General features: G+C 33.7%; 1 long non-coding RNA gene and 1 pseudogene across 1 annotated transcript; both read right to left on the bottom strand.

Moving 5' to 3' along the window:
• Positions 1–12485: 12485 nt before the first annotated feature.
• Positions 12486–13078, bottom strand: LOC101724314 (small ribosomal subunit protein uS17 pseudogene; annotated as a pseudogene).
• Positions 13079–67960: 54882 nt separating this feature from the next.
• LOC147825129 (uncharacterized) lies at positions 67961–104564 on the bottom strand. Its single transcript, XR_015441347.1, has 3 exons — positions 104376–104564; positions 70437–70726; positions 67961–69727 (listed from the first exon to the last, which is right to left on the bottom strand). It is a non-coding gene; the product is annotated as an uncharacterized LOC147825129 (long non-coding RNA).
• Positions 104565–144179: the final 39615 nt, after the last annotated feature.

The raw sequence follows: 144179 nt of genomic DNA, 5'->3' as shown, positions 1-144179 counted from the left end.
TTATGAACTCCTATCAAGCTTATGTTATTCTTCTTTGCATCATCTAGCAGCTATTGAATTGATTTCTCATGGTCCCTTACTATTTTTAAGAAATCTGTTTTCATGGTCCTTCACTGCAATCCTGTCTTCTATATCTGATATTCTATCTTCACATTGTCTTAATCCTCTCTGCATGCTTTCAGTGGAGTTTTTAATCTCCTGAATATCTGTTTGAATCTGTTTCATGGATTCCATTTCTTTCTTATGCTGGGCATTCCTGGCTTCCAGTATGTTTCTGAGCTCATCTACTTTTTTATCTGTCTTTCACTCTGCTCACCATCTCAAACAATAGAGTCTTTAATCTGTATAAACCATAGGGTTGGTCTTTTAAAGGGGTGTGGGGTGGGTATGTCTATTTAAAAGATTTTTGAGAATTACCTAAGTATGAAGGACTGTAATTATTCATCATTATTATTGTACATGCCTAGCCTCATTAATCTAGGTGAGGGGAAGCAGATCACTCATCATTACTGTTGATCTCAGGTTTAATATAACAGGCACTTTCAGTATGCATTATGGTTGATCAAACATTTGAAATTTGAAAGACAACACTACATATGAATCACTAGAGTTTTTAAAACCTTGAGAAAGACAATATACCCATTCAAGAAATGCAAATTAAAACAACAATGAGATTCTATCTTACTCCAGAAATAATGGCTAACATCAATAATCAGCCAATAAAAATTGTTGGCAAGGCTATGGGAAGAAATGAAAACTTTTTCATTGTTGATGGGACTGTAAACTGATAAATTTTTTGAGATTCTTAAAAAAACTAAAAGTAGAAATTCCATTTGACCCAATTATTCTCCTTATGAGTATCTTTCCAAGAGTTGAAGACATCATACCACAGTGATGTATGCAAACCCATGTTTATACCAGTGCAATTCATAATAGCTAAATCTTGGATGCAGCCTCTGTGTACATCAACAAATGAATGGACAAAGAAAATGTGTTATTTATATACAATGATGTACCACTCTGTCACAAAAAGGGTAAACTGGAGTCATTTGTAGGAAAATGGATGCGCCTTGAGACCATAATCTTAAGTGAAGTAACTAAGACAAATAAGTAAATATTTCATGGTTTATCTTATATGAAAACTCAATATATATACATATAAATATATATGTACATATATACATATAAATATATAACATATATACATAGAGAAAACTAAATAAAAGACACATAAAAGGAAAAAAGAGAATGAAAAAAAGGTGTTATAATCCAATGTATCTTTTTTTTTTTTACATTTTGGATATACACAATGCTAACATTCACTACAGGGAATTTAAAAAGTGTGCCTTGACTTACACAACTGTCTTATGTATTTTATATGTTCTTTGGCCTGTTAGTCTGGTTATCAATTTGTATATATGATAATTAACTTGATAAAGTCATAAAATAAATAATGAATTTGATGCTGGAAAAATAAAAGGAAGTGGAGGGAGAGGGAGAAAAAGAAGAAAATTCTTAGGTGTCATGTACATATACTTATCTCCTACAGTGAATGTAATCATCATGTACTGAAAACATTTACTAATAAAACTAAAAAAAAGATGATTCTGTATGTTTATTTTGTAACAAGAAATATGAAGACAGACTAGGGTTTATAAGAGACCAGAGTAGATACCAAATATAATGCCTTTGAGTGCATAATAAAGATAATGAGGATCATCCCAACACTGACATATAACTAAAAAAATCATAACAATTTCTGCTGACAGAGATAGATCGCAGTGTTACATACTCTGCCAAAGCAATGTTAAGTCGAACAGATACAGACAACAGAGAAAGTTGGGATTTTAGGATTTGGCTTGCTGACACAGGTCTTTGAATGAGGCCTGTCTGGATGGCTGCTGTGTGGTGGTTGTGTTTATTTGTATTAAACAAGGATAGTGAGTGAGATAAGCTCTTCAATAATCCCAGTTTATGTGATCCTCACTGTTAGTGTCTTTCTCTCGCAGTAATTTGGATTTTAAGGGAAAACATTAATTGTAAGGGCTTAAGGTGTGATTTCCCCTTTTCTTTTTTAATATCAGCAAAACCAAAATTACATAGCAAATTATTTATTGTTCAAGTACAGGATAAGATCAAGGAATGCAGGATTTGTTTGTGTTGGTCAGCACTGCCCTCAACATTTGGCCTGGTGACCCACAGAGTCGGCACTCAAACAGAGCTTGTTCAATGAATGAATGAACACATCTTTAGTTGAAATAATTATCCTAATAATTACTACCATTTACAATTACTATGTGCTAGGAATTAGCTAAACACGTACAAATTTTTAATAAATTTCTATAAATAGGCATGATTATCTCCATGCTGTTAATAATGTCACAAGGAATCAAAGAGTTTGCTAGTATACATAGTGACCATATTTACAGCAATTCAAACTAATTCACTTGGATTCTACATGCTGTATCTTAACCATTACACTATACATTCTCCCTAACAACAGTTAACACATTATTGTTATCTACCATCCCATCTATCAATCTTAATATTTCACAGGCTTTAGTTTCAGATCTCATTTCTCATGACCAGTCCCTGCTGGTAAACAATATCATGGCAATGGCCATCAAACTTACAATACGTCCCTTATCCACTGATTCACTATACTCTCTTCTTTGATTTCTCACAGGTATTTCACATCCCCCCCAATAAGATTTCTTGACAAGTTGTCTTAATAAAAGTCACCATTCCTACATACATAATCTGAAAGTTTTCTATGATATATCTTTCAGTCTTCATCTAATCTATTGTCAAGTCTTTCTAATTCTACCGTCTAAATACACTTTAAAGTCTTTCAACTTTTCTCCATTCTAACCAGTAGGACCATCACCTCCTATCTTCATATTTCACAAAAAATTCTCAATGCTCCTAACACACTATTTTCTTTTGACCCCTCTTCTCCACTATCCATAGCAACTGAACTGATCTTTAACTTAATGTTCACTTGTTTAAAATACTTCAATGGCTTGTCCAATATTTCAGATACAGTGGAGATCATGCTATGATACTCCCTCTGTCCTTAGACTTTTTCTGAACATATCCTTTGTCTCTATCTCACAGCACTATTGAGTCATTTTCAGTTCCTCAAAAGTGTTGTTCCTCATGCATGGCTTTTCCACATGCTCATCCAGTGACTGTAATTATTACAGTGACTGTAATTCCTGCAGTTCTCCTCTTAACCTGACCCCTTCAATGGCTACTCATCCTCCTTGTCCCAGATTACATGTCACTGTCATTAAAATGAAGTAAAAATCCTTCCAAACTCCAGTTTATGTTACCCCCTGCCCCGACAGTTTACATGCTTATAGAACCCAACACTTTTTTCCAAAAAAAACAGCTCCTATTTTAAGGTTATTTTTACTGGAACACCAGCAACATGAGGGCAGAGGAGGCCTATGTGATAGATATATTTCTATCTTAAACAGGGTAACATCAAGTAAAATTCAGGCTACTGCTGCTCAGGAGTTTTTGAATTAACTTCAGTAATTTTCAAGGATGTGTTCATTGTTTTTTTAGCCAATATACATAAATGCTTTAAATTAAGCATTTATTTCTAAAACAGCTGACATAAGAACAAACACCCATGTTTTGAGCCATTTGGGGGGTGGGTGAGAAATGGCACCTACTGCTTCTTTCCCTTAACTCCTATTTCCAAAGTAGAAAATGTCCTTACTGCTTCTTGCTCCAGCTGGAAGAAGGAGGCTAACTTGTCAAGACCCATCTTGGTCCAACTCTTGGCCATGGTACTTATTACAAAAGATGTCTTTAAAAGCAGAGTTAGGTCTCAGAGTGAGCAGGAGAAAAATACAATGTGATCTGCCACAGCCTAGCTGGATGGCTCAAACTTGTTACATTTAGCATTTACACTCGTGTTTCTGCTGGTCTTCTCAGCCTCTGCATTTTACTGGAAGATGAGATTATATTGCAGATGAGCAGGAGAGATGGGTGATGTTGTTGCAGCTGTATTTGAAAGTACAATCTGTCATAGGGTCTCACAGGATACATCTAATTTAACTCTCCTACTAATTAAAGAATAAAGAACAGCAAAATAAAAAATTCATCAAGCTTGCATTATAATTGAAACTACAAATTCATCAATGGAAGAGTAGATTCTTATCTGCTTAGAATCCCTGAGGGAAAGATTCTCATCTTAGAACAAATTCAGACCTAAATTTTGGTCCCTTTTCTCCAATCTCTAATATACTATTTTTTAATAACTAAAATAAATATTTTGGCAGTGAAGTCTTCAAACCTTGAAATGTGTTGAAATATAAGCCAATTTCACCGAACACAAAACTAACCCTGTGTCAGATCTAAAATTCACCTCCTCTATGCTGAGTACAGTGTTAATATCTTCAACAATGATATAACTCTTACGTCTTATAAACATGGGTTAAAAATCTTTTCCCAAAAAATATGTAACTTAAATTTCCATTTATCTCTTACAGACTCAAGCTGAAATTCTTTATTAAATAAACATATTTATTAATAATACCTTTTAGTAGTAGAAAATGATGCTAATGAGAAGTTTGGAACACCATAACTAAAAACCTAGGCTTGAGAATCATACTATGTTTAAATCTCAAATTTATTTCTAGCCTCTCTGCAAATTTGATGATGTTATTTATGCTTTGATATTTTATGTCTTTACTAGTGAAGTGATACTACAGTATTCCTTGGATCATCTTTTGTAAAGATTTTAAAAATACAAAATATAATTACTGAATAATTTTTGAGCTTTCTAAGCACAATCTATTTTAATTATTATTTTTGTTATTGGAATGAACTATTACTATTTTGGGAAAAGAATTACAAAAGAATTTACAAAAGAAAGGGAACTTGATTGTCAATTTGATTGACCTGAGAGATACCTGAGACACACTTCTAGGTATGTCTGGGTGGGCCATGGGAGTGTAACCTTGGAATCTCTGACTCTCTCTTTCTGGTATACCGTTCCCCTGTCCCCTGCTTTCTAGACTCAGAGAAGCTTTCTTCCATTATTCTATGCTGCCCACAATATTTCTGCTTGGTTTCAGCTACACTTGGACTGAAATCTCTGAAATAGTGGCACAAAAGAAACTTCTCCTCCTCAGTTGCAGGTGCTAGTATTTTGTCTCAGTGACAGAAAAGTAACCAATACAGGGAATTAGAAAGAAAAAGCATCTTTATCATGTCAGCCAACAATTAATCGGTCCCACAACCAGTACTAGCATCTCTTTCTTGGTGGCTTGCTTAACATAAAACCCAGGTGATTATCCTAGTGTTATGATTAATTATACTATGACAGTAAAGAATAGAAAAATACGCTTTCTTAAACATCACATTATTCCCAGGGGGAATTTTTCCTTCTATAGAGGGAAAAGGGTGAGGTAGGCACTATTTTATTGTTTCATTAGTGTCTTTGTTACTTTTCTGTTGCTTAGACAAAGTACCCAACATCCAATGTTAGAGGAAAGGTTTATTTAGCTCACAGTTTGTAGAGGTTTCACTTCGTAATTGGCTGGCTCCAAGGCAGGGTGGCACTGCAGAGGAGAAACAGTTCATGGTGGACAGAACCTAGCAAAGCAACAAAGAGACAAGACAAGTCTTTTTCTGTCCTTTATATTGCATCCAGCTTATAGGATTACGATGATGTCAAATCAATCAGTGGACTGATTTAGTAATCACCCATCCTTAATCATAGCACCATTAATCCTAGCATTGTACCATGAATCAATCACATACTCTAGATTCAGCCATCTCTGAAAAATCCCCACCTAAAATTACATGAGGCTTTGAGGGGACATCTAGACACAAGCCATAACAATTAGTGAGGAGTGGACATCTCAGGGAAAATTAGCAACCATTAAAGCTATGTGATGATCAAATTAAATACAGAACACAGTCAGCATTTTGTGTTCTCCCCACTATAGCCTGCTTATGATGATACAAGTTAATCGCTGGCCCAGCTGCCTGCCTCACAAGCGCAAGGACCGGAGTTCGATCCCCAGTACCAAAAAAAAAAAAAAAAAATCACTGGCCACCAAAGTTAATTCAGTCTTTGTCTTTGAACTAACTCAGTGGTTTCTAAGGCCCTAACATGCATTTTCTCAAATGAGTTGTCAAAAAGGCCATAGATTTTTATAGTAGAAATCTTCTTTACAAAATAAGCCTCAAAAATTCAGAAACAAAAAATAAGAAGTGCCAAAATATTTTTTAAAATAGAAAAGGCACATCTTAGACCTAGTCAAGTTGTACATTGTCACATGAAAGAGGATGGTTAAGTACATTAGTTTTCTGATCAAAAGTCAATAGGATGATTCACTGAATGCTAAATTTTGAAATTATATCATTTAGAGAAATCATTTACAAAGAATGATTTTTCAAAGATTTGAATATAATCTTTGAAATTTATAGATGAAATCACTTAAGCTATGTATGTTTTAACCACTTATCAGTCCAATTATTTAAATACAGGATGACCAAAAATTCCATATTTTTTCATTAATTTTTATAAGCTAGTATAAAAGGAAATATACAAATGAAAATTTAAACAAATTTATTCAATAATTTTTCTTTGTATGGTATATTTTAAAACATTCAATACACAACACACTGTTACAATCTAGACAGTAGTATCTAGTCTCTTAAGTTCTTTTTGTATTGCTGTGTTTCTGTGAGCAACATACTTTACACTATTGTATTTGGCCATCCTTTCTTTCTGTGGGAGATATAATGTCAACAAAATGTCTACCCGCTAAACATAATGGTGAAGACATAGATGATGAACATCCTAGTTGGCCTTTTGCTATCCCATATTTTTCAATTACTTGATCTATTAGACCTAATCTAAATTGTAAATGGGCCAGGGATTTAGCTCAGCGGTACTGCCATCTGCCTCGTAAGCACAAGGTCCCAAGTTTGATCCCTGGCACCAAAAAAGAAAAGAATAAATAAATAAATAGTAAATGACTTTTTGAGCCCCCTTATTTTGAACAGATGACAAATGAGTTCCATATTGTTTGGCCCAGAAGGTGCATAAATATTTTATAAAAGTATTTTTTCCTCTTTTTTTGATTACAAGATACCTTGTTAGATGTTGGTAAAGTCTGTCAGCACCACTCATAAAAATATTATTATTGTGGGCCACTATTGGGATTTTTTTTTAAGTTTCATTTCCTCCTTCAAGTTTTATCAATTTTGTGTTATGAATAGACAATAAATAGACATCTTTTTTGTCTTTCCATTTCATAACACTTCCTCTTTGATATGCTAACATTTCTCCCTTTTTTAGTTTTTTCTGTAATAGATCTTGTGGCATTTCCATCCTATTCAGTCTCAGCATCTCAAACGTGTTCATTTTGTATTTATAAAAGAATGTCACTGAGTTTTGGGAAGTATAAAAATGATATCTAATGAACTTACAATAAGAGTTTTTGTAGATTGTAGCTCAATATAATAGGTTATCTTTCACAAATAAAATAAACATGAATCAGTAAAAGAAAATAACCAGAACTTATTAGATTTTACCAGAAACAAACATCAAAGGCTAATACAATGCTCTAAATTTAAAAAAAGTGTGCAAAAATAGGCGATATATAACAAACAAACAGATGTACGAGTGTATCTCCTGCAAACAAGAATGGACTGGTTGAAATGACACCTGGCCGAGGGACACTTGGGACAGTCAGTTCATGAACAAATGCACTGCTGAGTGAGGCCTGGGGTAAACTGTTACACGGTTAACCTATGATAGGAGTCAGGGAGATAGAAAGTGTGAAGATGTGAAGGCGGTCAAGGGAAGGGGAGGAGGGGAAGCAAAGGAGGGGAAGGGAAAGGCTCAAAATGCAATACGTGTGTTTACAAATACCTCACAAGGAATATATTCATTATCTATCAAAAACAAATGCTAATTAACATTTTAAAAAACATAAAAATTTTCTTACAATAGCATAAAAATATAAAGTTAACTCTTTTGGCACTCTCAGTTGCCTAGAAGAGATGCCAAATGTCTAACTCACAATTTCATAATCTTTCTAAGAAGCTATTTACTATTTCTGAGTAGCACACATAAGTAACATCATTTTGACATGTAAACATATACTACATTGATCCAATTATCTATCTCTCTATCTCTCTCTCTATCTATCTGTATTGATGGTTTCCAAAAATTCTGAACTACAAATCAATTAAATAAGCAAGTTTTGGAAACACCATATTCTCTTTATAAAAGTAAACTTTATAATTAAATATACTATATCTTAATTAAATATACTATATTAAATATACTATATCTCAAAATTTACATTATTTAGTAAAATAAAATGATTACCAAAACAGGTATTTGAAGTCTGCATTTATTTTCCTCCACCTTTCTTATCTGTCTAGATTTAAGGGAATCCATATTCAATATAGTTAAGTTGTATATCGATTTATTGGTCAGATAACATTTATAAATGAGGTCCTAGACACCATCCATCTTTTAGGAAGAATGTGAGACTAAATATTTATATGATGAACAGTTTAAAATGAAAGCTATATAGAAAAGAAATAAAATATTAATTCATTATTTTACACACAAACTGGAATTAAAGAGTAGGACTTGAAAATTTTTTCCTATTGTTATAGTGTTTAATTATATGATTTTGCTATGGTATGAGAGTAATAAAGCAAACTTAATTCAGTTGCAAATTTGTTATTATTGTAAAGTATCTTGCTATTACACACTTTCAGTTGATTGGTAGAGCTGAAACAAATAATTCGGGAACACAATTATTTAATACCATAATGTGATATAAAAAGTGTGTTTGGGGTGAGTAGGTGGTAGATTACAACAAAATACCAGAAGCAGGCCATCTATGAGACACATAGTAGGAGCAAGAGTACATGTGGGCAGAAAACTTTATTCCAGTCAAAGAGAGACCAGGTCCCAAGAGACTATCAGGAAGCATGTCCTCAATAGATGTTAGGATCTTGCACTAAGTTCCCTTTTTAACCATATACTGCCTCAACAATGCCAAAATGAAGACTGAGCTTTTACCAGCTTAATCCTTGAGGAACAAACCACATGTAAGCCATACCAGGGCTTCTTTACACACACATACACACACACACACACACACACACAATTTCATCTCTTACCTCAAAATTTAGGGGATAAACATTTAGCAATTTTTGTTTAGACTGCTGTGGTGGCAAACCTTTTAAAACTTTCAATGATAACAAACAGCTGGCTGCAGCATGGTTGCACCATTGATTTAGAGAAACATAAGAAAAGAAACAACTGTCTTTAAAATAAATTCCAACATAGCATAAGACCAAAGCAATCAATCATCATGGTTATAGTATTGACTTTAGCAAGCAATTTATAAATATATTGCTGAAATACAGTTCAAGAGTATATTTAATGGAAACAATAATAATTGCTATTACATAAAAATTGATTTTTTAAAAAATTAAAACTAAAAAAACTGTTGTTTTGAGAACAAGTCACTGATAGTTTTAGTGTCAATATATTTGTAAGTGATATACTAGCAATACTATATGATCAAAATAAGTGAATCATACCTCAAAGTTTACTCTATTAAAATTTTAATCCCTAGATGGAATGTTATTAGATTTCTCTAACCTTCTATAACAATGATTCTTTTTTAAAAAATCACATAGCTTTCTGGCAGAATTAAATTCTGTTCTTCTTTGAGGTTTTACTACAATACCAGGAAAATATGCAAATCCTACTTCTTGCCTTCTCTTCTCACACCATAGGATTTTTAAAAAATTCTCTTGCTCTATACTTCTACTATAAATCTTTTAATGATTTCTGCTTCTATTTTCCAACTTGAATCACCTAAATCTTCTGGTGACTGTTATTTGCACTTAGATTGAAGTTTTATACAATTCCATTTCACACTTTCAGTACATTTAGTACTTTCTTAAACCCCAAAGCCATTCTGTTTAGAAGGATGTAATTTTTATTGCTTTCCTTTATAAGCTTCAATTTACACACATTTTCACTTAATAAAAAAGTAAATATGATAAGATAACCACTTTTTTGTACTTAGAAATGTTTCTAAAATGTTTTTGCTAATGCATAGTGTATTAATTCTCTGAAGGTATTTTATCAAATCTGTCACAGATACTTTTAGGTGCTGTACCTCAGAAAATCCTTATCAAAATGCATAATATATGTATTAGTCAGCATTCCTTGTTCTTGAAATCCTAATCCGGCATATAATGTCATTATATCACTAACTAAATATGGTATAGGAGTAGTGAAAATAATGGATTTGGAGAACAAAGGGCCTGCTGATCTGAGGGGAAATGAGAAAGTTTGAATGTTGTCTCAATAACATGAGAACAAGTTATGTGGATCAAAAGGGAAGAGGTTATATTTCTGGAATAGAAAAGAGCTTGTGTAAGAAAGCAATATGATGGCAATAAGGAGATGAAACTAGAAAAGTACTTTGGTAATTTATTGAAACACTTTACAAGTTATAGTTCAAGCCAGAAGTTCTGTGCTTTAGATAATAAGAATGGAAAAATCACTTCTCGTCTTTTACTTTTTCATTCCCAGGAAATTTCATTTCTAGTTCATGGCTTGAAAGTGAACACTGGGCAACATTTAAAATAAAATTGTATTGATATTTATAAAATTAGAAAATCTTTTATGAGAATGAATCCCTTTGGTATATGTAGCAAATGGCTGAATTATTCATTTTAGCTTCATCCAAATAAAGACCTTAGATTTAAAAGCCTATAATAAATGTAATATACATACATTTTTAAAACCTATGGTGGAAAGTTTATTTTCCTAGAATATGTATATAACATCTTAAAGCACATTTTCAGTATCTTGCTTAAAAACAAAAATATTTTAAAGAAAATTGGAGGCCATGTAACTATTCATTCATGCCTTTGTAATCAACATAACTCTCTTAGTAAATCTATTAATCATTAAATATAACTGACAGTTCCTGAAGGTTGAATTCCAGATTAGGTGCTTGATTAACATTTTTTTTTTTTTTTTTTTTTTTGGTACCGGGGATTGAACTCAGGTTCTTGCGCTTGAGCAGCAGGCAGTGAAACCACTGAGCTAAATCCCTGGCCCTTGATTAACATTTTAATATGGCATATTAAAAAAAAAACTTCAGGAATGCCATAATCCACACCAATGATTCATTCAGGGTAACACTTAGATTCAGATATTTTTCCCAAAGTGGTTTATCTTTATTTTGTCTTTAACACTAATATGTGAACCTACTAACCCCAAAAATAAACATTAAAACTTCCCTTGAATCATTCAGTAGTTATTCTTGTAACTATTTCTTGAACATGAGCATAAAGTAGGCCTTTATCTGTTACAACTTGGAGAACATGTGGTTGCTCTCAAGTTTAATATCAATGCTACAGAAGAAGGATAATTTATAATTTCTGCAACCCCAGATCATAGAATGAGGACTAAATACAGAAAAGCAGAAAAATTTTTTAGGAATACTGAAATACTGACAAAAAATAATACTGACTAGTGAATGAGAAAGAGGTTATAATTGATCAGGTGTCTATAAAGGGAATTAAGTTTTACATAAATAGACAAGATAATGGTTGTCACATGAAGGGAAAAGACTGAAGAAAATATAATGAATGCACAATTTGCAAAATATCCAGCATATTTTGATTACTAATGTCCTGTTTTCTAGCTATTTGTGAAACATTAAAATTGGTCTTTGAATTTTATGCTTTTCATAGATTATTTCATTATCTAACTGTAATATAGTAATTCAATATATTAATTTACAGAGTATAAAATTTTATCTCATATTTCATTCAATTTTAATGTATTAATAATATTTGGGTTTTTAATAAATAAAGTCGAAGCTATTCTTAAATCCTGAAGCCACTGTTCAAATTACTTTAACTGTCAAGTAAATTAAGATATTTAATTGTATTCCCTCTCATACTTTTCATTTTATCTACATGAATACTTAATTTTTGTGGTGTACTCATGTGAAAGATGATTAATAGGCAAAATTATAATTTTAGGAACAGTTTTTAATTTTTTAAATTTTTTATTATCCTAATAAAATTTAATTTCTGTTCTGGAGCAGAAGACAGAAATTTTAAACTTAGGTCACATAAAGTGAATCCTTCATCATAAACTTTTTCATTTGATATGTTTCTGGGTGATGAAGGCAAGTACTAAGAGAACTGCCATTTGGGGAACAATTGTTTAATAATGACACTTGTGTCCCATGAAGAAAAATTAAAAAACAGCCCTTTTAATTGAAGTCTTGAGCAATCAACACTGTTTAATATGATTAAAAATATCCTTGAAAATGAATTTATTATAAAGAATTTTTGTATTCAGAACATTAGCTTTGGATTAATACAATTCTGTTTCATTACTGAAATTTTTAATTAAATATTAGCATCCATTAAAAAGTATCATAGTCTTTTTTTTTTTTTTTTTTTTTTTTTTAAGAGCCAAAATAACTTTATTCCCTTGGGGTGGAGGGAGTGGCCAGGCGACATCAGAACTTTTGGAACTGCTTCTTGGTGCCGGCGGCTTTGGTGACCTTGAGCACATTGAAGCGCACTGTCTCGCTCAGCGGCCTGCACTCGCCCACCGTGACAATGTCGCCGATCTGGACGTCCCTGAAGCAGGGAGACAGGTGCGCTGACGTGTTCTTGTGGCACTTCTCCAAGCGATTGTATTTGCGGATGTAGTAGAGATAGTCGCGGCTGATGACAATGGTCTTCTGCATCTTCATCTTGGTCACCACGCCAGACAGGATCCGGCCTCGGATAGAGACGTTACCAGTGAAGGGGCATTTCTTGTCAATATACGTGCCCTCGATGGCCTCTTTGGGGGTCTTGAAGCACAGGCTGATGTTCTTGTAGTACTGAGGGAGCTTCTCCTTGCCAGTTTCTCCCACAGGACCTTCTTCTTGTTTTGGAAGATAGTCGGCTGCTTCTGGTAGGCACGCTCTGTCTGAATGTCCGCCATCTTCCCAGCCGGCTGAAAAGAAGAAGTATTAAAAGTAAATATTAAAAAGTATCATAGTCTTAATATTCATCACTGGGTAGTCTATCAGACAATGCATCATGAAACTACTGTTAAACAATTTGTAATTAAAACTCTACAAAAACTCCAAATATTTTGTTTAAGAATATGCATATAATTACTCCCTCTAAATTTTAATCTCATTAATAAGACTAAAGCTCCAGTAATAGGATTTAAAACAGCTATATGTTAAATAAATAAGGTCACCTTAAGTAATATGTAAACAATTTATAAACAGCAGTCTTACTCTGTTTATTTGTATGCATGAGTCTATGGTGATAAATGAACAACCTGTTCCAGGTACTAAAAGAGCTACTGAAATGAAGGACCAAAAATAGAATGCCACAGAGATCAAACTGCCAGAATTAAGCAATTCCATCCTTAAAAAGCTGAGAATTTCTTCAAATGCCAGCTTACAGGTGTGTGCAAAGAATGCAAATTACTAAGGTTACCTGTTCTTTCCCTCACCTAAATCTTTTTGAGATTTTTGCCTACATCAAAGTGAGATATTCATCTATTAATTAGTCTTTAGAAGGGAGGTCTATGTTGGCCTAATTCTTGCCACAATTTTCAGTAAATATACCATATCATTAGATGCCAAAGTTGATGAAGATACTTGAATCACCTGCTGAAGTAAAATTTGACTTTCTAGCTACACCAGAGAAAAATAACCACATAGAATTAACTGTAGTAGAAAACTGATGAAATTGCTTGCTGTGTAAACTCAAATGAACAAGTTTGCACTTGGTACCAGGCACAAAATATAAATAGGTTAAAAATCCCATTGAAATCAGAGTTGCTTAGCATGACTATGTAGAGTATGCTTTTCATGGCAAGAACACTAAGAGACAAGCAAAAATATGAATACTAACCAGGTAAAAAGTGAAAGAGAGAAGGATATTCTGTCCCTTACTCTGAGCTCCAGAAGTCACTTGCTGAGTTTGACCATGCAATATATCCTCACTTCCATACCTCTACCCTATACTTTTGCAGAAGTTGTATGGCCCCATTTAATTCTTAAATTACTTTCTTCATCCTTCTGTGACAGGTGATATGAGCAGAACTTTAAAGTAGCAGCCTGGGAGAAAATAAGTAGACAGCTACAAATGTTGGAGATAAAGGCAGGAAGTAAATCAGGTGGTAGATGAAGCCAGCAAGCCACTGTATACCATGAGATAAGATGGGATGTGCAGGAACACTGGGTGTGACTAGTGCAAGAAAAGATAGCAAAGTATCTGACCAAAAGTTGACCCTAAACTTTGGTCCTCATTATGGTGTATTCCTGTAAGAAAATCTATATGCAGAGAGAGAGAGGAAAAAATACATTTCTTTTTGTTTTTGTTGTTGTTGTTATTGGTGCACGTTTCTAGTACATGTACATGATATATCTTACTTATTTTGTTAACCACCACCCCTCTCCCTCCACCTCTCTGCAACTCTTAGACCCCTGATATATATATATGTGTTTATATATGTTTGTGGTACACGATGATGGTGTTCCTCATAGGGACTTGGTGCATGTACACAGTACTTAACAATTCCCTCCCTAACTTTTAAAATCACATTGCCCTCCCCTCCCTATATTTCTCAGTTCTCTTCCCATATGTTAAAGATTTATCTCTCTATTTCTTATTATTTATCTTTTGTTTTGCACTGTGTTTATATATTGGGGTTCTTATATAAGAGAAACTGCAATATTTAACTTTGTATACCCAGTATACTTCATTTACACTTACAATCCCAAGTAGCTTCCATTTTCCTGCAAATGACTCATTTATCTTTCTATATGGCAGAGTAGTACTTCATTGTGTATAAATATCCCATTTTCTATCTATTCTATCTATTCCTGTGCTTAGGGTGCTTCCAAGACTAACTATTACGAATTGTGCTGCTATAAATATGGGTGTGCATGTATCACTGTAATATGATGTGTTTAGCTTTTGGGGGGAAGATATCCAGAAGGGGAATAGCTGAGTCAAATGGAACCTCTATTTCTAGTTTTTCAAGAAGTCTCCATACCAATTTCTGTAGTAGTTGTAGTAGTTTACACTCCCACCAACAAAGGAGGGTTTCTTTTTCCCTTGCATCCTCCCCAATATTTGTCATTATTTGATTTCTTGAAGATACTATTCTTTCTGGGTTGAGATAGAATCTCAGTATTTTTAATTTGCATTTCTTGAATGGTCAGTGATGTTCAACATTTTTTCCTGTATTTACTGACCAATTTTACTTCTTTCAAGTACTGTCTACTCATTTTAGATTTCCATTTTTTAGTTTCATCCTTAAATTTGAGGGAGACTAATTTCTTTCAGTTCTTTATATATTCTAGATATTAGTCATTTGTCTGATGAGTAGCTAGTAAAATGCTTTTCCCATTCTATAGATTGTCTCAGTGGTTTCCTTTGCTGTGAAGAACCTTTTTAATTTGATGTGATCCTGTTTATTAATTCTTGGTATTATTTCTTGTGCAATTGGATTCTGTTTAGAAAGTCTTTGTCTATGACTATGTCTTCAAGAGTTTTACCTATTTTATCTTCCAGCAGATTAAGTGTTTCTGCTTTAATATTTACATCTTTGATCCATTTTGATTTTAGTTAAGAGCATGTTGATTGATATAGGTCTAGGTTCAATCTTCAGCACATAGCTAGCCAGTTTTCCCTCCACCATTTGTTGAAGAGGCTAGCTTTCTCCAGTGAAAGTAGTTGCCCCTTTTCTCAAAGATAAGGTAACTGAATAAGGCTGCAGTTGTTTCTACATCCTCTATTCTGTATCCCTCTTTCCATTAATTCAGAACTCTGTTTTTTATCAATACCATACTGTTTTTATTATTGTAGACTTGTAGTATAACTTGAATTCTGGGATTGTGATGCCTCCTGTGTTGTCCTTGTCATCCAGATTTGCTTTTGCTATTCTAGGTTTCTCCTGGTTCAGTTTGAATTTTTGCATTGTCTCTCTACTGACAGAAAACATCTCAAAGCACCTTTTGGGCCACATGACAATTCCCACCTGTATACTAATTAAAACACTAAACTGTTGGGACACCCTGACCCTTTTGGGAGAATTAGCAAATGTGTAATTAATGTAATTCTTTTGGGTTTCCACAAAAGAGATATGCATCATTTATTAAGTGCTGTTTTAATGTGTGAAGATGCTTTCTGCTCTGCCTGTGGGGTAGCCCAGCCACTCTTGTCTCTTTTGGGGGCTGCCTATAGGACAGCCAGTTTTGTTTCTTTCTTATAATAAACTTTCATTTTATTGTATTTGTTTTCCATCTGATGTAGCTAGGACCCACACAAGCTGATTACATTCCTTTTAGCACAATTTTTAAATATTTATTGTAAATAATTTATGTACTTTTTTTTTTTTTTTTGATACCGGGGATTGAACTCGGGTCCTGGCACTTGCGCAGCAGGCGGCAAAACTACTGAGCTAAATGCCCAGCCCTTTATGTACTTTTCTTTTACACTGTTTTTATAAACTCCCTTTAAGACAATGAAGGCATTTAATCTTTTTTGTACCACATACTATTTTTCACTTTTATTAGGATTATAGTTACTACTTAATGTATGGTTGTATAATGTCAATGAAATGAGAGATTTACTCATGAGGCACTGAGGAGCTGCAAATGAGACCATGTGGGAACTCCTTTGTGCTGCATCAGAGTTAATTCTGAAGTCAGTACAAATACTGCCTTGCGAAGGAAAGGACACATGTATTCCTGTGTTCGTGTTCTAGGTAGAGATATCAGTTTGGTGAAATAGGATACTTAAGTAACATCTCTTTATTGATTACTTGTAAGAAAAAAATTTACCAGCTATTCCTCAAAGGACTAATATCTACAATCTATAAAGAACTCAAAAAAAAAAATTAGACTCCTGACATTTAAAGAGCAATCTAAAAATGGGCATTGGGAATGAATAGAAACTTCTCAGACAAAGAAGTACAAAGAGCAAATAAATAATTGAAAAAATGTTCCACATCACTAGTCATTCCAGACATCCAAATTAAAATAACACTGAGATTCCATCTCAGTCCAGAAAGAATGGCTATAATCAAGAACTCAACCAATAACAAATGCTGGCAAGGCCATAGGGAAAAAGGATCCCTTCTCTAATGTTGGTGGAAGTGTAGACTGGTGCAACCACTGTGAAAAACAGTATGGAGATTCCTCAAGAAACTGAAACTAAAGGTTATATTTGACTCAGCTCTTCCCCTTTTAGGTATCTGCCCAAAAGAGTTAAGATCCTCATACCATAGCCGTATATGCATATCCGTGTTTGTAGCGGCACAATTTATAAAAGCTAAATCTTAGAAACAGCCTAGATGCGTATTAAGGGATGAAAGAATAAAGAAAATGTGGTTTTTATATACAATGGAATACTAGTCTGCATAAAGAAGGATAAATAGGAGACATTTTAAGGTAATGGATCCACCTTGCAAATATAATTTTAAGTTAAATAAATAGGACACATATGTTTAAAGTTCGCATTGTGTGAGAAACCCAACGGGTAAATAAGTACCAAATGGATGACAGATAATGAGAAATAGGAAGCAAATATTCAAAAGGAAAGGGGAACAAAGGGGGAAGGGGAATTGAAGGGAGGGAGTAGGCCTCAAAAATAAAAAAAGAAATTAAAGTTAAAAGAATGGAAGTAAAACAATAGAAACAAAGTTTTATAAAGGGAGAGAGGAAGAAGGATTGAAGGGAAGGAACCAGAAGGGGAAAAGTAATTAAGATATATTATGTACAAGGATAAACTCTCTATGATGAAAGTGTTCATTATGTATGCCAAAAGTGTACTAGTAAAATTAGTTTAAAAACTAAAATGTCCCAGCCCGGGATTTAGCTCAGTGGTTCTGCTGCCTGTCTCCCAAGCGCAAGCTCCCAAGTTCTATCCCATGCCAAAAAAAAGGTATCAGGATGTTACAAGTAAAGTGAATAATTTTATTTTTACTTCAGAATAGCTACCTTTGAAATTACGATTACTAACTTCTTTTTTTATTAGTACGTGTTTGCAATTCATGTGGTTTTCTTTTTCTTTTTTTTTTTTTTTTTTTAATTCATGTGGCTTTCAATCATCTTGGGAGTGGTTACAGCTACGTACTAGAGCTTCTTTTTCTTCTTTTTCTTCTTCTTTTTTTTTTTTTTTGATCGTACCAGGATCGGACTCAGGACCTTGTCCTTGTGAGGCAGGCAACGGCCCCACTGAGCTAAATTCCCCTCCCAGAGCTTCTTTTTTTAAAAAATTCCCTTCCCTTCCCTTTTCCTGCCCCTGCCCTCTCTCCTACTGGTTTCCCTGTCCACTTTTTCATACTGTTGTTGTTGCTGTTGTTGGTACCGGAGATCGAACTCGGGACCTTATGCTTGCGAGGCAGGGTGGCAGAACCACTGAGCTAAATCTCCGGGCCATACTTGATTTTATGTGTCTTAGCTCATGCTATGGAGTATAGAGTTTACATTAATGGAGGTTATTTGGTTTGTGTATATAGCACATCTTTCTTCTCATTTCCTTTCCTCTCTTCTTCACCCCTCATCCTAGTTCCCTTGGACCACTTTCCTAACAAGAGAAGCACTTACTTGTCTCTTTCTATCCATTCTATAATCATTTTATTTGTTTTTAATTTGCCTCACTCAGATGAGAAATATCATCAGGTATTTAAGCTTGTGTGTCTGACTTATTTCACTCAACATATTATTTATCAGGTGGATCTATTTTCCTATAAATGTCTCAGATTTTTCATTCTTTCTAGCCAAAATAGTATACCATCATATGTAGATTACTAATTTCTATTTAATAATATGTTAATTTTCAAAAAATTTATGTAACATAACATAAATAAGCTAAAATATCAATTAGAGAAATAAGACTGAAATCTTTCTGTATTTTATCTAAATTTTGATCCTTGAATTTCTACTTACTTATGAAGATCTACTTAGGGCTGGGGATATAGCTCAATGGTTCTGCCACCTGCCTCACAGGTGCAAGGACCCAAGTTCAATCCCTGATACCAAAAAAGAAAAAAATGACCTAACTTATCTTTTTATTTGATTTAAACAAATTATTTATATATGCTAGATAAAATAATTTGTATATTTCTATATACACATTGTTATATGTATTATATGTATTTCTAACACTTTCTTCCAGCTATGGTTGTGGTTTGCTTTTTCAGTTGCTGAAAGGTGCTTTTCATTAGCAGAAGAATGTTTTTCTTTTTTGAATAGTCCTATTTATCAATTTGGTGAATTGGATTAAACAAGTTGCTATGGCTTATGTCTAGATGTCTCCCCAAAGTCTCATGAAGTCTTAGATAAGGTTTTTTCAGAGGTGGCTGAATCTATAGTATTTGATTGATTCATGATGCAGTGCAGGCTCAAGGGCACTAGGATTAAGAGTGTGAGTGCTGCCCACCCTGAGCGGTCTTGATAAGATAAAAGGGGCAGAAAGACACTTTAAGGTGCACTATTATTGCTGCCATGTGGCTACCATGAACTGTCCTCCTCTGTGAAGCCCCTGTGCCAAGCCACCCTGCCTTGGAGCCAGCCGATTATGGACTGAAACCTCTACAAACTGTGAGCTAAATAAACCTTTCCCCCTTTAACTTTGGGTGGTAGGTATTTTGTCTCAGAAATGAAAGAAAAGTAACTAAGATACCAAGAAAAGATACATGAATAGCCCTCAGATATATGAAAAAATACTTAATATCATAAATTATCATATAAGTGAAAACTTTAGAGCAGCAAAGTGGATAATCTTTGGCAAATGTGAAGGAGACTAAGAGATGGAGAGAAGAAAAGGAGAGGGACATACAAAGAATTAAGATGTGTTATGCACATGTACCAGCTCCTCATGACGCATGTAATCATTATGTACTGTGAACGTGGGCCAATAACAGTATTTTTGAAAAAAATCACAGTGGACAAAATTTAAACTTAGGTGCTTGAGCAGTTAGGATTTCTATACACTGCTGGTGGAAATTTGAAATTGTTCAACCATTTGGTAAAATTTTTTGCTGGTTTCTATGAAGGGAAGAGTAAGTACCTCTGCTATTACTGACCAATTACTTTCTTAGGTATCCATCCAGGGAAATAAATATGTATGTCCTCAAAAGAATTGTAAACAAATATCAGTCACTGCCTTCTTCATAATAACTTGAAACTAGAAACAAACCAAATGTCCCTTTGCAAGCATAGTGACAACCTATGTAACATTCATAAAACTGGTTATTATTCATCAGTACAAAAAGAATGCACAGATGTGCCCAGAACTACAAATAAATGTAAACATGTTGACTCCAAGTGGCCAGCAGGAAATATATCACAAATTTCACAAGTGGGAAAAACTAATATATGGTGGTAGAAATCAGAACAGTAAAAAAGTGGTTACCTCCTGAATACTGGGCAGAGGATATGGGACTTGAACTTTTCAGAAAATAATGAGAGGTGGGGATATACCTGCATGTGTTTGATCATTTTCAACTTCCATCATTCTAAGTGGTTAAGATATGTACATTTTACAGTACACAAGTTGTACCACAAGTGAGTACTGCTTGGTTTTTTTATTTTTAATTACGTCCTTATTGTTTCAGAAGCCTGGAATCTAAAATGACTTTTTTGATAATCACATCATTTAATTGGTATTTTTTTTCTATACATATTTTTAAAAAGACTGCCTAGTGCTTTATAAATGTTTAAGCTAGAATCTAAATTATAGGTAGAAATTTCTACAGAATCAATATGTTTGCTCTTTTACCTATGAGAAATGCATATTCATTTATATACTTTCAGATTTTTCTGGTATTGAACATTTATTAAATCATTGTGATAAAAGCTAATTTCATGCTTGGAATGGAATTGCTTGCAAACATTGAGTATAATCTGAGTATTATATTAAAAAGTATGATTTCTAGAATAAACACTAGCACATATGCTCTATTCTAACCTATATTTTAAATTTATCTAGATTTAACTAAATATGAGAAAAAATAGGTAGAAGACAACGATCTGGATTGTAAAGAGTAAATTTTTTAAATTTATAATATAAGAAAATTATTGGAGACTTCTCAATACAAAACCAAGAAGGCTATGAATTCTACACTGCAAAGAAGTTTAAAAAATTGTATTTAATACCTCACTAACAAAAAGGAATTTCTAATATTAAATTTGGAATAAGAGACTTTTAGACAAATATGTATTAAATTTCTGTACCTATTATTACTCACATACTTAGCCTACTATTTAAAATGAAAAGGGGTTCTTTTAAGATGTTAAAAATGTGCACAATTGGGCCGGGGATTTAGCTCAGTGGTTCTGCCGCCTCCCTTGCAAGCCCAAGGACCCAAGTTTGATCCCCGGTACCAAACAAACAAAAAAAAACAAAACCAAAAAATGTGCACAATCAGTATAGCAGATAAAGCTATGGACACAATCCATTGATTATGCTTAACCATTTCTTGATTACAAAAAAACTCCCTTTTTTCCCATTTATATGCAATAAGTTTCTTCAATCTGTTTTATATTCTATTTCATGTCCTTAACTAACATGATTAACATTTATCAGTCTACAATTCCCTTCTCATATACTATCATTCACAGACCATCCTTTTAAAATACCAGCTTCATTTTAACTAGATTCTAAGATCCTTCAGGCAAGAGCTTCATTTTATCTCCCTGGCATCTTTTAAATGTTCCTTGTTGTAGGCTCTGCATATACATTCTACTTGGTCTCACTCACTAATTACCAATTTTTGTTGATGAATTGTTCAGTGTAGAAATGGTCTAAGTTTAAAGCAATAGATTCCCCTTATGAATGTCTTACCAAATCTTTAATTAACTACTTTCTTTCTGGGGTTCATTTATTGAACTTACTTTGGCCAAGGCACTAATCATATATATTTATGAATATTACCAGGATAAGAAACTATTATATTATTCCTAATTACATTGTATATATTTCTTATTAGTAGTCTTTCAAAAATCAATAAAATATTTATGATTCTATACATTTAAGTAAAAGTTAACTAAAGTTTTCCTTAGAAACAAAAACTTCACTGTAGAATTAATATTTTAACTAATTGATCTAAGAGTACAGAAATCATTATTAATTATGATAAATTTTATATAAGCCACTAGGAAATTGGAAAACTCAAAATTATACTTCTAAAGTAAATATCTGAGGAATAATTGCACATAGATGGCTAGGGAGAGGAAGATAGCAAATATAACTTCTATGTTTTTTTGGGGGGTGGTATCAGGGATCAAACCGGGGTCCTTGTGCGAGGCAGGCGGTGGAACCACTGAGCTAAATCACCAGCCCTATGTTTTCTTAGTCAAGTCACTAGAACACTCACTTGCAAAGGTACAGCATACCAGGTTAAGGAAAGAGAGGAATAATGTTTAAATATTTTTATTATTTACAGAAGGTAAAATTCTTAACCCAATAACTTTCAGAGGAAGAGCTTTAAAAATTATCAGGCTGTATTTTCATTATAAATATACCAATTAGCTCACTACTTAAAATAAAAAAACATGCCAGCTAATATTACACTGATGGAATTGTTGTAAGGAGAAATGAGGTACAGGAATTGCTTAGAGGAGAAATGCTCACTTGCCCTTAAGATGTATTGAATCATGGAATTGAAAAGGATCACCACTCATGTTATCAGATAGCTAAGTTCATTGCTGCCTGCACTGAGGGAGAACAGCGCTTCTGCAATCTTAGTGTCTCAGACAAGCAATATCTAAACTGACATGTTTATGAGATTTGAAAATCCACTTTAAAACTTTGAGTGTTTGATACTTTATCTCATCAATGAAAAAAGTAATTAAGACAGGAGAAATATCTGAGCCCCAGAGAGCATGTGCCTACACTGTGTTCTAGAATTTGGACCAGGTTTTATGTACATAAATAATTGTGTTTTCTGAAATGTTATGTCCTAATTAATACTTTCCAAATGAACTGGAGACATAGTACCAATAAAGAAATCATTTCATAGGTTTTTTTTTCTGAAAATTAAATAAAACTTGAAAATGTACTAGAATATGAAAATCACTACAATAGTTCAAAGATTTAATTATAATGTGAATGGAGTTACAGATAACGTTCACCAAACCAACACATGACCATATGAGACTTGCATATTCTATAGTGTTTTGGCCTCTATCATAATGGTAACTCAAAAAGAGCCCACTTGTTAAGAACAGGATGAGAACAAGGAGATGAACACTGCACAAGGTCTAGACTTAAGAATAAAAAAAAGGAGTGAAGAGGAAGCCTTCTTCTAAAAAGAAAGGGAATTTCACCCTTTACACATAACTATGATTTTGGAGAAATATTTCTAAAATCTTTATTACTTGCCATTTTCATTATAGTAGCCATTGTTTTTCTGCCTTGTATTTCTGCAGTGTTCTAATGTGAGCAACACATTAACCAACCCCCCGCCAAATACACCTTGATCCAAGTACATTTCTTCAAGGGAAAACACTCATCTGTCCTACCTGGAACCAATTTCATTTGGCTGGTGATCTCATTCTACTCTTTTAAGAGTAAATCTAGTCACATAACCAAGTTTGGGCACATTTGAGTAACAGTTCTGCTGGAACTCATAATTGGTACAAAGGCACATAGTCAAACAGATCAACGTTCTGAGATTTTCTGTAAAGTTATGGATTTTTAATTTTTTTCTGCCATTGCTACTAAATCAGAGGAATGTAAGCCAAGGTGTATACTGCCTACAATGTGAAGTTTTGGAAATTTTTTCTATAAAGGGCTAAATAGTATATATTTTAGGCTTTGTGCATCATCTGACCTCTGGGAAAATTATTCAGCTCTGCAATTCTTACAAGACAATAGTCATAGACAAAATGCAAACAAACTGAATTGCTATTGTTCCAATAAAACTTTATTTACAAATGATAGGCTGGATTTGACCAGATAGCTATGTTTTGCAAGTCCCTGATAAAGAATTATAGAATCTATATCCTACAGACAGATAATGTGCATTATTTTATCACTGGAATTCATTTTTGTCTATATATAAATACAAATTGATTAATCAGAGCCAATTATAGAGATATGAAGACAGAAGTCTGAAAATAATATTTGAGATCTGTTTAGTTACTTATTGTGGCTTAACAAACTACTCCAAAACTTAGCAGCTTGAAAAAATACTTTTATTACCTCCTTAGTTTCTGTGTATCAAAAATCTAAAGTAGGAATCTGGAGGTACAGGTTAGGGTTAAAGCACTTGTGTAGCATATGTGAGGCCTGAGTTTGATCCACAGCATTCCAAAAATAAAGCAAAACAAAATAGAAATGGCTTAGTTGGGATATTTCAGCTCAGTCTCTAATGAGGCTCAACTGGGCTTGGCAGATCTACTTCCAAGTTCATCACTTTTTTGTTGTTGTTTGTTTTTGTTTTGTTTTGCTGTGGCAGACTTTGTATCTTTGCAGTCTATTTCATGGAAAGTTCCTCATTTCTTTCCCATGATGGCGTTTCCATAATACATCTTGTTTCCTCAAGAGTAAATGGCAAAGACAAAGTGAGCAACAAAGGTATGATGGAAGCCATAGACTTTAACACAGTTTTGTAAGTGACCATCGCTTGTGCTGCGGCTGTTGGTCACACAGACCAACACTTGTACAATATGGGAGGGGACTACACAGGACTTTGACTTTCAGGAGGCAGGCTGGCTACTGCTCAGTCCTAGGAGCATCCATAATTGACTCTGCCTGAATCATTTTCTGTATTTTCATGTTAGAGTAACATATATCATTTCTTTAAGTTTGTTCTCCCTTGAAGTAAATTAAGGTTTTTATCTGCTTTGTTTTATAAACTCTAAAAAACACAAAATGTGAGTAGGGCAGCTGGAAGAGAAGAGGGTAATCAAGAAAGGGAAAATGGGAATGCATATTATTCACCACAAGTACTTTGGGGTGGAGAGCATGAAGATGTAATACTTTGATAGTTCATCAAAGGAGTAAAATTAAACTAAATTCCTGACAGCAAAGAGGACAAAGAAAGGAGTTTCATATCGGGCTACCTCTAATCAGAGATGAAATACTGGAAATTTAATTAATTAAAGTTCCATGTCAGGATCAGTTTGTTTACCCACACAGGGTTAAAGAGCGGAAGATAATACAGATCTGTAAATATATAGTTCAGACAAATTGTACAAGATGTGAGACTTCAATGAGATCCAATAAAAGCACTAAAACTACTCAAGAATAGCTGACTATTGGAAAGTTTTGCAGGAAAAATTCATGTTTATTGTTACACTGTAAAACAACATTTGTTATATAATAGCTACAGCTGCATAGCTGTATAGACTTTCTTAGAAAATCTGAATAAATTGCACCAACAGGCCTAGAATAAAAGACAGTTATAAACAGGGAATATCATTAGGATTTTATGGCAGTAAATCTTATTAATAAAACTACTGCTTAAAATGCACAATGAATAACATAATATTTTCTTTTTCCCCATGAGTTATTGAAGTGAACTTTTTATATTAGACTTAAAAGGATTTTAAAGGATTGAGATATTAGAATTTTTTAATACTGGAATATGAAAAATTTTAATTTTATATATATGGGAAGACAATAACTTACAATATTAATTCAAATACTCAGATATTTGCTTTTAGTTAAACATAACAACAAAAAATATTTATAATGGTTTAACCTAAGTCAAAATGCTTGTGAATTCTGCAAAATTCTTCTGTATGTATGGTTTACTCAGTTAAACATCAATATCCAAGAATAACGTAGAAATTGTAATCTACTAGATAGTAATAATATAATAATAGAAAAACTATAATTATCCAATTCACTAAATAATATACAATTTTAGTTTATTATAATGTAGATTTTATAATACTATCAAAGTAAAATAACCTTCTCATAATGATCCATAGTTATAATCATTTACAGTCTATTTGTATAATGAAATGCTTCCTATTCACATCAGAGTAATTTTATTGATGATAGGTGTTCTTTGCAGAAATCATAGCTGAAATTGCATTGTAGAAAGAAGGTATCAAATCAACATAGCGAACATATTTTATTATTAAAATATAAACATTGTTAGTGCCACCTACTGGTAGAAAGAAGAAAGTAAATAGAATAATTTCATTTACATAAGAATAATGAGTGATGTATAAATATTGAACAACATGTACCTAAAAACTATGAAGTTTTTTTGAATACTTGATAAATTAATTATAGTTTACTCCTTGACTTATAAAGATAAGTAAGTGATTTAAAGGTTGAATGAATAAATAAAATAATTTTTGTACATAGTATTTTAAAATAAATTATTTTAGTTTAGTGGTTTTCGTAACTGAACTACGATTAATATAAATTTAGAGGTGAATTTTATTAATTTATTTTAATTTACTTGAATATATATGTTTAATTTATATTTATATGAATGTTTAATTTAACATTCATGAATTTGTGAATATGTATAATTTTTCACTTTTTTATCAAAGCTAGACATATTTTAATACTAACATAGAATCTTTGCCTATAAATTTGGAAATCTAATGGAAGCCTCTTTGAGAGTTTGAATATTTATTTGTTGTTTATGTTTTTTTATTGTATCAAGAAACTATCATTTACCATGCTACTAAACAATATCCACTTGCATCATTTAGAACAGTGTTTCATCTTCTACATTATTGTTACATAAAAAAATTGTAAAAGCAGCAGAATCCACATAGAATAAATTCTCAAATAAAATGCACAGTTATTGACAGGTAGGACTAAAGTGGGTTCATTTTTTATTTATTTTTTGATATTTTAATAATTTTTCAAGAACTGTAGATCTTTTTAAAAAATTGAAATAAAACAATAGTATTAAAACTGATTAGTAAATATATAACAGTTTAATAAAAATAGATACAATGTCTAATAAGAAAATGTAATTATCTTCTAAATTAAGCAGTGATATAAAAATTTTTCATTACTTTTTGCTACTTGATTTTTAAAATAACAATATAGAATCATGAATTCCGAATTTCTAAAAATACAATGATAAATAAAATTTTAAAAATTTAATTAATACAAGGGGAAGACTCCTAACTCATACTTCCACACCTGGATTAGAAGTGATTTTGATAGAGAAAAATGTGTTGTTGTTCATGCTCAGTGGAGACTTAGTGATTTTTCTGGTGATCCTTCAAGGGGCAAAAGGAAGGGGGGATTGAAGGATTGGAGCAAGTAGAGCCCTGTATCCCCTATATCCGCCTCTACTTTCACCTGTTCAACCCTGGTGGTTTGGATCGCTGTCCTGACAGATCTCCTATACAATATGCATATGTTTCTATATAAACAACTTGGTTTAAAAATATTGTACAGTATTATGGCCTATGTCCATGAAGTTTAAGAATAATGCAGGTAAGGGAGCTACTTTAGGTATTTCTTTGTTTTCTAATGGGTTCACATAGAAATTCTTCATAGTATCCAGGCACCATCACTTCCTATTTGTGGCCATGAACCTCTTTTCATATTCTTTATTGTCTAATGTCATCTTCCTGGCTAACATACTGTCTCCAACCATGAAAGAAACAATAGCAATGCTGGCGTTACTCACCAGGATTGTGAATGCCTATTAGAACCTATTTGTACCGAAACAACTGGTGCTTCTTGCTCTTCAGTTCTCCAATGTTATTTTTTAATCCATTTTTTAAAAATTAATTTTACTGGTACATGTTAGGTATGCAATCTAGTGACATTCATCATTAAAAATTTGAACCTTTTCATAATCTCTCTTGGTTCTTATTTTTCCCCCATTCCCCTGCCCTCCCTTTAACTCCTCCTCCCTTCCCTATTTACAAAGACTTTGTTTCCATTTTTTTATTTTCTCATATTAATTCCATTCACTTGTTTTCTTTCCCCTATCCCTCCCACTTCCTGTTCCCTTTACCTCTTTTCTTACTTATTTTATGTAGATTGTATGCTTACTCATGACATTGCAGCATGCATTGTGCTACCCATGACTATTGCATCTAATGACTGTCTGCACGGTTGTCACTTTACTTCATTGAGTGAGGACTACAGATTCAAGTCTTACCTAAATTATGCAGGAAAATATAAATAATTATTCATTTTATGATCAGATTTATTTTATTTTTTTAATTAAATTCTTTGTTGGTACATTGTAGGTATACAATACAATTACATTTCTCATTGGGAATTGTACCTTTACATAATGCATCTTGGTTCTTACTTTTTTCCCCATTCCGAGCCCTCCCTTCATGCCCTCCACCCTTCCCTATCTACAAAGACTTGATTTCCATTTTTTCCATTTCTCATCATTTTTTCTTTCCCTTCTTTCCTTTCCCCTGCCCCTCCCACTACCCCTATCCCTTTGGACCTTTTCTTCCTATTTTGCATTATCGATTATTTATTCTAATCATTGGTACATTTTAGGTATACAATATAATGACATTTATCATTGGAAATTTGCACCTTTACATAGTCTCTCTTGGTTCTTATTTGTCACCCTTGCCCAGCCCTCCCTTCAACCCCTCCAGTCCTCCCTATTTACAAAGATTTTGTTCCAATTTTTCTATTTTCTCATATTAACGCCATTCCTTTCTCTCCTTTCCCCTAGACCCCCCACTTCCTTCCCCTTTGCCCCTTTTCTTCCTATTTCATATTACCTATTATAAATTTTAGTCGTTATTTACACTTTCAGTTTCTCACACCAGAGAAACGATTCGGTATTTATACATTCATGTCCTATTTATTTCACTTAAGAGTATTGCCTCAATGTGCATCCACTTAGCTGTGAATGTCTCTAATTTCTCATTTTTTATGGCTGAGTAGTATTCCATTTTATTAAAAAACCACATTTTCTTTATTCACTCTCCAGTTGATGGGCATTTGGGCTGCTTCCAAGTTTTAGCTATTACAAATGGTGCTGCTATGAACATGGGCGCATATATATCACTGTGGTATGATTCTTTTAATTCTATGGGGAAGATCCCCAGCAGTGGAATAGCAGGGTCAAATGGGACTTCCAGTCCTAGTTCTTTGAGGTATCTCCATACTGATTTCCACAGTGGTTGCACCAGTCTACACTCTCAACAGCAGTGGAGCAGGGTTCCTCTTTCCCCACAGCCCCACCAGCATTTGTTATTGGTTGATTTCATGATAGCAGCCATTCTTTCTGGAGTGAAGTGGAATCTCAGCGTTGTTTTCATTTGCACCTCTCGAATGACCAGTGATGTTGAACATTTTTTCATGTATTTATTTGCTATTTCTACTTCTTTGTCTGAGAAATGTCTGTTCATTTCAGATGCCCATTTTTCGATTGGGTCTTTAAATTTAAGAGGTCTAATCTTTTTAAGTTCTTTATAGATTCGAGATAGTAGACCTTTGTCTGAGGAAGAGCAGGTGAAGATTTTTTCCCACATTGTGGGTTGTCTCTTCACACTGCTGGTGGTTTCTCTTGCTGTGCAGAAGCCTTTTAATAAGAAGAGATCCCACTTGTTGATTGTTTGTGCTAGTTCACGGGTAACTGAGGTTTTGTTCATAAAATGATTTCCTACACCGATGTCTTCAAGAGTTCTACCTAACCTCTGTTCCAACTGGTTCAGAATTTCTATTTTAATACTTAGATCTTTAATCCATTTTGATTTTAGTTTAGTGCATGGTGAGAGATACAGGTCTAGTTTTAATCTTTGGCAAGTTGAAGCCCAATTTTTCCAGCACCATTTATTAAAGAGGCTATCTTTCCTCCAGTGAGGGTGTTTGGTTCTTTTAAAGAAGATGAGATGGCTGAGTGTGTCTGGCATTGTTTCTGCATCTTCTAATCTGTTCCACTGGTCCTCAGGTCTGTTTCTTTGCCAGTACCATGCTGTTTTATCACAGTAGCTTTGTAGTAGAGTTGCAGGTTGGGGATTGTGATACCGCCTCCCATATCTCTGTTAACTGGATTGCTTTTGCTATTCTTGTTCCAAATGAATTTTTGGATTGTTTTCTCAAGGTCCATGAAGTATGCTGCTGGGATCTCAATTGGAATTCCATTAAATCTATATAGCAGTTTTGGAAGTATGGCCATTTTCACTATATTAATCCTTCCTACCCAGGAACAGGGGATGTCTTTCCATTTTCTGATATCATCTTCAATTTCTCTTTTCAGAGTGCCATACTTTTCAGTGAAGAGTTCTTTGATTTCTTTTGTTAGGATGATTCCTAGGTTTTTCAAGTTTTTGGATGCTATTGTGAAAGGAATTATTTGCCCTATTTCTCTCTCAGTGAGTCTGTCATTCGTGTAGAGGAAAGCTATTGATTTTTGTGTTTTGACCTTGTAACCAGCTACTTTACGGAATTTGGTGATTAAGCCTAGAAGACTTTTGGTGGAGTTCTTGGGGTCTTCTATATAGAGTATCATGTCATCTGCAAAAAATGACAATTTGACTTCTTCATTTCCTATCTTTATTCCTTTTATTTCTTTCTCTTGTCTAATTGCCATGGCTAATGTTTCCAGAACTATATTGAACAAGAGTGGTGATAGTGGACATCCTTGTCTTGTTCCTGATTTTAGTGTGAAGGATTTCAGTTTTTGACCATTTAGTACGATATTGGCTGTTGGCTTTTCATAGATGGCTTCTATCAGTTTGAGGTAGAGACCATCTATTCCAATTTTTTGTAGGGTTTTTATCATAAATGCATGTTGGACTTTGTCAGATGTTTTTTCTGCATCTATGGAGATAATCATATGGTTTTTGGCCTTAGCTCTATTTATATAGTGTATTACATTGATTGATTTGCATATTTTGAACCATCTGTGCATCCCTGGGGTGAATCCCACTTGATCAGGATGTATGGTCTTCTTGATGATCTTCTGCATTCTGTTTCTCAGTATCTTATTAAGAATTTTTGCATCTATGTTCATTAGTGAGATTGGCCTATAGTTCTCCTTTTCAGTTGGGTCTTTCTTTGCTTTGGGGATCAAGATGATGCTTGCTTCCAGGAATAAATTTGGGAATGTTGCTTCCCTTTCAATTTCATTGAAGAGTTAAACATTAGTGGCAGCAGTTCCTCTCTAAATGTCTTGTAGAATTCAGCAGTGAAGCCATCAGGGCCTGGGCTTTTCTTAGTTGATAAGTTTTTAATTGCATTTTCAATTTCATTGGTTGATATTGCCTGGTTCAAAATTTTTAGGTCTTTTTGGTTCAACTTTGGTAAATCATATGTATCTAGGAATCTGTCCATTTCTTCTGTGTTGTCCATCTTATTGGTGTATAGGTTCTGGAAGTAGGTATTGATGATCCTCTGGATTTCTTCTGGGTCTGTTGTAATTTCACCCTTTACATTCCTAATGGCATGGATTTGGGCCTTTTCTTTCCTTTTTCTCATGAGGTTGGCTAAGGGTTTGTCAATTTTGTTGATTCTTTCAAAGAACCAATTCTTGGCTTCATTGATTTTTTGTATCATTCTCTTAGTCTCCATTGCATTGATTTCTGCTCTGATCTTTATTATTTCCTCCCTTGTGTGAGCTCTGTGGTTGTCCTGTTCTTCTTTTTCTGGAAGCTGGAGGTGCAGCCTCAGGTTGTTTAATTGGGCTCATTCTGTTTTCCTAATATGCATATTCACTGCTATGAATTTCCCTAGTAAGACTGCTTTCATTGTGTCCCATAGATTCCGGTATGTTGTATTGTCATTGTCATTTAATTGAAGGAATTGTCTGATTTCTTCTTTAATTTCCTCTGTCACCCATTGGTTATTCAGAAGTGTGTTGTTCAATTTCCACGTGTTTATGAAATTTTTCCAGTTTCTTATGCTATGGATCTCCAATTTCATCACACTATGGTCTGATAATATACAGGGGATAACCTTAATTCCTTTGCACTTACTTAAACATGTTCTATGTGTGAATATGTGGTCTATTTTGGAGAATGACCCATGTGCAGCTGAGAAGAATGTGTATTCTTATTTTGTGGGGTGGAAGACTTTGTAAACATCTGTTCAGTTCATTTGTTCAAGAGTTTGACTGAGTTCTAGTATTCCATTACTTATTTTTTGTCTAGTTGATCTATCTATTTGTGACAGTGGGTGTTGAGGTCCCCCACTACAATTGTATTAGTGCATATGTGACTTTTCATGTCCATTAGTATTTGTTTTATATAGTTGGGTGCACTAGTGTTTGGTGCATAGATATTTATGATTGTCATCTCTTCCTCTTGGATTCTTCCATTTACAAGGATGTAGTGTCCTTCTTCATCTCTCTTAATCAGGGTTGGCTTGAAATCTACTTGATCTGAAAAGAGGATGGCTACTCCTGCTTTTTTTCGGGTTCCTGTCACATGGAGTATTGTTTTCCACCCTTTAACTTTCATTCTATGAGTTTCCTTTTGAATTAAGTGTGTTTCTTGTATGCAGCATATTGTTGGATTTTGCTTCTTGACCCATTCTGACAGTCTATTTCTTTTGATTGGTGAATTGAGACCATTAACATTGACGGTTATAACTGAAACGTATTGACTTGTCTTTGCCATGACTTTTTCTTTTTGTTGGGTTCTCCCCCTTTACATTTAATTTCTTGTCATGCCAGATGGATTCATTCTGCTTTGCTTCCTGGGTTTGTGATCCTCAACGTCTGTTCCTAGGATATTGTGTAAAATTCTTTGGAGTTCTGTTTTGGTATTCAGGAAGTTCCTAAGGTGCTCTTTGTCATGAAAGTATCTTCTTTCTCCATCCATTTTGAAAGATAGTTTTGCAGGGTACAGCAATCTGGGTTGGAGGCTGTTTTCTTTTAGGGCTTGGAATATGTCACTCCAAGCTCTTCTTGCCTTGATGGTTTGTGTTGAGAAGTCTGCTGTGATTCTGATGGGCTTTCCTTTGTATGTGATTTGTTTCTTTTCTCTAACTGCTTGGAGAACTTTGTTCTTCTGTTGATTTTCTGGAATCTTAACAGTTATATGCCTATGTGTAGATTTTTTTTGATCAAGGCTATTTGGAGTCCTATATGCCTCACTTATCTGTATATCAAGCTCTTTTCCCTTGCTTGGGAAGTTTTCTGCCATATTTCTGTGAAGAGATTTTTTTATGTCATCTGCACTCTCTCCTGTTTTTTCATTGACTCCAATCAGTCTTATGTTGTTCTTTTTTGGATCATCTAGCAGCTGCTGGATTGATTTCTCATGTTCCCTTATAATTTTGAAGCAATTTTTCTTTTCTGGTCACTAACTGCAATCTTATCTTCTATATCTGAAATTCTGTCCTCACATTGGCTCATTCTGCTGTGTAGACTTTCAGTGGAGTTTTTCATGTCCTAGAAATCTATTTGCATCTGTTTTATGGATACCATTTGTTTCTTATGTTGGGATTCCATCATGTTCCTGAGCTCCTCTCTAGATTTATTAATCATGTCTTGCACTAGGGGCAAAATTTCTCCTGTTATATGGTCACATTTATAATGGCATATTGTAAACATAGAACAACCACTTCAACCATTTTTTCTCTACAACACTTCAGGCTGTGATTCCTGTGTTCCTAAATCATGATTGTTAATGCTGAGAGCACCTCCTCTCCAGTACACTCCTATTCATACCACATCACCAAAGACCGCCATATTTACCATGTGCACACATTTCCCTTCCCCTGTTAACATCCAGAGAAGACACTCCAGTTGTTCCGCTGATTTAGTACCAAATATAGGCTACTCTTACTTGGAATAGTTGAACCTGTATTTTTTTAAATTTTATTTTAGGAAAGTACACATACATTTTTCTATTGTAACTATTTTAAGTGTATAGTTCAGTGGTATTAAATTCATTATTTATTTATTTATTTGTTTGTTTATTTTTATTATTTTCCTGGTACGGGGGATCAAACTCAGGACTTAGTGCTTGTCAGGCAGACATGATCGGGGATCGAACTCAGGACCTTCTTCTTACAAGGCAGGCAGTGGCACCACTGAGCTAAATCTGAGGCCTGTTATAATCATTCTTAATGCTGTACAAGCATCACCACCACCTTTGAACAGAAGTGTTTTTATCTTACAAAACTGAAATTTCATAACCATTAAAATAATAATTTTCCATTTCTTCTTCCTACAGCCCCTGAATCTACTTTCTGGCTTTATGATTTTGACTAATCTAAATACCTCATATAGATATAATCATACAATGCAGAAAACCACTATATTATGGTTCAATTTATGATATTTTAGGAGGATACAGTAAAAGCAATATGCATTCAGCAGAAACTCTACTGCACATTTTGATCTTGATTTACGCTAGTGATATGTGGTCTAATACTCTTTGGTGACTTCAGGAAGCAGCAGTGAGTGACAGTTCCTGATCAACCAGAGGATCACATGAGCTGATGCTCTACAGTGTACGATGTTCCAAAACTATGATGTTCACTAAGTTAGTTTTATTAAATATATTTTTGAATTGCAGTATTTGCAAACCTCACAAATACTTGTTTCTTACTTCCTATATAAGTCACTTCTATCTAATTTTTTAAGAACAGTGGAGACTGTCTCTTCTTGTATTCCATTATCATTTCATAAACATTATATCCTACTCTGTCTTTCAAAAATTACAGAGAGCATTTATAAATAAAAAGTCTTCCAAAAATAACTGTATAAAATATTAGTTTTAAAGGTCACTTTGGCGGTTGTAAAATGCAGATTGACTGTTGCTCTTATTATTTTTTATTGTAAAAAAATCTTAATTTATCAGAAGCCTCTGGCTAACAATGAAAGAGTTGTCAAAAAAGTAAGAAAAAAGCTTAAAGATTAATATTTGAAACATAATAAAAAACATAAGTAATTGACAGTATTATCTTGCTGTGCCTTTTTTATTATTCCATTTTCCTAAGATTATATTTGAATAACCATTATTCTAGATTATTTATTTTCCTTAAACTGTACCTACAGATATCTAGGATTAATGATTTTAAGAAAGCTATAAAAGAAATATAACATACACTCTTGCAGTGAGATGCAAAGAAAGTGAGAAAGTTACATAATTTCACAATGACCTTATATTGAAAAGTTAGAGACTTGAATTTATAGCTCAGTTAAATTATATACTAATTGTGTGACTTTTTACATTCATGTATAATCTGTAAACCACAGCAAATCATCTATAACTTGTAAAATCAAGATAAAGTTTTTGTAAATAGAAAACAAAATAAAGTGTGTTACTTAATTGTAAATAACAAATACTAAATCAAGCAAGTGAAATTTATTTGAGTTTGAGAATTATGTGTGTGTGTGTATATATATATATATATATATATATATATATATACGCATATCATTAATGGAATATTGAATCAAATACACTTTTCAAATTCCATGAAGACTTTTTAGCAGGAAGGCCATGCTAGAACTGCAAATGCAACAAAGTAGAGTACATATTCAATTATTAAAAAATGAATGATATTTAAAAAGTAGAGGATAACTAATGCACTGATAATTGTGGCTAAATGACCATTGAGAGATTGTTGTAAGATATCCTCAAAAATCTATACAGTTCACTTGTTTTGAAATTATTTTGTTTTCTTATTATTTTTACTTTTTAATTTAATTTATTTTATTTTTTCTTACTCTGCTTCCCTTTTGTTAGATAATGGGAACCGTTACATTAAGACAAAAGGGAAAACTGTTGTAGTATTTTACTTCCTAATTAATTTGAAGTCAATATCAACCTCTGATTTAAAACAACAAAAAATAATAACCAAAAATAAGCAAATCAATGACATAAATGAAATGTCTAAATAATCCCTACCAAGTCATACATATCTTGAAAGGGAGTGTAATCAATTATTCATTGATCAATATATAGATGTGTATATTTATTTCAAAAGCATGAAAAAAATGACGTTTACATTCAAAAAGACAATTAACACAGTATTTTATTATATTATTTCCACTACAAATGTAACTTCAGCTGGACATGGAGGCACAGCCTGCAAGCCTGGTTCTCTGAGTGACTGAGGCAAGAGCATGTCTAATTTAAGCCCAGCCTGGGCAATATAGCAAGTTATTGAGATTACATCTTAAAATAAAAAATAAAAAAGAATTGGATATATGGCTCAGAGGAAAGGGTCTAGATTCAATCTCAAGTACTACAAACTACAATAAAAAAGTGAACTTCACAGCAAGATTCTCTGCTATAACAAAATGGATTGCCAATGTGGCAGAGGTGGTCTACAGTAACTCAATCTTGTGTGGAGAGAATATTCTAATGATTATGGACCAGGAAATCCTCTTACTTACTGATCATGCCATATTTACATTACTTTCCAAATTTAGTTTTAAGGATAACAATGGTGTAAGAGTGTAGAGCTGATTATCATGATAAAATGTAAATTAAATCAGTGTTTTGTGCCACAGTAGGTGTTCAAGCATTAAATAGACATTTAAATCATAAATTAATTACTCCAACCTGGCCTTACATATACAAAGGAGCTTTTCTTTTCCATGCACATAAATATTCACACAGCTCAGTACTTACTAAAGATAGTTTACATTATAATACATGTTGTTGGGAGAAAGGTGTATGGTCACTAGTTTGACAAATGTCCTTCACTGAAAATGAAGACACAGATATAAATGTGTAAATACATACATGCATATATATGTGTGTGTGTGTGTGTGTGTGTGTGTGTGTGTGTGTTCTGATCCTTCTTCTTTCTTTGTCTCTCTGTCTCTGTTTCTCTACACCCTTAATGAGATGAGTACATTTTGTGTTTCTGGGAATTCTGCTTGGAGGAGCAGAAACCACACATATCCAACAGTGAAATTTCCTGCCAGGTCAAATAATCCCAGAGTGGAAGTTACCCAGGTCCAAGCAGATGAGCATAACAGAGTAGATCCAGTTTTTGGTTTGTGACATAAGGACACTGATGGTTTAAACAAACAACTAACTTTATACAGCTAGAGGGAATATGGCCAAAAATGACTTAAATGGAGCAGAGAAACAGAATCACATTTCTGCCTGCAAACAATCAAAATATATGGCACTAATTAAGGTGACATTGTAACTGTTTTCACATGGTGTTCTGAATACTTATCTGTGTGGTATTATGAAAAATTTTTTCAATACTTATATTAATAATGCAGGCAAATGTATGTACTCATTAAATCTAATAAAATGTTATTCAAAGATATTAAAACGATCAAAGTAAATTGAAACATATACTGTAGATATTAATCAAAATCATGTCTTCACTAAAGATCAATTCATTTAAAGTATTTATAGTATAAAATAAGGGAAGACATTTTTATGTCTATTTACAGAATAGATTAATAAATTATGGTATATTTATAAATGGGAAAATATGGCACTATTACAGTTAATGAACTTACTACAACATCAATGTAGATTATATTAAAACTTTGAGTTAAAAAAGCAAATTAGTATCGTTACAGAGCATCACTTTATTTATAGGAAAGCAAAATAAGTTTGCTTACAAATACTTAGAACATTAAAAGAAAGTTATGAAAATAAATATAAAAACTTTAAGATACTCTTATTTTCAAAATAATATGAAATATTTTGTATTGTCTTGCATATATGAGATATTTCACACATATACACACACATACAATGTGCACAAACTCTAACAAAGTAACTTCCTGGAAGGAGGGGTTGCCACATGCAAGCTCAAGGGAGCCCAGTCTGCACTATGACACAGAGAAACTGGTCCAGGCTTCGCTTATGAATTACTGCTGAACATTGATGTGAAAATCAAAGAAGGTAGAGGAGGCAGACACTCCTGAGAATGTCCTTTATATTTTCCTAAATATGAAAAACACATTTTCATGGTGATTATTGGCTTTAACTACCAATGGAAAAAAATCTGACTGGCATGTAAGCCCCAATAGTGAGTCAATTATTATTACTGCAGACAACTCTTCTCCACAGGGTACATGTCCAAGGCTCTTAACAGATGCCTGAAATCAAGGATAGTATCAGACATTAGGTACACAGAGTTTTCCTATATGTACATAATTGTAGTGAAATTTAATTTATAAATTGATCACATTTAGAAATATTTTAAAAGCTAGCATGAATTTGTTACTTTCTCCAATAATTTTAAAGAGGTTTTATTCTTACTGTAGATCTTAGTAATTTCAGCATAATTCTTTTTTCTTTAGTTAATGTCAAGAACTTTCATTTTTTTCTCTCAAAGGAACCATTTGATAGTATCTCTCTGCATATCTGAATTGCCAGCATCACTACTCTTCTATTTTAGGGTTGTTATAAAATACAGTAAGGGTTACTTGAACAGTGGTATCCTGACAGTGGATCTGATAGCTGAGAAATGAGTAATGGTTAGAGAGATATGTAACTTGGTGCACTGGACAAAGGGAAGTCTTACATCCCAGATGAGACAGAGCAAGACAACACTAGATTTCATCACACTGCTAATAACTATGTGCAATTTAAAACTCATGAATGGTTTATTTTTAGAGTTTTCCATTTAATATTTTCAGACCATGGCTGTACACCTGTAACTAAAACTAACTAAAGCAAAACCACAGGTAAGAGGAAATTTTGTACATTATTTCTAGAATAATTACATTGAAAAATGTTCCCCATATGCCAATGTTTTATTATTATTCATAGAATGAAAATGTTCATAAGAAGATCCAAAAGAGACAGAGAGGACAAGAGTTCACATACTGCAATACAGAAAGGTTAATATGTTTAGCCTACTGCTGTTCTCATTTCATAATATTCAGAATAATTGATTTATGTGCCATTCATTCACTCAAAATGTGTGTGTATGTGTGTGTGTGTGTGTGTATTAGACTTCTGTATTACTAAGAGAGAGGAACATCTTATACTATAAGGTCAATAATAAAATTAGGTAAGATTTCACATTTTCCATTTCTATGGATCTTCGTGTTTGTAAAGGTATGTGTGCAGTTCAGCTGCTAGTTAGAACAGTATACAGTAGTTAATAATAGAGTGCTCATCCTTCATATTTTTCTCTCTTTAATCCAATATTAATCTTCTAATTAAATCTTGTGGAAAAAGTCCTTGGGAATAAAAACTTGCCATTTAGCTGGAAGGCATGCAGTTAGCAGCCTCCAATTGCTACACCTGAAAGATCTTACTCATCTGTCCTCCCCAGGCCATGGTCTCCCTGGGTATGAGAGGTCAGAGAGATTGGCTCCAGCCAGTGACTAAGTATGGTGAAGGTACAAATACCAGGTCCTTTGCCAGTGTAAGATAGCTGTACAATGGGGAACCATTTTTCTAGAACTTTCTACTGATTTGACCAAGATTTACAGATGTGCACAACTCCCTAAGGTTTGTGATGTGAAATCCTTTTCTCTTCATAATTTCCTTTCACAGACTTGAAGTCTTTCTCTACAGTTTAGAATTTCTTGCCTCTTTTTTTTTTTAGCTTTTCATAAGTTCATTTTCCCATAACTCCAGTTCAAGCTCTGCTTCTCAGAGGACCCACCAAGGCATCTATCCACTTATTTTACATTGTATCAAGTTGAGATTATTTCTTGTTTACTGATATAAGTTTCCAAATGATAATGCTCTATTTGCATCCTGGCATTTCACTATAAGCCACTCCCTATGTGGCTGTCAGCATAATCTTTTTTTAGCATAATTTTTTAAGCACATTGTTATAACATTAGGCCCAACTTATTACTCCTCATTTGTTTTCATTTTCTTAGGATAAAATCTGAAGCCATTAATATGGCCTAAATATTTGTCTGAACTGGCTTCTACCTATACCAGAAGCCTTTTACTTTCATTCATCATGACTTCCTTACTGCCCACATTTCATTCTGAGAAGACTTCTACTCATTTCAGGGACTTCATAGAAGTTAATTCTTCTAACTTGACTCTTTTGTCCCCTTCTCAATACTCTGTTGAGTCAGATAACTAAATTTTATCTTTTGAACCTCATTTTTAGTGGTTAAAACCAAAACATAACAACAACAAAGAAAAGTTCCCCTTATCTTCCATCTTCAATAATTTTTTAGATCTCTATTTATATGCTTATAGAACTTTCCAATTACCTAGCAATTATCATAATCATATCCAAAATAATTAGCAGTTTATTCATTCATTTAATGTCTAACTTCTCAGTTGACCTTGAATTCTACAAGATAGGAATTTTTTTATCACTTTATCACTAATAACTACCATAGTGCTTTGTGAATATGTGGCCAATGAATTATATAGCAAGAAATGAATGCATGAAAAGTAATTGTTGCTAATTTCTTCACCAAATATCTTTAACTCTTTCAGCTTCTGACATATTACATGAAGTAGTATTAGGGAACATTGGAAACTTGTATATTATAACACAGCACAAGCTAGAACATTTGAGGAGACTGTATTCAAAACTCATTTTAAAAGTCAAGGAAAGGGTTTTGGAAATCAATTTAGGATAATTCAGTATTCTAGGGGTAGGTGTAGAGAAGACATTAGAAACTTAAGGCAGAAAAAAAAAAATGAGAGGAACAACTATTTCCAAAATTGAAAATGAATAATTGTCAAGCCTGATCTGGCAATGACCATAATAAATATGTTGTCTAATTCCAAGCCACAGTTCAACAGATACAAAAACCGCAGATCTCAGCAAAACATGCCACAGATGCAGGCTGTGCTGTCTTCCAATACAGGCCATGCTGTCTCCCAGCAAGATAGATCATAGGACAGGATGTTACAGAAACAGAGATAAGACTACAAAGTATAGCACAACATTTTCCTAGCGCCACCTTACCTGACAGCATCTATACATCTGCCTCGATTGTTTCATTGACTCTGCCACAAATATTTGCTCTGACCCCTGTACCTGACAGACATGCCAGACCCCTTCCCAGTCCCCTATAGCCTTTGTCTTTGTTCATCACTGACAGCCTTTTAATGTCCTCAATCTATCTGCACCCAGGTTAATAAAGTCTGTGCCTCTTTGCCTTCCACTAGCCTGCTTGAGTGATCTCATTCCTCCACCATTTGTCACAATAACTGGAAAAAACTGTTTTAGAAAATATGCAGCCTTTAATTAAGGTGTTGAAGCCAGGCCATTGTAACACAGCAAGCAGACAGTCTCCAGAGTGATCCATGCACAGCTTTTTACCACCATCAAATTGTATGGCCACCATTTAATCAGACTGTACTGGGAGCCAGCAATCAAGGAAGCCCTGCCAATGCCATGCATAATTCTACCACCATATGTACTAGCCTCGGGGAAACATGCAAGACAAGGTCAAAGGTCCACCAGGAAGGGGAAATGGAAGGTGTTCACACACATACACACACACACACACACACACACACATACATGCAAATACACCGTACTTAAGATATTATTTGTCATTATACTTAATTTCACATGTATTTCTTATTAAATTAATATTTATTGAGTTTTATTACTATAGGAACATTTACTTGAGTGGTAAATTGTTAAAATTTAAACTTTTATTATTGCTATTTCAGTATAAACTATACTGCATTAATTTCTAAGGACAGTGTAATAACTATTGTCTATATTGAAAATGGCTGCTTTTCTACCCATCAAAAAGCAAATAGACCAAAATTCTCTAAGGATTATAGATAAATAATTGAGATTTTATTTATTTCTTGAGTGGTGTACCTAGAAATAAAAACATGGTAGTAATAAGTTTGGAAGAAGTTCAGAAATAAGGTCAACTTAAAAACAAACTAGTTACATTGTAATTTTCTAAAATTTTTATACCCCTTAATAGAAAGGAAAATGGTGAGATTAATGCAATCCTAAATATGGATCCTGAATTATAAATAGTTCTTGAGTATAAAATAATATTAATTATTGCCTGTTGTCACTAGAATATCAAGTTATCAATATTTATTTCACTGTAGCTCTTTTATTATTTAAAATATTTTATTGAGATTCACATTCTAAAAAGAAACCCTGTGGATATTTTGGATTTCTTTATGGGGTCATATTTATATTTTCATGTCCACAGGAGCTGAAATCCCAGAAGATTTTAAATATTTCTGAGAAAGATGCATTGAGAAATGCATTTTACTTCAGTACACAGATATATATTTGGACTCAACAAGCTTTATAATGAACAGCTACATTTCACTTGGTAATGCACTCTAAAATTTTCTATTCTATCCTACTTTAATATTTTACTAACCTTTAAAACATTGTGAATCATAGGCACTTATAAAAATAAAGCCAAAGACTTGCGTTTAGAAAACTATTGACAGTGCAAGAAGATCACAGTATTTTAATTAAAATTTATTGGTACTCATCTCTGATCCATACTTTTCTCTCTGCCTTCTCCCACTGCTTGTGTACAGATTTCAAATATTATCTTCTTGAATGTATGATAGTCTATTATGCTTGTTTTTTTTTAACCTTAGGCCTAGCCATTCCAATCCATTTTCACACACACAACGTGATAGTTTTAGACAATGAAAACATGGGCATGCAATCTATGCTAAAATGCATCCCGATGTGGTCTCTTTCTGGTTTTATTTTCTGCTACTCCCCGCTTACACCTTTTCTCCAGTCATATCATCTATTTATAATTGTCAGATGTCTTAGTTAATTTTTATAGCTACGATACTATACCTGACACAACTCTGAGGAAAAAAGGCTAATTTTGGCTCTTAATTTGTATTATTTTCAGAAGTCTAATGGTTCCAAGGACACCATGGCGAGGGTGTGGAAAAGGAGAAACAGCTCACATCATGCTAGGCAGAAAGCAGAAAGAGGGATAAAAAAGGAAGGAGTGAGACAGATCTTTCCAGGCCACTTCCTCAGTGATCCACCTCCTTAGACCAGGCTTCAGCTCTCAACATCACACTTAGCTATAAACTCATCAGTGGACTAATCCACGAATGAGTATCATGCCTCTAAGATTGAATCAACTCCTCAAAGCCCCACCTATGAGCACATGAGGCTTTGAGGGGACGTCTAGATATAAACCATTAACACTAGTTTTCTGTTAAGATTTAATCAAGGAAACAGAACAAGCATTAGTGCTATGAAATAAGCATTTATTACATGGTTTGACCTTTCACAATTGTGAAGGCCTTTGGTAAGGTAGATGAGAAGGAGATAGTTGGCACATCAGAGAAAATTCCTAACTAGGAACTATAAGGATAATTGGTGAAATTTGTGGAAGTAGTTGTTTCTGCACCTGCTGTTGGGCCGGAAGTTGCATTGGTCAGTAGATATGGCCCACAAAAAGAGAAAAAAACAGGGGATGGAGGAGAAAGAAGGGGGAAGAAAGAAAGAAACCCACACACACACAGGTGAGCGCGCGCGCGCGCGCGCACACACACACACACACACACACACACACACACACACACCGTGAACCTTTGAGAAATAACCGATATCCAGAAAGACAAATCAGAACCTGCACCTGAATATACCAGTAATTCATGAAGCTGCTGACCTTCACCTCTCAGTTTCTGGCTGAGGACTTGAAGAAGCTGAAGAACCAGTCTGCTGGCAGTAGAGGGACAGCAGATTTATCAGTACAGCCAGTGGACTCACAGCACTGCAGCAAACTCTGGCCATGCACAGGAACTTGCCATAAGCTTCTGTAGGAAAAGACTTCTGCTCTACTTGGATCTTCCAAATGCTTCCTAATCTCTTGTGCCCAACCCTAACTATAAATGGAAGATAGTTCTGGAAAAATTAGCTACTGTTTAGCTAGGTGAGCGTAATGCAAAACCACCGCACTTTATTTATGTTTCTTTTTTCCTCTCCCTGGAGAGTTCCATCCTTTTGACTTTATCACTTGATTGAGGTGTCCAAGAATCCCTGTCTCACAGGGAATCTTCTTTAAATCTACAATTTTTAAGTATATCTCATCTGAGATTTTTGCAAGTGTTTATAGTGGTATGTAATATATTTTATGTTTGTAAGTTATCTAATTTTACTATATTAAAATGAATTCTCTTAAATGAAATGCATGAATTGTTCAAAATTGTCAAGGAAATGAATGAATGAATGAATAATATTTATCATAACTTTCCTTTGCTTGGTCTTATTTTATTTTTCTGCCATCCCAATTATATCATATGCTTCTTGGAAGAAAGGTTGAGAATTTTACTGGTGTCTCTGTATTCTCAGTACCTTCCAAATGCCAGAAACATTTTATATGTTCAGTTAATTTTGTTCAATGAATAATTTTATATACATTACTGTCTTTCCTTCCAATAGGGAAAGAGTCTTCTCTGACAGATTTGTACTTTTTTCCACATGTACCCACTGCTAATTGGCCACATAGTTAGAGGACACCTAATCAGTATTGGTTGACAGTGCTTCAGACTTATATTAAACTTGATATGTGAATTGTGGCTGACAATTCTGGATGCCTGATGTGCTCATGAGTAGATATTTCATGAACAGCATAAGGAATTTTAATGTATTTGTGATTTGACTTGTCAGAAAGCCAAGTCATTGATCATCTTTATAATCCCCATAACAAATGACTCTGATTCATGCACAGAAGAACTTAGAGTTGCTGTCAGAAAATATGATCAATCATTTAAGAGTTAATTTCACTTAAATGTTCACAGATAAATTAGATCATTTTTACCATTTGGATATCTGCTTTGCCTCATCACTTTTATGACTTTTCTTATCTTTTTGTGAGGCTTGTAAGCTCTCTGCCTACAAATTTGACTGAGTAAAACAGACCATTTGAGGCATATGCACATGTTCACATCTTAGGAGAAAAATCATTAAACTACTCACCAGTTGAATGTAATTTAGCACCATACAAGTTTACTAGGCAACAAATTTATTCAGCCTAATGCACTGTGCTCTGATTTCTAACAACAGAAGCTAGGTGATTTTCACAGTCAATAACAATTTACAGATAAAAATCAATCCTTTTTACTTGACTAAATTGCAAAACACCTTACAATTATTTAGAATTTTAATGTTTTCCTCCAAATAAAAAAAAAACCTTTAAAAAATCAATTTGAATTGTTTTGTAAAACATTTTAAAATTGTTCTCTTCTACTCTTTTTTGCAGAAATCCTTTTTCTATCTTTCCAGTTCTTATGCATTCTCCCCCTCTTATTTTAAAAGCTCTTTGTTCATACTTCCAGGGAAAATTTTAGGTAGCACCTTTTTTTTTTCCCTTAAATTCTTTTATTGGTACATTTTAGGAATACAATACATTTACATTTATCATTTGGTGCATGTACCTGTACATGACGTATCTTGGTTCTTATTTTTTCCCCATTACCTGTGCGCCCTTCACCCCCTCCACCCTTTTCTATTTACAAAGACATTTTGTTTCCATTTTTTTCTTTTCTCATAATTTTTCCTTGCCCTTCTTTCTTTTCCCCTTCCCCTTCCACTTCCTTTAGCCCTTCAGACCTTTTCTTCCTATTTCAAATTATCAATTATTCATTTTAATCATTTTAATCCTTACTTACACTTTCATTTTCTCACACTAGAGAAACTATTCAGTATTTACACATGTGTGTCCTGTTTATTTCACTTAAGAGTATGGCCTCAATATGCATCCATTTAGCTATAAATGTCTCTAGTTTCTCATTTTTTATGGCTAAGTAGTACTCCATTTTATTAAAAAACCACATCTTCTTTATCCAGTTTCCAGTTGATGGGCACTTGGGCTGTTTCTAAGCTTTAGCTATTACAAACTGTGCCTCTATAAACATAGGTGTACATATATAACTGAGGTACGATTCTTTTAATTCTTTTGGGAAGATACCCAGTAGGGGAATAGCTGGGTCAAATGGGAACTTCTTTGAGGTATCTCCATACTGATTTCCACAGTGGTTGCACCAGTCTGCACCCCCACCAACAATGGAGAAGGGTTCCTTTCTCCCCACACCCCTGCCAGCATTTGTTATTGATTGTTTTCTTGATAGCAGCCATTCTTTCTGGGGTGAGGTGGAATCTCAGTGTTGTTTTCATCTGCATCTCTTGAATGACCAGTGATGTTGAACATTTTTTCATATGTTTATTTTCTGCTTTTACTTCTTTGTCTGAGAAACATCTGTTCATTTCAGACACCTACTTTTCAATTGGAATTTTAAATTTGGTCGGTCTGTTTTATTTTCAGTTCTTTATATATTCTAGATAGTAGTCCTTTGTCTGAGGTACAGGTATTAAAAAATTCTCCCCACATTGTAGGTTGTCTCTTGGGTCTGTTGGTCATTTCTCTTGCAATGCAGAAGTTTTATGGGGTTTTTTGGTACCAGGGAACAAACTCAGTAACCTTTGGCTTGTGAGGCAGGTAGCTGAACCACTGAGCTAAATCACTGGCATGCGAAGCTTTTTAATAAGATGAGATCCCAGTTGTTGATACTTTGTGCTAGGTCCCATGCTATTGAGGTTTTGTTCATAAAGCTTTTCCTATGCCAATGTCTTCAGGAGCTCTACCTAACTTATCTTCCAGCAAGTTCAGTGTTTCCATTTTAATATTTAGATCTTTAATCCACTTTGATCGTAGTTTAATACATGGTGATAGATATGGGTCTAGTTTCAATTTTTGGCCAGTTGAAATCCAGTTTTTCCAACACCATTTATTAAAGAGGCTATCTTTTCTCCAATGAGTGTGGTTGACCCCTTTTCAAAGATGAGGTGGCTGAGTATGTCTGGAGTTGTTTCTTCATCTTGTAATCTATTCCACTGATCCTCTGGTTTGTTTCTTTGCCAATACCATCCTATTTTTATCACAGGAGCTTTGTAGTATAGTTTCAAGTTGGGGATTGTGATACCCCCTGCCAATTCTCTGTTGCCTGAATTGCTTTTGCTCTTGTACATCTCTCCTGGTTCCAAATGAATTTTTGGATTATTTTCTCTAGTTCTGTGAAGCATATTGTTGGAATTTCAATCAGCATTCCATTAAATCTATATAGTAGTTTTGGAAGTATGGCCATTTTCACTGTATTTGTTTTTCCTTCCCAGGAACTAGGGATATCTTTCCATTTTCTTATATCCTCTTCAATCTTTTCTCAGAGTGCTATAGTTTTCAGTGTAGAAGTCTTTTGCTTCCTTTGTTAGATTAATTGCTAGATATTTCATTTTTTGGATGCTATTGTAAAAGGAATTGTTTCCCTAATTTCTCTCCCAGTGAGTCTGTTATTTGTTTATAAAAAGGCTATTGGTTTTTGAGTATTGACCTTGTACCCAGCTACTCTACTGAATCTGTCAATTAAGTCTAGAAGTCTTTTGGTAGAGTTTTTTGGGTCTTTTGTGTAAAGTATCATATCATCAGCAAATAATGACAATTTAATTTCTTCTTTTCCTATCTTTATTCTTTTTATTTCTTTCTCTTTTATAATTGCTGTGGTTAATATTTTCAGAAGTATATTCCACAAGAGTGGTGATAGTGGGCATCCTTGTCTTGTTCCTGATTTTAGCGTAAAAGTTTTTGACCATTTAGTATGATATTGGCTGTTGGTTTTTCATAGATAGCCTTAATCAGGTTGAGATAAAGACCTTCTATTCCAATTTTCTGTAGTGTTTTTATCATTAATGGGTGTTGGATTTTGTCGAATGCCTCTTTTGCATACATTGAGATGATCATATGGTTTTTGTCCTTGGCTCTGTTAATGTAGTGTATTACATTTATTGATTTATGGATGTTGAACCATCCTTGCATCCCTGGGGTAAATTCGACTTGGTCAGGGTGTATGATCTTCTTGAAGACATTCTGTATTCTTTTTTCCAGTATCTTGTTGAACGTTTTTGCATCTATGTTCATTAAGTAGATGGGCCTGTAGTTCCCTTCTTTGGTTGGTTCTTTCTCTGGTTCTAGAATCAAAGTAACATTTGCTTTCAGGAATGAATTTGGAAGCCTTGCTTCCCTTTCAATTTTCTTGATGAGTATAAAGAATAATGGCAAAAGTTATTCTTTAAATGTGTTATAGATTTCAGCAGTGAAGCCATCAAGACCTTGGCTTTTCTTTGTTGGTAAATTTTTTGTTACATTTTCAATTTCACTCATAGTAATTAGAGTGTTTAGAATTTTTATATCTTCTTTCTTTAACTTTGGCAATTCATATGTACCTAGTAATCTGTCCATTTCTTCTGTGTTTTCCATTTTATTACAGTACAGGTCCTCAAAGTAGATATTGATGATCCTATGGATTTCTGCTGGGTCTGTTGTGATGTCACCTTTTTCATTCTTAATTGCATAGATTTGAGCCTTTCCTTTCCCTTTTTTTGATAAGGTTGGCTAAGGGTTTATCAATTTTATTCTTTTGAAAAACTAACTCTTTGATTCATTGATTTTTTTTGTATCATTCTCTTAGTCTCCATTGCCTTCATTTCTGCTCTGATCTTTATAATTTCCTGTCTTGTATGAGCTTTCAGTTTGTTATGCTCTTCTTTTTCTAGGAGCTTGAGGTTCTATGTTAAGTTATTTGAGTTCTCTGTTTTCCTAATATGGGCATTCACTGGTATGAATTTCCCTTGTAGAACTGCTTTCATTGTGTCCCATAGATTCCTTAATGTTGTACTGGCATTAACATTTACTTGTAGAAACTATCTAATTTCTTCTTTAATTTCCCTTGTGACCATTGATTGTTCAGGAGGGTGTTATTCAATTTCCATGTGTTTCTGTGGATTTTGCAGTTTCTTATGTTATTGATCTCCAATTGTATTGAACTATGGTCTGATAGTATACAGAGGATAACTTCAATTCTTTTACATTTACTTAGACATGTCCTATGAGCTAGCATGTGGTCTGTTTTTGGGAATGACCCATGTGCAGCTGAAAAGTATGTGTATTATGATTTTGTGGGGTGGAACACTCTGTAAATATCTATTAAATCCATTTGTTCCATAGCTTGGTTAAGTTCTAGAATTTCATTGTTAATTTTTTTCTAGTTGATCTGTCTATTTGTAATAGTGGGGTATTGAGGTTCCCCACTACAATTGTATTAGTGCTTATTTGGTTTTTCATGTCCTTTTAGTATTGGTTTTATATAGTTGGGGGCATTCAAATTTGCTGCATATATATTTATGATTTTCAATTCTTCCTCTTTGACTGTTCCTTTCACAAGGATATAGTGACCATCTTTGTCTCTCTTAATTAGTTTTGGTTGGAAATCTATTTTGTCTGCAAATAAGATTGCTACCCTTGCTTTTTTTTCTGGGTTCCTGTGGCAGGGAGAACTGTTTTCCATCCTTTTACTTTCAGTCTATGAATTTCTTTTTGAGTTGGGTGTGTTTCTTGTACACTAGGTATTGTTGGATTTTGCTTCTTAATCCATTCTGCAAGTCTGTTTCTTTTGATTGGTGAATTGAGGCCATTAACATTAATGGTTATAATTGATAGATATTAACTCATCCTTGTCATGATGTTTTACTGTTGTTGGCTCTTTTATTTTTTATTTTTTCCCCCTTTCCCTTTAGTTTCTTACCTTGCTTGGTTGCTTCCCTCTGTTGGGCATCATGGAGTTGTGACCTTCATTGTCTTTTTCTAGGATATTGCTTAGCATTGTTTGGAGTGCTGGTTTGATTTTCATGAAATTTCTCAGGTGTTCTTTGTTGTGGAAGTATCTGATTTTTCCATCTATTTTGAAAGATAATTTTGCATGATACAACAGTCTAGGCTGGAAGTTATTTTCTTTTAGGGCTTGAAATACTTCACTAACTCCAGGATCTCCTTAATTTGAGGGTTTGTGTTGAGAAGTCTGCTGTGATTCTGATAGGCTTCCTTTGTAGGTGATTTGTTTCTTTTCTTTAACTGCTTGTAGGATTTTGTTCTTCTGATATGTTGCTGTGGTCTTGACTATTATATGTGTAGGTATAGATCTTTTTTATCGTGGCTAGTCAGAGTTCTATATGTCTCACTTATCTGTATGTCAAATTCTCTACCTCTGTCTGGGAAGTTTGCTACTATTACTTTTGTGAACAGTTTTTATGTCAATTGAGCTTTCTCTTGCTTTTTCGTGGACTCCTATAGTCTTATTTTATTCTTCTTTGCATCATCTAGTAGCTGCTGGATTGATTTCCTGTGGTCCCTTACTATTTTGAAGAAATCTCTTGTTTTCATGGTCATTAACCATAATCCTTTCTTCTATATCTGATACTCTATTCAGATACTCTTAATCTGTTCTGCATGCTTTCAATGGAATTTTTAATCTCCTGGATATCTGTTTGCATCTGTTTCATGTACTCCATTCCTTTCTTATGCTGGATGATCATGGTTTCCATTTCTTTCTCATGCTGGACATTCATGGCTTCCAGCATGTTTCTGAGCTCATCTATTTTTTTACCTGTTTCTGTTCTAGAGCCTCTAATCATGACTTTCACTCTGCTCACCATCTCAGAATGTTATCTGGGAGATTATTTCTACTTTGAATTTTTCTAGAACCTCATTCATCTGTTTTCTTACTTCCTGTACTATCAGTTCAGGGTGTCTAGGTGATTTATTATCAGACTTCCCCACCTCATTTCCCCCAGAATTTTCCTTTTGTGGGGTGGAAGTCTGAGTTTGTGCCTCAGTTAAATGTCTTCTCATTTTTGTTTTCAGTATTGTCCTTGGTTTAATTCCTGGTTTGATACTTCGAAGTTGCTTATTGTAAGTATCTTTGTTGCTTGTAATTAGAGCCCTTATGGGATGATTGCTTCTCAGAGGCATGTTCCAGATATAGCTGGTCTTCAGGGTTTGAGTCTCTAATGGCTCTGAGGCTATCTTATTTTCATTATACCAGGAAGGACAACTGGTTAGATCAATCACAACTTCTTAGCACAAATGATACAATCAGCAACACCATAGCATCAAGTATATCTTAGAAAATGACAATTCGTGGTACTTATTAACCTATCACCTTTAACTGTGTGAATTAAACCAAAATCAAGGACCAACCCAACATATGTTTATAGTGAATAAACTCGTCAATATAGCAACTTTACCCTTTGGGATGGGGAGTTAGAAGGAGTTGAGGGGAAGGGAGGGATAGGTAGGTAGTAAGATAGGGGAAGGTTAGCATTGAGGCCAGAAGACACAGGCAAGGGAAAGAAAAAGAGAAGAAAAGAAAACTAAAGAAGAAATACAAATTAGGGCCAGAACAGGAACACAAAGGAAAACAATGTGGGACAGAAAGGGAGCAAGTGAGAGAGTGAGAGAAAGAAAAGAGAAAAGAAAGAAAAAAGAGAAAAATAAAAATTTAAAAAGAGTATAAAAAGAAAAAAATAAAAATTAATACTAAGAGCAAAAAAATTACTAATAATAATTTTGAAAATAACAAATAAAATAAAAATGAAGGGCCTCCTTCAGGGTATGTCTCTGGTGTCACAATAGACAACATGGGCAGCCATGTGCAGATATAAGTCAATGAGCCTCAGCAAGCCACTAGCAGACCTCTGAGATTCAGGCAGATTTCTGGCTGCAAGTCCCAAGATGAGCTCCTTGTCCTCCTGTAGGGTTGAACTCTGCAAGGTTGTACTCCAGGTTCCAGCTACCCTTCCCTTGAAGATAGTCCAGCTTCCAATGGGAGGTGATGATCCCTACAACTTACCAAGCACAGTGGTCTGGTGTGCCTTTACTGTAGAGGTTCTCTTTACTTTTCCAGTGGGATTCAATTTTCATCAAGTAGCCTGAAAGAGGGCCTCTATCTGTTGTTCACTTCTGCAGCTCAGGACAATAGCCTTTATGTTCCCCTGTGGCTCTGTAGTGTGGAACCAGGTAGCTGCACAGTGGAAGGCCAGAGGAGTGGGAGGGGCAGTGGTACAGGTGCCTGCACACCTAAGTTGCTCTGGTGGATGTGCTGAGGGGTCCTCACCTTCCCACTGGTCTCAGGTGGGCATGACGATAGGTAGCATCTTTTAAAGAAATACTTAGATAATTCCCACTTCTGATTGTGATATATTTGAACAGAAGAGTCTCTCTCTCTCTGTCTCTCTCTCTCTCTCTCTCTCTCTCTCTCTGAAAAAAACAACTGTAGATGATGAATAAATTAGAAAAATAAAAGCAACAACAAAGCCAGTTTTTAAAGCCAGGAAGCTAGTAAGGTAGTCAAGAATTGCATGGCCAAACTTTTAACTAACATGCCTTCAACTTAGGTGGATAAGGCATTTTTCTGGCCCTTTAGGGATGGGGGCACAGGCTGAACAAAAAGGAAAGACTCAAGATGTTCATCATCCCCCCAGGAATTGAGACAAAAGTTGGCATTCCAGGATATCAATGCAGGTGGAAATTGTAAGATTCTGGAAAAAAGAGAACCACCTGTATTCTGTTCTACCTTCTCCTCAAAGCACCTTCAGATTTGGAAGATGAATGTCAGGAGAAATCAAGAAGCCAAGTATAGAGAAGACAGAGAGGCCAAAGTGTAGGAGAGCAGCTCTTTATGTCTTACTGTGTGGGGGAACCAAAGCTGTGGGTTTTGAGTCCACCAAGAAGACACACTCTTGGAAATTCGCAGACTTTCAACTACAGCCTCTCAATGGAGACCCTCTAGGAGAAAAGGCAAACTAGAAGTTTATCGAGCCTCAGTCATTTGAAATCCTACCTCGTACCGTTTACTTTCAATTGATAAAGTAAAGAGCCTCAAATTTTTCCTTTACAGAAATAAAAACCTGTCTGAGGTAGTACTATGTCATCCAGAATTTTTACAAAGTTTTTTTTTTTAATCCGATTATTTGTAAAACAACCAGCTATAGTTAAAGACAAGGTCAAAAAGAAAGATATGCAAGTCAGATTTTTGTCACTGTGACAAATACATGAGCTCAATCAAATTAAATGGAAGAAAGGCTGATTTTGGCTCATGGTTTCAGAGGATTTTATCCAGGGTCATTTGCCAGTTTTTCTTTGGGAATGTTTTCCACATATATCACAGTGGATGTGCATGTCAGAGGTCATGGCAAACGGGAGGCAGAAGGGAAAGGAGGGACTCAGTTCCAATATCTTCTTCACCTCCCCCCAGTGACCTAATTCCTTCCACAAGGCCCCACCTCTGAAAGGCTGGACTATTTCTCAGGAGTGCCACAGGGTGCTGACCAAGTCTTAGCTTGGGCCTTGGGGAAAACTGCGTATCTAACCTATAAAAGGGAAAAAGACAAAAAGTGAGATAATTCAGATGTGAGCTTTCTGACATATATGAAAATAATTCTGGTTTATATATTCAATTAATAAGGATGATGTCATGACTTTTACCAGAGAAATAGGATTTGTATATAGGCTCAAATTGTAAGTTGATAACTAAAAATTGCAAAGGTTAACATGAAGAATTCAATAGGTGGGTATAATTTGATTAGACAGCACAAAAAAGAAAATTATTGGATGGAAAGACTAGGCTATAGCTGTCTAAATTGCAATACATAAGAAAAGAGGATAATTTTTAAAATGAGAGTAACATCAATACACAACTTAATGAAAGACAAAACAAAATTTGCTCTAGAGTCCAAAAAGCAGCAGAGTATAAAAGCAGGGAAGAACCAACATTTAAAGAGAATCTGTCTTAGGATATTAAAAGCTGAATATAAGATATTGTCATAGCTTCAAGAAACTCTAAATGAAGGCCACTTTCAGAAGTCATCCAAATCTTTGCCCTGCACTCTGTATAAAATAATGTGTTATTTATATCTTTACTTAGGAAGTTAAAAAATTTCTAAGACTATTTTCAATCACATTTATTTTTCAATGCATAATGTGCACAGTTAAAAATAAGAAAATCACCAAATGGCATGCAAAATATCTGGTTGCTTCTCATTGTGGACAAAATAAATATTTGAGATAAGGCACAAAATCTCCTCTATGTAACTAATTGTATAATAACCTACTGTGACACAGAGGGAATGGAAAATTTGAATTCTAACCTAAGATAGTAATTAGCTTTTATGTCTGAGAGTAGGATTTATAGTAGCTCTTAACAGCTGTTGGAAGCTAGTAGGAAAGAATCATAAGAGTATTTACTGTACTGGCAGCTTACCCAAGACAATCAGGAACTTGGTTCTGTGTCTCTGTGTTTATCTGTGTGAAACGTTTATTTTTACTCATTTCACTTTGATACAAGCGTACATCTTGAATAATAATTTACCAGCTTTAAGAAAACAGTATATCTTCCTAGTAGCTATCTTCATGATTTTCTTAATGGAGGAATATACATAAATGTATGTCATATTTAAATGGGGTTTATAATAATTATGTAACAAATTATTTCAAAATAATTCCCCAATAATCAAATACATACTTTCTACCAAGTAATTATTGTAAAAAACTAGAAAATTCTCATTATACTTTCCAAAACTGCCAATAATTTCCCCTCATGCCTTAGGAACTCAGTGTATAGCCCCCTTTTCAAAAATGTCTTTACCTATAGTTCTTCACACCTCTTTTTATGAGCCTAATAATGAAGTATAATTGCAATGACCTGATTTTCATAGTTTTGGCCTTGTTCGATTTGACTTCTCAGGTCAGTGGGAACTAATATGCAAATATCGTTGCTTGATAGTGCTGAAGAAAATAAGTAGCACTTCTTAGACATTCCTTATAACTCACAGCTTTGCACCCTTTGCCAGGTGCTCCAAACTGTGTCCTCCTGTCCTTGGTAATCTCTTGTTGAGTCACAGGTTTGAAATGTGTTCTCTGCATGATTCCCTTGGCAGCAGCTGTGGTCTGGTAGAAGTCTCCATCTGTGACTGAGAAATGTTACCCATTCCCCCCAACAAAACATAGGAAAGCAAGTGTACAAGAAGCCTGTTTTAGCACTGACATAAAATACTCACCAAAGACTGTGAACCTATAAACTAGGTCAGTCATTTTACACATTCTAAATTGTATTTAGTTTTGAATGTTCACTCTTAAACATGGTAAGATGCATTGTGAAACAACAATAATTACATCAAAAACAAACAAAATCTTCAATGCAGTGCCACACTCGTGGAAATTCTATCCTATAATAACCTTAGATTTTATAAATGATTTTAAAATATTTTTGAAGAGTAAGGAAAATATAAAGAATCAAACAATTCTTAGCATTCTGTGTGCTTTTTTCCAGTGTTTCATCTAAGGAAAAATACAAAAATAAATACAATTCCCATTACAGAAACTTTGAATCTGATAGGCACACAGTATAAACTGGTAATTTCATTATAGTTTGATATCATGTTATGGTAAGTAGAGCATATTGTGCTTTGAAAACAAAATAGGGGCACATAGAGAAGCAGGAATGTGATAAATACATTGAACTTTAGAAAATGGGTTTGAGGTAAACGAATAAAAATGAGTAAAAGATAGTTCATGCACGGACAGAGCTTAATAAAGACTGAGCAATAAGAAAATATGACACTTTAGTTAAAAGGTAATAATTAGAGCAAATAGAACATATGTTTTGAGAAGAGAAGAAACTGTAGTAACAGACATATTCAGAACAAGGTGCTATTCAAATACAGTAAGTAAGGTGTGGCATATCTTTAATGAGAAATGTGAGAAAACCATATTTAGAGTTGCACTCGGTGAAGAAAATTAAATCGACAGGGTGAGAAATGAATGCTCATTCACACACACACACACACACACACACACAGTTTTACATAATGAGGCTAAAGTGACTAAGAAGTGGTATAATTTAGATCATAATTAAGCACTAAAACACCTACTTTCTCACACTTCATTATGAAACATGTTTTTAAACTTTTGAAGGCACCATAAAGTATTTTAACTAATGCCATCATAAATCTACCCAGTACCTAGTTTTATTGAAGATACAGTACATTATCAAAGGAGATAGACAACAGAGGAAGGAAGGAGAGCCTAGGGGTGAGACTTTCATGCTTCTCTGGCAAGAATGGTTTTTACAACCAAATCTTGTTACAGAAGAGAATATTAACTGCATATATACAAAAAATACAAATATACAGTATAACTGCAAAAGGAAGCTATCAAGTCTTCTATTTATATCATAAATGATCACTTTGAGGTTACTATTTTCCCTGTATTTATTAACCATCCTAAATATCTCTAATTATCTATATGTCCTCTGTTCATGTGTATGTGTGCATATAGATGTGTATACTTTAATATCTATTTGGAAATTACACAATAACGGTCAAAACAAAACATCAGTATTTTGTGAAATTAAACTCACTTCAGGTTTATCCCTTACAATAAATCAATACAGAAATATATTGCCAAATGTTACAGGAGCAGGAGGAAATTGCTAGATTGTTGTTTCTAAACATTAGAAAATTTTACAAGAAAAATTTTCTCAATCTTCATACCAGATATTTTTAATTGCATTTCAATTCTCATAATACTAGATTTGTTTTTGAAGATATTCTGTCCTCCAACTTTCATCAAACAAGCAAAATTAAGTTCTTTCTTTAGCAATAATCTCATAGTTGCATTAGTCAGATTTCTTATCACTGGGACACAATACTAGGTACCTACAATTTAAAAGAGGTGGAGTTTAATTTGACTCACTATTTCAGGGGTCCACTGGACTCAAGGCAGAAACATCACGGCAGAGCAAAGGTTATTAGTTCATGACAACCAGAAAACAGAACAGGAGAAGAGTGCCAGAGTGGAAGAAGAGAGAGAACAGACATATTATCATTATCCAACATCATGCCTCCATGACTCACAAAGACACACTCAACAATGTGGTGTAGAAATCTTCTAGGTGACTCCCAAGTCAATTGAGCTAGCACAGTTAGGCTAAACTACCACAGCCCACTCCTTGTTAACTAGACACTCAAACACATCTCTTTAAATTATACTTAATATCAAAAGAAACACAGTAAGTTAATAATTTCACCTAAAGATATAAAACAACCTTGTTTACAACTGAAACAATAATTCCTTTCTGAAGGACTCGACAATTCCAGTATTTTTAAAAAGTTCAATTCAAAGTCTTCTGAGACTCAAAGCAAACTGAACCACTGTTAAAAAAAAAAAAATTATATAATCCCAAGGTAAACTGGCACAAGTAAACATTCCCATTCCAGATGAGAAAAATAAGGGTAGAAATGACCTCATCAAAGGGGACCAAAAATGAGCAAAGCAAACATTGAACCATAGCATCACATCTAACATTCAGAGCACAAGATAGTGAGATGTGAATTCCAGAGAGCTTGGACAGCCCCAGCCCCAAGTTCTTGCTGGGTACAGCTCATGTAGCCTCTCTCTTGTGCTGGCTTCACTCACCACCTCCAGCTTTCCTTGGCAGAAATTTCACATTGCTGGCATCTCCATCTTCCTGAGATCTCCACTGTACTTTGGCTTGATGCTCACAGCTTTATGCATGGTCCTCTTAGGGGCTCCTTTCCTGGACATTCAGGCCTCCTTTTAAATCTTGGTGGAATCTCACCCCCAAAATACTTGAATTTTTCACACTAATAAAATCAGCATAAAATGGAGGACACCAGTGTCTGCTGTCAGTAGTAGCAGTAATCAGGTGTCCTTGGACCTGGTTGCAGTGGCTGATGTTTGCCTGAATGGCTGAACACAGTGAAATTAATCATGGGGAACAAATTTCCTAGGAGGCCCTTCTTGGGCAGGGATCTAATTTGGGTCAACATTTCAGTGGATTTGCATTTGGCAGGTTTCAAGGCAGGAGCATCATGGCAGAAGAACATGGCAGAGCAAAGCTGCTTAGTTCATAATGGCCTAGAGGGGGAGTAGGGGAACTGGACTTGAGAGTAAGGGAAAAGATACCTAATATAGTGACCAAGATCACCCCTGCCTGACTCAATCAGACACACTAGAAGTCTGCTTTACTGATCCCCGTAGGGGCTCCAAAGTCAATCAGGATGACATAATTAAACTTATCAAAACAATAGTATACAAACTTTATTTCCATTTGAACAATACATAAACAAATTGGAATATACTTTATAGTCTGCTTTCCTTTACATGCAATTACACATTTAGTTATGGCTATGTAGAAATACTGCATAGTCTTCTTTTAATGGAATTATGTGTTCAATACATCTCATTTGTTTATTGTGAATACTGGATGTTCTTTTCCCTTTAGATTTTATTCTTTCTTCTTTAGAACAAAATAATGTTTTACTTGTAAAACTAACTTGCGGGAGGGTCTGTGGGGGAGGGCCTGTGCTGCCAGGGCAGCAGCCTGAATTTTCAGGCAGTGGTTCTGCTCTGTGCTACCATAGGACAGGGTCCCCTAACCCCAGGTGAGGGCAGTGCTAGTGTTACAAAATGACAATAAAAATAGACTTCTAGAAAACAGGGATTGTCCAGGTGCAGTAGTCATTTGCTCCAGAGGCTGGGGATGGGGAAAGCCCCAACCCAGCTCTCTCCAGCCACAGAAGGGTATGCAGGGCTCCAGGAAAAGGTCACTCTTCAGATTTTCATGGGCAACCCCCACATTGCCTCCGGGCTCTGGGCTGGATGCCTAGCAAGGTCCCAGGAACACCCACCTGCAGGCTGACAGAGTAGCTCAGCTTTCAGTGCGTACACACACACGCTGCACACATGTGTGCACACGTGTACACCCCTTTCATACTGTTCTCTCCACCTGTCCACCTGACTGCAGATTTCCAGTGATGCGTGGCCCGTCCTCCTTCCTGGGGACAGAAGAACACAGGAAGGCCTATCCCAGGGTGGGTCCCAGGAGCCTCACTGCTCCCCTGAGTCTCTTTTTATAGTCACAAAATCAAAACCAAAGTTCAGTAGTAGGGACCGGAGAAGCCCCTGCGAGGAGGGAGGTGCTGCGTGGAGTGTCTGGGGGCTGGGAGGAGCGGGCCAGCCTCCTACTGGCATCCAGCAGGGCAGATGTCCAGCGGCTCTTTGGTGCAGCGCCAGGGCTCTGGGCCTCATCTGGTGCTGTTCTGGTGCGTGAGGGGCACGATGCTGGCAGGGGCCCGCCTGGCCAGGAACCCGTGCTCCAGCAGCTCTGCCGCTGTGGCAGCTCTGCCGCTGTGGCAGCTCTGCCGCTGTGGCAGCTCTGCCGCTGTGGCAGCTGGGCTGGTCCTGCATCCGCAGGCAGACCAGGAAGCCCTTCAGAGATGGCAAAACTTTGTGCAGGTTCTTCAGTTGGGGTTTTATTGCTTGAAAAAAATTTTTCATACAGTACCCAAGTAAACTTGCTATTAACTGAACAAAGGAATGACTGATTGTCTTATAGAGCATTAATTGTGATTTTTCCCCCCAAGAAGAAATATTATGCACTGGAGATAGCACAGAATTAAAAGTGCTGTATCTAAACCAAAAATTGAATACATGGTAGCATAACTTAGGTAATAAAGATACTCAAATATCCACTATGATAAGGTCTCTAGGGATATAAATTCATTCCTGGAAGAATGTCTAAATACCATTATAGATTCCCAGTTCCTAATTCTCATGAAATATTTACAGTACTTCAAAAAAACAACTTGTTATTATGGAAATATATCATTAATAATTAAGAAATAACAAATGCACTGGAAGTCTCAACAAATTTGTAAACATGAACTCTTCAGTTCATGTAAAAGCATATATCACAAACATGCACACATGGGTTAAATTATTATTTGGTCAGACATATCTTTATTCTAGAGATCCATATCAAGAAAAACAAGAACTTTCTTTTTTCCAAAATTTTTATCTCCATAACAGACAGTGATTTTCTCTCCATGCACCAGTTTAAATGTCACCTGAGGCAGCTTTTCAGAGTAGCCCATAGGATGTAATGAGCCATGAGACAACTGCCAGATGGTTTACGGGTTTATTCATTACAAGACAAAATCACAGTTTATTAACAAAGAAGAGAAAAAAATAAAAGTAAGCTGGATTTAAAGCAAAGGATGGGATCTATTAACAGAATAGAATACCAGAAAAATTTCATTTTCATTATCACTTCTTTATACACTGATTTCAGATACAAATGTCTATTGGTTAATCAGTGTTAAGTAACAGTGCCAGTGTGTCTTAGATATTTTAAATAGTAGACTTTAATATTTTAGTATATATTGATTTTCAGCCAATTATCATCCATCTTCCAGTTAAATGAACAGATGACATTATCTTTAATATTGTTTAATATTTTAATATTATTTAATTTAGTATTAAGAACTGCATAAATTATTTAAAAAATGAGGATAGATGGGAAGAACACAAAGAATAAAAATCAAATCCCTAAAATTGACTGTGCAGGAATCATTCCTTCTGAATTCCTGGATCTTGGAATCTGTGCAGGCTGCAATTTCTTCAGTCTCCCTGGCAGTGAAAATTTGAATTCAGGAACTGGATTCTTCTCTAGTGATAAATGAGGGGATATTTTAGTCTTTTGTAGTCTTCTCAGCCTATAAAGCTTTTATTTTTTGTATTTTTTATATTGCCTTTTGTGCTTTCTCAAAATGATTAAGTAGTAATAATCGACTCAATGGCATTAATTTTTTTCCAGAGATAGGAAGAACACACATTGTAGTGAATTAGTAGTAGATTGAATACTGAAGTGATGACAAACTCAGTGGAAACACATTAAAGTTAAAACTAATTAGAACTCTAAAACAGACTTCTCAAACTCTTGTGTGTCAGGAAAACTAAGGTTTTATTTTTAAATTTACAAGAATTCCTTCAACATTGTCATAAGAAAAAGCTGTTCGTTGATGGTAGTTTCATAACTATAAGCTTGAAAATTAAGATGTGAAGGTGCATTTTATTCCCTCAACAAATATGTTCAATGAAACTGAAGTGTAGCTTTTCTAGTGGGAAGCCATTTAAGACTTAGTAAAGAGAAACATTTCCACTTCAATAGGAACTCTCACATAGAAAGAGTACAACAAATAAATAAGAAGGCATATCATCCTCAGTAGGCTTTCATTATCTATGAACAATACTTTCCTAGACTCCCAGTGGATGTGTGAAATCACAGACAGTAGATAGCCCTATTTGTATTGTAGTACTTTTCCTGCACATGCATACCCATGATAATGTTTAATTGATACATTAGGTACAGTAAGAGAATAACTGAAAATACATTGTAATAACAAGTATGTAAGTATGTTTTCCCTGCTCTCAAAATATCTTGTCTAACTGTATTCACCTATTTAGTGATAATGTGAAATAATACAGTGCCAAATTGGGTAAAATAAACTGAGGTGAAGGATGTACACATTTTTACTTGAACACAAGCACTGCAATATCACAACAGTTGATCTGATCCCTGAGATGACTATTAAGCTACAAATAGTGGGTAATATGTACAGTATGTATTCATTGGACAGGAGGATGATTCCCATGCCAGACAAGTGACTATTCAGAACGGTGTACAATTTATAATTTATAAATTATTTATATCTGTAATATTTAATTTAATATTTTTGGACCAGAGTTGGCCAGGAGTAACTGAAGTTTCAGAAAGTAAAACTTTAGATAAGGTGAGACTACCATAAAATGTCTTGAGATAAAAAGTGGCACAAAGAAAAATGAAAATACTAAAGTAGATGAAGAGTAATGTGCTATTTTATAAAAGAAATTGAAGAAATTTGCCTCCTAATAAACTGGCACGAGAGATCTAAAAAAAGGGAGGGATGAAACTTGCAGATATTCAGAGAAAACAGTCAAAGTCTTCCAGAAAAAAGTGTTGGTTGTGGAATCCTGCTTGACATGTTTACAAAGCAGCAAAAATCCCAGTGTAAGTTTAGTAAGGAAAGCAGAGAATGCTCAAAAGTACCCAGGGTGAAAGTATTGGTAACGCAAGATTTCTATGTTATATTTTTGTGGAATGCAAGACAAAGGTAAATCAGGTACCATTCTCAAAGTCACACATCTGGTAAGAGGTAAGCTTAGAGCAGTGGGAATTGTCACATTCTATGGCTTATTATGGCAGTATGAAGGAATGCCTTAGTCACTTACCTTATTACTGAGACACCAGGCCCAGCATTCTCAACTTATAGGAGGAGAGGTTTACTTTGCCTGAGTTTGTAGAGATTTCTGTCCACAGTCTCCTGGCTCCAAAGCAGGGCAACATGGTGAAGAGGCATAGCAGAAGAAAAGGAAATCAGACAGAGGACTACAGAGAAGTCCAGAAGGGAGATAGATGCCCTCCAGGCCAAGCCCACAGTGACTGGCTTTTTCTGAGGGCACCCTGCCTCTAAACCTGAGTCAGCTATTCCACACCATAATCCAGTGACTTTTCAAAAGCTCTCCCTTTGAGCACATGAGGCTTTGGAGGGATATCTAAATATAAACTGTAACAAGGAAGAACCAAGATTAACCACAACTTATAAGGAAGAAAACTGAAAACTACATGAACTAAATAATTTGCCCAAAGTCATAGGTAGTGAATCCAGGATTGAACAAATCTAAAGGATAAAATTTTAATCCTTAGATTCACTGCTTCTGTGGTACTAAGAACATTTCTCTTTTCCAGGACATTTCCTAACTTCTTTGCATTTTTCAGAACATTCAAAAAATATTATGAAGGGAGAAATCAGAAAACTAAGAAAAATCCACAGTAATATAATTTCTGCTTTACATGTAGTACTCTTTAAATCGATGCCTGCCAAGGATACTGCTATATAAATGTTAATGTCATCATCATCATTATCATCATCATCATCATGAAAAACAAAAATCAGCCTCACTCAAATTAATGTAACTATTATTTTGTCTTTTTTTCTCAGAAAAAAAGCATCAAAATATTTCTGCTTAAAAAAAGACACAATTGAGAAAATGTTTCTTCCTAGAATATCAAAATATGCTATCGATTACGCTGCAGGTTGTGTTAGGTTACGGAGCACAGAGTTTGTACACAAAGTAATACCTACTGTCTTCCATTTCTTCTATATGCTGTCTTGGATTTCTGGCTTTGTGAATTTCCCTCATTTCTACGGGTATTAAAATTTTGGTAACATTTTTTATTCAAATGCTCCACAACATGTAGAAGAACGTGAAAACACGTGTCATTATTGACACATGTCATTTATGTTTTACAGGAAATTTGTAACTTTATTCCATTAGGATGGCTTTTAATACTTTCAGAGAGAGCACAATTCAGAATTGTTATAGTTTGAATATTACGTGTCCAGCAAAAGCTCATGTGTTGAAGACATAGTTCTCAGCTGACAGTGCTATTGGGATGTGGTGGAAATTCTGGGGGGTGGAGCTGAGTTGGAGGAAGTGAATCACTGGGCACATAGCTTTGAAGAGTAAATCTGGTCCCCAGCCCCTCATTCTTTCTTTGATTACTGGCCACCATGAAATGAATAAACTTCCTCTAACATGCCCTTCCACTACTCACCCCAGAAATATTGTATCTCAATAATCATGGACTTAAACCTCTAAAACCATGAACCAAAATAAAGCTTTCTTGCTTTCAGTTGAATTTTTTTCAGGTATTTTGTCACAGTGACAAAAAGCTAAGTAATATAGAAATCATTAGCTTTGCCTGTATCATCTGATTATTAGCTTTGTCAGGCATATACTAATAATTATCCAGTCTGCTGATTCAGCTTGTTCCTGTAGAGAAGCCAGGGGACAAACAGAAGAACCTGGATGCTGAGTTGAAAGAATTATAGCAGCTGTGTTTTTGAAACAGCAGCCGATGGCCCCTGCGAATGGACACCTGCATGCTTTTATAGCAAACAGAAATATCTTATGTAATTTAGAAGATTATTTCTTGAAATTAGCTCAATATATTTTGCTTCCTAACTAGGATGACTCAACATTTTTCAATGACATTTAGAACCTACAGTATCTAATAAACTTGGCTTTTTCCTTAATAGTCTGATTTTTTTCCCCTTTGTATCAAGTCAGTCACCAAGTACTGTCATATTTATATCTCTAGAATTACATAATTCCTCTTTACTTTCATAATATTTACTTTCAAACTATGAATATGCCATTCCATCACTTTAGAACATTCAGCAGCAAAATTAATTAGGATAGTACAGTATTGTATCCTAAATATCATACCCATTATAAGTTTCTCATTGGTCAAATACTTACATGTTTTCTGTAACATTTAATTTGAACTCATTCATTCAGTTCTTCATGCCCTGTTAAAAATCAACCATGTACAAGCACAGTATAAAGTACTATACCAGAAAAATACAAATTTTTCTGGCTCAGAAGAAAAAAATAATCCTCTCAAGCTCTTGTTTGCTTTTGAAGTTATTTAATCAAGTAATCCTTAATCTGAATGATTGTGTCCAGAAACAACCCATATGCAGCATATGTCCAGAAACTGATAAAAAGGCATTAGAGTTGGCTGTAAGTTTTGTCTTTAAAGCTATTTTTGAATACTTCATTAATGCAGAGCTTATCCTTATTCAGTAGATCATGCATGCAAACTTATATTCCATATAGAACCAATTGCTGTGTATTTATACAGTTTAAGGTAAGAACTACACAAGTGTTCTAGACTTAATATGTCAATTCATTTATTTTACATTCATCCATACACAATAGGAAACAGATGCTAAATGGCAATGACTGTACTACTTCATTTAAAACATTTTTTTCATAGATCTAGGAACCTGTTATGTGCTTGGTGATAGCAAATTCTTACTAAATCTATCTCTTCTCAAAAATCTCTCCTTTTTGCTATAGACATAATGAGCACTTAATACAATTAGAACCTCTTCTGTAAAACTGCTTTGTCACCATGAGGAAGCCTAAGTTTTATAACTTCTGATTTCTCAACTTGATTTTGCATTATATCAGTCTGTATTCTAAGGGAGTTTCCAAACACATACAGGCATTTTTCATCATCTTAAGTATTTTTTTCAATTGTTACAGAACAACATTTATGGGGAGAGAAGGGAGCAACGATAAGGTCTAAACAAATGGGATCTCTAGATTTATAATATAGTCCAGAGAATAATGACGGGTAAGGCGGAATCATGAGTAGTTTATAAAAGGCAGTATTTTTCATATTTTACTAATAGTTTTGCAACCTTTTCACAGCTTGTTATCACACCAGTTTTATACATCTGCTGAGCACACCAAATATATAATATTTCATGTTTTCCAATTCCTTCCTATCATTTCATAAATATATAATGCTTCCCCAAGGTTCGAGACATTAGTTTAACCTCCAATGCCAACCTTCCTCCCAATTATGCTGTAATAGTTAGTGCCATTACTTTAATATGCTATTTGCTAAATAATTACTTGTCATATGAGAGACTATGTTGTTGTATGTTAGTATTTCACATGCATACACAAAAGAAATAAAAGCAGGGCCTAAGCAGGCAATTACTAGTTGAGAAAATGATGCCTAAAGTGTTTGGTCACTTTAGACAAACTTATTTAGAGTCATCAAGAAAAACTGTGAAATAAATTTGATGATAATTCAGATCTAATTTCAATGCTATTCAAATCTAAGACTAATAAGATGTTATGATAGGAAACTTTTATTAACAGAGTTCTTTGAGGTGAAGACAGTGTACATCTTTTGAAATAAGAATTTTGCTTAATGTTTGGTGCTAAGTTCATATTCAAGTGCTTAATGTGCACTTCTCAGTTTCTTGTTATGACAATGGTACGCTTTGAGTATGTCCCCCAAATTTCATGTCTTGCAAAATTGATCTTCAAATTATAATGTTGATAATACTTAGATATGGGACCTTGGGGAAGTAATTAGGATTAGATGCATTTAAATGAGGGGGCCTCTGTGATTGCATAACTTGTATATAACAAGAGGAAGAGGGGCTCAAGCCAGCAGGCTTGCTCTCACCATCTAATATGTGTCCCTACTATATTCTGTGTAGGCACCTACACTGTACACTTGGACTTTCCAGCCTCCACAACCATGAGCCAAATAAATCTCTCTTCTATATAAATTACTTGGTCTCAGGTATTTGTGTAGTATAACAGGAGGTGAAATAAGATGAGTAGGTAATTCCAAACAAAGCCAAAAAAGAGTTTTGTAAAATAAAAGACTCAAAAATATTCAAAATTAACCTTGCCTCTGACATTGAATGATCCATTCCAACATTTTGAGTTTTAATTTCATCAATGCATCATTTGCTAATGCAGTCTGTTAATGCTTATATGTCTGTATAAATTTCCAAATCTGTACTACTATAGGAAATCAAATGATGAAGAAAGTATATGTTCTCAAAATACTTACAATCTGCTGCAGAAGGCAAATAAGTAAAGAAAGAAACTAAGGTAAAAGAAAGGGTAGAAGTTTAATTTTAAATATTGAACATACAGACAGAACAAGGAGATGATCCATAGAGAAACGGGAAAAGAAATTTTTCTTTAAAAAGGCTAAAATTATCATCTCTATATTCTCTAATTCTTTCTTTTTCTCATTAAGTTTATTGGTCCATTTTAGATATAAAATACAGTTACATTCATCATTGGGATCTTGTACCATTACATGAGTCTCTTGGTTCTTTTTTTTTCCCCTTCCCCTGCCCTCCTTTCACCCCCTCCACCCTTCCCTATTTGCAGAGATTTTATTTCCATTTTTTTTCCTTTTCTCATATTTTTTCTTTATCCTTCTTTCCTTTCCCCTACCCCTCCCACATCCCCTGCTCCTTTAGACCTTTTCTTCCTATTACACAATATCAATTATACATTTTTTAAATTACAATATCAAGATCTAGGAGACATTACCACAGATTTTACAGAATTTAAAAGGATATACAAAGCATATTTCAAAACTCTTTTTTGAAATAAATTTGACAACTTCTAAGAAGTACCTCGGAAGGCAAATTAATGAAAATAACTCTGGAGGAAATATAAAATTTGAATAGCACCTATTAAAGAAAGTATATTCCTAGCTTGAAAACCTACCTATATGACAACAGCAGGCTCATAAGCATTTCAACTGATAAATTATATCAAACAATTAAAGCAGAAAAAAGAAGGAACACTTCTCCCCTCATTTCAGGAAATCAACATTGTGCTAATCCTAAAACTGGATAAAGATAATAGAAGAAAAAAATTTGAACATAGATAGAAATTTCTTTAACAAAACAAACTATTAGAAGTCAGATCTGACATTATGTAGAAAGTGGTTTTGTTATAGGGATGGCAGTGTTGGTTCAGCATTGGAAGATCCACCCCCAAAAGTCATCATTTTAACAGAGGAAAGGAAAAAGCCATATGATCCTGTCACTAGTTGGAGAAAAAGTATTAGACTAAATTCTACAGCTTTCATGGTAAAAGCTATCAGGAGACTAGAAGTAGAACAGAACCTTCTCAATAGATTAAAGACATGTACTCCATACTTCCAGTGAGAACGCCTTATATGAATAGAGAAGATACAATGCTTTCTCCTTACAGTGGGGAACAGGGCAGATATGCTTACTCTTTATCTGTCCGTTAAACTTTGAAACCGAGGCCCAATCAAACTAGTCTGGCTATAAAATGGCACAATTAGGATAGGATTGGCAAGGTAGAAGCAAAATCTTTATATGTAGATGAAATGATCATCTCCAGAGAAAATACTAAGATATCTCTAGGAGCCTCTAGTATTTGTATTTGAATTTAGCAGGATTAGAAAACACAAGGTATATATAAAAATTCAGGTCTGTGTATACTTGCTATAAATGAAGAATTGGATATTGAAATTTAAAAGTTATGTAGGCATACAAAGGACCTAGAAAAGGAAAAAGAAAAAGATTAAAAAAAACAGTGTTGGAAGACATTTAGTATCTAATTTTAAGACTTTCTCTAAAGCTACAGTAATCAAGGCAGTGTTGGTGTAAGGAAAGACATATAGATCATTGGAATAAGACAGAGAATCTAGAAATAGAACCACACATATTGGTCCACTGAGCTTTGAAAAATTATTTAACATTAACATTTTATAGAATATAAACTCAATTCAAGAGCAAAGGAATAGTGTTTTCAGCAAATGGCACTAGAACACCTGGTATGCGTATATAAAAAATTAACCTCAACCCTTTATTTCTATACATAAAAATAACTTCAAAGGATCTATGAACCTAAATATGAAAGACTAAAACTATAAAACTTTAAGAAGAAATTATGAAGAAAAATGTTTATGAATTTAGGGTAGGCAAGAAGTTCCTAGGATAGAAAACACATTATGTATAAAAGAAAAAAATTGATAAATGAGATTCCATCAAAATGTAGAACTTTAAATGATATCATTAAAATGAAAAGTAGTCCTTGAACAGACTATATTTACAATGTATATAACCTACAACCAGAATTTATAAAGAACTCTTACAGCTCATTAATAGACAACCCAATTAAAAACTTAAAACAAGTAGATGATAAATAGCCAGTACAGCACAAGGAAATGTGTGCAACACTAGAATCAGAAAAATACTAATCAATACAATAACAAGATTGAGTTATACACTCATTAGGGAGATGAAGTTAAAAGTTTTAAAAGCCTTGTCATGACTTTTTCTTTTTGTTGGGCTCTTCTCCATTGCATTTAATTTGTCACGCCCAATGAATTCATTCTACTGGGTTTCCTGGGGTTGTGATCCTCATTGATTTTTCCTAGGATATTGTCTAAAATTTTTTTGGAATGCTGATTTGGTTGGTATTCATGAAGTTCCTAAGGTGCTCTTTATCATGAAAGTATCTTATTTCTCCATCAATTTTGAAAGATAGTTTTGCAGTGTACATCAATCTGCATTGGAGGCAGTTTTCCTTTAGGGCTTGAAATATGTCACCCCAAGCTCTTCTTGCCTTGAGGGTTTGTATTGAGAAGTCTGCTGTGATTCTGATGGGCTTTCCTTTGTATGTGATTTGTTTTTTTCTCTCACTGGTTGTAGAATTTTGTTTTTCTGTTGGGTTTCTGGAATCTTAATAATTATATGCCTATGTGTAGACATTTTTTTTTTTTTTTGGTACCAGGGATCGAACTCAGGTCCTTGCACTTGTGAAGCAGATGGCAAAACCACTGAGCTAAATCCCCAGCTGTGTAGACATTTTTTGATCAAGGCTAGTTGGAGTCCTATATACTTTACTTATCTGTATGTCAGGGGCTTTTCCCCTGCTTGGAAGTTTTCTGCCATCACTTCTGTGAACAGATTTTTTATGTCATCTGTACTCTCTCCTCTTTCTTCATTGACTCCAATCAGTCTTATGTTATTCTTCTTTGCATCATCTAACAGCTGCTAGATTGATTTCTCATGGTCCCTTACAATTTTAAAGCCATTTTACTTTTCCTGGTCACTAATTGCAATCTTATCTTCTGTATCTGAAATTCTGTCCTCACATTGGTTCATTCTGCTGTGTAGACTTTCAGTGGAGTTTTTAATCTCCTGGAAGTCTGTTTGTATCTGCTTTATGGATTCCTTCTTTTTCCTCTGTTGGGATTCCATCATGTTCCTCAGATCCTCTATTTTTTTTATCTGTGTCCTCTCAGATTTATTGATCATTTCTTGCACTATGGGCACAATCTCTGCTGTTATGTGAGAAATTCTTTCTGATTTCATTCTTTCCAGATCCTTCTTTGTTGCCAGCTCAGGGAGTCCAGATGGTTGAATATCAGATTGTTACATCTTGTTTCCCTTTGAGGTTGCTTTAGGTGATCTGGAAATCTGTTTTTGAGGCTTGTTTACATGTCTTCTCATTTCCACCAGTGGTGGTGGGGATGCTGCTGGCACCAGTGCAGCTCACCTCCTCTGCCCTGGGAGTGGTGGAATGGCAACCAGGGAGCCTCCTCCTAGGTGCTTATATTCTCTAATTCTTTGTGATACTCATAATATTTTATTTGAATATAAATTGTGTCATTGGCTGGAATTGAAGTTTTTCATAGAAAATATGACATCTGATATTTTCATTGAACTAGAAATATTAAAACAAAGCCATGTTATGGATGAAAATGGACATTAGGTTATATTATTGGTAATATTTATGGTAAAAGAAAGACAAAAAAAACCAATTGTATGTATACAAAAATTTTGTTTTTCATAAATACAAAAATTGGGCTGGGGATTTAGCTCAGTGGTTCTGGTGGCTGCCCTGCAAGCACAAGGTCCCAAGTTTGATCCCTGGTTCCACAAAAAATAAAATAATAAAATAAATAAATAAATGCAAAAATTGATGATTTCAGAATAATTTTGAAAAGAGTATTGATGTATTTAAATACTGGTAATATTTAAAAGAATTGTTCAAAGTATGTTCAAGTTGGAAGCAACTTTGGTTAAATAAATTCACTTACAACTATAAGTGCACATAAACAAAAACAATATTCATATAGTTATAGACATATAAATGATAGACCTGAATAAAACTAAGGTGATTTAGAAATTTTTTTTTTAGAAAATATAGTAGATGAAATAAATTCAATTAAAATAGTGAGAAAATAAATAAATATTTGTTTAATCTGCAAAAAAGATACTTAGACTTCACAATTCTTGATGATGGAAAACTATGTGTGTATTTTGTTTGTTAGAGTTACTATAGTGGTATGGTTTAGATCTAAAATTTTCCCCAAAAGTCTCATGTTTGGAAGTGGAGTATGGCTAAAAGAAGTAGGTCACCAGAGGCTTACCTTGGAAGGATGTATGCTTACCCTTTGCTCTTCCCTTCTCCTTGTTTCCTGGCTTCCGTTCGGTAAAGAGCTTTCCTCTGCCATGCTCTTCCGCCATGGCATTGTTGCCTCAGAACCAACCAGACATGAACTGCATCCATGGAAACTGAGTCAAAATAAACATCTCCCTCTTGAAATTGTTGGTGTCAGGTACTTTATCCCAGTGACAGGAAAGCAGACTAATACATACAGTATAAGGTAGCTCTGAAGTAGAAGTTTTCAAAATTTTGGCCACAGGAACATTTTTTTTTCTAAAAAAATATAAAGTTCTTTAAACACTTTGTTTTGGAGGCTTATATCTATCAATATTTACTATATTAGAAATTAAAACTAAAAATTAAAAATATATGTGTTAATTTATTTAACTATTAAAAACAATGAACTCATTAAATGTCAACGTAGCATTTTTACGAAAAGGGTATTTTCCATTCAAAGTGTATCAATGGGAAGAACATTGGACAATATTATAAATCTCTTCAGATTTTGGATTAACAGAAGACAACAAAATTCTTATTTGTTTCTACATTTGATATATTCCAATAATTTGGTTGATGTCTGGAAATAAAATCTGATATTTACTCATATATAGCAAGAAACAGCATACTTCAATAAACTTTGTTATGGAGTACTTTTGGATATATTTCTTTGATAACACCTCAAAACTCAACACGTGATAATTCTTTATAGGTTAATTGCAAAGGAGAGCGTGAAAATATTTTAAGGAAATGTTTACACTTAGTTGCAATTCAAATACATTGCCTTTTTAATACTCTGAATAAATTTTTTAGCTGTGCATAATTTTATTGATTATTTGGAAAATATTGCTTTGTGAAGTCATGAAAGTCTTCCAAATGTGACACATTATATTATACAATATTAAAATATCATATTTGATAAGAGAATCACCGAACTAGACAGGAAATATTGAGGCTGTCTATCTTATGATGATGCAAGCAAATTTGATGCAAGAATTTTTCAAAATTCTAATTTAACATCTGAAGGCTTGTATTTTATCATAGGCAATAAATCTTATAAGTTATTTTCCTTGAAGTGAAGGGTTTACTTTACCTTTTTGGGAAAATATCTGCTCAATTTCCAATATGGGTTACCCAATTTGTGTATTATTCATTTAAGTAAAAAGGGTATCTATTTAAAGAGAGTTTATAACTCAAATACTCACATAAGTTTTTTCTATTCAAAGCTACTATCTTGATTTATGCTAAACCATCAGTAGTCTTATCATTGTTTTTACATCATTAGTGCAAATAATAATGAAATGAATAAGACAAATATGCTATTATTTAGTATTAAATAATCAAAAAATAATTAAAATAATTTTAAACTAGAAAATTTTCTGAATATGTACCAGAGGCTTCCTGGGGGCCCCAGACCACACTTTGCTTTAGATAGGGATACAACAATAAAACACAAATGCAAAAGAAAAACAAATTAGTTGAATACATATGTGTGTGTGTGCACATGTGTTTATACACACATGCTGTGAACTGAACTGTATTTTTCCTAGTCATATGTTGAATCCCTAACCTCTATGTAATGATAATTGATGATGGAACCTTTGAGGATTATTATGTTACTAAGAGGTTGAAGCAGTTATGAAGGACTTGGAAGAAGCACATAACAGAACTCTCTCTTTCACTAACAGTAGGGTACAGAAAAAAAGCAGCCTTCTGTAAGCCCAAAAGAGAGCGCCCACCAGAATCTTGATTGCAGATATTCCAACCTCCAGACTACGAGAAATAAATGTCTGCTGGTTCAGCCATACAGTTTGTAGTATTTTGTCATAGCAGCCTAAGCTGACTACTATAACATATTTATTTATTCTAATTTATATTATTCATACTTTGTTTAAACACAAATCTTACTCAAATCAGGAGATTTCCAACATTATTCTGAATTATTTCATAAAAGGTTATTATGGAAAAATCTTAATTTGCTTCTAGTCAAATTGTTCACATAAGCAAATAGAGGGAAATTGGTTCGTTTTATCAAGGTATGAAAAAATACCCACAATAATTTGTAAAATATCTCTTAGTATTTAGTGCATACCTTAGTGAAGGCAAAATTAATGAACCATAAGCATTTGCTGGTCTAACTGTCTAGACTATGAAAAAATACAAGACGCTAATAATAAAGAGAGAAAAAAATGGACTCTTTATCAGTGAGAGGCACATGAAATTGAAGAGCTAAGCATTGACAAGTTTTCTTTTCTAAAATAGTTTTGATCACAGTGTGTTGGACATCATTAAAGATAAGAAGATTACAACTGTAAATAAGACTCATCTCCTATTTCCTTTCCTAGAGTTTTCAATATAGTGGATGCAATAGTTAAGTGAAAGCATTATAAAATGTGAGAGGTAGACTGTTGTTGACATAGAAATCAATGAGTGGGTGTTAAAGAGTGGTGGATTGTGGATTTTAGTTAATGAAATGCTAGGCTAAGACAATGATTTAGTCAAAAGAACATAAATGATTTAGGAGAGTAGAGCTTCAGATCCAGAGATGAAGAAAAACATTATCAGACACTCAAGAAGAAATTACTAGTATTAATTACAAAATAGCAAAAATATATATAATAGGGACATTAAAATAACAAAGGCACTGAGTTGGATTCCTTAATTGACTAACAACACTGGAAGAAATACAAGCCTAGCTTCTTTACCAGTATGCTAGTTAATATCGTTTACCTGGATTAATTACCCTTCCCTGTAAATCTTGTTTTTGGTATACCTGGTGGATTGCCTTCTTCAGGGTACACACTAAAAAGTAACTTTCCATTTTGATACTTCTGATCAAAATCTAATCCTTCATCAACCTGTGCATCCATGGTTGGTTGTGTGTTTTGACAGTTCTCATAGTGTATTATATTTGTTTGTGCATCTGCTGGTAAAGTGAACTTCAATATAGCATTATTTTTATTAACAAGCATACTGTTAGGGCTGATATCTTGACCTTTCAAACTTGTTTGGAATATTCTGTAATGATTCTTACACTGAGGAAAATAAATACTTTGGAAGAATAGTTACCACACACCTGAATACATTTTCTTTGGATACACTCTAGCTTATAGAAACAGATTTTAAATGACTGCTGCAAATCATCAAGATTTTTTAGTAACTGTAAGCATTCATTTTTTTCTGAGTTGGAAGCATTTCAAAAAATTTAGAATTTTATGTGTGTAACAGATAGTTCAGTTTGGTTTAAAAGTTCAGTGTATTTGGGGGTAATTGATAGCGAATAGTAAGGTAATGTGACTGAATTGCGATATGGTATAGTGCGTAAAAAAAACATACCTGTGAAACTGTTCAAAGCCATAGTTAATTGTTCCACCCGGAATATGACAAAAAATTTAAAGAGTTCTGATAGTAACATTTGTCTGCTAACTCACTTAACTTTTTTTTCCAAATTCAGATCATATTTCTACAAACTAAACCAAGTTCTAAATGAATTTAACTCCTTTGCAATTATCTAGTAAAGAAATTATATAATCTAATCCAGGGGAAACAAGTTAAAGACAAATGCAAAAAGCCAACTAGCTGGGCCCCATTTTCCCATTTTGAATAATAAGAAATAACAATGAGAGATTGACTTATGATTCTAATTTCTTTCTTTTTTTAGGTACTGTTATGCAGCACATAAAACTAACACGCATATGGTTAATTTTTTAGAAATGGCAAAATGGATTAACATAAAATGAGTCACTTAGAAAAGACAACCTATAATTAGATACAAGAAATTGGTCTAAAATTTATGACTCAGTTGCTACTTTCTCTTTTCTCTAGTGAATTTGAAACTTACAACAGTCCTTTCAAGTTAGGCAAAATATTGTGTGTATTTTACAATTGGATAATTAAATCTCAGGAAAATCTATCAAATGTTTTCCAGCACTTGGTGAAAAATTCAACTTCAAAATACATACATATTTATACCAAATTTAATTTTCTAATCTCCAGACATAAAAATAATACTAAGAATATGATGAAAACCATCATACTTTTCTCAAGAGTTTCAAATAACACAATTTGTTGGCTTTAACAGCCTAAGAAGTACAATTAAATATTGTGTAAACAGAAAAAAGCAGATGGGCAGCTAGCTTGTTTGGGTCTTAAGACTTGTTTGTGCAAGAAACTAAGGGAGAGATGTAGATGTGGATTGTGGAGGATCTATATAATGGTTGGAAGTAATTAGGTAGTGTTCGACTATTGACAACTTTGGAAATAGAAAGCAAAAAATTGTAGGGAGGAAAAATTGACTGGCTGGCAAGCAAGAAGTTGATTAAACTTAGATTAAGGAGAAACTTTCTTGTTTCTTGTCATTTTAGAGTGCCCACTATGAAAAAATTTGTGATAAAATAAACCTGGTTTTTGTGCACACACCCACACACACACACACACACACACACACAGAGTCTACCCAACTGCACTTACTGAGAAAATATATAATCTATGTGTGCCGTCTTCTCAAGCATCTACTCATTTCTGTAACTTCTTGAGTTTCAATATCACATTTAATTTCTTAATGTGAAAATATATCACGGTAGCTACCAACTTAGTAAAGGTAATACAGTCAAACAAGTTTAGAGAAAATAATCTCAAAATAAAGTCATAAAACATTTTCAGCATTACCTTTAATGTGAAATTCTGATTAAATGTGTCTATTACAGATCCATATCTAAAACTGAAGTGATGATGCTTTTAATTTTTTTGGGTAGATATTCAGAAGGGGAATAGCTGGATGGAGATACATGTGTACCCAAGTTTATAGTGGCACAGTTTATAGTAGCTAAAGCTGGGAAACAACCCAAATGCCCATCAACTGATCAATGGATAAAAAAGATGTGGGGTTTTCTTTTTATGTAACTGAGTAGTATTCATTCATAAAGAAAGACAAACTTGAGACATTTCTAGGTAAATGATGCACTTCGAGGATATACTCTCAAAGTGAAACAAATCAAATACACATGTGTAAATATTGCATTGTCTCTCTGGTGTGAGAAATTGTAAGTATAAATAAGAACCAAATAGAATAACAGAAATTGCAAAATAGGAAGAAATTGTTGAAAATTATACTGAGTGTGAGACACTTTGTTAACAATTAAAATGTTTTATTCCAAAAAGGTAGAGAATTATTAGCAAATGAGCTGAGAGACAAAGCAGCAAATGAAAATATATTCTTTTAAGATCATGATATTTTATCAACATTGTTATTCTCTAATAATTTTTGTTAAGAAAAATATATTTTCATAGAACAGTTTTTATATTTTTATTAATATCTACTTGTATTACACTAAAATAAATTTTTTTAAATGAAGTTACATTTTATCTTTTGTATTATTGCATGATACAAATGGTTGACTAAAAAATAGCTGTAAAATATTGTACATTTATTTATTTATTTATTTATTGGAAAAGCTGAGGATTGAATACTGGGTTTCACACCCTCATATGTGTTGGACAAGCATTCTACCAATGAGCTACATTCCCAGTCCTTGAAATACTGTACTTTTTTAAAAGTATGTGCTTGGTAAACACTGTAAAAGATTTAATCAAAGTCAGTGGCATTGGTAAGGTTTACTGCTTCAATTAATTATCCCTGTTATGCAGAGTGTGATTTTTATAATTGGAAATGTTAACTGTTGAGGCATAATAAGGAAATAAAATCTTCATTCAGATAAAATGCTATTTTGTTCAGTTATAATGACCCACAGAAAAGTGCTCTTTCAAGTAGCATATATTTTCATCACATACTCTACACAGTAAAATAAAATTAAACTTCTTCATTTAACAGCTAAGTGCTGAATGGTACTCTTTTTCATTCTCTGCTTCATTCCTCCTCCTACTGGATTTTGACCTCTAGGTCTTAGAAGCATGCAAGATATATTGAGATCTTTGATCTCATTAACATATTTTGCAATTCATTTTTCTGTTCCTGTCTAGTTAAAATAGATTAGTACTCATAGATATTAGGTTACAAAACCCAGGTCAGTGCACTAAGATATTGCAAGTCATAGCAAGCATTTAATTCTTGATGTAATTTAGTTACTTAAAGATTGGAACAAAATGACCTTGAGAAGTTAGTCTATTTTTTTGCACCTTAGCCAAAATTATTCCTTAAATATGTGTCTGACAATATTTTCTGCTCCTATGAAACTCCCTCAAGAACTTAGGACTGCAACTTTGCATCTTATTCTCATCTATAAAAGCATTCAAATTTTCTTAAGTCAAACTTAAATTTTTAATTTAATTTTATTTCTCCCTTGTCCTTACAAGAAATAATGAAATGGTTTCCTTGCAATAATTTTCTATTTTAAAGTTTCCTTCCTGTTGCCTTTCCTCTACCATTTTATCATTCTTAGCTCCACTGCAAAGGAATAACTTGTGCAGCTACTCTGACAAATTTCCAAAACTTCTCATTGCAAAGATGAAGAAATACGCAGATAAACATTTGTTTAATTCCCAATTGCATCTGATTTTTCAGTGGTAAAAAATGTTTATGATCTCTCATATGAACTCCAGAGAAACTAGGTTGGGTAAGAGAGTAAAAATATATTTTATGAAACATTTATTCAATTATTTGTGTAGGTATGATGCTCCCTCTCTTTCATATCAAGCCACAAAAAATTTGTGTTTAAGAATTTTAAAGCAAATGTTAAAGGAACATGTCTGTGGCAACTAGCCTTAGCTAGGTTTGAGAAGTTCAGAATAGGAGAAAAAAGATATTTGAGGAGTTATTTATATTTAAATGTGTGAGAAAGTGAAATTTTTTTCATGCTTTCTCTGTACTTTAATATTTATCTATTTTATGTACATTTTACTTGTTTATTCATTACTACTATTTTCTGAATTATTAGATAGTATTCAGTCCAGTTTCCCCCCAAAGTTGTCATTTTCCCTTGTGAGATTTTTCATTGGTGTATCACTATTAATTGTACAATTTGTAGGACAGTCTAAATCTCTGCCTAGTGCACTTTTGAGCAAAAACACAGTAGTAACCCACAATTTTACTTCCCACAATTTCTGTTACTTCTGGTCAACTGAAGCCATAAATAATAAAAGTAAAATGCCCAAAGTGAATAACATAAAATTTAGATAACTTTTATTATAATCTATCGTTACAATTATTTTATTGTTATTGTTATTACTCTTTCTGTGTATAATTTTTAAGTTAGACTATATAGTAGTTATGTATGAATATGAAAATATTGTATATATACAATTGATTACTATTCATGATTTCAGAAATCTGTGGAACATACTGTAATATATTCTCCATGAATAAGGGTGAGCTACTATAATGTCAGTTCAAACCTCAGCATTATGATAGAATGGCAATTCTCTACAGTTTTTTAGAAGGCTAATTGTCCACATGGAATTTTCAATATAATGAAAGGTAGGTCATTTATAGGCCAAATTTGACACAGAGAAAGTTACAAAATGTGCTGACACATTTTAAGTATAACTATAATATTTTATCACCGCTATTCACATCCTGATATGACCTCATAATTAGAAAGAAGAATAAAAGGGGAAAAACTTAAATCATAAGCAGAGAAAACCTTATCAAGAAGGTCAGACTGCTATGCTTACTTTTGCTTTTTGTTAAACCTTATTTTAGACTATTTTAATCTCAGGGCTTTTGCCATTTTGTGCTTTTAAGGACCCACTGATAGAAAAACAACATACTGAGCATTATTAGACATCTTGTTGTACTAAGCTTAGCATGGAAAACCCCTTTGAGTGTCAATAATATTCATACATTTACTAAGTAATTTAAGGACCCTAATCTGCTACCTTACCAGAGATGCTCTACTTCACTGACTGAAAAGGGAAGTAATTGTGGTGTATATTTCAAAGTAATTATGTCTTACAGGTCAATACAGAGGGAACTAGAAAGTTCACCTCAGTTTCCAGATAATCTGTATTAATAGAAAACTGTAGCTCAAACCCAGAGACTTTTAACAGGATGTGCTACTCAATCTTTTTTTTTTCCTAAATAATTTGAATTTATTAGTACATGTCTGTACTGCATATTTTTTACATTCCTTGTGGGAATTTGGTACATGTACATGACACATTTAATTCATCTTTTACTCAGTCTTAAACTAGTATTGATAGTTCACTTGCTGAAGAAAAGTAAAAATATTACAGGACAAAAACATCCATGGGTGAATTATTCAACTACTTCATTTACTGGAGTATTTACCAGATGTGTATCTAAAATAAAGATTATTTATGTGTTTTATTTTTATTAGAAACATTTTATTATGCACTGTAAAAAACTATGAACCAAATATGCTATACATATTTAATTCAATTATAAATATGTTTTTAAATAATGAATGTTTATTATGATTTATATAAGTAATAGATCACAAAATAAATTTTTTCTAAGACTCTCCATTTTAAAAAGCACAACTAAGATATACAATTATCCATTGCTTATTAATTACCAGAAAAATATAAATTATGAGTTTTATCATTTGCATGTATGAATTAAACATTTTAAGTAATTTTTAAATGAAACAGTTAAGCGAGTATTTTATTTTACATAGGATTTTACAAAATTTTCATTTGACACATTTTAAAATAATTTATGGATTCATTATTATTCTTAATATATACTCTCTCAAATTTCATTTTTAGAGCTATTTTATAAAAGAAATGGCAGGTTGAAAGTTTTTAAAAATTTAATCGATATAGAAACTATAGCATTTTATTTCTTTAATGCAGATAATGAAAACATATTACCATGCATAAAATTTCTTTAAAGAGTAGTCAAAAGCCATTATAAACATCTTTTTCTATTAAAATAAAATTTAGCTGTCAAATAAAATCTAGATTGCTTAGGAAACTGAATATACAGTAGATTGGGAAGCATGTCATAGATGAATTTCACGTGTAGCTTTCTGAAGGTGTAAATTGAAAAAAATGAATTCAAGCTGCTTGAGGAAAACCTTATCAAGAAGAACTTTATGTTACAAGCTATGAGCAAGACAATTTAATGAAAATTGGCTACATTGCTGTATGTTGCTTCAAGTTCCTTCATTTTAAAGGTTGAAGAGATATTTAATTATAAGTTCTAATAAGAATAACGATGTGACGCAGGAAAATATAACTCCTTTTAAAATTCAGAGATGTGTTCAGTGAATAAAGAGAAATACCAAAGAAAATCAAAGAAAGATGCCTTTTTTGAGTTTTTATAATTTACTTTATAATTTACAAAATTTTGACTTGAAGTGTTAAATCTCTAAACTATTTTTCCATTGCCAAGCTACTTAATAATTTCAGGATGTTATATTTGTTATATTTTCTATGTGATATTTGCTATGAGTTGTTCTACATGGTATAAATGAGTCTTAATGGTAAGTAGAAATTATGTTAGAGACAAAGAGGGAAGAATCACTGGTCAAAGGTAATAAATTGAAGAAAGAACACTGCAAGATGACCCAGGAGGATGGTCTGTAAGGGATGCCTCAGAAGAGAAGTTGCTTCCTTAGAACCTAAACCTGGAATCCAAGATGGCAGCTCACTCTCTGGAGTTGTTATCCACTACTCAGTGGAATCTGAGGAAGAGGAACACAGAAGTGGAATTATTTTATTTATGTGTCTTTGTTTTTTAATAGATACATTTACTTCTAATTAATTTTTAGATAACATTAAAATGTAAAAAGTCTTTCATATTTATTGCCTTAGGACTTAGTAGGAAGGTATGTCAAAAAAAGAGCATCCCTTTTTCATGAGAATGATTTGTGCACTGCAGCCAATAGAGTAATGTTAGAGAATATTAACCACCAAGAAAATTGGGTCCTGTCACACAACAATGGGTCAAATCATGAAAAAAAAAAAGAAAAAAAAAAGAACAAGCACAAATGAACAACTATGGAACAAAACTCAAAACAAACCCTAAACTGTCCAGACACAATGTCTACCATGTCTTTTAAGAGAAAGGGCATTAATTAGCTAAGGATGCTGCATGCTGACCTGGCACAGCCAATATACAAGGTGCTGTTTAACTACAGCCACTTTGACAATGTTATGGCTTGCATCTAGATGTCCCCTCAAAGCCTCAAGTGGTCGTAGGTGGGGCTTTACAGAAGTGGCTGGATCTGGGGTGTGTGCTGCTGATATCAATGATGTGATGCTGGGCTTGATTCATGCTGCCACGCTAGTATTAAGGCTGCCCCACCTGCGGGTGAGTCCTACTCCTCCTAAGGGTGGGTAGCCTGGATAAGATATAAGGGACAGAAAGAGGGTCAACTGGTTATTTGTTGCTTGCTGTTTTACTGCTTTGCTGCCTTCTGCCTGCCAAGAACTATTTGTCCTCTGTGATTCCCCATGCCATGCCTCTCTGCTTTGGAGCCAGCCAAATTCTATCTTAGTTACTTTGCTCATTGCTGAGACAGATATTATTTAATCACCATATTTTCATTAATCCATAAGTTACCCCAAAGCAAACCAAGGGTGGTTTGATATGTCAAATGTTATTGTTGACGTTATTCCCCAAGTAACTTTCAGTTACATTCAATTTCTCTTTAATCCTCTACTAAAAGAAATTCTGAGTGCATTCCTATTCAAGTAGATAAATTTCAAGAATTTTATTCTCTCTTCCTTACTTTCTCCATGTTTCTATGGCCTGGTTATTCCTTTAAGACTTTGTGTGAAAATCCCTTCCTAACTTTGATATTCAGTTGCTTGTCTGCATCATGAGTTGTTACTAATACAATTTGAATGCAACATGAAAATGTCAAATTTACTGTGATTATTATTTTTTAAAAACTTAAAATTTTAAAGATATCAAAGGAGTAAGGAGCACTGCATTCTTAAAAAATAAAAACTTTCTGTAATATTGTTAAGTTTTGAAATGTAAATAACTTTAATTAGGAAAAGGGTTTTTAGCTAATTAAGAATTTTATATACTCACAGATGATTTCAGTGGATTCTGTTAACCCCCAGGGTTGGAGAAAAGCACTGAAATCCTATGTTAGAGTCAAGGTGGTATGACTGGGTTTCATCTTCATGTTCTAGTTCCTACAGCATGAGCCAAGTCTGTTTCAGCAGATTCTCCACTGTACAGGGAGAACTTTCTAGAATCTTGAAACTGTAATTTTGGTAAGTAAGCTTAAATGTATATTCACTGTGTGATACTTCAGATTCTGTATTAACAGCAATATTTTATTATGTTATTAGAAGATTCTCTTTAAACACTGAAAACATATTTAATGACAAAAAAATGCTGTACACTTCAGAAGCCATGGAAGAGTAGCCAGATGGTAAATGACACTGAGTTTTATCAGTGACTGGAGGACAATAAAATGTGCTTGGAGTATTCTGGGGGGCAGGCATAGAAAGGTAGACTGCTAGTGAGGAAGCGGCAGAGAACTTTTTACCAGGAACAGTTCATCAAATAAAGGACTCGTGATGATCTCAGAAACATCAAACATTGCTTTAAATATTAGTCATGTACTGAACACAAATAAAAATTAATAGATCAAAAAATGAGTTTCATGAGAACTTTTTAAAGCATTTATTAAAAATTATTGTATTAGAGATGATTTCTTAGGTTTCACTTGATAGTGGAAATTTTCCCCCAAGGGTATTTGTTTTATATTTTTTAAATCAAAAATTTTAATTTACAATCTGCATTTAAAAATTAATGGAAAAACGTGTGATATTTATTTCTTTGGCATTATGGGAACAATTTCTTGTTACTAATTAGCTGTGTAAACTTTTCAAACCATGAAAACATCAGAATCCCTTAATTTCTTTAAACTAATTTCCTATATAAAAACATAGAGATAGAATGGCTCCTACAACACAACTGATCTTTAAGAAATAGTATTTCTTCTGGCTCTTTACTGTCTCTCTATAAATTTAAGTGTACTGTTATGATTTATATCTTAACTATCCCCAGGGCTCATTTGCAAATCTAGATTGACAGACTGCGGTGCTTTTGGAAGACTGTGGAACCTGTAGGTGGTGGGCTTAGTGGGAGGAAGTTAGGTAGCTGGGGACTTGTTCTTAGAGGGGATAGTGGGACCTGGCTCTCGCTCTCTCCCTCCCTCCCTATATATGTCTCCCTCCCTTCTTTCTCTCTTCCTTTCTTTCATTGTATATACTATGTAGTTAAGGTATACAATTTGATTCTATGATATATGTATATACATTGTGAAATAAGGGTAATAATTAAACTGATATATCCATTATCTCTCAAAGTTTCCCTTTGTGTGTATGTGTGTGTGTGTGTGTGTGCGCGCACGCGCGCGCATGTGTGTGTGGTAATACTTAGGGCATACTCCCTTAACACATGTCAAATATATAATTAAAAAAACTATAACCTTTAGTCGTTATACTGTGCTATAGATCTCCAGAAATTATTCATCTTGCATAACTGAAACTCTGTTTACCTCGACTCACATCTCTCCATATTGCTTTTCTCCTAAATCCTGATAATCAGCTTACAACTTTCTGTTTCTGAATTTGACTGATTTAGATTATACAAACAACTGAGAACATACAGCATTTTTGTTTTTGTTTCTATCTTATTTTACTTACCACAATGTCTTTCAGGAATATCTATGTTGTCTCAAATGCCAAGAATTTTTTAAGGTTGCATAATATTCCATTGTGTGTATATTTATTCAGTAAAGAAGTAGATGGTTTACACATTTTGGTTATTATGAATAATCCTATAATGAACATTAGAATATAGGTAGTGACTTCAATTGCTTTGCATAAATATCCACTAAAATATTTTCTGGGACATATGATAGATCTATTTTCAGTTTCATGAAGAGTTTGCATAGTGTTTTCAATAATGTATATAGAAATTTACATTCCTGAAAGCAGTACAGCAGAGATCCCATTTCTCCATATTGTTGTCTCCACTTATTGTTATTTCTTTCAATAACCATCACATCAGGTCTGAGATGATATCTCATTATTTTGATTTGCATTTCCATTATAATTAGTAGTGAGCATTTCTTTACACACCTGCTGTGCACTTATGTATCTTCTTTGGAGAAATATCTACTCACTTCCCTTTCTTATATTTTAATTGAGTCTTTTTATTTGTTTGTTTTCTGTTTGATACTTGATTGCATGAGTTCTTCTCTTCTTTGCGGGGGGGGAGGTGTCAGGGATTGAACTTGGGACGTTGTGCTTGCAAGGCAGGCGGTGGAATCACTGAGCTAAATCCCCGGCTTCATGTATTTTTAATAAACTAGGATTTCCTAGTCTACCATCCTCCTGAGAGGGCAAGACTGTCTTAACTTAGTGAGAAGATTAAGAGAAATAAGAATAATATGAAAAGGGGTGGTTAATAATTTTAAATATGATTCCTTTATCTCTTAGTTATCATACCTCAAACATATAACACATCTTTGATTCATGAGATGCTCTACATAAATATGAAAGTGTACATATTAACTCCAATTATTTTTCAATTATCTACATAGCTTGCACATTTGCAGTGGCACAATGGTCATCTGAAAATTGTCTTAAGTGAAACTAAGTTGTATAAAGAGCTTCCTCTTAGCCAGGATCTTAAGACAAATTATAGGCCATGGTTTGGGGTATTACTTTGTATTCACGAGGTTCATATAGTTTCAGAGATATCAGATTTCTATGCCAATATCACAAGTACAGCCAAACAACTTTTCAAAATTAATTTTAAAAAAGACATTTTACTTACAAACCTTCATCTTGAAATATTCATGACAATATAAAGTTTATTTCCTGCTGATATTTTGAGTCAATGAATAAAATCTATTTAAATTAAATTTGTGACAACTGATATCTCAGAAGATACTTTGAGAAGTATGAGACAACTTTCTCTTTATATTTGTAATAATATTGTCTTTTTAAAGTAATTTCTAGTGAAATAAATCAATTCTTTCCAAAGCTGTTATTAGATTTCATTATATTTAAAGGAAAATGGGAGATTCTGGGTCAAAAATCATACTTCAATGCTATCACACTGCTTCTAATGTTTTAGTAAATATTTGTCCTTAGAGACCATAACAAATAACATGCACCTATGGATCATTGTAATTTTATATTTACTATTCTTATGTTTATCAGATATGTTAGATTTAAGAATTTAAAAATTAGTGTTGTTCAACAGAAAATTCATGTGAATGTGTCAAGGGAGAATAAAATTCTTAACTGGGTCTGATATTATGTAGTTGATTGAAAATGAAATTCTGAGAAACATACTAATATAGTTTTACAGACTTATGCATTTCTTGAGTCAAGAAAAGTTAATTTCTTTTGATACTGAATTCCACTGAAAGCTCTGTGAGGTACCAAAAAGAGCATGGTATTACCTAGAAAATGCCTGATTGTAGTGGTGATGACAGAGCTCTGAGATGTAGAGCTGTGCACTTAAATTCTTTTAAGTTATAAAGAAGAGGGACAAGTGTTGGTTACTTCATTAGATATCATCTTATAACAAAATACAAGGAAGTTGAAAGATAGATATGTGAAGTGTGACTTCCCTCACGTGCATTCAGTATGAATGATTCCATGACCCAGTGCCCAAACCTGCAGCAGTGTTACAGACCATTGCTTCGTGCACTTTGTCATACATCTTTCCTATGCTAATGACACTCTTATGCCTTTAAATCAGCACATCTCTACCTCTCCTTTCTGTATCTCTCCTTTTGTTATTTCTGTAGCTTCAGCTCTTTTGCTATTAAGATTCTTTCCACATACCTCTTGGTCTCCCTATGGAGCAGACGACTATACCTGCATGGAAGACATTACAAAGTATTTCATGGAATACGTGGTTGACAGATTAAGAGAGAAATATTTTTAATAAATAAGGCAAACGATGGAATTAAATTAAGATAAACAGGAAGCTTATGAAAAATGACAAGACAGAGAAAAATGATAGCGTAAAAATTAAATAAAATATAAAGCACACAACATAAGTAAGAAGAAGCACACATAACCAGGCTTTCTAGAGAAAGTAAAACTCAAATAAACTGGATAGGACACTTTTTCTATTGGATTTGCAAACAGATAAAAAATATACAACTTATAAAATTTATCAATGAAAGTGTGGGGAAATTCAGCACCTGTGATTTTTAGCAACAGCATTAAAGAGCAAAGCCATTATGTGATGGTGATCTGTTTGTTAAAACTGCCTACTGTGTATGTAAATTCCACTATGCCCCAACCCCACTACAGGGTCTGGGTACCAGAGAAAATTTTGCCTAGGTTTATGAGGGAGCTCATGTGAGGATATCTGTGATTACAACATTTCAGCAATTCGAATTTAAAGTCATTCAGCCGTCTACCAATGCAAGTAAAACAGTAGTTTTGTGGACAGATAAAGAGTAAGCATATTTGTCCTTGTTCCCCACCTTAAGGAGAAAGCATTGTATCTTCTCCATTCATACAAGGTGATCTTGCTGGAAGTATGGAGTACATGTCTAATTTGTTGAGAAGTTTCTGTTCTACTTCTAGGCTTCTGATAGCTTTTACCATGAACAGCTGTAGAATTTGGTCCAATACTTTTTCTCCAACTAGTGGCAGGATCATATGGCTTTTTCTTTTCCTCTGTTAAAACAGTGACTTTTGGGGGTGGATCTTCCATTGTTGAACCAACACTGCCATCCCTATAACAAAACCACTTTCTACATACTGCCAGATCTGACTTCTAATAGTTTGTTTTTTTAAACAAATTTCTATCTATGTTCATACTTTTTTCTTCTACTATCTTTATCCAATTTTAGGATTAGCATAATGTTGAGTTCCTAAAATGAGGGGAGAAGTGTTCCTTCTTTTTTCTACTTTAATTGTTTGATATAATTTATCAGTTAAAATGTTTATGAGCCTGCTGTTGTCATATAGGTAGGTTTTCAAGCTAGAAATATACTTTCTTTAATAGGTGCTATTCAAATTTTACATTTCCTCCAGAGTTAGTTTCATTAATTTGCCTTCCGAGGTACTTCTTAGAAGTTGTCAAATTTATTTCAAAAAAGAGTTTTGTAATATGCTTTCTATATCCTTTTAAATTCTGTAAAATCTTTGGTAATGTCTCCTAGATCGTAATATTATAATTTTAAAAATGTATAACTGATATTGTGTAACAGGAAGAAAAGGTCTAAAAGATCAGGGTAATTGGGAGGGGCAGGGGAAGGGAAAAAAGGGAAAGGAAAAAATATGAGAAGAGGAGAAAAATGGAAACAAGGTCTTTGCAAATAGGGAAAGGTGGAGGGAGTGAAGGGAGGGCAAGGGAAGGGGAAAAAATAAGAACCAAGAGACTCATGTAATGGTACAAGATCCCAATGATGAATGTAACTGTATTTTATACTGAAAATGTACCAATAAACTTAATGGGGAAAAAAAAGTAATTTTGTAGATATATAGAATTCAGAGAAAACTATTTAAAACATTCAACTGTGAACCAAGATGGATCAGTTTGTCTTACACATTAATGTTCCCAAAAAGTCCCTTAGCCATTAAACATTCTTATATGTCATAAAAGACATAACTTAAATCAAAAAGAAAACATTAAAATACTTTTGTTCCCTTTCAGTGAGGAAAATTACCTCCTGGATATTCTAAATCAAATTGAAAAATTTGCAAAAAGATAACATATGGCATTCTCATAGTTTTGATTTTTAATTAAATCTAAAAGTTATAAGTAGTCAACACATTGTAATGACTACTTGCTCTACCTAAACACAAATTTAGGAACAAAGCATGTTCATTTATCATTAAAGTATCATTTAAAAAGATACATTTGAATGGTACAATAATCTATGTGAAATATAAAATATTTAGGTAGCTTTTCTCAAATGCATTTATGTTACCCACTGGACCAAAAAAGCTAAAGTCAGGTATTTTTTGGACCATGCAGGTTGCAATAATCAAGAGGATGTATGTAGCTGTGAAATTTATGTATACAAGGTGGCCAATTTCACACTTGCACAACTCCATTGTACAGAAGCATTTGTCCACATTTGTTCAACATTTTATCCCTCTGTCTTACTAGCCAAAGGAATTTGTTCGATGTATGGAAAAGTGTAGTTTATCTCAAGGTAACTCTGATATGGAATAAGGCTACCGTCTCCTCTTTCAAGATTTATCTCCTCATATTCCAATGTCTGTCAAACCATCCCATTCACTTGCCACGTGTATTTTTTGTTATGTGGCTTTCTTAAGACATCCCTCACCCCTTAGGTCTGAGTAGGCAGAGGAAAAAGCTTAAGTGGGAGGACTTGGGAGGAATAAATCAATATTTTCACTTAGATACAGATCCCAGGATACAGAACTAGATATAGATGCTGAGAGAAGTTCAAGGCATAGTAATAATGGGTGAGTCTAATTTTCAGTTTGATGACTATTGACAGATAGTCAAGAATAGACAGTTATTCTCCAGAAAGTCCAACAAATAAAGATTATGTCCCCTGAATTGAAGGATCATAGTAAGGACAAATAAAAGAATAAGCAATGTATAAACCTCAGGTCACCAATCTATCAGCCAACTTTTAAAAGGCCTAAGAATGAGAGCCACAGAAAATGGAGAATTGTAGCTCAGAGGAGCTCAAATATTAAGGAAACATGAGACTATTAGCATAGGACTGTCCAAAGTAAGACAAGACCATAATCTATTGGGCATGTATAACAGGTGAGTATTCATAAACATCAGTGCTGAGTGCTAGCACTGAAAAAATAACTTTGAAATCAGCTAATCTGATGATTCATAAAGTCTAAATACATATTGTTGGTGCTGAATTTATTTCATCATTGAATGTATAAATTACTCTATATTAAGTTTGACAGGGACAAATACCATGGGAACTACTAAAGTAGTAGATGGCACTCATTAGCAATTTAAGAAGTCAACTATAAGGTGAGACACTTAAAAGTATTGGTTGAAATTTTCTTTTATTTACTAAACCAAGGGCATGTTTATTTCCAAAATCCTGATTACTTGAATTTATAACTCAGGGTCAAGAAGGCCAGTTATATGGACTACTAATCAGTCAGCACTTCAAATCCAATAGCTGGTAAGGTACTACAAGAAAATGACTTGGAGATATATTTGCATTTTAATCAGTACAATTCTTCAATACCCTAGAAAATTAATTTGTAGTGGGAGAACTATCAGGAAATGATGAAGATATTTATGGGCAGAAAGCATTTATCAAGGAATCCAAATATATACCACTTCCTGGCATTTTAATTCCTTTCAACAAGAAGCAAAATACTGTTTATCATATATTTTAATATGTGATTAATAAGAAACAGTTAAAGCTTTTTCTTATATTTCACCAAAAACACATGGAAAAATTAGTACTAATTTAACCCAATATGAGCTGGAGTCTTTTTCAAATATGATTCCTAAGTTGTGGTTGTTGAATTCCACCACAGTAATTTTTTTTTAAGTTCTTTTATTGGTACATTTTAGGTATACGATATGTTTACATTTATCATTGGGTATTTGTACCTGTACATGATATATCTTGGTTCTTATTTTTTCCTCATTACCTGTGTGCCCTTCACCCCCTCCACCCTTCCCTATTTACATAGACATCATTTCCATTTTCTTTCTTTTCTCATAGTTTTTCCTTTCCCTCCTTTCTTTTCCTCTTCCCCTCCCTTCACCCCTTCATCTTTGGACCTTTTTTCCTATTTCAAATTATCAATTATTCATTTTAATCATTTTAACCCTTGTATACACTATCAATTTCTCATACTAGAGAAACTATTCGGTATTTACACATGTGGGTCCTATTTATTTCACTTAAGAGTATGGCCTCGATATGCATCCATTTAGGTATAAATGACTCTAGTTTTTCATTCTTTATGGCTGAGTAGTACTCCATTTTATAAAAATACCACACCTTCTTTATCTAGTTTCCAGTTGATGGGCACTTGGGCTGCTTCCAAGCTTTAGCTTACAAACTATGCCACTATAAACATGGGTGCACATATATCCCTGTCATATGATTCTTTTAATTCTTTTGGGAAGATATCCACCAGGGGAATAGCTGGGTCAAATGGGACCTCTAGTCCTAGTTCTTTGAGGTATCTCCATACTGATTTCCACAGTGGTCACACCAGTCTACACTCCCACCAGCGGTGGAGAAGGGTTCCTTTCTCCCCACAGCCCCACCAGCATTTGTTATTGGTTGATTTCTTGATAGCAGCCATTCTTTGTGGGGTGAGGTGCAATCTCATGGTTGTTTTCATCTGCATCTCTGGAATGACCAGTGATGTTGAATATTTTTTTCATATGTTTATTTGCTGCTTTTACTTCTTTGTCTGAGAAATGTCTGCTCATTTCAGATGCCCATTTTTGAATTGGGTCTTTGAATTTGAGGGGTCTGATTTTTTTCAGTCCTTTATATATTCCACATAGTAGTCCTTTGTCTAAGGTACAGCTGCTAAAATTATTTTCCCATATTGTAGGTTGTCTGTTACCTCTGTTTCTGGTGAATTCCACAATATTTAAACTAAAATGCTCCAAAAATTTTCTACCTGTAATTTTTAAATTAATAATATTTTAATTATCTTGTAGTAAAACTGCACTTTTTTGGAGCTTTATTCAGCCAGAACTAGATCTTTTGATATTTAAAATATTTTCTTTCCTAATAAGTGGAATATCTTAAGGTAATTCTCTCAAAGAAATAAAAATCCCTGATACGTAGTGTTTACAAATTTTTGAATCATAAATACTCCCATCATGCCTCATGTTGAGTCACTATCCTTATTTCATTGGTTGAATGTCGAGTTTAGAACAGGTGACCACAGCTGGTTCTTAGCAAGTCCATGTAATCTGACCTTGGCATACACAATTCACCAAAATAACATGTGGTGAATATGTTAAGAATCATGCCTTCCACATATAATTTATTCAGTTATATCTCAACTGGATATATTTTCTGATGAAACTGGAGACCAATGTGCAAAAGCAGTGGCAAAGACTGGAGCTCCTCTGAAAGGGAAGCACTTCTTTCCTTTTTTATTCAGTTCAAGCTACAAGCCTATTGATTGGTGCCACCCACATCCAGGGTAGATCTTTCCCCTCTATTGCTGGCCTTTGTGTCAATCATTCGCACACATACTCAGAATTTACTCATCTGCTAGCTGGTTCTTACTCAAGTCAAGCTGCCATATCACAACTAATGACCACAACTACCCAATCCAGAACAGAAGAACTCTAAGAAGTCAAATAAAGGACAAAGACAAGTCAGGATTGAGAAGGTGCAGGAGTTAATTCTTTTCTTATCTCACGCTTGAGTACTTATTTGTATGGACACATTCATGGCTAAAAAGTTATCTGATATACAAAAGTTTTATTCTGAGTCAGTCATGTTTTCAGCTGAAATGCAAGTGTTTTATTAATGAAGAAAAGAAGAGGAGAATAGATATGAGGGCAGAAGTAGCAGTGTTTGCCAGAAGTACTAATCATCCATGATGCTTTTCTTTTACTGTGAGCAAATGGGTCTGATGGGGAGCCACAAAAGGTGAAATAGCATGTGATTCTTTGGAAGAGGCTCCAGCTGTCATGACCTTAAGAACCATAGTAATCCCTACTGTATTATTTTAGATACTGTAATGTTGTTCCCTTGATTACTATTCTAACTTTAAAGGCAAATTATGAACTGCGTTGATAATGTAGGGAAATCTGCTCAGGTGAAAGGGGAGCTTTCACTCTCAGAAAGTAATGAACCTGATCACAGACATCATCCTGGGCTTTGGGCATGTGAGCTATTATGAGATGTTTCTTTTGGTTGAAAAGTTGAGGGCTCTCCTTGATTTTCTTCATCCTGACTTTTTCAATAATACTTGGTCACTATCTCCAAGAAGATGTCACAAATAAGGAAATCAAATTTCCAGGAAAGCATCAGTAATATATGTGTATACTTCAGTCATTTTATAAGCGAAACAAAGACAAGTAACCTTAATTGATTATTTTTTCTTTTTTTGTTTTATTCTGGGTACTACTTGGTTTTTAATTCAGTCTATGCCAAAGAGTCATTGAAAATAACTGTCTTCTCTTAATAATATCTTCAAATTTAGAGACCTGTTTACAACTACACAAAGATTTTAGAGGAAAATTTTTAGCCAAGTCGATTGTATAGTCAGGAAAAATTATTCTGAAGTTACCACTTTATTCCTATTAACGTTCTGAAGATCTTACTAGCCTTCATGTGATCTAAAAATGATGCTACTCTGTTCCCCATTTTGAGACTGTATATAATTCAATATAGAGGATGATTTAATCCACCTCTCACCTTCTACCTCCACTCTTTTTGTTTCTTACTGAAATGAATAAATAAGAGAGAGGTGTAGAGAAAGGGATTCTGCTTTAGAGTCAGAGATTTAGAACTTGATCCTGATCCTACTTTCATAGCTGTGAACCTGGCTGGTGAACTTGCATTCTGTTGTCGCCTCTTACCCTTGATCTTCATCCACCTCCCTGCACCCCAAATCCTTTAGAGAGACTCACAATGGAAGATGACTTCTGTCGGTTCACCCAACAGTAGACATACTCATAAGCAGGGCTACAAATATTGGGGGGAACTTTGAGTAACTATTTTTTTTAAATGTTACAAAATTATATGTACAAAATTAAGTAGGGAAGTATTTATTTAGGTTGAGAAGAGGAAATACAATGAATTACCTATATCAAGAATATATAAGAAAAATTCTTAAAGAAAGGTTGCAGGTGGAATTAATATTACCCAATACAGGAGCCAGGGACTTAGCTCAGTGACACCATCCTTCCCTGGAAAGCAGAAAATCCTGAGTTAGATTCCTGGTACTGGAAAAATATGTATCACCCAATACAAGAAAAAGAGCACATTTCAACAACTACCTCTCCAATGCTTTTTCCTTACATCAGTTTTTCTGCATACATTTCATATGACACAATCTTTATAAAAACATTCTTTCTACAGAGAAGAAAAACATAATTCTTTGTGTGGAGTTGATCAAAATTTGTCTTTGGTTTTTATTATATTACAAGCTTTGGAAGAGTTTCCTTAAATTTCCAAGTTGTTTATGGAAATATCATCTAAATATGTAGGATAATTGTCAAAAGTGACAAAATTGTTATTGACTCCCCCCGCCTCCTTGTATTAAAAACACTGCATAAGATTTCGAACATTTTTCCAAAGATGTATTCTAATATTTTAGCCTTATTTCCTATTTTAAATCTTCTTCTCTACTCACATTCTTCCTATCATAGTTGTCCTAAATATGACTCCTATATAAGACCATCGCTGCTCCTGAATCTTCAAAGACAGGTACATTGACACAAAGGCTTTCTGAAAGCTATTTTTGCAGTTGTTTGACTAGAAATTATTTAATTGTATAAAAAAACCTGGACTGGAACCCATAATTATATATCTCATTAAATGAAACTAAATTTAACCCCTAATTCAATTTATCCTTAACTATATACCCAATGACTTTTCCAATACACCTATTGGAGAGGAGGAGAAAAAGCAGAGGAGAAAAAGAATTCTCAATGAGAATTATTTTGGAAAAATATTATTCTGTCAAAATGTTACAGAAACTGTGATTTCTTTCTGTATAGATTAATATAGATATAGACAAAGAGACATGATAGAGATGATAGAGCTAGAGGTAGAGAGAGAAAGAGAGAGCCAGCTTCCATCTAGAGACCTCATGTCAGAAAAAGACCTGAATAGAATGTCTGGCCTATTTCATCTTTGTTTTCTCTTTGCTGTGGGATGTGATTCTCGGCAGTGAGTGTGTCCCTCTCTCATTATCTGTCTTGTTAAGTGGTTCCTCTTCCATGCTTCCTGTTCTCAATGGAGAGAGATGTTGAGTTTTTACTTGGCTCCATCCCAGCCAAGTTGTAGCTGGCAATGGCTATTGTCATCCACCTTGGAGGGTAGAGCCTGTAGGCAGCATCTCTAATGGTACAGCCTTCTCTCCAGTAATGACTTCACCTGTCATGTCAGACCGAAGCGTGGTATGGTATGACTTCCTCCTTTTCCAGTTGCTTGGTACCTCAGTATCATTTATTGATTATTTGATCCTGCTCACACATTAATGAGGAATTCCTTTACTAAGCTCTGTTAAATCATTTGACCTCAAATATTTCTGTAAAATGGACAAAATAAAATCAACTTCATAGATGTGTTGTGAAAATAAATGACAAATACATGCAAAAATCAATATTGTTATTTAATTTGTACGATTTTTTTGTTTTCACAAAAAGTGAAAAGTAAAATTCATCCAAACATACAGAGACAGAAGAAAGATCTCACCCCTGCAGTAGTAGTTGATCTAAGGTCAACTACATAGCACTTCTCATGCTATTATGTTTAAAACTTCACATTATTTACAACAATATTCTTGTACAAAATCTAAGAAAAAATTTTAAAAAGTGCAGGCACCCATATAAATTTTCATTATTTAACATATTTTAATTGACATGAAGTTGTGTATATTTATGCTGTAAAATGTGATATTTTGATTTATGTACCCATCAGAGAAAGGTTCATTGAAGCTATTAACATATCCATGTTTACTATGCATATAAATAACACATAATTACATTGCAATGAATATAATCATGATAATGATAACAGCAAAATAATTAAACTGAACACGTTCATTGAAAATATGTCCAGTGGTAAATAGTAGAGATCAAGCTCCTGGTGAGGACCACAGATATTAAATGGAAGATCAGCACCACAGCTCACACATTGCAAAGAGCTGAATGGCAGCACTGCATTCTGCATGTACTGCTCCCTAGCTGAGAAGAGAAAGGCACCATTTCTTTGCACATCAGCTACCTCCCGCCCTCACCCTTTTCTGTTTCTTTTATTCTTTTTTTTCAATTGCTTTTTTTCTTCTTAATCACTTATTTTTCAATAAACCCTCCTGGCATATTCACTCAAGCTCATGTTCCTCCTAGAGGTTATTTACTAGAAAAGGTTCATGTCTTTATTAAATGGCAGGTATTAATAGCAGAGTCTGTGCCGGATCAATATTTGAATTACCTAGTGATATATTAAAAAGTCTATGTATATTAAATATGCACAACACAGTGTGCTGTCTGCACATATCTTTATACAGTAGAATATGAACCCATAGTACAGTGATGGAGAACCTTTAAGAGCTTTCAAAGATACAAGCAGCCTGGTGCAGCCCATGTAGCATAGATCTGCCACCACTGCCTAGTATATTGATACTGTTGAAAACAATCAATTTTTTAACCTTGAGTTAAATTGAACATTTTCCATGGCAGAAGCTGAATATAGTTCTGAGTATGGTGTATTGTGCATGACACAAAATGAGAGGAAAGTCAGCATCTAGTAAAATCACTGTTATGTTTATTTATATATGTGTGTATGCACATGTGTATCTTATTGTTCTTTCTAAATATGATGTAGGAAAAAAGAAAAACTGGAGTACACTGGTAGGTTTTAACTTGTTCGAGATAAAGGTATTTATTTTTAATGATAAAGGTTAGTCTAAGGGGAAAGCAAAGAAAAGATTCCTGAAAGGAAAAAGAGAAGTTTCATTTGAATGCTTACAGCAAGTGTTGCCATGGGAACCCTGTTCCAAGTGTGAAAAAGAACATTGGTCCCATCTGTTACTGAGAAGTCCATCATGTGTTGACAGCCACAGGAAACCTGCTCTGATTAGTGCAAAAAATCTTAATTTTCCAAAGCATTTTGGTATGGATGAATGGATTAAAAAGTGATAAGACCTCCCCAAATAAGCTAAAGCCATTATCTAAAATTGTGAACCAGATGACAGCATTATCTATTGTCTGCACTCATTATTGTCATTTCCTAAATGTCTCTTTAACTGCTGAAGAAACAGAGAAATGTTTGAGATACAGAATCCCTTTAATATCATTTTTCTTATCATTGTTATGCATCTTAGGTCAACTAAACCGTAGATATCATATATATATATATATATAGTATCATATTAAGTTCTTCTGACTTTCTATTGGTATTTACAGAAAATGATTATAAAAGACATTATTATTAGCAAATAGAGCAGACATTGCTACATGAAATCCATTCAATTAATGGAAAGTGGCCAGAGATTCAGTCTTGAACTATATTTTAGTTTACAATTTTATCTTTTGAGGATCTACAATTAACACCAGTCAATTTCTGTTAATAGAAAGTAATGTTTTGAGATAATTGCTCCTTCATAGGCTACAAACATAAATCTGCATTGGAGGTGCAGAATGGGATCAGTGGGTGGACCCAATTGGCTGGTTAAATCCTTGCCCTTTCATTTACTAAAAGTATAACTTTCTATGAGTGACCTTCTCTACATCCCATTTTTTTCTCATCTTTAAAACAGATTGTGCTAACAACAATATTATGTATTTTTGTTGAAGTCAAAACTTGTATACAGTTGTTGGCACAGTTTCTGTGAAAGATCAAATAGCAAAAATTTTATGTATATTGACCATTCATTTTTTTAGTCAACTCTGCTGTTTTAGCATGAAGCCAAACTTAGAATATATGAAAAATAACGAGGATGGCTATATTCCAATATAAGTTGATTTATAGAAACAAGTAGTGTGACTAAATTTGGTCTATAAAATGTATTTTGCCAACACCAAAGAACAAGCATTTAATCTAGTGTTTAGTTCAGAATAAGTCCTAAATAAATTTTAACAGGCTATCCAGGGTTTCTTGTGGTTGATTATAATTTAAAATGAATAGAGGACTTTGCAGTAATCAATGTATTTTCAAATTAGTAATTTAAATGAGCTGCAGGGAAAAATTTCAAACCCAAGCAAGGAACTTGGCTCAATGAAAACCCACACTGCTAAGAAGATATTACAGGGAGATGCTTCCACTGAAAAAAGTTCACTGCACAACTTATTTATTATAAAATAGAAGAGAATAGTTAAAAAATAGTCATCAGAATACATTAGTGAGGATTTGTAATGTACCTTCTATGCAGAGAATAGTTTTGAAGAGTGAAAATAATTTATACAACAATGGAAACATATAATTTATACAACAATGGAAACATACCAGTTGAACTGAGAAGACTGAAAAAAGTGATATTTACTGTGACAGAAAGTATAATCAAACTGTGATCACAGTTGATACACAAAATAAGCTTTTAATGTTACTGATATTTCTACTTGTACTTGCTTTTCATAACTAAAATATGGGAGCTACTTGAAATTCCAGCCATGAAGGACAGCTGGTAAAGTTGCAAATGTCTCTTTCATTGGCACTAATGATATTTAAGGGTTTTTTTTTTTTGTAATGATATTTAAGTTTTAAAGCTTCAAGATTTAAAGGACTACCATGCCACAAATTCCTTCCAGGAAGTAAAGTTATAGAATTTTTTTAAAGTAGGTAATAGCCAGGTCTCAGTTTACCAAAATGGTCATTAAATAACTCTCCACTTCTCAAATCATTCAATTTCAAATGAATACTATCCTTGAAGTTGCACTTGCAAACTTATCCACTGGATATATAAGTCGATAACAAGAAACATAATTTCAAAAGAAAATAAAGATTAGCATTGAGTAGCATTCTTTTCTGTTACAAAATATATTGACTAATAAAGACCTCAAAAGATCATCAGTAGTGGATGATTACTTTTTCTTTTCATTTGGATCACTTCTTTCTAGAAATAATTTCATTGTGAAGCCCTTAGAAAACTATATTCAGGGACCGGGGATTTAGCTCAGTGGTTCTGCTGCCTGCCTCACAAGTGAGATCCCCAGTACCAAAAAAAAAAAAAAAAAAAAAAACAAGAAAAGAAAACTATATTCAAATTAATTTAATAATGGATTTTAAAAAAAATTTTGTTAGCTTTGCAAATTTATCTTTAATTCACCCCTTGAGTACATATTTAACAAATATTTGAAGAGTTTTTGAGAAACTGATTCTAAAATCCTAATTTAACAATTTTCCAGTTATTCTCAGTCACAGAGTTCATCATTGTACTCTAGAGTAACAAGTGGACAGCTGCTGTAGCAAAGCTGATACTTTTATATGTTAATTTTTGAGGTTTAAAGTAGCTACTAGCTCTGAAGGGATACTACATATTATTTACTTAGTTTATATAAAATGAAACTGTTTGATTCACCAGAGGTAAATCTCCATAGAAAACATATATATCTTTGTTAGCTTGAGCATGAATCCTGTTTTATGTAGGAGACTCCCTGTTTGTATCTGTTCCACTAAAATGTTTCCCTTGCCTTTTATAAATATCTCAGTTTGGAAAATAAAATATGTAGATGTGCTCACTTTTGGTTATTTTTCCTAGATATTGTGAACATTTTAGTACTTACTATATACCTAGCATTTTTCTAGGCCCCATGTGTTTTTTAAATTGATAAAATTATAGACAAATTTATATTCTTTATTGAGAAGCTATAGAGAGTTCCCCTGTCTCTAGGGTATTTAATCATCAATTAAAGCCATTATTGCTCATGAGTAACTGTCTTGTCTCTGACACCAGAAAGCTAAGAGATCTTGACTGAAATTAGAAGATTAAACAAAATAATCATCACAATTGGTTGGCACACAGTCCTGGCATCAGATCTAGAAAAAAAATTGAAGATTTCTGTCTTTTTATAAAACTATGAGATTTAAGGGATTAAGCATTACCTGTTAATACTAAGTCCCACACAGTGATCAAAAATAGGTACTTGTAGCACAGGGGCTACTGGAATTAAATTCAATCCTTGTAACTAAATAACAAGGAGAGGAAAATTGAAACAGAGTATTTTAAATTATGTGGAAATTGAGCTAATCAAACCTGATGAAATCTAATACACATTTCTGACTATGATACCTTGTCCATTATTGATATGCAAATGAATCACCATATCAACATTGAGTTTGCTATGTACTTCTTCACCATTACTTGGTCCTCAGAGATCTTAAAATGTATGCCAAAAATGTGATCCTCACTTCACAGATGAGAAAAATTAGGTTTCATAAAAGTTAATTCACTGACTTTGTAATAGCCAGAAGTTGTATGACTTATCAGAGAGGCAAACATAAGACATATAAATTAAAATACATTGTTCATTATCTTCCACATTCAGGTGCTCAGGATTAAGCATACTTTTGTGTTAATGATGCTGTTCCTGGATCCCCTCTTCATTTTTCAGGGATTTTCTTTTCCCCACTCACCATGATCTAATATTTCCTGTGTGTTTTTCTGTGTGGGATCTAATATTTTCTGTGCGTTTTCCCTTTGGAATTTTTCTAGGTGTTTGATAGAAAAGCAGAGGGAGAAGGAAAGAGGGAAAGAGATGGACAGAGAGGGAAAGGAAGTGGGAGACTAACCAGGGATTCAAGCACTGTGATACTCGAGCAGAAATGATCTACCAAACCTTTAAAATCATTTTGCTAAAAACTGGTCACATGTTCTGCTTCCAACAGGAATTTTGATCCTAAATTTAAAAGGCTGCATTATAAACCAGGCAAATGAACTTTTTTTTTTAAACTTGAGGGATACCATCTTCAATTAATTTGTATAGTAATCTTATTATCAAAGGAAGTAGTCTCCTTAAACATTTGCAGATGTTAAAGATGGGGTGAAATCCCCCAAATAGAGATTTTTTTGAGATCACTAACAATATTCTTATTTTTAACTTGAGAAACTTATTGATATGTGCTGTAATGCACAGTCAAGTTGTGCCAAGCACTACTGATAAAGTACTGAGCTAGGCAAAATCTGGGCGTTTAAAGCAAAATTGTACTGAAAAGCTGTCGGGAAAGTTCTCTACTATAACTAAAATAGGCAAAGGAATAGCTTTGTTTTGTCTATGCTGCAGGGTGGAGTATGGGGTGTGAAGATGGAAAAGTTAAAAGTAAAAACTGAAAGTTTCAGTTTTGAACAAAATGGGGTCCGGATTGTTTCTGGAAATGCAAATGGAATCAAAAGGCAAGTGGGTTGGTTGTTCAGGAGTGAAGTCTGTACTTCAGACAAATTGGTAAATTATAGGTTCACAACAAAAAGTTTCGTTCACTTAATCAAGTAACTTAGATTTTCACATTTCCTAGTACAGATTTATAAATGATACTTATGGATGTATGTTTTAGTGCATATTTGTGTTTATTCTCACTTCTAAATCACTTGGTTTTTTTCTTTTTTATCATTAAATTTTGAAGAAAATACACACCTGTAGTATTTAGATCTATGGATTACTAAACAATTTTAAGAGTTATTATTTCCCTCCTGTATAATTTATTTTTTTCTGCTTTTACTTTTCATTTATTATTGCCTAAAGCTTCCTTTGTATATTTTGTTTATATTTCTGATCTGTTATATGTGAAAATAATGCTACACTTTTTGTGCCCATTTGATAGATACTTTCCTTTGTATTCATTCACTCAGCATTTGTAATTCTTCACTGTTTTATTTTAGATATAACTTATATACACGATGCTGTTAGATTTTCTTAACCTATTTTAATATTTCAGTGTTTTGGAGTGTATTTTCCTAAGTTGTTATTTTCAGGCTGACTTTACTGTTTTCTGTTATGATTGCTATTTTCTTTCCAACATGTTTTAATTTGTGAATTGTCTTTTCCCATTATAAGTAATCTCTTCTGTTATAATGGACCTGATAAAACTCAAAAATGTAAGACTTACTGAAGAGACTCTCCATATTAATTTCCAGTCACTTTATTCCTTAATGTCTAGTATCAACAATCTGATTTTGTTTTCTCTGTTATGCCCTGTCTTGCCTCTGCAATTTTTTATTGTATTTTACTTAGAAAAAGTCCCTCTTACTTTGGTCACTGTTAACACTTATTTGACTTTGACATTAATTTATTTTGAGGTTTTTTTTTCTGTTCTGTTTGCTACAATTGCAACTTCTCTGGCTATTGTTAAACAAAGGTTTATGCATTTTGACTGCTTCCTCACTAGTGTGGGCTTATCTATGCCCTGTTTTATAATTAAATCCTTCTGCCAGTTGTACTTACTGAAATTATTTATTAATAAATGAATAGAACAGACATTATTTTTATTACTCTATCAAGAAATTGGACATTATTTGGTGTTTCTATGTATTATAAGTGTATTTTGAAATAGATCAATAGATTATTCTGTCCATTTAATTACAAGTTATGTTTAAGATTTACAAAATTACTGTCAAGTTATATTCTCAAAATTAGCATTGCCTCTTTAATATTCTTTTGCTGTTTAATATTCTTTTGCTATCAGAAAATTTGTCTTTTTCCCACTTTTTTATGGATTTTCACATAACAGACTTGACAATTATAACAATAATTTAGAGGTAAATTCATATTCAAAAGAAACTGGTTGTAACTTTTAGCCATGTGTTTACTTATTATGACCTTAGTTTACTTTTCTTTTCTTGCATTCTACATTGAATTACTACATACTTTTTTTTCAAACTGGTTATAGGATTCTGAACTGTACCTTATTTAATCATTTTGAAGAGGCTTTTGGATATAAAATCCAATCTGACTCCATATTAAATATCTGACTCAAATCTTTCTACTTCATCATTTTTCAGCCTCCAGAATCATACAGAAAATTTTTGGCACATTAAATGCTGTTTTTCTCCTGATTTAATTAAAATACTGATAAGAAATCCATACCTGTGTTGTATTATCAAATGATTTAAAAGTAAGAAAACCCTATTTGAATATTTATATCTTAGCTCAAAATATTTTTCTAGAAAACTTAGCATCACTTTTTTTCTAGTTATTGTGGCTTCACTTTTAGGTGTTTATCTTAAATTTTGGTGAGGTTACCACTCATTATTCTGTACCCTTTTAGCTGTCATTTATCTTTTCTTCATAATTTTAATCAATCATTCCTCTGAATTTTGAGAGTCTTAGATTCCAAGTATGTTGCCTACATCACCCACTGCAATCTACTTTGATTTTTCTGTACTTTACTTTCAAGGATCTTATTTTGACTATTACAATTTTATTGTCTTTTAAATTTATATTTGCTCTGCATAATACCTTTGTTATTTCAGATTGTTTACTTTCATTTTAATAAATCTTTCTATTGTTGTCTTCTTGGATTATGTTTGGGCTAATTCTTGTTGCTACTTCAGAAGATATCCTTTTAGTCAGCATAAATCACATCTTAGCTTAACAAGAGCTAAGAAATGTTTATTTTGTTTAGTTTTGCTGGTTGACAAAAATGGAATCATATAAAATCTGGAGGTTACAATACAAGAATAGGAGAATAGAAATTTGTTGTACATAATCTTTATTAACTCAATCAGAAGTTGGAAGAAAGAAATGAACAGGAAAATAAAGAGAAGGTTTAAAAAGCACAAGATTGGAGGTAAAAACATAAATCCCTATTCACCAGTAATATGTTAGGAAGAGTCTTTTAAAAATGTGATGTCTAGATAAGATTATGGATCCAAGAGACTTAAGGAATACATAGTATAAATAACAGAAACAACAAAAAAAGTTTTTATCATATGAAAACTGATCCAAGTGAACAGAGAAAGGGAAGAAAAAATTATATTTGGAGAGAGATGGATTATGGTATATAGTTTATCCTAGGCCTTTAGTGATACTGCAGGCAAGGGCTGGCCTGTGTTGGGCAGAGGTGGCCCAACCACAGCACACTGTGGGAAGTAGCAGCCAGGGAAACATGACTTTAGCATGTATATTATGATGGATCCCAATCTACACCAATGACTGCAAACCAAAAATCAGCAAAAACAGATTATAATGAACTCTTTAAAAGCACAGGTAGAAGTTTTGCTACCTAAATCTACTTACAAATTTATTTGTACAACTACATAGGTAGCCCCAGGAAATGACACAGAATTATTTATATATTTTTAATTTAAAAGGGCCTAATATATTCCAATCAAAACCAATACACTAGAAAGACAAATTAGTGATTAGTATCATGTGGAAAATAATAAGCATTAACAGATAAAATGACACATAGAAGAAAGGATAAACTTAGGATGGCATTTATAATTATTTGAAATGTACATTGCAAAAAAGACTAAAATTATATTAAGGATGAAGTTACAGAGTCAGAAATATAATTTGGAATAACACATAATGAAAGATTTTAATATACTTCTGTCAGAAATATCCATACATTCCAGCAAGAACTAGTAAAAGTCAATAGGTATGTGTGTTTGTTGGTACATATGTATGTGCATGTATATGTGTCTACACATATGCATTTATATATAGCTTATCATATAGAAATCACACATGATTTCCAAGTATAAAGATTATAAATGGGTTCATTGTTTAAAATAAAGGTTCAAAATTTGATGAGTTTCAAGCAATGTAATCATATAGTTTAATTTTCTGATAGTGATGCAATTAAATAATCATCTAGTGTATAATAAATTTATGTAATAAAAATTGAAATGTTTGTTTAAACTTTTCTACTAAATGAAACTTTGCACTTCAAAATGACTATGAGATTAAAAGAAAATAACTGCAAAAATACAAAATATTTGGAATGAATTATGATAGTATCACCTAACAAAACTTGATAAATTTACAAGGTAAGTGCATTAAAAATAAGTAGATTACACATGAAAATGAAAAATAAAAAAGCAAATTATGCTTTAAAAATTAGATATATAAAGATGAGTATATCAATTAAATAGAAAACAAACATTTCTGAGGATTCAACAACATAGGATGAGTTTTTTCAAAAGATTTTGACTTCATGCAGAGTTTTGTAAAGGATAGTATTGAAATCTGTCATTTCTTCATATTTTAAAGAAACAATTTGAATTTCATTCCCCTGTATCACAGCTAAGTGCAACTGAGAATAATTATCCACGTAACTGCTTAGTTAACAGATGTTGCATTATACTATCTTATTTTATTACTCATTATTAATTTCTATTAGTTATTATCTGCAAACTTTTCATATTTGGTGGCTTTTTTTGTGTGTATGTACTTTTTTGTTAAATGTCCAAAATATTTGTGTTATATGAACACTTTGTTAGACATTTAATGAAACTTTCATAGGGCATTGATTCATAAGATTTACTCCATTGAAGATATGTGAACATCCAATTAGCTTCTCAAATAAGAACAAACTTCAGATACTTAGAAATTAAATTATTTTGGTCTTTGAAAAAATAATTTTTTACTTTACTAAATTATCCCACTCTCACCAAAGTAGTTGCATAATTTTATACTTCCATTTAGAATATTTTTGTATGAAATTTCTTTTAAATTATTAAATCTTAATCAGAAGTTCTATTTTGTTTTTGTTTGTTTGGTTTTTTTGGTACCAGGGATCAAACTAGGGTCCTTGTGCTTGCGAGGCAGGCGGTGGAACCACTGAGCTAAATCCCCAGCCCTGAAGTTCTATTTTGAAATAAAAACTATAAATGGAAAAAATAATCTGCATATTCTTTGTTACTTCCACATTCTTTTGACTTCCAAAGCCTGCTTACAGGTGTCTGGATTATACTTTAATCTGGAATAGGCCTTTGAAATTATTGAAGGGGTTCCAGATTTATATCAGAGTAACTATGGAAACAAGCATAATAACATTTATGTAAAAGAAAACTTTTAGCCTTTAATGTGTTCAACATGTCAAGATAGGCTAGATTACACAAACAGGCGTCTCCATCAACAATGGCAACAATCATTTATTTATTTCCCATCTTACATTTTTTTGCCAATAAATAGGCATTTTTCATTATGTCAAGGACCCAAGTTAAAGAAGCACCCACCATTTCCAACCAGTTTTTAGGCTGAAAATGTAGCTTTAAATACTCAGCTCAATGGTCAGAACTTGTCAAATGACCCACTTAATCTCCAAAGGGCCAAGAAATATTCTTACTTCATGTGCAGAGGGGAAAAGAGCCAGCAATATTTAAGTAGATCTATTGATTACCAAAAGCTTCCCTTCTTATAACTGAATATTGTACTCACTCTCCTTTTTGTTTACGGAGCTCCATCCAGAAATGAGATTAAGTTGGAAGTTTAGCATCTGTAAGAACTAAAATACTTATTTAAATCCCAGGTCTGGAACCAACTCCTCACGATTTGAAAAAAATATCAAGAAAAACTTCAGTAGTTTAAAAGCCAGGGGTGATATTGCACACTAAACTCAGCTACAAAGGATACCGAGGCAGAAGAATGAAAAGTTCAAGCCTAGCCAGGGTAACTTAGCAACTTAGCAAGACTCTATCTGAAAACGAATAAACAAATCAATAGGGCTGGTTATGTAGCTCACAGAAAAATATCTCAGGGTTTAACTCCCAGGACTGCAAAATAAAAGCAAAATAAGCCAAACATACCTGAGCATGCACAGATACACATACACGCACACACACAACACACACAGAACTAACTAAATTGTCTTTTTCCCATTCAATGTACAAAAATCTGTTATTAGTTATCTATTTACAAATGAAAAAAAAAAAACCTTAAAGCAACATTGATATTTTACATTTCTGTCAGAAATCCAGGCATGAGTTCTCTGACTCAATATTTTTTAAAGCAAGATGTTAAATAAGATCTCAGTTATTTCAAATTTTGCTGTGGACTAGAACATCTTCCAAGTCCACTTAGTGATTGCTGGAAAGCTTCATTCCTTCTGGATCATTGGACTAAGTAAGATTCTTGTTCCCTCTCCAGATGCTGGCTGGTAGCCTCCATTGGTTCCTCATCTGTAGGGTTCTCCATGGGGGAGCTATTAACACTGGATCTGGCTTCCTCACAGCCAGAAGTGAGAACATAAGGGAGAGTACAAGCAAGATGAAACTTTCACTCTTCTATAATATAGTGTCAACCATGATAACTAAATATTTTTGCCACTAGCTATTTGTTAGAACCAATTCATCATCAGGCCTAGCCCACACTCACGAGGAGATTTAACAAGGAATGAATATTAGAAAGAACAGGTTATTGAAAGTCATTTAAAAACTAGCTACCACAGTTATAGAAGCACAGGATAATTTCAAATAATCCTCTTATTTCAGAAAGAATATAATAGAGACCCAGAAGATTTGGGGTCTTAGAAATTAAAAGGTATGGCTGAGGAGCAAATCACAAAGATTTTTCTACACTTGGGGTGAAGGTTGTTCCTTAATTAGGCCCTTGATAATATCTCTGGAATATGCTTCCCATTCTTTTGCTTTTGCTTGACACTGGTGATGTCTTATTTCCCCAAGGATTCTTCCTTCTCCGTTATTTTCCATTAACACATCTAAAGCATTGGAGAATATTCTCTTCTTGGGGGTCAAGCAAATTTCTAAATCTCACTTTTCCTTGACATTGGGAACCCAGAAGCTGTTTTTCTTTTCTATCTCTCTTTCAGTTTTTTGTCTTATATAAATAATTTTTTAGCCATGCTCATGGTGTCTTTCACACTACAATTTCTGAAACACTTAAGAAGAAACATATATCTAACTCCAGTTCTTGTGCCCAAAGCCTTCCATGCAGATATTTTCAACATAATTTCAGATACTTCAATTATCCTCTTATTTTTCCCATAGCCACTTTTGTCTAACTAAAAGGACTGGGGAGACTTTAATCTATTTAGAGATTTTTAACATTTAGTAAACTTGTCGAATCTTTATTTGATTCCTGCAGAATGAACAATATTTATTTGAACTGTTTTGTTCAAAGGAAACCTCACTTTACTGTTACAAATGAAGGATAAGAATGAGTTGCCTGACTTGCTAATTCAAACACTTCAAGTTTCTATTCATTTTAATCATATTTCCAAAGGTGCTTATGTATTTTGTAATACCTTAACAATATATGTTACTAAGTTTTTATTTTTCAAGTTCTTCCCCTAAAGCTAATTTGTTATTAGGGGCATCATGTACTTTCCATGTTATTGCAGGAGTCAGGTTTAAGAGATGTACTATATACAAGGGATTCTCATCATTCTAGCAAATGATAATAGATTCTTCATTATCCACTGAGCCACTACTCCATATTTAGTTTATTTTAAATGAAATCCACTTCTAGCTGTCAATGTCTGAATCTGTCACATAAGAGAACTTACAGGATGCTAAGAAAAAACTCAAGGGTTTAATTCAATGAAGTGTCATGATTTAACTTTTATACACACTCATCATGGGTTGTTATAGCGCTGCAATTATTATAGTAACTTGGGGATAGAAGATCACAAAACAGTAACTATTTTAAACCTCAGTTACTGTGTCTGAGAAAAAGATAGCTCCAGAGAGACTTGCATAATCAATTAAATGTCATGACTCAGAAGTAACACACGCCATTTCACAAGCTGTGTAACCCCATACAATCTAAGAGCGCATGAAGGTCAATCCTATAATTTTCTTATCAGCAGAATGAATGAAAAGTATTTAGTAAACAGAACTAAGGCCAAACATTTATTATTTTATTTACTTCTCATGTAACCCCATTAACTAGATATTAATTTCACTCATAAGAATTTGAAAACCAAACAGAAAAAGGTAAACTGCTCAATGTCAGGTAGAATGAAGTCAAAGACTGAAACTCAACTAGTCCCATTGTGGAGTTGGCTGCCTTAGCCATTGCTCCATGGTACCTGACATCAGTGAAAACAATTTGAAGTGAAATACAATAGACAACTTGTTGTTGTTGTTTGCTTGTTTTTTGGGACCGGGGATTGAACTTGGGTCCTTGCGCTTGTGCAGCAGGTGGCAAAACCACTGAGCTAAATCCCCGGCCCCAAAATAGACAACTTTTAAGTACTGGCTGATGATATTGCTTAGAGGTAGGATGCATACTTAGCACATGTGAGGCGAGACCCTGTCTTTGATCCCTCATACCAAGTTGGAAAGAGAGAGAGAAAGAGAGAGAGAAGGAAGGAAGGAAGGAAGGAAGGAAAGAAGGAAGAAGGAAGGAATTAAGGAAAGAGAGAGGAGAGAGAGAGGAAGGGAAGGGAAAAAATCAAAGTGACAATTATGCTACTCTTACCTACATATTCCTTTTTAGATCATTATGATTCTGAACTCTTTTCATAAGTATTCCAAGAAATAATCACAAGAAAGTTTTATGACTTTGGCTCTACGAATACCTATCACAATGTTTAGTTTATGCCTGAGTTTTCTGATGTTTTATAATGGGACAAAAGTGAATATCAAGGGTTGCTTGCTTCAGATTCATACTCATATTAATAATCAAGATTTGTACTTGTACATTTAATTATGAAGAAGAGCTTTTATTTCTATAAAGATGATATCTTTAGCTCAAATTACAGAGCCCCACAGTCACTAAATTTTAGATTTTTTTCTATTTTGTCTTTGAATCAAATATTTAAGAAAATTGGAATGCCTTAGCTCAGGAAGATTCTATTATGTTAAACAAAAATATTTATAAAATAAAGAAATTGAACAAATACAATACAATAACAAAATACAATAAACATTTATGAGAAAAGTACAGAAATAAATAACTGTAATACAAGTTTCATGTGACAAAGTTTAGGAAGGACAGAAAAGTGTAAGTGAAGCTCATGCAAAAGATAAAATATCTTTTAATATACTGAGGTAATGACTTCCTGCTACATTTGCCTAAACAAATATGAGACTTTATTTGGAAGCTTACATAAGCTTTAAAATTTTATTCTTCTCATATATTTTTTAAAAAGCTTTATTTGCTTCTATATAAAATACTATCAAAATTAAGAATACCAACATTCATATTTTAACTTTCCAGTTGAATCAATGCATTCAAGTGTCCTTGTGCCAAGTTTCTTGAGCTATTCAATAAATCTGTCATGAAAAAGATGATCTAAGTCTTATAACAGATGCATTGACCTAATCAGTTACAGCAAAATATTCTATTTAGTGTCATAAACATTTCAGTATCCAAAACATTGGAATTTAGTGGAACAGAAAGCTGACCCACAGGATTTGTTTTTAATGTAGCAAAAAGCGTCTTTTAAAATACTGTGGTCATAGTGTAAAATATTTCCTACTAAAGACTTAAGCATTGTTTAAAATCAGATACTGTGTTCTTCATCTAGGGAATCAATACTCTGTTCCAGTGTTATAAAACATCACATCAGAGAACAATAGCTTTGAAAAGTAACTCAAAAATTAACAGTTGTATACATTCAGATAAATCAAAAATCATTATTTTAAAACTGTCATAATTAATATATGGTTTAAAGAAATTCAGAAAACCATGTGCTGTTCATAACTGCAACTCTGCTGTCTTAGACAACCTCAAATAAAACACATACCAAAGAAGAGGGCTGGGATATTCATTATTTAAGATAATAAAAAGTTTTAATTACTAAACTATTGTAGGATGAACAAACAATACGAGAAAAATGGCTCATAAAAAAAAAACCAAGTATTTTCTTTTGTAGTAATTTGTGAGTATGTGTCTGTATATGTCATGTATATTTCTTATTCTCTCCTTTGTGAAGTACAGCAGAATAATATGAGTGATCTCAAGATAAAACTATTAAAATTGGGAACATAGTTAATTATCTTTAGTCAAAATATAATTTTCAAATAGGTAAAAATATGACTGTCATACAAATGTAAATAAACATATGTGCAAAGTTATTCATTGTTGAGAGAACCAGTGGTATGGAGTATTTATGGAAATGTCTAAAAAGGTTAGAAAAAGTTAGCTAGAATAGGAACAACTTGCTAACATTTTTAAGAGCAAGAAAATTAATTGTCTTTGATGTTACTGTCTTTATCAGTCAGACATTTGCAAGTTAATACAGGTTTATATTATTTATAATATATGTTAAATATATTATTTATAATATAGGTTTATATTTCATGGGTTCCACAAAACCCTTATTCCCAGTGTTAAGAATATTTCACTTGTTATTGATCAATTTCTTGGTAATAGCCATTCTCTCTGGAGTAAGATGGAATTTCAGAGATTTTTCAGTTTGCATTTCTCTAATGGCTAGAAATGTTAAACATTTTTTCCTGAAATCAAACAACAAATGGTGGCAAGGCTGTGGGGAAAAAGGAACCCTTCCACATTGTTCATGGGAATGAAAACTAGTGCAATTATTATGGAAATCAGTAGAGAGATTCCTGAATATACTAAAAATAGAAATTCCATTTGACTAGGCTATTGCCTTCTAGGTATCTCTTGAAAGAGTTAAAGATACCATGTTACAGTGGTGTAAGCACAGCCATGTTTATAGGAGAATAATTTACAGTATTACCCTGTGTGTCCATCAACAGATAAACAGATAAAGAAAATGTGACTTTTATACCCAATGGATTACTGCTCTGCAATAAAAAAAAATTTTGAATCATTGGAATGAAAATGGATGCACCTTCAAACCATAATGTTAATTGAATGAAATAAATCAGATACAATTAAATATTGCATAGTTTCTCTTATAAGAGAAACCCAAAATATAAATAAAGAACAAAATAAAATGAGACAACAGCAAGTAGGGAGATAGATCTTTTGCAAAAAAGAAGAAGACCAAAGATGGAGGAAGAGAAGAGGGAGAGAAGGAGAAAAGGATGAAAACAAAATTGCAATATAGATGTACCAACTTCTCACAGGGAATGTTATCATCATGTACTGCAAAAATGTACTATTAAAACATAAAAACTAGAAAGAATATTTCATTCTCAGAGCACTGAATATTTTATGAATATTAAAATAATAAAATGTTATTGCAGAGATACAAGTTATTAGTGATTAGGGACTTATATTGGATCATTTACAGAACACCTAAGTTTTAATTGATGGTGTGTTGAAAAAAAACCTCACAAAACATGAAACTTGAGTCTGGTGAAAGACTGGATGGAAAATCTCTGTAAAAATCCTTGTCATAAATTAGCCTTTTGGGTCAGAAACAATCCCTCCTTGGAGAAGGAGACATGAAATGTATTATTGGTGAAGTAGAAAGATGAAAATAATTTATCTGGAGATTTCTGATTAACAACCTATTTTTACAAAGGTTTGGAGACCATAATCTGTATAATTTATATGGCCAAAAGCAAAAACTTGAAAATTAATTTTATATTACTATTGTTACACTCAGGAGTTGGAGAAACAACCAAAAATCCTCTGTGGGGGAAACTATTCTAATTTCAGTCCTTAAACACTTCCCACATAAAAAGTTTGAAATTATAAGCTCATAATTTTAAGAAATTGACAAAATTTTTAAAATCTACACATATAAGAACAACCACAATCAATTTCAGAGTAATAAGACAAGGAAAAAATTAAGACAATACAGTGAACAAAAATATAAACTTGTTTGATACATATAAGAATAATTAAAGGAGAGGAGAAAACATGAAGGAATCTATCAAAATGGCAAGGCAAAATTGAAGGTACAACAAATAGTTATATAATTGAAAAAACATATGATAAAATTGAAAAATAAATTTCAAGAAAATTATTTAGAAGATAGCACAGAAAAACAAAAAGGAAAATTTGAGAAAGTAGTTCACAAAACATGGGGGATAGATTTAGTCGTTTTAACCCAAAACCAAAGAGGATTTTTATAGAGATATGACAAAAATGAAATATATATAATGGCTGATTACTTTTTTCTAATTGATGGAAGACAACTATCCCCTATCAGATATTCTCTTTTTCAGAATATCAGTGACAAATTAGATGATTTCTTGAGGGAGTTATGGGTAAGTTAAAATTGTGTCAGAGTTGGTCTCCATGATCATCACTGATAATCATAGAGAGATCAGAAAGAATAAGATAACCTGATTCTGCCTGGAACACCTTGATTCAATCATGAAAGTATTTCTTTTAAATGTGAAAACAGAACTCTGAGACTGCATGTAGGATCAGTTATTTATATGATCTATTTAGAGTAAGAACATCTCTCAAAGGTCAGTATGCAAGGGAAAATGTAATTTCATCACTGCTAAGAAGTTCACTCCATATATTAAACAAAAGGTTACATCAATTTAAGTTGTGTTTGGAAACCTCAAGTTTGAATTATTTGTGAAACCAATTTCTTTCAGAGTCCCTCATTTGGAGATGAGTGTGAGTTTTACAGAACTTTCTTGAATGATAATTAAGCCTATTTAATGAGAATGTATCTCACTAGGCAAATTCAGACAATGACTAGTGCTTCTCTTTATGTGAAGTTGTAAGTCAAACTGCACCTAGACTTCCTATACAGATCATTATTTAACATTATTAAATTGTGACACTACATGATTTTGACTAGAGAGAATCCTTTCTGATTAATAATAAGAACTCAATGGAAAGCTGGTTGATCAGAAGGTAGTATTCATAGTACAGATTCTCTATGGATGGATATATATATATATATATATATATATATATATGGGTTTCCTTAGCCAAGAATCCGAGTCAGTTAAACTAGAAGAAGAATGCATTTTCTCTACATCTATCAAAGAATTCAAAACATCAATTGATTGATTTGATTATTTGTTTGGGAAAATAATTATAAGGGTAGTGCATTATTATAAGCCAATTCAAAGAGGTTAGTCTTGACTCTTTTGGCCTTCACTGAAAGGGCTCAAGCTGGGAAATACCAGGGTCAGATTTGCATTTTATGGATATTTGTTTTGCATTTGGATGTATTATGGGAGTGGAGGACAATAGTCATGGAAACCAGTGAGGAGCATATTTCTATGTCTGAACAGGAGTCAATGAAAGTTTTACCCTAAAAAGGGGTTGTGGTTTGAAAAATATGAAGGAAGATTCTCTTACAAGGAAGATTTAGGTAACAAATAATCAGGAATTTTTGAATGATTGTAGGTAGAGGGGATCATGTGAGGGGGAGGTGAAAATCCAGGATGTTTGCAGTTTCTTGGGAATGGTCACTAAGTGTTCTAATCAACTGAGATAGAGAACCCAAGAAGCTATAAAGTTAATAACCCATAAATGCAACCATTTCTCTCCATTCTTCCTGATGCTCACCACACTTCCTTTTAAATATTTCTTTGTAATTTTGTTAATTACATAGTCTGTTCCAAAAATAACAAATGTAGAAAGCAAACATTATCCTTAGTGATCTCTCACCCACCATAAGTTCTACCAACTCTTTAGTACATAATGTATTTAGCTTTTTTCCATCTAAATGCAATAGTTTATGAAATAGAAATGAAAATCTAACTATGTTTTTGTGTCTAATTCTTCTTTAAAATTTATTTACTGGGGAAAGTTTTCCACCCACCAGATGGCTTCCATTAGCTCCCACAGAAAACTCCTATGGTCACTCTCAATTTTAAAACATAGTATAACATTAAGGCATTAGAATACTAAGTTCAATGTATTACTTAGCATTTCAGTCCAATCTTTATTCAAAAATAAGGATCCTTCTACTCGTCTTATTTGGCTCAGCTATGACCTATAGATATCAGGTGGCTGCCTTTAGCAAAAGGAATTATGGCTGTTTTCCTCTTTCACACTTTTTTCTTCTTCCACCCACCAGCTGTAGCTACTGATCATTCCCAGTTTGCAGAGTGGAAAGTAGGAAAAGGATAGAGCATCATAATGGCCTTATTTGGATGGAATGATCAGAAGAAGGCTTCACACTCTCCATGTCTGGCTGACATTGAAATCTACCTCTTTCATGACAAAATATATGATGTCTCCAAAGACTCTTTTTTCACCCTTCGGATTCAACCTCCCAAATGGAAGGTGATGTTTCCTTTCCCTTGACTGCTACTGGTCTTGTTTGCCAGTGGCCAACTTAATTCAGATTCCCTTTTAGATCATTTCCCCGTATATTGTAGTGGTTTTAATGGGCAGAAACCAAAGTGCTCCAAGTGCCAATGTTAAGATTCTTGTCTGGTACACAAGGAAAATACAAATAAAGATTTATTCTTTCTCCTAAAAAAATCCAAGTGGTCTCAATTAAAATGTTTTCAGTAGATTTGAGGGGAGAAGAGAGTTGCCCACCATTAATGTCTCACCCCCTCCCTTGTGTGAGTGTGTGTGTGTGTGTGTGTGTGTGTGTGTGTGTAATTCATGGCAGGGTTCCCATTATTTGCCCAAAATAAAAGAATCACATAAACCCTCTCTCAGTCACCAATCTTGCAATTCCTCACCCTCTTGCTGGGGACTGAACCCAGCACCTGAAGCATGCTGGGAAAATACTTTACAATTGAGCCACACCAAAAATCCCCCATCTTGCATTGTTTTATATTCTCTGGGTGAATTTACACCTTCTGACTTATTCACAGCACTCTTTATAGGAGCATCAGTTGTAATTTAGTGACATTTGTTTTGTTTTTATGAAGCACTGGAATTTTTGCCTTCTTTATCAATACCTATTAAAACAATAGTCTCCAGGTATATTTGGCACCCTTCTTTTCAGTTATAGATGACACATTACATGATATAACAAGAAAAAATGAGAGTACACAGTGAATTTTTAGTGTAATTTCTGGTGACCTAACATGTTGGAGTTTATATAATAAAAGAGTTAATGGCAAGAAAGATACTTTCAATTCTGAAACATTTTATTGAAAATATTGGATCTTAGATTTTCAAAGCACTAGGAATTTTTAGCACAGAGTGTATTAAAAATCAATTTTGAATTTAATGAAATTGAAGTGGAAAATAAGAGGGAATTAAAGTTTTGTGCTCAGAGAAATCATTATATGCAAATTGTGAGTACTTGATGCAGAATCACTGGGCACAGAAGGTTGCTGAGTTACAGCTCTGGGACAAGCACAGCTTCAGCTTTACAAATGTGAAGCTACACTTTTGAAAAATACCGCCTAAGAGTTGGAGGAAATTTTCTCATTGATTACAAAATAAATAACAAAAATAATCTAGTACTTTAGAAGTGTTTTGGTTCTTTCTCTTCAAAAAGAACTTCCTATTCTAAGTTCAGATGTTTTCCTCTAGAAAATAAGACTGTAATGGGTACCCTATTTTGGTCTACTGAAGGATTTAAAATAGATTTGAACAATATACTATAACTTTGAATTGAATAAATAGGGAATTAACTAATGTTCCTATATGGTTAAAAGGGGTGCCATTTTTATTCATCAATCAAATTTTTGCTTAAATCTTACCATGTGGGAGGCAACTGGATCTGATCCAATACATTAGAGAAGGACGCTGTTGAGATCAATAGGCACTGACTAGGAAGGTAGTTACAATGGGAATGGAGGATTTCAGGGAAAAAAGAGCAAAGCTCTTTTAGGAATATTTGTAGAGGGATACTTTTACCAGGAAATAATTATATTAACTTTAAGTATTTGCTTCTGGTTCACAAAATATAACAAACAAAATAAGTACAATGTCTGAATAAATATAACGTTATCCAGTCTAAATCATGTTTTATTGCTTCAGTATTTTACACTTAAAAACCTCTTGAATATTTTCCAGTCTCTTGACATTGCAACTTACTTTCTTATATCATTTATCTTTTATTGTATTGCTGAAAATGAACTTTTTCTAAATAACAGGAGTTTCTTCTTCTGAATAATAATTCTCTGGTTCATACAATTGAATACATATATGATAAAATGTCCTTAATTGTATACTTAATTACTTTCAGCCACAATCATTATTTCCCAAGAATGAGTAGAATGCATGATTCCACAGGAATCATGAAAGAAAATGATGGTTCTTATATTGGTCAATATGCCACTAAAAACACAGAATTGACAAAATTTGAGCAGAAAGTCTCAGGGTGATAAAGGACACATAGAATCACTAGGAGAGTTGAAGGAACATATTCTATGTTTAAATAACTTGCATGCACTCCATGTGTCACCACAGTGGGCCTCCAAGAAATAATACTATTACTGTCATATCAGAAAGTAATACAGTCTGGAAGTTCTTATTAGCTGATCCTCTGCTGTTGTCTGTAACTGCCTTGGAACTTTCTTTTTGTCAGAAATTATAGGGATGGGTCTTATTGGGACATCTTGAATGAAATTCACAATGATAGTTGAGAAGAATTTGAGGCATCTGGGACATGGATTTGTATCTTCCCATCCTTGTGAAGTTCAAAAAAGCACTCACTGAGAAGGTTGAAATGTATATTATTATCATAAATCATCATATTGCTTCATACTGTGACTAATTGGCAGATTAAAAATAAATGCTACAGCACATGGGGATTTAATACTATCTCTGTGTATTATTAAAGTTTCCACAAAATAAAAATTAATAAAAGTTTAAAAATCATACCTTAGCTCATGCCAAACAAGAGAATATTGCTGCTCTAAAAGAATACAATTTGTCTAGTCAGCCAATGCTACTGACCCAAGGCCTACCTACTCTTCAAGATATGATGGTAAGGGATACTAAAAATACCAACAAACTTCATAGACACTGTGTTAACCACCAGAGAACTCACAACTAGCAAGAAGAAGTTAACTCAGCAATTAGAAATGCTAGAAATCTGGAAGGAAGCTCCCTGCCTCCATCCCAGGATCCTAGGGCAGAGAAGGTGAGCTGATTACAGCACCTGGAAGGAAACTGCCCACATCCATTCCAGACTCATAGAGCAGAGAAGCTCAGCTGGTCACAGCACCCAGAAGGAAACATCCCCGCTGCTATCCCAAGCTCCTAGGGCAGAGAAGGTGAGCGGCGTGGGTGCCAGAAGCATCCCCTCGCGTGGAAATGAGAAGACACATAAACAAGCCTCAAAAACAGAGTTCCACATCACCTACAGCAACCCCAAAGGGAAACGAGATGGAACAATCTGATACTCAACCACCTGGACTCTCTGAAGTGGCAACAAAAGAGGATCTGGGGAAAATGAAATCAGAAATAATTACTCAGATAACAGCAAAGATTTTGCTCATGGTGTAACACATTATTAATAAATCTAGAGAGGACACAGATAAAAAAATAATGATCTGAGGAACATGATGGAATCCCAACATAAGAAACAAATGGATTCCATAAAACAGATATAAACAGATTTCCAAGAGATTAAAAACTCCATTGAAAGTTTGCGCAGCAGAATGAATCAATGTGAGGATAGAATTTCACATATAGAAGAAAAGATTGCAATCAGTGCGGGGGAAAAGAAAAATTTCTTTAAAAGTGTAAGGGAACATAACAAATCAATCCAGCAGCTGCTAGACAATGCAAAGAAGAAAAACACAAGACTGATTGGAGTCAATGAAGAAGGAGGAGAGAGTGCAGATGACATTAAAAAAACTGTTCACAGAAATGATGGCAGAAAACTTCCCAAGGAGGGGAAAAGAACTTGACATGCAGATAAGTGAGGCATACAGGACTCCAGCTAGCCTTAATCAAAAAAAAATCTACACATAAGCATATAATAGTTACGATTCCAGAAATCCAACAGAACAAAATTCTACAAGCAGTGAGAGAAAAGAAACAAATCACATACAAAGGAAAGCCCATCAGAATCACAGCAGACTTCTCAATGCAAATCCTCAAGGCAAGAAGAGCTCAGAGTGATGTATTACAAGCCCTAAAGGAAAACAGCCTCCAACCCATATTGATGTACCCTGCAAAACTATCTTTCAAAATTGATGGAGTAATAAGATACTTTCATAACAAAGAGCACCTCAGGAACTTCATGAATACCAAACCGGCACTCCAAAAAATTTTAGACAATACCCTAGGAAAAGACAACGAGGATCACAACCCCAGGAAACCCAGCAGAATGAATCCATTGGGTGTGACAAATTAAACGCAAAGGGGGAGAATCCAACAAAAAGAAAAAGTCATGACAAGGCTTTTAAAACTTTTAACTTCATCTCCCTAATGAGTGTATAATTCAATCTTATTATGGTACTGATTGGTATTTTTCTGATTCTAGATTTGCACACCATTCCTTGTGCTATACTGGCTATTTATCATCTTCTTATGTCTACTTTTTAATTGGGTTGTCTATTAATGAGCTCTAAGAATTCTTTGTATATTCTGGTCATAGATTATATGCATTGTAAATATGCTCTGTTTAAGGACTACTTTTCATTTTAATGATGTCATTTAAAGTTCTAAATTTTGATGGAATCTCATTTATCAATGTTTTTCTTTTATACATCATGTCTTTTGTATCCTAGGTAGTTCTTGCCAACCCTGAATTCATAAATATTTTCCCTTATAATTTCTTCTTAAAGTTTTATACTTTTAGGCTTTCTTATTTAGGTTCATAGATCCCTTCAAGTTTTTTCATGTATGGAAAAAAAAGGGTTGAGGTTAGTATTTTATATATGGATACCAGGTGTTCTAGTGCCATCTGCTGAAAACACTATCTCTTCCTCGGCTCTTGAATTGAGTTTATATTCTATAAAATGCAATGTTAAATAATCTTTCAAAACTCAGTGGCCCATATATGTGTGGTTCTATTTGTAGATTCTCTCTTTTATTCCAGTGATCTATATGTCTTTCCTTACACCAACACTGCCTTGATTACTGTAGCTTTAGAAGAAGTCTTAAAATTAGGTACTAAACATCTTCCAACACTGTTTTTGTTTTTGTTTTTAACTTTTCTAGGTCCTTTGTACTCCTACATAACTTTTAAATTTAAATTTCCAATTCTTCATTTATAGCAAGTATACACAAACCTGAATTTTTATATATACCTTGTGTTTTCTTATCCTGCGAAATTCAAGTACAAGTTCTAGGGGCTCCTAGAGATTTCTTAGTATTTTCTCTGTAGATGATCATTTCATCTACATGTAAAGATTTTGCTTCTGCCATGCCAATCCTACCCTAGTTGTATCATTTTATTGCCAGACTATTTTGGTGGGGACTAGGTTTCAAAGTTTAATGGACAGATAAAGAGTAAGTATATCTGCCCTTGTTCTGCACCTTAAGGAGAAAGCATTGTATCTTCTCCATTCATACAAGGCAGTCTCACTGGAAGTATGGAGTACATGTCTTTAATCTGTTGAGAAGTTTCTGTTCTACTTCTAGTCTCCTGATAGCTTTTACCATGAACAGCTGTAGAATTTAGTCCAGTACTTTTTCTCCAACTAGTGACAGGATCATATAGCTTTTTCCTTTCCTCTGTTAAAATGATGACTTTTGGGGGTGGATCTTCCAATGCTGAACCAACACTGCCATCCCTATAACAAAACCACTTTCTACATCCTGCCAGATCTGACTTCCAATAGTTTGTTCTGTTAAACAAATTTCTATCTATGTTCATACTTTTTTCTTCTATTATCTTTATCCAGTCTTAGGATTAGCACAATGTTGAGTTCCTAAAATGAGGGGAGAAGTGTTCCTTCTTTTTTCTGCTTTAATTATTTGATATAATTTATCAGTTAAAATGTTTATGAGCCTGCTATTGTCATATAGGTAGGTTTTCAAGCTAGGAATATACTTTCTTTAATAGGTGCTATTCAAATTTTATATTTCCTCCAGAGTTAGTTTCATTAATTTGTCTTCCAAGGTACTTCTTAGAAGTGGTCAAATTCATTTCAAAAAAGATTTTTGTAATATGCTTTGTATATCCTTTTAAATTCTGTAAAATCTGTGATAATGTCTCCTAGATCATAATATTTTAATTTTTAAAATGTATAATTGATATTGTGTAACAGGAAGAAAAGGTCTAAAAGACCAGGAGAATTGTGAAGGGTAAGGGAAGGGAAAAAAGAGAAAGGAAAAAATATGAGAAGAGGAAAAAAAATGGAAACAAGGTCTTTGCAAATAGGGAGGGGTGGAGGGGGTGAAGGGATGGCAAGGGAAGGGAGAAAAAAATAAGAACCAAGATACTCATGTAAAGGTATAAGATCCCAATGATGAATGTAACTGTATTTTATTCCAAAAATGTACCAATAAACTTAATGGGGGGGGAAGAAATGCTAGAAATGTCACTAAAGAGAAATATTACATTCTATGTAAACATATAGCATGTATCCTAAATAATCTAATCTCAGGTAGGGTGAATACAAACATTTCAGAGGAAGTATGCTAAATCTTGAAGGATGAATAAGGGTTAAAAAGGAGGCGGTAACAGTTTAGTGTTCTCAGAACAATTAAAACTGAGGGAGTTATTAATATTTATTTATGATGGATGAGACAATGTTCTTGGGAGGAAACAAAAGACAGGTCATGAAAGACTCTGTGACCAGTAAAGGAGTTTGTTCTTTATATCCTGGATCATGAGAAGCTATTGATGAATTTTAAAGGTAAAATAAAATATTATATATGTCTTCAAAATTTTATTTTGGCAACTATAAATTTGTTTTTATGTAGGCAGATAGATCATTATGCATTCATTATAATAAACTAAGCAAGAGGTTTTGGTTGCCTGAGAGAGGAGTAGAGAACAATAGATGAATGAACAGATTCTTGAAGACAACCTCTGCAGGTCTTAGTATGTGATGATCTTTAAGGGTGAAGGAAAGGAATTAGTCAATGAGTATTCAAATTATGCTGGGGTGGTAAACAGGAAAAACTTTGGGGCAAAAGAAAATTCAATAGGTGCTAATCATGAAATCTGATTCAAAACATTTGTATTCAAGATGCCTGAAGATAAAAACATAGTTTTTATATTAAAATGATCAAATTAATCAATGTATATAAAGTACTGGGTGTCATGCTTCGCAGGGTAAGAATTCAGTAAATGATGGGCATTACTTATCTACTTGGACTAAGTTATCAGATTAGAGAGATATATTTGAGTTGTTGGGACCAAGAGATGATTAATAAAGCCTCAGGAATAAGCAATATTACAGAGAAAGGATGTAGAAGAAGAGAGCGCCTAGGGCCAAGGTTTTAAATTCAGCAGGAAAGGGAGATGGACCTCATGTAAACACTGATTCTAACCATCAATAAGAGAGTGCAGATGTTTTGTTCTCTGCTATGACTTTCCTAGTTAAAAATCTAAAGTTGCCCTGTGCATATTTGAGATTTGTCTACATGAATACAACAAAATACTGTTGTTCAGTTGTGTGACTTCTGGCCTAGATGGAAAATGACAAATAACAAGTTTCATATGTTTCAGTTTCACTGAAGTCCTCAAAATTACACAGGGTTTAATATTAAAGCACCTACAAAACAAAAACAAAAAAAATCACAAAGTTGATTTATTACAAATATACACACACATACAACACATCTACAGGGAGTTTCAGCAATAGAAATAACTGTCATTTACTAAGTTATTGCCTTCTAGGCACAATATCTGCTATTGTATAAATAAAATGTTATAATTACCAGTAGGGAAGTCAAACTTAATCGTCAATTAGAAATGAGAAATGTGAGGCTTCAGGCAGTGAAGTGCCCTGTCCAGTGTCACACTATAACTGACAAATATGAGAATCAAACTGAAGCCTCACTAACTCCAAACTAGAATATTTTCTCCCTTTATTAAGAGTTTGTAAAAGAGAAGTCAATCATACAGACATGAAGGCCAGCTGCCATTCATGTTCTAAACAGTGGTGCAGTCCTCAGCCATTTTGGTCCCAAACCTTTTTGGGACCAGTTTCATGGAAGACAATTTCTCCATGGATAGGAGAGGGTAGGTAGAAGCTAGGGGATGATTTGGAGTTGATTCAAAGGAGCTAACAACGAGATCCTTGGCCTATACAGTTCACAGTAGGGTTTATATTTCTGTGAGAATGTTATGTAGCTGCTGATCAGACTGGAGGCAGCACAAAGGCTAGCGGATGTTAGTGCAGATGAAGCTTTGTTTGCTGGACCACTGCTCACCTCCTGCTGTGTGGTCCAGTACTGGTCCATGGTCCAGGAGTTGAGGATCTCTGTTCAAAAAGTGTTCAGTACCATAGCTGAGAAATCCCATTCATGGTGAGAATGCCCAGGTGCACACAGGTGTGGATTCTCTGTCTTTATGCAGAAATCCATTCCTGATGCCTTTTATTTTCTAGTCTCTGAGAAGATAACACTGAAGGAAAAAAAAGATTAATGCTTGCTGTAATAATAGTCATTGGGGGTAAAAGAATACATAAACTTTGGAAAAATAATCCATATCCCATCTAATCTTGTTTCATGCTAGAGAAGTCCAGTGTGGAACAGTGCCGGGTTCAGAGAATAAGTACATGACAGCTCCTCTCTGTCATGTCAATCCATTCTGGGGACACAATTTTCAGTACTGCAGGCCACTTAGTATGGCCCATCTCTGACAGATTCTAGCATTCTGATAGATGAGGAATACATGAGTGTTCTCTTTGGTTTTTGACACATGGAAAATGAAAATAATACCCTAGGAAGAATATAATCCAGAAAAGAACACCTAGGAACCAACTGGCCATTCTTCCCAAGATCTAGTATTTAGATTACACATACCCTACCCACCACTCTTTTTGAGATGATAAAAACATAGCTTCAGCACTACTCGAATAGTTAATCTTGATTTCACCCATCCTTGGGTTTTGAGGCATTATTTTCTTGTTCTCATTTTATCTGCTTCCCTTCTCCTTTGGAAATCTAGATCTTGCTGTTTTCAGTAGTAGCATGCTGCAGCCATATCATATGACTCTTGAGCATCAACTTTTAAGTTTATAGGAAATTCTGAGACAAATTTTAAACAATCATGGTTAAAAGTTAAATTTTATAAACATAATTGAATAAATTATATTTTAAAATGGAATGGCCAATTGGTCCCTGATTAATAAAAACCAAAAACTGATCAGTTGTTAATTATTTTAATACACTTGCTATTTTTTATAATCTCATATCTATTATATCTATGTGGTGGGGTTACTCTACAAGGGGATGAGGACACTCATCTCTTCACAACACTGTGTTCAGCAGTAGCACATTATAGTAGTGCCCTGAAATTAGCAAGGACAGGAGAGAATTTAAACTATCAAAATTAGAGAAAACTACTAGTTAGGTCTTCATTAGTTGTTTTGTTGATTATTAAGACTTACCAAAGTGATGGAGAAAGTGTTAATAATAAAAATTGTATGCAGAAATGTATTGTATCATTAGTTATTTTAATATGACTAATAGAAGAATTCAAAATTACTTTCCAATATTTGGAAACTATTATTGGACTAACAGTTGTTCAATTATTGACAAGTAAGTAAAACTATGACACACCCAGTCTTAAAGATGAAAGGAGCTTCTGTGAAATTATGTAACTTATGTGACTTTCAGGAATAGTTAAATAGTAGAATCCATATATTTAAATGTCAAAATTAAATGTAAACTATAAACATAAAAATGAGGACTAGAGGGGATTCTGGGCCACCGTTCCACCGCTCCCAGCCCAGAGGAAGGGGCTTCTGGACTGCTGTTCCACTGCTCCAAGCACAGACGAGTTGAGATGCACAGGTACCAACGGCACCCTGCCACTGAAATGAGAAGACATGTAAATAAGTCTCAAAACCAGGCTTCCAGATCACCTACACCAACCCCAAAGAGAAATGAGATGGAACACTCTGATACTCAATCACCTGTACTCACTGAACTGGCAACAAAAGAGGATCTGGAAAAAATGAAATCAGAAATAATTTCTCAGATAACAGTAGAGATTGTGCCCATAGCGAAAGACATGATTAATAAATCTAGAGAAGAAACTGATAAAAAAAAAATAGAGGATCTGAGGAACATGATGGAATCCCAACATAGGAAACAAATGGAGTCCATAAAACAGATACAAACAGATTTCCAGGAGATTAAAAACTCCATTGAAAGTCTACACAGCAGAATGAGCCATGTGAGGACAGAATTTTGATATAGAAGATAAGATTGCAATTGATTACGAGGAAAAGAAAAATTGCTCCAAAATTGTAAGGGACCACAAGAAATCAATCCAGCAGCTGCTAGATGATGCAAAGAAGAATGACATAAGACTGACTGGAGTCAAAGAAGAAACAAGAGAGAGTGTAGATGACATAAAAAAAAACTGTTCAAACAAGTAATGGCAGAAAACTTCCCAAGCAGGGGAAAAGAACTTGACATTCAGATAAGTGAGGCATATAGGACTTCAAATAGCCTTGATCAAAAAAAATCTACACATAGGCATACATCTGTTAAGATTCAAGAAACCCAACAGAAGAACAAAGTTTTACAAGCAGTTAGAGAAAAGAAACAAATTACATACAAAGGAAAGTCCAAAAGAATGACAGCAGATTTCTCAATGCAAACCCTCAAGGCAAGAAGAGCTTCGAGTGACGTATTTCCAAGCCCTAAAGGAAAACAGGCTCCAACCCAGATTGATGCACCTTGCAAAACTGTCTTTCAAAATTGATGGAGAAATAAGATACTTTCATAGCAAAGAGCACCTTTGGAACTTCATGAATACCATACCAGCACTCAAAAAAAGTTTAGATAATATCCTAGGAACAAACAATGAGGATCACAACCCCAGGAAGTAAAGCAGAATGAATCCATCAGGCATGACAAAAAATTAAATGCGAAGGGGGAGAATCCAACAAAAAGAAAAAGTCATAACAATGAGAAGTCAGTATGTATCAGTTATAACCATCAATGTTAATGGTCTCAATTCACCAATCAAAAGAAATAGACTGGCAGAATGGGTCAAGAAGCACAATCCAACAATATGGTGCATACAAGAAACACACTTAATTCAAAAAGGAACTCACAGACTGAAAGTTAAAAGGTGAAAAACAATACTCCATGTGACAAGAACCCCAAAATACACAGGAGTAACAACCCTCTTTGCAGATCAAGTGGATTTCAGACCAACACTGTTGAAGAGAGACAAAGAAGGATACTACATCCTTGTAAAGGGAACAGTCCAACAGGAAGAGATGACAATCATAAATATGTAAGCACCAGGCACTAGCGCACCCAACTATATAAAACAAGTACTAACGGACATGAAAAGTCATATACACACTAATACAATAGTAGTGGGGGACCTCAATACCCCATTGTCGCAAGTAGATAGATCAACTAGACAAAAAATAAGTAATGAAATACTAGAATGCAATCAAACTTTTGAAAAAATTAGCTTAACAGATGTTTACCGAGCATCCACCCCAAAACATTAGAATACACATTCTTTACAGTTTAACATGGATCATTCTCCAAAATAGACCACATACTCGCTCATAGAACATGTTTAAGTAAGTGCAAAGGAACTGAAGTTATCCCTTGTATATTATCAGACCATAGTGCGATGAAATTGGAGATCCATAGCAAAAGAAACTCAAAAAAGTTCATGAACACGTGGAAATTGAACAACACACTTCTGAATAACCAATGGGTCACAAAGGAAATTAAAGAAGAACTCATACAGTTCCTGCAATTAAACAATAATGACAATACAACATACGGGAATCTATGAGACACAGTGAGTACTCATATTAGAAAACAGAGTGAGCCGAATTAAACAACCTGATGCTGAACCTCAAGCTTCTAAAAAAAAGAAGAGCATGACAAACACAAAGCTCATATAAGGGAGGAAATTATAAAGATCAGAGCAAAATCAATGCAATGGAGACTAAAACGAATGATACAAAAAATCAATTCAGCCAAGAGTTGGTTCTTTGGAAGAATAAAGAAAATTGACAAACCCTTAACCAACCCCATTAGAAAAAAAAAAGAAAAGGCCCAAATACATGCAATTATTAATGTAAAGGGTGAAATTACAATGGACCCAGCAGAAATCCAGAGGATCATCAATACCTACTTCCAGAACCTATATGCCAATAAGATGGAAAACACAGAAGAAATGCACAGATTCCTAGATACATATGAATTACCAAAGTTGAATGAAGAAGCCCTAAAAATTCTAAACAACCAAATACCATCAATGAAATTGAAAATGTAATTAAAAACTTACCAACTAAGAAAAGCCCAGGTCCTGATGGCTTCACTGCTGAATACTACATGACATTTATAGAGGAACTACTGCCACTACTGTTTATACTCTTCAATGAAATTGAAAGGGAAGCAATACTCCCGAATTCATTCCTAGAAGCAAGCATCACCTTGATCCCCAAAGAAGAAAAAGAAAGAACCAAAAAAGAGAACTATAGGTCAATCTCACTAATGAACATAGATGCAAAAATCCTTAATAACATACTGGGAAATAGAATGCAGAAGATCATCAAGAAGATCATATACCCTGACCAAGTGGGATTCATCCCAGGGATGCAGGGATGGTTCAATATATGTGAATCAATCAAGGTAATACATTATATCAATAGAGCCAATGACAAGAACCATATGATTATCTCCATAGATGCAGAAAAAGCATTTGACAAAATCCAACATGCATTTATGATAAAAACCCTACAAAAAAATTGGAATAGATGGTATTTATCTCAATCTGATAAAAACTATCTATGAAAAAACAACAGGCAATATCATACTAAACAGTCAAGCACTGAAATCCTTCACACTAAAATCAGGAACATGACAAAGATGTCCACTATCACTACTGTAATTCAATACAGTTTTGGAAACATTAACCATGGCAGTTAGACGAGTGAAAGAAATAAAAGGCATAAAGATAGGAAATGAATAAGTCAAATTGTCCTTATTTGCAGAAGACATGATACTCTTTATAGAAGACCCCAAGAACTCCACCAAAAGTCTTCTAGACTTAATAACCATATTCAGTGAACTAGCTGTATGTAAGGTCGAGACACAAATATCAATAGCTTTCCTCTATATGGACAACAGACTCACTGAGAGAAAGGGGGCAAACAATTCCTTTTACAATAGCATCCAAGAAACTGAAATACCTAGGAATTAACCTAGCAAAAGAAAGCAAAGACCTCTTCTCTGAAAACTATAGCACTCTGAAAAGAGAGATTGAAGAAGATATCAGAAAATGGAAAGACACATCCTGCTCCTGGGTAGAAAGAATCAATATAGTGAAAATGGCCATACTTCCAAAACTGCTATATAGATTCAATGCAATTCCAATTGAAATTCCAGCAGCATACTTTACAGACCTTGAGAAAACAATCCAAAAATTCATTTGGAACAAGAAGAGACCCTGAATAGCAAAAGCAATTCTAGGTAACAGAGACATGGCCGGGGGTATCACAATCCCCAACTTGAAACAATACTACAAAGCAACTGTGATAAAAACAGCATGGTACTGGCAAAGAAACAGACCTGAGGACCAGTGGAACAGTTTAGAAGATACAGAAACAATGCCAGACACACTCAGCCATCTCATCTTCGATAAAGCAGCCAAACACCCTCACTGAAGGAAAGACAGCTTCTTTAATAAATGGTGCTGGAAAAATTGGGTTTCAACTTGTCAAAGATTAAAACTGGACCTTATCTTTCTCCATGCACTAAACTGAAATCGAAATGGATTTAAGATCTAAATGTTAAAACAGAAATACTCAACTGGCTGGAACAGAGGTTAGGTAGAACTCTTGAAGACATTGGTGTAGGAAAAGATTTTATGAACACAATCTTAGCTGCCCATGAACTAGCACAAAATATAAACATGTAGGATCTCTTCTCATTAAAAAGCTTCTGCACAGCAAGAGAAACCACCAGCAGTGTGAAGAGACAACCCACAATGTGGGAAAAAATCTTCAACTTCTGTTCCTCAGACTAAAGTCTATTATCTCAGATGTATAAAGAACTTAAAAAAAAAAAAATCAGACCTCCCAAATTTAAAGACCCAATCTGAAAATGGGCATCTGAAATGAACAGACATTTCTCAGACAAAGAAGTAGAAATACCAAATAAACGTATGAAAATGTGTTCAACATCACTGGTCATTCAAGAGATGCAAATGAAAACAACACTGAGATTCCACCTCACCCAAGAAAGAATGGCTGCTATCATGAAACCATCCAATAACAAATGCTGGCAGGGCTGTGGGGAAAGAGGAACCCTGCTCCACTGCTGGTGTGAGTGTAGACTGGCACAACCACTGTGGAAATCAGCATGGAGATACCTCAAAGAACTAGGACCGGAAGTCCCATTTGACCAAGCTATTCCCATGCTGGGTATCTTCCCCAAAGAATTAAAAGAATCATGCCACAGTGATATATGTGCACCCATGTTCATAGCAGCACAATTTGTAATAGCTAAAACTTGGAAAAAGCCCAAATGCCCATCAACTGGAGACCGGATAAAGAAAATGTGGGATTTTTTTAAAAAATGGAGTACTACTCAGCCATAACAAAATGAAAAATTGGAAACATTTATAGCTAAATGGATGCACATTGAGGCAATACTCTTAAGTGAAATAAACAGGACACACGTGTATAAATACCGAATAGTTTCTCTAGTATGAGAAACTGAAAGTGTAAATAAGGACTAAAAGGTATAATAGATACTGTGAGACAGGAAGGAAAGGGGAAAAGGGGAAGGGAGAGGGGAAAGGGTAGGGGAAAGGAAAGAAAGGAATGGAATTAATATGAGAAAATGAAAAAATGGAAACAAAGTCTTTGTAAACATGGAGGGATGGAGGGGTTGAAGGGAGGGGAGGGGAAGGGGGAAAATTAAGAACCAAGAGAGATTATGTAAAGGTGCAAATTTCCATTGATGAATGTCATTATATTGTAAACCTATAATTTACCAATAAAATAATATTAAAAACAAGAAAAGCAAAAGAAAAGTGCAATAATTGAGAAAAGTTGAATTAATATGCAATTCCATCTGTCAAATAATTGCTATATTGGAGTGATAGGTTGCATAGAGATTCATAAGTTCAGGAAAAATGAAAAGCATTTTGAAAATGAATTGATTACAAAGAATTTGCAATGAAAGCATTGTATATTATTATTTTAAAACCATGTGCTATACATTTTTGTATCAGTAAAATTTTGAGACAAGCTATTATATGTGTGTTTATATTTAACACAAACATGCCTATGTGTATATTTTTTTATGCTGGAGATTTGACTGTTCACATTTGCCAGTACATTACTGATTGCACGGCCTTGTTTTAATTTTTCCTCTTTATTTTATTGCGAACCTGTATAAAGCTCCCCTGGGGGTAAACTTGCATAAAGGCCTCCATCTTATTTTTCCCAATTTAGTTCCAGAATCTTAAACACTGATTAGAGGTGAAGTCATTCATATAATATCGTTAATAAAAGTCTATCGGCACTATTTCAGGAGTAAATATATTTGTTTATTGAGGTACAGTATTATGAGAAGGCATATTTGAATATTTTATTTCTTCTACCTCTAACTGCCTCCTTCTTTTTCATCCCCTCCTTCCATTCCAGTCTTCAATAAGATATTTGCTAGTTGCTTCTACCATTAAATTATCTTGTTAGACATTATGGCTCAAACCTGAAATTCCAGCACTCAGGAAGCTGAGACAGGAGGAAGGCTGTGAGTTCGAGGCTAGCCTGAATTACATAGTGAGACTCTGTCTCAATAAATAAATAAATAAACAAACAAACAAACTTATTTATAATCTTTTTCCTCTTTTCTAATTCCTCAGTTACCTAGAAACAACTCCATTTGCCTCAAATGTTGTTATATTGTACTATATGTTTATCCTTACTTCACAGGTTTTTTGTTTTGCTTTACAGCTGTACAAATTTTATATGACAAATAGTTACTATTTCTGCAACTGAGAAAGGATACTGAATCAGAAATTTGAATATAATTGAAAAATCCCTAAAAATTTCATAGTATCCATGAAAGCAATATGAGAATATATGAATTTACTCATAAAGATGAAGTAATAATTTATAGAAATATCTAGGCTTAGCAGATATAGATTCTACAAATATTGTTTTCATTAAAATAGTGAACTTTCTTTACCAAACTTTTTCATATAATACCCCATCTCTAAAAACACCTAGTTATCCTTATTGATATAAATCTAATCTCTGATGTAGCTAAGCTCCACATTTCTTCTAACATAAATCTTTTGATGCTGCACAACAGCTTGTTTAAAAGAGAAGGAAAAAAGCAAAAATACTTGAATTAGTAATTTAGATTTGCTTTTAATTGAAAGCTATTTTAGCTCTTTCTTATTTCCAATCACACTGACGTTTTTAAAGCTTTATAAAAAGAAAATCTATTGGTGAATATCACCATCTCAAATTCGATGAAGATTATAAGGACAGTAAAACATAGTCTCTTTCTTTGATTGCAAAAACAATACACAGTCCCTAATGCTCCAAAAACAAGTAATTGAGAAAAATAAGAAATAGCAGCCCATTTAAAATTAAACTTTGAATATGATCAGTTACATTCAAAAAAACAAAAGGAAAACATAGTTAAATAAATGTATGTATACTGTTGGCTGATGAAAATTTAAATACCCCAAACACCTAGCGTTAGTTCCTGTTGAAACAGGATGTGAAATCAATGAATCACAAATCACTACTTAGAAATCTACCCTACATCTTGAAGTTAATTTTAGAGGTTCCATATACACCTTATATGCCCACTATTAATTTCTGGCCTGGTCTTTGCTCCTACATACTTACATTTTTTTTTCTATTCTGATGATATGAATGGGAAATATAGAAACTTTAATACATATTTAAATCCTAAATTTTAATACCCAGAAGCCAGTTAGCCCTTATTATCTGCCCTTCCCTGATCAATGTTTTCTAGCCCTACTCACTTGATGCTTCTCTAAAATAAAAGATCCATTTTACAAAGGCTTCTCCTGGTAACATTTATGTATTCCTTACTTCATCCACTGAATACTCTCTTCTTTCCAGTAGGATGAACAAATGGAGGGAGCTTTTTCTAAAAGCATCATTGTCTGTCTGTGTTTGTTTGGTTTTTTTTTTTTTTTTGGTACCGAGGCTCTAACTCGGGTCCTTGAGCTTGCGCAGCAGGCGGAGAAACCACTGAGCTAAATCCCCAGCCTCTGTCTGTGTTATTTTCTCCACAGTGCAGAGGAATTTCATATTTCTTTTAAACTTGAAATCAAGATCTTAGTAATGTGCCCAATAGGTAGAAATATATTTCCAGGAAAACAATGAATATACAAAAATTATAAGGAAATTAAAATAGCCCAAACTGACCACAGTGACAAACCTGGGATTTACTCCCTCAAAAGCAAATAATAACAACTTAATGAAAATTTTTATTATTGAATATATCATGGAGACTCTGGCCTAATAAAATGTGTGTGCAAAATTTTTAATGATTGTTTTGAGTTTTGTATGCATAATTATTTCAGTATGGAAGCTAGAGAAATGTTTAAAAATATTTGGGCCAAGCCAGGCGTGGTGGCTCATGCCTATAACCGCAGCGCTTGGGAGGCTGAGACAAAGAGGATCACAGTGAGTTCAAGGCCAGCCTGAGCTACATGGCAAGAACTTGTCTCAAAAAAGAAAAAAAAAATGGGGCTAAAACTTTAAAAGTCAATGTAAAAGTATACCAAATTGTTTATAGATTTTCCTTTGACTTCCTCTCTTGTAGTTTTCTGCCATTGATTAGAGTATGAACTGAAACATATTAGTAGCAACTATTAGTACTAGAAATAAAACTCAAAAAAAAAAGCTTTAGCATACAACATATAAATTTCCACAGGATGTCAAGGTAGAACTATTATGCAGAGAGAAATTATTTTCCTTTCGATGAAACAAAACTGTACTTTGTTCACCATTGTTAATCTTAGCCAGGTTACAATAATGCGTCAAGGTTTTTTTGATCCAATATTGCAGTCTTGTTCTTAGATAGGAAAAGTACAATGAATCAGACTAATTACTTGGTTTAGATCTATGCTGCACACACTTGAAATTCAAAGACCACAACTTTATTTGTACTTTGGCTATAGCCCAATTGTCATCCAATATACCAAGCTATCTTTCTTGGTATAAGTTTTATCTGTGGATCTTGCTTTTGTAATATTTGATTTGATCAGTTGCAGTGACAGAAATAATCCTGAATTAAGACCTTCATGAAATAATCCCTTCTATTTTAAAAAACATTTTAATGAATAGATTTTTATCTTAATATTCATGATGTGAAAATTATCAAGAATGTGAAAATAAGCAAGAAAAATATTACGAATGTTGTTCAGTGCAGTATTTGTTACAACTTTCTGCTATCTAGAATATCTAAAACCTATGTAGGGGCAGAAATGACTGTTGAAATTTTGTATGGTAGAAATGCAAACAATTTCTGCCTCGTGGAGCAGGTACTTCCAATTATTGAATTTATGGCTATGTTAGACATTAAATAATTTTTTTAGATAACCAAATTTATCCTAAATTACCTATAAATATCTATAAATATGCAGTTTCACAAGTATTCTTTGGACTAGTTTTTACTTTGTATCATTCTCTTTAATTAATGTGCAAAACTAAAATATTTAACATATGTTCATTTTATATTTATATAGAAGCTATGATTTTTACCTTGTAGAAAGTTATATTTGGACACTCACTAAGTCCAAGTTCAAAAAAGCATCTTCTAAATAACTGGTTCTTCAGTTTATCATTCCATTAGAGTTGCCTTGAAAATTAACTAAAACATGGATTTCTGGCCCCCACAATTTATGATTCAGTAAGTGTTAATGAGATCCAAGAATTTGTATTTCTAACAAGTTTTCAGGTGTTATTGATGTTATTGATACTTATTGAGACTGCATTTTGATAATTATTGTTCCAACTTTATCATTTATTTCCAATTCTCTAATATTATACTCAAAATGGCAAATAATATTCATCACAATATCTTTTATATAATATTTGGAAACTGTTTTGATTATTATATGAAAATATTATATGATCTTGTGAGTTATATAATTTTCTAATTATTTTGCCCCTTGGTGAGTTAGGGTCAAATCCTCCAGAGAACTTTGAATCTCTATGTTTAATAAAAAAATTATTTTTATATGATATGAAAAATTACCAAATGTGCAAATTAATGAACCTAGAATTTTCATAGTTCAAAATAAAATCTAAAAATAATCCTATTTTTTAAAGTCACTGGATTCAGCAGAAATGAACTTACTCCATTGTATTGTTTTAAAAGTTTCTAGGCCTTTTGCTTCAACTTTTGTATCTATCTTATCACCATTGTTGGGTTGGCATGGGTTTGTCGGCCACACATTAGTAAATGTTTGCTACAAAAGAGCAGGATGCAATATGGTCTATTTTACAGTTACCTGTCTCTATCAATGGACTTGAAAAGCTGCCTTAAATAATATGTAATGAATTTACAGAATGGATATTTTTTCCAATAAAATTTTACTTACCTGATTACATTTGGCTAACAATGCCAATACTTGTTATTTTCACAGAGAATTAAGGGGTTTGGGGTGCTATTCTGAAAATAATATGATGATAATTGTGAGGAGACTCTTGGCCAAAGGAGTGATTGAGGTGAATGTGAAAGGGCAGTAAACTTGGGAACAACAGTTTCCAGGCTCCTGGAATGTATGCTTAAATTTAGCGCAGATCTTCAGGACAACTGTCAGCAGAATCAACAATAAGTTATTCTCAGAGATGTTTACTTTGGCCATTGTGTCCCCTCTATGCCAATAAGACTGTTTAAACTAGGTCAACATGTGTCCTGTAACAAATCATCTCCCTCTTTCCCTGTCCCCTGACTAAAATTCCTATACAAATGTTGCAAGTCCTTTTCTTCTACATCTTTGTTCTCATGTCCTTGAGTTACAAATAAATAACTGCGAAAGTCTCAGCTTCCTGGTGTTTCTCTAAGGTTCTCTTATGCTGAAGAAGTAGGCCTTCTGAGTCCTCTTGGTGATTCAATTAAATCTTATCTTTGAGTAATCTTTACATACTTTACGACACCATAGTTGCATACTGTGACAATTAATGATTCTAAAACAAGAATAACTAAAATTTGATCTATCCTATAACTTTTTCACTTTGCACAATGAAGTAGAAAGAAAAAAACCTTTTTGAGAGACAGATTATATATTAAGAGAAATCTGGACTCATGCTATGGCATTGACTACTATAGAGTTGAGTAAATTTTAGAGATGCTTAGAAAGCGTAAGTTGATATAAATAACCTTGTTCCAGTTTCCCTGGAACTAAACATTTTTTTCTGCACAAGCTTTTCAGTGCAATATGCAGATTAACAAATTAGTATATTTATATCTAAAACTTGGAGAAAGTATTATCAATAAGTAAAGAAAATCAGAAGAAATACTAGTGAAGGAGGTGTATAACATTTCATTTGGAATACACAAATTGAGATATCTGCAAAATATACCTTGGGCTTCTAGATGGTAGATATATGGTTCTGGCTTTCATAAAGAATGATATATTAGAGATAAATACTGGGAAGTTAACAGATCATCAGGACTCACACCGCAAAGGTCACAAGGAACACATCTGTGATCAAATATAGTTTTGTTCAATAACTTCTAATAGTGAAGAACACCATGCACCATGGGAAACAATGGAGCATCTTAGTGAATGAGTATTAAGAAGATCATGGGTTATGTGTTGGCTTGGGGTAGAGAGACTCTGGATAGGGTTCGATGAAATACATTGCTGATTGAGTATTTTCAGAAAACAGGGTAATTCTATGACCTACTATCTGCTGTGTTTTGAACATGTGCACACTACAAACTTCATGTTGAAATGTAATTGCCATTGTAACAATTTGGGATTCTTGGGAACTGACTCCACCCTTTTGTGTGAATTTGAAGCCATTATAAAAGGGCAATATTTTCCCACTTTTGAGTTTTTGCTGTTCTCCCTTCCATATGAAGATGAAGCATTCCTTCTGTCTGGAGAACACAGAGTCAATATCTGGAAATAAGAACTGCCAAATCTTTGAAGCCTTTATGTATAACTTTCCAGGCTTTAATAATATGAGCCAATAAACTATTTATAAATTTATAGTCATATAAATAGACTAAGAAAATACTTTAATTTTTATCTAGGAAGTTGGAGAAATGGAGTAGAACTAGACTTGTAATTGGGAAAGCAGCAACTATTTCCTGTTAGAAAATAGAAGTGGGATATTTGTTCCTTTTCATTTATTTAATATTCTTTCTTTTGAGGGCACTCAAATATGATTGCAAGTGGTCTTATTTTCACCTCATTCCATCAGTCACAGAGTGGCCTTGGTCGATGTTGGTGTTCTGTGAGTTTATGTTAAGTAGGAAATGCTGGGACCTAGTTGTTTGATCATGACAGACATCATCAGATAGGTGTCAGTAGTTTTATGTTCCAAAACTAAAGCAGCTATTTTAAAGTATAAGCATTTCAGACACTGCCTAGGTATGGTACCCAGTTGTAAAAAAAATACAGGACATACAGCCCTGATGTGTATTATCAATGTTTTCATATACTACCTTCTTCCTTCTCATCTACTACTATCCTTAACTCTAATAGCTTTCTTTAGGTCCTGGGATAATCCAAAAAAATCAAGTTTTGGCTCCAGTAAATTGAGAAGTTTGGTAGACCTGAAGCTAGGGAACTCCAAAGGGGCTGGAAAGGTGATTTCCAGGCCTTTAAAAAATATATAGTGGTGCTTCAGTTCAAAAACCTAATTCTTTTAATGATTCTGATCACAGACCCAAATCAAATTTCCCCATAAGGTCAACATTGAACCCAACCATGGAATTTGATTTTGTTCTTGTCCAACTTGATTTTCAACCAGACTTGTGGAGATAATTAAGTTCATGAACCTGGGTACCACTGTATATTTTTTTAAATGTGAAGGTTATAGAATTTTTTGCTCTCAAATATTAGATCAAGATATGAGGCTTTGATTGCTATTTCTGAGTGTATTAAGAAGAGTGTAATGAACACTTAAAATAATGGCTGTAATGAATATGAGAGAAAACAGACTGGAGAAAGACCATAACTTCTAAGTATTGTTAAAGTTCTAAATGAAATTAATCACCATGCATTTGCTCAGTATAAAGCCCATTCTGTGGTTTGACCATTCTCTGTAAGATCAGAGGTGTAGCAACATAGAAAGTTAAGACATTTGGCACATAGTTCCTATTTAAACTGCCTCTTACAGCTGATTTTTCTCTATCTAGATTTAATTTAAGGTATCTCTACACACAGACAATACTGCATTCCTCTGAAGAGCACAGATTCAAGACCACTTACAAAGGTTCTATTCCTTTTTGTATACCCTTCTTTATACTTGACCTTAGGTGAGTTAATTTTATTTGGACTCAATTTCTTTAGCAATAATGTGGAATTAATAGCATTATATGGTTGTTATATAAAACAAAAATACAATATGCACATTTTCTGAATATATGCCATAAGTTCTTTTAATTATTTTTATTGCCATTATTTTATTGTATTTTATAGTTCTAGTAGACTTAGTACACTCAAAAGTCAATCTAACCTAAAGAGAGATCTAACCTTTGTCCTAGCTCCTGTTAGGTAAATTCTAGACCTCTAGAATTTCCAAAAGTATAGGCATATCTCTGTTATTCAATGTTAATGCTAATGAAAAGACTCAAGGTGAATCATATCTGTTGGTCTTAAAATGGAGGCTGGCCATGTAGAAAGAACAATCTTGTGATCATAGACTTGTGATACTGACATATGACCCTGACCTCTTGCCATTGTAGTCCTTCCCAGCAGAAACTTCCTGAGCCTGGTCTTTTCTAGCAGAATTTCCATCAAACATTCTGGTATTCTGAGTGCTGACCAGGCTCTCCCATCAAGTACAGCCTCAGTCATCCTAGGGTTGCTTCTTCAGTCAACATCTCCAAAACTTTCCAAACACTTTCCACAAGCCAGGTCCAAAGGCTCCTAAACCACATGACCAGGTAATATCACAACAACATCCCCATTCTCAGTACCAAATTCTGTCACTTTTCTCATTTCTGAGACAAAATACCTGGCACCCAAAGTTAAAGGAGAAAAAGTTTATTTAGCTAAGAGTTTCTAGAGATTTCAGTTCACAGTTGGCTGGCTTTAAGGCAGGGTGGAATGGCAGAGGGGCATAGAAAAGGAAAAATAGTTCATGGTAGACAGAAGGCATCAGCTACAAGCGACAATGAACAAGGACATACTAGCCTTCATTCTGTCCCTTATACTGTATCCAGGCTACCTGCTCTTAGGGCAGATAGGACTCACAGCTGGAGTGGGGCACTCTTAATCCTAAACAGAACTATGCCAAACCAAATAAGTGGGCTAATTTAATAATCACACACCCTTAATCCCAGCATCACATATTCTACATTCAGCTTCCTCTGGAAAAGCCCACCTCTGGAAAATATCACATGAGGATTTGAGGAGACATCTAGACCCAAGCCATAACAATGAACAAATTTGGTCCTTGTGAATGTTCACAATAAAATTGAAGTTTAAAATAATACAATGCCTGCTTTTCAGGTTGACAAAATATTGAGGGAAAATAATAGTCTGTGCCACATTGCATACTTTGTCAATTAAAATATCTATATGTAGTTTCATTGAAATGATATATTTTCACTTTGTCAATATTATCTTACTACTTTCAATGAGAAAAGGACTTCAACTTTCCAAAATGTATTTCCAATCATACTTGTAATAGAAACAGCTTTGCTGCTTTATTAGTATATGATAATTAATCATAAATTTATGAATCTTATTGGTCACAATTTCAATATATTTTTAAATATCATAGAGAAACATAGTATGTACAGATATATAAGAATGTATCAAAATACATATATATTACATATATTTTACATAAACATCACAGAAATCTTGATCTGAGATAAAAATTTGTTACTAGTAGTTTTAGTTTTACTAAAAATAATGAATGTCTTTATCCACTTCTATACAATTCTGATAATATGAAATTTTACAGGAAGAAACTGGTCTTATTTTTTGTTTTTAATCTATCCAACTTTCCTAAAATTGATCACTGTTGTGCATTTCCTATGATTTCTCCAGATATTAATTACTTCTATTCATGCAATTAATTCAATAACCACTTAATGTATCAAATTTTGTTGAACTCTTACAAATTTTCCATCCAATGGCAATACAAAAGTTAGCAAAAGGAAATCTACCTTGAACTTTGTAATGTAGACAACAAAGCAGACATTTAACAAATACAAATCAATGTCAGTGGAAAATGCTATGAAGAACATATTACAAAAAGGTAAATCAAAACGGTTAGGAGGTTGATTTCCAACTAGATCCAAAATTCATAGAGGTAAACAGATACCTCAATAATGTGAGCTCAATGAAAATAAAAGAAAGACTTTCCCATATATACAGAAGAATTACCAATTTATGTATCCCATCAGCTTCAATTGATGTTTTGCTTGGTGCCAGGACTGTGGAGATGAAATGGAAGTAAAGACAGAATATCCAGGTGCAGTCCTCAGTATGCTCAAAACAACATAATTATCATGCTACAGGCAGTGCCACAAGGTGGGATGCACAAAGTGTACCCAGCCTACTGACTGGATAAAGGACAACTTTCTGGATCTGGTAAAATGTGGTGGCTAAAAGTGACGGTTTCTTGCCTCAGGAGACTAGGTTTGAATTTTGGCTATGCCACTACCTAACTAGATATTCTTAGACAAGTTATTAACCTCTAGGCAGTATTTTTTCATCATTTAAAAAATGGAGTTAATAACAATATATACTTCCTTAGACTGCTGTAATAACTAAATGAGTTCCTATATATACAGTGTTTAAAACTGTAATAGTATGTAGCAAATATCCCATAATATTTAGCTATTATCATTATTAAATTTAGTTGTTAAAATAATATTATTACTGATATTATTGTAGTTATTATACTCTACTTCCAGAGATGGAATGAAAGAGTTTTTAATTTCTTTTTAAATCTCTTTCTTTCCCTCAGAAAACTTCTTAGAAAGATAATATGATAAGATCAGAATCAACGAAAGAGTGAGTTCAATTTATTCAGTTAGCTTTGTCTTCACTTAGCAATTATACTGTTAGGAACCATAGAAAAAAGATGCCAATTTAAAAGTAGATGAATAGCTTAGGTTTGTTTTCTGCTATTTCCTGTAATATACTTGTTAGAGTGATTTTATTTGATTGTTTTTGGTCAATGTAACTATTGTCAATGGAAGTACATTTTAAAAATTAATATTATTTCATGATAAAATTATTATCTAAATACTGTGTTGCCATAGAGTAATATAATATAACCTAGCATTGGCAGTGATTTTTACATAGGTCAGACTTTAACCTATTGTTTCTCTATAATTCAGTTCTCTGTTTCCATTATTAAATTTTTCATTGTGTTTCTACAAAGTAGCATAATATGAGAGGAAAAGAGTCATAAATTTTGGGGTAAAAGTCTTGAATCTATTGGCATCTGTTTAAAAATCTAAAAGTATTATCTGCCATGAAGAATTGATTCCATTAATAGTGTGCTGTGAAGGGCAGAGATAAGATATAAACTTGAAGGTTCAAGAGGATCAACAGGACAAGCATTATGACTATGCCTGTAGTAACAGAAGGATTTAGAGTTTGGATCTCATCAGCAAAGTGAGTGGAGCCTGTAAAATGAATATCAGCATGACAGAAAGCCTTAAAAGTGTTTCTCCACTTAGATTCATATATAAGGACCTCTCAGGGTCCTTATCAGCTACTTTCTTTTACAATGATCTCAATCTCAAACTTTACCTTTTGTTTGTCGTACTCTCTCAGTTTCTCCTTTCCTAAGTTGCTCTGAGGCCCATCTTCATCCCATTAAAACCCTAAATGGTTTTACCTTGTAGTGCATTTATAAATTGTGAAATAATGCATCAAAAAGAAAATAACTGTGCTTATGATAATGATAAATGCTCAATATATATGGTTAAATGTAGCATAAACTAAATGATCATAATTGTTACCTGCTATAATTATTAATGAACTGAGACAAATAATTTCTGGACTATCATGAAAGGTCATACCCTGGTATCAGAGACTAATTTACTCTTTGAGTCTTTTACTTAATTCTTACCAGACTTTTATCAAGCAGAATATTATTTTCTAGCATTTGGAGAAACGCCATGTTCAGAATCTTTTTGTCTGGCTTTGGCCAAAGAACTCAATCGCACACAAAAATTAAGCCAGAGATTTGCTTTTTACCAGATTCACTTTTCTTCTAACATGTCTCATCATCAAGGAGTAACTGGCCCCACTGTAATATATAAGGAAAAAAAAAACTCACTGAAGGGTACAATAGTTGACAGCTCAGGAAGCTCATATCCTGTGAATAGCATGAGTTCCTGCATTCTGAGCTAGCATTCAATATATAATGCTGTTCTCTCACATTGAAAATTCATGATTGAAGAATCTGAGGGCTGGAAAGGAAAATGACACCTGTCATCAGTTCCGTTTCTATCTAGAAGAAAAATTTTCACATGCTTACAACTATTGACCTTAATGCTATACTCTAAGCACAGAGAAGAGTAAATCTAAGTCAATAAAAAGTTTATCCAAGGCATTTATTAGTATGTCCAATGGTTAAAGAGCACGAATTACTTTGACTTCATTCAGGAAAGGCAGTCAGGGCCAGATACTTCTGCAATGCACATTCAATTTCCCATCACATGAAGCATCATGACTAGCTGAGGTGCCGGGGAAAGGTGAAAGAAATATCAAATGGTTATAAAAGTTACAAAATCTATGCATGGCCTCATTTCAGACAATCAAAACAAGAAGTATGGTATATTCTTTATCTAGTTTCTGGCTATGTCATTTATATATTTAGGTTAATATTTATATCTGTCCATATGTTTTCTACCATTTTAAGCAGGGTGTGGCAGTGGAAGCTACTTTTTCATAGTCCAGACACTTCAGATATCAATTTAAGATTGTGATGAAACTAATAAAGCCAGATCTAGAACTAAATACAGTCAGTGATTAAACATTAATTTGTACCATTTGATGCAGACAGTGTTTTTTATAAAGCATAATTCTTGAGAGGTAGTGGAATATGTCACCCAAAATATGCCATTGTAGAATAATGGCTATTTTGAGCTAAAGTAGCTTAAAAGATAACAGATAGAGGAAGGGAATTTTAAACTACTATTTTTTTTTTGTTTCTGAAAACAGAAAAGAGAGACTTATGCGTCCTTCCTGTACCAGAAAAAATATACTTGATCTTAGCTAAAAGGCCGGGAAGCTATGTGTACCAGGAAAAATAAACTTTCTTTGTTAAGCAATTATGTCTGAGAGAATTCTGTACAAACAAATCTTGTTAAATAATTCTCTTCCTTTAACCATCCCATGAATTATATTTGCATAATTGTCTCTTTTTCTTCAAACAAGTATAAAGGCATTTCTTTTTTTGTTTTCAATTTTTACTCTTAATTTCATTATGAGGACTCCTATATCATCAAGTTCTACAAATTTATATGCTTTGCTCCTGTTTATCTGTCCTTTGTTGATTTAATTTTCAGGTCTGCAATATAATCCTAAACAAATAGCAGTTAAATTTTGCCTCCTTTATATAGCCTACTGTTAGTAGATAACTATATAATATTGATTGATAATTGGAAATTTAAATGTGATATGTTACAGAGGTAAGGAGTGGCTGCTATTGCCATATGTGATCACTGACACCTTTAAACATCTTGACTACTTTTGTAACCATTTCTTATATTGTGTTCTACCTCTCCATAGTAGAAACAAGGGACTTGTCTTTTTAGCCCTCTTTAATCTGCAGCACAGTAAACACCTGTACATATGGTGATGGGCTAGAAGCAGGCAGGTGTGTGAGGAAATCCTGGCTTAGGGAGTAGGAAATCATAGGCAAGTAGCTTCATTCAGACAGCTGTAAACAAGCTGTAAACAAGCTCCTGTGGGAACTACAGTTTCCCAGAACCAAGTGTGCGAGATGGAGTTTGTGCTAGCCTCTGTAGGGAGGTCTGTCAGTGATAACTATGATATCCTTGGAGAAATTCCTGAAAACACATTTGGGGATTCTGGCTACGTGATTTAGGAGATAGGATTATCTGGCCTTCCCAGAGATTCTGCAACACCCAGATATAATACAATCCTATTTTTCTAATATAACAGAAGCTTATTATGGTTTTGTTTGCTATTTTTCTTATTTCTTTTGGTTTTTGGCAATGAAGAATATCTATTAAAAATTTGAGCAACAAATTCTTTTTTATGATATTAATTTAGAAAGTGAAAGCTACTTCAGCTTTTAATACCAAAAAGAAAGAGGCCCAAAGACAATTCAATTAACAAAGAATTGATGGCCATTTTTGATAACTGTTACTATCCTTTTTACAATCATTTTTCATTCTAGAATGGAAACTTATAGGTATTAGGGAATTTTCTTCAATTTTCATTGACAAAGGTATGAGTAGAATTACTTAGAGAAATAGTATTCTGCTATCCAATACACAGAGTAAATTTCATAAGCAAGATGAGTATGAACCTATAAAGAATAAATGCACTGATGCAGCAAAAGGTCAGTAGAGAAAGAAATAACATGTAAGGTAAGCAGAGCAAGCCTTTCTTTGTGAAAATTATTGAATGATTGAGCAAATAAAAAAGCAATGAAATAGTGGCCTTTTCAGTCAGCCAGAATATTTGTTATTGATGCTGCAAAGGTCTTACTAAACCCTTAAGTATAAAGATTTCACAAAGCTAGGACTTTTTACCTTTGATTTAGTTGGAATAAAACTGATTATTAAGACAAAAAAAGACATTTAAAAACAGAAATCCATCTTTTTAAAAAATTGTTGGGTGCTTGTACCTGTACATGATATATCTTGGTTCTTATTTCTTCCCCCATTACCTGTGCGCCCTTCACCCTCTCCACCCTTCCCTATTTACATAGACTTCATTTCCATTTTTTTCTTTTCTCATAATTTTTACCTTTCCCTTAAATGTATTGTATACCTAAAATGTACCAGTAAAAGAATTTAAGGAAAAAAAAAAAATCAAAGAGCAGCAAGAGTGGGTAGGGATCTGAAATAGGGAAAGATTTTGAAATAAGCAAGGCAAGAAGGGTTACCTAGCCTTTTTCTTTTAAGTAATATTTTAGTTAAGTTCAACTCATCAAAGACAAAACATTGTTCTCTGAACCAATTCTCAATCACTGTTTCACTCATCAAACATTTATTCCACAATATTTCTCCAATGTAACACAAGGTTCTGGGGCTCAATAATAAAGGAGTATCTTTCTGCTCCAGAATAGCTACACTTAAGGGAGAAGACAAAAAAACCCATCAACAAAATTAAAGAGAAAATGAAATGTTATGGCAGAGGGCACTGTTGGGTGACATGAGGGCTTCCCCCCAGAGGTACAGATGTCTGGATGAGAAGAGCTGGTTGGTTAGTACTCTAGCAAACACCTGCAAGGAGCTGATAAAAATGGAGATATCCTGCAAGAGGATGCACCTCCCATGAGCTTTCAGAGACAACTAACATTAACTGAATTAAAAAGGAGAATAGCAACAGCTGTGTACTTTCTTACCTTTTTATACCACTTTGTACTCCCATTTTTTTACCACTATTTGCAACAGAAATAAGGCCACTTATATATGTAAATCAGAGCTAGAATATAAGATTCATTTGTTTCAACATCCATGTGTCCATTAATTTATTCAGTCCATGTATATGTTGTGCCTGCTACATGTTAGCCAATCTTCCAGAGCTGGGGATTTGGCATTGGATCACATAAATAAATATCAACTCCTCATAGAGTTTACACTCTGATGTCAAAACAACAACAACACATATCTCATTTATTAACTATTTGTTTAGCATTGTATAGTACCAGTGAAAGTCAAGTTGTAATTCCTATATGAAGCATACAATGAAGTGTATGCTTTCCACCTTGAAATTCTTCTGCCTCTCCTCTGCCTAACATGTCTTAAATATCCTTTCAGTTTTGCTAACCTTTGTCTACTTGGCCACCAGTCTTTGGTCCTTTGTGCACTTCTCTGTCATATTAATCACCCTGGTAATTGCTTGGGTGTTCTCTTCTTTCCTTACAGAGTATAAATATCCCAAGAAAAGAGATATGTTTGTTTATCTTTCTATTTCCAGCTACTAGAAGAGTCCTTGAAATAACATAGATGTATTTGTCATATTATAAATGGAATAATTGCATCTTTTCTTTCAATTCTAAATTTTCAGGATTTTGGCAAAATCTCTTGGTCTTTACTGATTGCATAACTCTAAAGGCTTTCTACTCTTCACCAAGTTCTCTGTCTTTCCTTTCGTGGATGTAAGAAATTGGGATATAACATTTGATATATTTTGTAATGTAGTCTTAACTGGAAACCTTTTAAAAAATGTACCTATAGTGGCACAATGAGTACAATAAACCTTCAAAATGACCTTTTAGTAGTCATTAAAGTAATACTGGAAAAATACTGTATTAATTTGTGCACTAAAAGAAATAACAGTGTTCAGAGATGACCTACAGAATAAGAGAAACTTTTTGCAAGCCAAACATCCATTAAGGGGTTAATATCAAAAACATAAGAAGCTCAAAACTCTATATCAAAAAATCAAATAAACCCAATAACAAATGGGAGAGAGGCCTGAAGAGACATTTCTTGAAAGAAGACACACAATGGCCAGGAGATATATGAGGAAAATGCTCAATGTTGCTAATCCTTAGAGGACTTCTGGCCTAAAATCTGAATACTCTTGCTCTCCCTATAAAGGAAAAGTATAGAAAAAAAAATTCAAATTTCTGTTTTCCTGTTGTAGACGCTGTAGGCACCATCCAGCCACACATATCCTGCTCCCCAGTTTATGAATATTGTTTCTTGACTGATAATTTAGTTGAGGCTTATCCAAAATAATTTTAAAATAAACCATTTGCTGAGCTTGAAATTCTATAACTATCATTCAGATGAACTTAATTATTCAGATAATTCTGATGAATTGAAAGCCTGATGTCAATCAATTGTAGCTTAGAACTAAGGAGCTAGGGCTTGCTGATGAGTTATATCTCTCATTTTCTTTACATAATCTATTACTTTGGATATTTGCGACCTCAATGCATCCTTTAGAGGCATGTAATCAAACCATTTTTGTTTTATTATTTTAATGAACCAGGAAACTAAAAGAAATAACACAAA

This window comes from Heterocephalus glaber, unplaced genomic scaffold, assembly GCF_053883595.1.
Source record: "Heterocephalus glaber isolate CG9 unplaced genomic scaffold, H.glaber_assembly_v1.0 deba00001509, whole genome shotgun sequence".
NCBI lineage: Eukaryota > Metazoa > Chordata > Mammalia > Rodentia > Bathyergidae > Heterocephalus > Heterocephalus glaber.
Note: the sequence above shows the minus strand (reverse complement) of the source record. Positions and strands in the feature narration are given on the sequence as shown.